The sequence below is a fragment of the Amphibalanus amphitrite genome, unplaced genomic scaffold (genome assembly GCF_019059575.1).
Source record: "Amphibalanus amphitrite isolate SeventyFive unplaced genomic scaffold, NRLGWU_Aamphi_draft 000452F_arrow, whole genome shotgun sequence".
In the NCBI taxonomy this organism is placed as follows: domain Eukaryota; kingdom Metazoa; phylum Arthropoda; class Thecostraca; order Balanomorpha; family Balanidae; genus Amphibalanus; species Amphibalanus amphitrite.
In genome coordinates this window covers 314,480-458,658 of record NW_024881946.1, presented here as the reverse complement: position 1 = coordinate 458,658, position 144,179 = coordinate 314,480, and the positions used below count along the sequence as shown (strand labels likewise).

General features: G+C 54.0%; 1 protein-coding gene across 4 annotated transcripts; it reads left to right on the top strand.

Moving 5' to 3' along the window:
* Positions 1 to 48,657: 48,657 nt before the first annotated feature.
* LOC122391741 (homeobox protein OTX2-like) lies at positions 48,658 to 115,605 on the top strand. 4 transcript variants are annotated; one of them, XM_043385963.1, is made up of 6 exons: positions 48,658 to 49,847; positions 104,307 to 104,455; positions 109,605 to 109,783; positions 111,297 to 111,587; positions 112,599 to 112,793; positions 114,718 to 115,605. In XM_043385963.1, the coding sequence occupies exons 2-6, from the start codon at positions 104,311 to 104,313 to the stop codon at positions 114,829 to 114,831; spliced, it is 924 nt and encodes a 307-aa protein (XP_043241898.1). In that variant the 5' UTR covers positions 48,658 to 49,847; positions 104,307 to 104,310; the 3' UTR covers positions 114,832 to 115,605. The 4 variants fall into 4 exon arrangements, with proteins under 4 accessions (XP_043241898.1, XP_043241897.1, XP_043241895.1 ...); XM_043385962.1 differs by lacking the exon at positions 48,658 to 49,847 and adding an exon at positions 87,930 to 88,036; XM_043385960.1 differs by lacking the exon at positions 48,658 to 49,847 and adding an exon at positions 100,361 to 100,584.
* Positions 115,606 to 144,179: the final 28,574 nt, after the last annotated feature.

The following is a 144,179-nucleotide window of genomic DNA, read 5'->3' as shown; positions in this document are numbered from 1 at the left end:
GAAGAGACTGAATGAATTTGTGCCTGACCAGGTCATCTCCGACTCCTACCTTCGAAGCAATCTCCCTCAGCTCTCCCAAAAACTCTGAAGGACGTCCGGTCATGACATTTTTGGAGATGAGTTTTTCGAAGAGTTCGGGCTTAGTTTTCTCAAACATCTCTACCACGACACATTTTAGGTTAGAAAAGTTCTGACCAGCAATCACAGAAGGATCGACCCTAGCTACCACGTCCGCGGGAAGAGATGCCAAGACATGAAAGAACTTCGTGGTATCACAAGTAACATTCGCAAGATGGAATTGGGCGTCAAGAATCGCGAACCAACCTGATACAGCAGTCTCCATAAACGGCGGCGGTCGAACAGACATCTTTGTTTCATTCTGGTCTCCTCTCTCTCGGTTTCTTGACATTTTGACAAACAGATAAAAACAATCAAATTAAATAGAAAAGAATCAAATAGGCTAAGCAAAAGTTACGTTACTTGTCTTCAATGTTTTTCGTGGCCAATGATCTTCAGTCTTGTTTATGTTTTCATTTCGTTCTCACATCACGTCGGGGTCACCAATTGTGGCAGGCAAGGGTCGATAAAAGTAATTGTTTGTTGATGATGAGAAATTATATTGTAAGTTATGATCAACGCAAGTTCTTGGACATACTATTATAGACAGACAACTCAAAAACATTCACAACAAAAACAACCTCAATTTTCAAGGCAAATAAAAATTCGTGACATAAAAAGTAATGCGCGTGGTTGCTAAGGTTACAGGCGGGAAAATAAAAGTGAATCATACAAAGCGCAATTAATCAATAATAATTAAACAAGATAGAATGATATATCGATAATTCGCGAAACTTAAACAATAATTATGTTTCTGTAAAATATACATAAAAATATACATAAGATGCGCCACATACCTACTTCATTGTCCCAGGGATATAATAAAGTCGTTTCCACTGTATTTTAGAAATCGACTAAAACGCCTCGAAATTTACGATAAGAGGAAAAACTAAATAGTCCAGCAATCTGCAAATTTCGTTGCCAGCTGAGCTCGGGCGGTGTTACCCAACGGTCGGTGTTACCCCGAAACATGTAGACATTAACTAAATGTGGAATAATGCAATTATGATGAACGACACTACAAGAAAACAATTGGTTGATATATATGTAAAATTGATGCGATAATCTAATGAAACTAAGAGATTAATCATTTGGCCAAAAATTACGTGACTAGACCCTAAAAGGTTAGGGGGGTCGGTGTTCCCCCATCTTCCCCTACCTATTTGTTAATTTGAACGAAAATATCGTCTATCGAGATAAAATAAGATCAGGCATTGTGAACAGGCCTCTACTAATGGGTATTTTTAAAACGGTTGCCTTACATTGTGCATGCTTGTGTCGGCGACGTTGACGACGCTTCCCAATGTTTAAGAGTAAATAGATGGCATTGTGTGTCAGCATTCCTCACTCTATTGTAGTCATGCCAGGGGAACAGGAAAATGATGGTCAAACATATTTTACAACTTCCTGCCTTTTCTGTTTACGATATGTGCCTATACTTCTAATGCGGAAGGAAAATTAGGCCATCTCAATGATTATCGTTGAGTAGGAAGCAAAATTATTTATTATGAGAGCAAAGTAACGGCTTCATATATTGTGGCTGAAGTATGTAAGCTGTGACGTCTCCATTCTTTCAGCTTGGTGTGCGTTCCATGCTAATTGCTAACGATGGCCGCGATATACGCGGTCCGGACTCCGTCCCACACCTTCCTGTGTTCCGGTGGATCGCAGGCATACAGCGGGCTGCTCTAACCGTGTCTCGTGTGTTCCAGTGCCTCGCTGTGTTCCAGTGGATCTCACACATACAGCGGGCTGCTCTAACCGTGTCTCGTGTGTTCCAGTGCCTCCCTGTGTTGCAGTGGATCGCAGGCATACAGCGGGCCGCTAACCGTGTCTCGTGTGTTCCAGTGCCTTCCTGTGTTCCGGTGGATCGCAGGCATACAGCGGGCTGCTCTAACCGTGTCTCGTGTGTTCCAGTGCCTCCCTGTGTTGCGGTGGATCTCACACATACGAGTACAGCGGGCCGCTAACCGTGTCTCGTGTGTTCCAGTGTCCCTCTGTGAGCCGGTGACTCGTGGCTGTGCAAGTGGCCGCCATCGCGCGTGCACCGTGTGTCCGCCCGAGCCCCAGCGTCGTCGACTGACACCAGCTCGCCCTGCGCCGTCACCCTCTGGATGAGGTAAGTCGGCCCGCTCCCCGCACGCCCGGCACCCTGACTGCGCGCACTGATGTATCAATCTGCAAATCAATAACGGCGTGACATTCACCGGCGAGCGGCCGCCGGCTGACTTCGGACGCAAACACACCGCCCCCTGAAAAAACAAACGCTCCGCGCCGCTCAATGCCGCCGCCGCGCCGCATTGTGCCGCGGCGATCGCGGCGCGCGCGTGGTGCCCGAAATCTCGGCCGACCGGCCGCTCTCACACCCCTCAGTGGTGACAAAGGGGGCGCCAATGAAATCATCGGCCGGCTATATCAATTATTCATGGCTGGCGCTGTGCGCGGGCCGGGCGACGATCGCGGCGCCGTCAGTGCGCCGGCTCTGCCGCGGTGGACACCCGGCCGCACTCACGGTGCTTAGTGGCGGGCGGTGACGGGATGGAGGGGCACTGCCGGGCCCCTGCGGTCCCTCCCCGAGGAGATAGAGCGAAAATACTGATCGGATATTATCACAACAAACTCGCTCCGGGGAGCAAATGGATGGCTACGCAACAGCACGTGACGGGGGGGGGGGAGGAGCCGAAAACGAAACATACAAATTGCACATATTTTGTGCCTACGCATCACACATATGTGCAGCACTGCTGCTGCATCTAAAAAATCACTTTTCCGGTTTGCTTTTTATGGGGTTCAAGGTCTTGTGCGAGTAAATTCAACAAGTGAAGGTGGGTACTGCGCGGAGCGAGGATGCTCTTTTTTAGTTTTTAGGCTGAAAGCATGCTTTTCTCATCGTTCCTCTACCTCTTTCTTTTCCATTCCTCTCTCTTTCTCTTTCGTTCCTGTCTCGCTCTGATACCGTTCGTGGCTGCGCATGTGTGGCGGGCTACTGCTACCTTCCCCTCAGTCAATGCGGATGACTGCCGCCTCACGCACGCCCAGCGGTCGAGCTCGGATCTAAACGCCAGACCCGGGGCTCACTAGGTGTCACGGCGTGTCTTCACCGTGTCTCCATAGGGGCAGAGGAGTGGCCAGAAATGTGACACGATGTCAGATTTACTCTCTGTTGAGCGAATCTTGTTTGGAACTAACCTTATCAAGACAACCAGCCAAGGCAAGCATGGCAATCATGAATCAGACAGAGAAATATATCATTTAAATGTAGTACATACATTGGAATGTCTTCGAAGTTCGACGTCATTTAATGTAGCGTATGTGCACACTGCATGCCTACTGCTCATCCGATAAATGGAAGTTTCATAGTTGAGGCATCTACTAAAGCCAATAGCACTGACCTGCACAAAACAAAAGAGTAACGAAACAGCTATGCATAGCTGGTTTTAGCACAACCCCGATCAACTGCAGCATTTCTCTGAACGGTTCTGAAGTGCGCCTGTCCAATTCAGCTGTCCGGTGCCAGTTGTGTGTGACAGTGGTGGGGTGAGCTATGCGGTGGGTGGCCGCAATGCCCGCTCTCGCCAGTGTGGCGGTCCGTCTGCCGTCCGCTGGTCGCGGGGCCGGGTGCCCGCTGCTCACCGCGTCCAGTGAGACCCCGCACGTCTGCCGGTCGTCGGACGAAACAATGGCCCGACCGTCCGACATCGGGACGCTGTCGAGGCGCCCGGCGATCGATGAGGCATTGCTGCGTCCGTCAGATGCCGTCCCCGGTACACAGAGAGGGACGCAGGCGACTCTTCTCCGTCTCCAGACCACAGAAGGGCACATACAACTCGGCTGCGTCCGTCAGACACCGTCCTCAGTCCATAGAGGGACGCAGGAGACTCTGCTCCGTCCCCGGTACACAGAGAGGGACGCAGGCGACTCTGCTGCTCCGTCTCCAGGCCACAGAGGGACGCAGATGACTGCTCCGTCCCACAGAGGGACGCAGGTGACTCTGCTCCGTCCCACAGAGGGACGCAGATGACTACTCCGTCCCCCAGAGGGACGCAGGTGACTCTGCTCCGTCCCACAGAGGGACGCAGGCGACTCTTCTCCGTCCCCCGGTACAGAGAGAGAGAGAGAGAGAGAGAGAGAGAGAGAGAGAGAGAGAGAGAGAGAGAGAGAGAGAGAGAGAGAGAGAGAGAGAGAGAGAGAGAGAGAGAGAGAGAGAGAGAGAGAGAGAGAGAGAGAGAGAGAGAGAGAGAGAGAGAGAGAGAGAGAGAGAAGAGAGAGAGAGAGAGAGAGAGAGAGAGAGGAGAGAGAGAGAGAGAGAGAGAGAGAGAGAGAGAGAGAGAGAGAGAGAGAGAGAGAGAGAGAGAGAGAGAGAGAGAGAGAGAGAGAGAGAGAGGAGAGAGAGAGAGAGAGAGAGAGGAGAGAGAGAGAGAGAGAGAGAGAGAGAGAGAGAGAGAGAGGAGAGAGAGAGAGAGAGAGAGAGAGAGAGAGAGAGAGAGAGGAGAGAGAGAGAGAGAGAGAGAGAGAGAGAGAGAGAGAGAGAGAGAGAGAGAGAGAGAGAGAGAGAGAGAGAGAGAGAGAGAGAGAGGAGAGAGAGAGAGAGAGGAGAGAGAGAGAGAGAGAGAGAGAGAGAGAGAGGAGAGAGAGAGAGAGAGAGAGAGAGAGAGAGAGAGAGAGAGAGAGAGAGAGAGAGAGAGAGAGAGGAGAGAGAGAGGAGAGAGAGAGAGAGAGAGAGAGAGGAGAGAGAGAGAGAGAGAGAGGAGAGAGAGAGAGAGAGAGAGAGAGAGAGAGAGAGAGAGAGAGAGAGAGAGAGAGAGAGAGAGAGAGGAGAGAGAGAGAGAGAGAGAGAGAGAGAGAGAGAGAGAGAGAGAGAGAGAGAGAGAGAGAGAGAGAGAGAGAGAGAGGAGAGAGAGAGAGAGAGAGAGAGAGAGAGAGAGAGAGAGAGAGAGAGAGAGAGAGAGAGAGAGAGAGAGAGAGAGAGAGAGAGAGAGAGAGAGACACAGACCACCCTGCTACGTCTTCAGTCCACAGAGGGACGCAGGTGACTCTGCTCTCCGTCCCCGGTCCACAGAAGGGCGCATACAACTCGGCTGCGGCCCTCAGACTCCTTTCTCGGTACGGAGCGGGGCACAGTCGCCCAGACCCCTCCCCAGTTCACAGAGGGACACAGTCGACCAGACCCCTCCCCAGTCCACAGAGGGAACAGTTGACCAAACCCCTCGGCCTCCCCAGTCCACAGAGGGCACAGCCGACCAGACCCCTCCCCAGTCCACAGAGGGGGCACAGTCAATCAGCCCCCTCCCCAGTCCATTGCCCAGGGGGACACAGGCGACTCTGCAGCGTCCCTAGTCCAGAGAGGGACGCAGTCGACTTTGCTGTGCCCTCAGAGTCAGACCCCTTTCAGTCCAGAGGGGGACACAGAAGACTGTTTCTCGTCCTTCAGCGGGCTCGGACCCCTCTCCAGGTCAGATAGAGATCCCCTCTCCAGGTCAGATAGAGGTCTCCTCTCCAGGTCAGAAAGATATCCATTCTCCAGGTCAGATATTTAGAGGTCCCACCTCCAGGTCAGATAGAGATCCCTTCTCCAGGTCAGAATAGATCTCTCCACACACGCGACTCTTCCCGTCTCTTAGTCGACTCTGCACCTCGGTTATTCGACTCATTTTTTCGACTCAGCGCGAAGTGGACACAATTGACTTTTGATCACTCGGTGATCGTAGATCGTAAGAACCAGGGAAGGCTCGGTTGTGCTTTGCGAAGCCCGGCACTGCTCAAAACTCGTGCCGTGGCCGTTTCCCGAAGTCCCAAGTCGATGGCTGACCCCAACATCCTCCCTGTTCTTCCACCGCGGTACCGCGCGGCTCTACAAGATCTCTTCAGCTTTCCACTCTCAGGTTGTGTGCCTATTTAGGTTTGTTGTACGTGCGACGTTGGTGCCTTTTCCAATTTTAGAGTTGAATAGAAATAGAATGCTAGGTAGTTGGTTAGAGACCAACTAAAACAAAAACAAACAACAGCAATAGAATGGCTGAGTCAGAAGGAGTGTCATGACGAGCTCTATGAATGAAATCATCCGTGCACGGAAACTGTTTTGCTGGTGATGTAGGATCTGTGCAATCCGAGTCTGATCATCATTGATGTCAGGCAGCTGAGCCCTGCAGTCGCACCTGAATTGATGGGCCCTTGTCCTCTGGGCCAAAGTGAATCCTGAATAATAACCGGATGCACTATCTCAGTTCATTGTTAACTATGAACCCCATCCATGCTGGGTAAACGATTACATATGGCCGCGCGCTAAAACGCTATGATCTCATGTCGTGTGAATTTTTTGCCGTTGGTAAGACAGCTTGCGGGTTTGATACGGTTCTTTTATACCGTGTGGTCAGCTTTGTGGTATCGATGCAACTACATAATTACACTGAATCGAGATATTTGAGCACTCAATGCATGTTTATAATGCGTTGAGTCAAATCGGCTTTTTGACATAGGGTAAGTGGCTCCTATGACGCACACTTCCTAAAAGCGCACACCAAGAACTTTTTTAATGTAGTTCCTTCAGCAGAAGCCAGGAACGAAAAAATCAGCTGTCAATCACTTCCAGCGACATTTGTGCTGCGTGTGGACGGCGGTGGGGTGTTGTCGGCTCAAAAGGTGAGTAGTTATGGCGGATATTGTGATTGAGGTGCAATGTTTCTTCAGCAAAAAAGTGCCTGAAGCAATAATGCATGTTTTAAGACGCATGCACTTCTCGCGTAAACCTGAATAGGCCGGAAAGATCGATGGGCACTGACCGGATGGCAATGAAACGGGGCTCAGTTTAGGCATGCATGCTTTACCCAGAATGCGTCAGTGCTGACGGGAGGGGGCTGAATGTCAGGTGTGCGTGTTTAGGGCAACTGGTTCTGCAATGACGCACACTTTCAGTGCCGCAAATGCGCACAGTACATCTGATGATTATCTAGCCTTCTTTCTTACAAGGAGCAGCTTATATCACGATGAATTGACATGTTAGGCATTGGCACAGTGTAGAATGCGGCATTGAGCTCCACTCCCGGCGGTGGAGCTGGCAAAACGGCGGTGGAGCTGGACGCCGGGCCCGCGCGCTCGGCTGGTGACGCCGGACCCGGGCGCTCGACTGGTGACGCCGGGCCCGGGAGCTCGGCAGGTGCCAGGTGACGCCGGGCCCGGGCGCTCGGCTGGTGACGCCGGGCCCGGGAGCTCGGCAGGTGACGCCGGGCCCGGGCGCTCGGCATGTGAAGCCGGGCCCGGGCGCTCGACTGGTGACGCCGGGCCCGGGAGCTCGGCAGGTGACGCCGGGCCCGGGCGCTCGGCTGGTGACGCCGGACCCGGGCGCTCGGCTGGTGACGCCGGGCCCGGGAGCTCGGCAGGTGACGCCGGGCCCGGGCGCTCGGCATGTGAAGCCGGGCCCGGGCGCTCGACTGGTGACGCCGGGCCCGGGAGCTCGGCTGGTGACGCCGGACCCGGGCACTCGGCTGGTGACGCCGGACCCGGGCGCTCGGCTGGTGACGCCGGGCCCGGGAGCTCGGCAGGTGACGCCGGGCCCGGGAGCTCGGCAGGTGACGCCGGGCCCGGGCGCTCGGCTGGTGACGCCGGGCCCGGGAGCTCGGCAGGTGACGCCGGGCTCGGGCGCTCGGCAAGTGACGCCAGGCCCGGGCGCTCGGCTGGTGACGCCGGGCCCGGGAGCTCGGCAGGTGACGCCGGGCCCGGGCGCTCGGCAAGTGACGCCAGGCCCGGGCGCTCGGCTGGTGACGCCGGGCCCGGGAGCTCGGCCGATGGAACATCTCGTGCTGACTCCGTATCCATGCGGGACAACGAAGAACTAGATAGAAGTCTGCATGACGTGATGCCAACCCCTCGCGTGCAGAGCAAAGGTAAGCGAAGGGCAGTTAATAGAGATGCTGTGCTGGTAAAGAGGGCATTGTTTGAGTCCGACGGTAACAAGGAAAAAACAAAGAAAACAGCCAAACATGGACACGTGAAAATAAAACAGGTACCTAAAGCCCAATGAAGACCAGTCATCAGGAAGTGAGACGACATGCATATACTGCTGCATGAAGTTCTCACGATCGTGTGAAGAGTGGATACAATGTCAAGTGTGCACTGGCTGGGCATGCGTGCCATGCACTGACGCTGAAACAAAACAGACAAGTTTCACTTGTGACCTCTGCCGACAGTAGATACTGAGTCAATGAAAAGGTTTCGAGTTCATGATGTGTTCATGATGCGTACATGTTCATGGTGTGTTTCATGATGTGTCGAGTTCAAAGTTCATGATGTGTTCATGATGCGTACATGTTCATGGTGTGTTTCATGATGTGTCGAGTTCAAAGTTCATGATGTGCTCATGGTGTTCAACTTTAAAATAAAGTGATTTGATCAATACCTCGACATGTTTATTAAACCTAAAACCTGTTGGAATTGTTCTTGTGCGCATTTGAGGCAGCTGAATGTGCGTCATAAGAGCACCGGTGCTCTATTAGCGCACGTCGGACGTTGGTGGATGTTTTGCCTTATATGTCATAAATGATGAAGGAACGCTGGAACGTAAAAGTCAAATCAAGAAAGCAAATGCTTATGAAAACTGCTTGTGACCATTTTGTCAGCAAAACAGGTTTCAGTAAGTCTCAAAAGCAGTTTTCCTACTAGGTGTGCGTGATAGGAGCCACTTACCCTATTAGCCGTGTTGACGACGGGTTATCTGGCGAATGCATCTAATACGACAAATCTGCATCAAAGCTCTTTTACAACAAATAGCTTAGCATCATGAATTTACATCAGTGTTTTAATCGAAAATAATGTCTAACAATTTTTTTTTTTTAAATCAGGTATATAGGCAACTAGTGCAACCCAACTGATAACTAATACAAAACATAATTTGACCAAATCTGCACCAAATCTGCACCAAATATGGACCAAATGTGTACCAAATAGCCGTTATGAAGACGACTATTAACAGACTTTAACTTCGACTTTTCCTTTCATTTCTGTTATGTCATTCATTCCCTTCGACTTCGAGCAGACTTTGAATTTTTCTTCTACAATATATAATTGTTAGAGGGCTACCTATAGGTACCTATGTTACATAACTGTTGAACACGACACCATATTAGATGTGTTTTCGTAGTGATTTTCAGATGAATGCTTTTATAATTGCTAAGGCATATAAGAGCCTGAAATGAAAGATAAATACTATTTCGAAGCCTCTCTGGCATCGGCACTTAGAAAACAGCTGCCGGCTGGCTGCCTGCGGGTCGCGTTTTGAATAGCATTCTCACAACAATGGCGAGTCCTGGCCGTCCTGACCTCCAGCAATGCCGGGGGCCGCGCCGGGTATGTCCCGGGCGGCGCGGCGACTCTCGCCGTCGGAGGGCCGCCCTGAGAACAGCCGCCGTCGGCCGGAGAGTTGCACAACGCTGCACAGGCTCTCGTGACGCTGGCGGCATTTTTGCCGCATTGTCTGTCTCCGCGCTGCGTGAACGATGATTCGCCGCGGCCGTTGTGAAACTGCGGGGGATCGGCGCGCCCGGCTCGTCCGTCAATTCTGCCCGCCGACCATCGACGGACGGCCGTGCCGGGCATAGTCGGCGCGCCGGGGGCCGGGGCCGCGGCGGGGAGCGGCGCGGGACGGATATACTCGTACTGCAGGGACCGCTGCTGAGTACTGGGAGCGGCACGGACCGGGACAAACTGCTACTGGGAGCGTCACGGGCTGAGAGCTGACTGCTACTGGGAGCGTCACGGGCTGAGAACTGACCACCGCTGGGAGCGCCACGGGCTGAGAACTGACTGCTACTGGGAGCGTCACGAGCTGATGTCAGCCGCCGGACAGGTCGTCCCAGGTCGACCGTCCCCGGGCGGGTCAGCGTCACAGGTCGACCGTCCCCGGGCGGGTCAGCGTCCCAGGTCGACCGTCCCCGGGCGGGTCAGCGTTACACGTCGACCGTCCCCGGGCGGGTCAGCGTTACACGTCGACCGTCCCCGGGCGGGTCAGCGTCACAGGTCGACCGTCCCCGGGCGGGTCAGCGTCCCAGGTCGATCTCAGCCGCCGCGCCGGACGGCGCGGGTCGACGGGCCGCCACGGAGGGCGGCTCCGCTGGGGACATGGGTTGATCCCGCTCCGAATCTGACAATTTTTCGCGGAGTGAGCATTCACAGAGTAAGCACAGGTATTCACAGAGTGAGAACTGGCGGCCTCAGAGGTGACACTCAGTAGGAACTCGTTGAGCCAGCGCAGTGGTAGCCTGCGTGCCATGTCATGGCATGGAAAGTTGCGGACGCCCCACCTGAGTAGTGAGCAAACACACATCGGTGGGTCCTGATGTCATGACACGGAGCCACGGAGGCGGCGCCGTTTGCGGTTTGGGTGGTCCATTGTACCGCCGCTCAACACAGACGGGCAATCAGTGAGCCGCTGATAAGGGCCGCTGTGACGCGCGTGTCGCCGCGGCCGACCCGGTGACGGATCGGCGCTGTCCGCGCGACTCCGGCCCGGCTGTCGGCAGCTCCGATTATGACGCGGCCGGCGGCGGCCCACCGCGGCGATAAGCCCGCCCAGCGCTCCGCTATTGATCAGATCAGAGCCCACACTCGGCGAGCGCCAGCTCAGACGGCCGCGCGGCGGCTCCACACTGGGCGAGCGCGGCCGGCTCAGACGGCTGGCGGCTCCGGCGGAGCCACCAGAACGTTACGGAGACGGACCTCTGAACGAGGGACGACAGAACCTTACGGATGCTGAGGTCCGAACGAGGGAGATCGAACGGGGCGGAGACTGAGGTCTGGTCGAGGAGCGGCCGTACGGGACGGAGACTGAGGTCTGGTCGAGGAGCGGCCGTACGGGACGGAGACTGAGGTCTGGTCGAGGAGCGGCCGTACGGGACGGAGACTGAGGTCTGGTCGAGGAGCGGCCGTACGGGACGGAGACTGAGGTCTGGTCGAGGAGCGGCCGTACGGGACGGAGCTGAGGCCCGCAGCGTGCGAAGGACGGCCATGGAGGGCGTACTCGCTGAAATGGCCGTGGGCGCGGTCACCGAACCTTTACGGGTGATGCCGGCGTGTCCTCAGCGGCCCGCCTGTGCCGCTGTGCGGACCTCCCTCTCGGCGCGGACCGTGGAGGCGGGCGGGGCCGCCGGCCGGCCGATGTCATCCCTCGATGGGGCCGCCGGCGGCCGGCGAGTTACCGGCGTCATTGTCGCGTGCCAGCCGCCGGCCCGTCCGCCGCGCTATCTGCAAACCGCTAACGAATGGCACCGGTACGGCTCTCCGTCAGGCCAAGGAGTGGCGGCGCGGGACTGGGTGGGAGACTGTCCCTCGCAGGAGCCAAGGAGTGGCGGCCGCGGGACTGGGTGGGAGACTGTCCCTCGCAGGAGCCAAGGAGTGGCGGCCGCGGGGCTGGATGGAAGACGGCCGCTCGCAGGAGCCAAGGAGACAGGAATGGCGGAGGCCGCGGGACGTGGCGGGGACCGCCGCTCGCATCAGGACTCGATCAGAGGGAGCTGTCAGGAACCAGTGGGCGAGCCGCCGACACCTCCGCTTGGGAGAGCTGAATTCCGTGTCGGTGGAAGCTGAAATCCACGTAAATAGGGAATCTTACTTACACATAAACCAGTTTGTCGGGGGGGGGGGGGGCTGTTTGCCATTATTACAAATGCCCCGTTTTGTGACTCTGAAAACACTCATGCATGCTGCATACTAAATATACCAATTGGGCTCAGCTATCATATATGTCTGTGGTGACATTTATAATACATGTGCTGGCACCCTGCCGTGCTTAGCACTAATTTTATTCAGCGTTGTACACAGCACGCAACAAGCTGTAACGAGTGGAGTATATCACATCCTGCCCGGGCGAGGCTCTTATGCATATCTCCATAGGTGATCTTAGTATGATATGCTGGCACAACGATTCTCATTTATAACGTGGCATATTTGCCGACGCCTCTTCATTTTCGGCCGGCACGGCAGTGTACGCCGCCCGGCTCACCCGCTGCCAACTGGGGTACATGGTAGCCGTCTGCAGTCATAATCGCCTCGTATATCATCGTCGACATTTCGGAATGAAGACACGCCGAGCGATGAAGCTGTAAACGGTACAGCGGCTTTGGATGATGGAGATTATACTAATGACTTCAGCTCGTCTCAGGAGCGGCTGGCACGTCTAAATCACCGTCGATGCCATATTGTCAGCGGCCGCCCGGCCTGCCGGCTGGCAGGAGCCATTTGTCCCGACACCGGCGCGCGTCGCGCTGTCGTCTGTTTAGCTAGGAGGTGGTGTTTGGCACCATTTATCTGTGTATTCGCGAGGTCAGGGCTCGTGTCCCAGAAGTGGCCTTTCACCGCGCACTTGTAGTTGCATGGCTCTCACTCACGCGTCTCAGCGAAGTTGTTTGGGGTCAGCATTTTTTCCAGTCAAGGGCCTGTAATCCCGCATCTCTCGTCCCGTGTCCTGAAGTATTTATGTATGTACTCTTCATTCTGTGCCTTTTGTCGTGCAAATCTCATATCCAGTTAGCCACGTCATATCCCTCGATCGATATCCCGTGCCCCGTGTGCCGTACCCCGTGTCCCGTGTCCCTTGTCCCGTGTCCCGTGTTCGTTGTCCCGTGCCCCGTGTCCGTGTCCCCTGTCGCCTGTCCCGTGCCCTGTGTCCGTGTCCCCTGTCCCCTGTCCCCTGCCCCTGTCCCCTGTCCCACTCGGCTCGGGGTGCCGGGGTGAGCGCGGGCCGGGCCGGGCCGGGCCGCGGTGCCGTAGGTGATTTGTCGCGCCGGCCGGCGGGAGGGCCGCCCGCTGCCGCCCGCTGCCACCACCGCCGCCGCGCAGATAACTCGGCGCGAATTTCGGCCCGGCGATTTATCGGCGAATAATGTGACATCTTTACTGGCGGCCGGCTGCAGGCCTGGTGATAACTTGGCCGGGGGCGCCGCGCAATGGCACGGAGACGGAGGGGGGGGGGGGGGGGGGGGGAGGAGACGGTGCCGGTGGTGGTGTGACGGTGACGGTGAGACGGTGACGGTGACGGTGTGACGGTGACGGTGTAACGGTGTGACGGTGAGATGGTGAGACGGTGTGACGGTGTGACGTTGACGGTGTGACGGTGACGGTGACGGTGAGACGGTGTGACGGTGACGGGGTAACTGTGACGGTGTGACGGTGACGGTGACGATGTGACGGTGACGGTGTGACGGGGCTGATGACGGTGTGACGGTGACGGTGACGGTGTGACGGTGATGGTGACGGTGAAACGGTGACGGTGACGGTGGTGGTGATGATGGTGGCGGTACTTCTGTGAGTAACTGGTCGTCCGAGCCGTGAGCAGAAGTCAGAACTCTCACCAGACCCCAGCCATGCCTATTCAAATGCTGCAGCTTCCCATGACGCCTCCACGTTCCGACCGCCACGCCTGCTTGCTGCCATAGCCACGCAGTTATACAGAAGAAAGGCTTCACTCGGTGCAGTTTCGGATGCAGTGTCTGTTCATCAGAATGGAACGCTCACTCCGCTGCTGATCACGCTGCACATGCAGCTGAGATTGGGTGTCGTACCACGTCTCAGTTTTACGGTTTGACTTCGATGTTTGCATGTAATTGAGACGTACTGAGTGCTGTGCCCGAATGAATAATAATCGATCCTAGATCTATTATGAGGCTCTTATTGAACAGATGTCGCTGTTATCTGAAACATAACCAACTGTTGGAGGATCATGACTCAATTAGATGAGCGACACGAAGATCATGAGAGCGCCAGTTTGGCACCGACTAAGTTTAATGTGAGCAGTGCTGGCTGTGGATTACGGAGGGTGGTCTCTGATGGCGGCTCGTACCGTGAGAATACCGCGCGGCCACGACCGGCGCGGCGGACTGTGGGTCGGGGGCCGCTCCGTGTCGCTCCCGGACCTAACCTCCTGTCTTGCTCCGGGTCGGGACGCTCGGACACGGGAGCCGCGCAGCCACCGGCGCACTCGGCGCCGTGCTCCAACACCGACAAATGTCTACAAGGCATTGCGCTTAGCGGCCCGAGTCGGCCCCGGCTCCTGCTCCGGCTCCGGTGGCGGCTGATTGCCGGGGAGCCGCCGACGGCGCGGCGCGGCCATCCCGGCTGCGTGCCGCCGCTCGGCGCCGCGCCGGACCATTGGCCGCCGCCGGAACAATTCATAAATTAGGCCGTCTCGGCCGGGGCGCGGCGCGGTGGCAACAGATCGCCGGCCGGCCGCCTAATCCCCGCCTATCATGGGCGCACACGCTCCCTTTATGGCCGTGGTTATTGGAGCGGCGTGCTACCGACGAGCGCGGCGACGAACGAGGAGGAGGAGGAGGAGGAGGAGGAGGAGGAGGAGGAGGAGGAGGAGGAGGAGGAGGAGGAGGAGGAGGAGGAGGAGGAGGAGGAGGAGGAGGAGGAGGAGGAGGAGGAGGAGGAGGAGGAGGAGGAGGAGGAGGAGGAGGAGGAGGAGGAGGAGGAGGAGGAGTCCCCTCACTGGAGAGGACTAAGTGCTTCCAAAACGCTGACCTTCCCAGAACAAGCCGCCAAAACGCCAAGGAGGAGAGGGGAGACTAGGCGGGGGATGCCCTTTTAGTCCTCTCCTTCCTTAACCCTCGCCCGCACATGCCATTTTCCCATCCTAGAACGCACATGGGGGGGGGGGTGGTTGCCACCCCCCCGCGCCATTTCGTTCCTGTTGGAGATAGAGCTTAGCAGTAAAGACCAAAAAGATTCCTTGGGAAGAGACGAATCCAATGATACCCAGTTTTACCTTCTCAGGTCAGTCATTGACCTTCCAGGTCAGGTCAAACTAAAGAATGTTGCTGTTTTGGGTCACCGTTGGATATCAAGTGCGCTGCTTATCAAATACCGATGACGATGCTGTTTTCTGGTGCCAAGCCAGCTAGAACCTCTTTGTCACACTATCCGACCAGAATTTTGCTGCTGATGTCATTTCAGGTCAAGTTAGGTCAAGGTCAATTATATGTGTTTGTTTGTCTGTGTGTGTCTGTGTGTATACTGATGTGTGCACCGATTGTTTTTGGGTCCATATCACATGAAATCATGATCTGAGAAGCTTTTACCAAAAATGCAGTCAAAAAACTTCACAAAAAGTAAATTCAGCTTGCCTAAAACGCAATTATCTTAGATGACCTAGGTTGACCTTGACCCTGACCTTGACCCCTGTACATCGTCGAACAACATGTTCCATGATAGGTGGGAGGTAAGACTGGCAAAAAAGGCCGAAATCAGGGTGTCAAAAGCTCACAAGGCCCATGGCAAACGCAAGATGTTGAGAATTGGCCATTTGGGTCATGACATGACCTGAAAAACAAGGTCATATCTCCGAAACCAAAAATCACAGAAACTTGAAATTTTCAGTGGACATCAAGAAAGGATAGACGAGCAGCTATACGAAAAATCAGCCTTCTAGCTCTAAAAATGTTGAGTGCAGAGCAGAAAGACTGTCTGGGGGGGGGGTGGCAACCACCCCCCCCCCCCCCATGTGCGGGCGAGGGTTAAGAAGGAGGCGAGGAAGAGCTGTCGGGGCGGTATGTCGGACCGATGATGCCGGTTTGTCGCGCTGATGTCGGGCTGATGTCGGCGCGCGGAGGCTCGTCTGTCAGTCGGCCGGATGCAGCACCCACCGGCCGGCCGTCGCACGGTCTTGCCGAATACCAGATTAGCGCGAATTTAATCAAAAACCCGACTTTCGATAAACTGTTATTTATACCTATCAATGGGTAGGAAATTGTCCGAAGTTATCGGATAGAACCTTATTTTTAAGCCACTTTATCATTTGAGGACTTATATCCCTGCCGAAAGTAGACCCACGCTCCGGTTCCTGAAATCGGGCTATGGTACTGAGAAATATGTCCAGTTTTCAATGTAAATTTTACGGAAGCTTCGAGAAGATATATGAGAAAATAGCATAGCACCGGATAGCACAATTCATGATGAAGCTGTTTCTGCTATCATGGTAGCTTTTCAATGAATGGTTTCTGAGTTTAATGAGTTAGAACAGGAGCCCTGCATGTGTATCGTTCTCACAATAGTATCTCATAAAGAAGTTGGAAAATGTCAAAATGGATAAAAATGGATATGACGAATAGGGCATGGCTGAACTCTCCGCACATTTCTGAACATAAGCGAGCAAGTTTCAGCTGCCACTTTTTGCCTATTTGCCGTCAATTCAGCTTTGAACATGTCTAGTCGGCCGCCCGGCGTGACCTGACCAAGGTGGGGGGCGGCGCGGCCGAACAGGCTCCAGCCTAATTAACTATCTCAAGCACACGGAATCGTGATTTCATGCACTCCTTGCAAGGTTCGATGCTTCACTTTTTCATTATTGGCCTTACGTGACGTCATTTATGACGTCACTAGGATAATAAGAGTTTTTCGTCAATAACTCCTGATCAAATTGGGCTAGCGAGTCGGGAAAGCCACCAATGGACTCAGGAAGACCTGCCGAATCGAATGATATGCAACATGACCTCCTTCGACCAACTTCGTGATCTGGGGGGCTCTAACCTGACCTTGACCCGAGGTCAACACCTTAAGTTGACTTCAGCCGAACAAAAAGTATACCATTCGACGCACCTGAGCGAGGCGAACACGATGATGCCAAAATTGCGACTCTGCGGCATTTTTTTCGCGAAGTTATTAATAAAAAACGAATCCGTGCCTTGGGCCACTTGACCTGAACTCAGAGGTCACAGGTTAACCTGAGACCTTAAAATCGGATACCAGTTGCTGCGTCTCGTAACGGCACACACGCTCGTTTTTTCCGCGAGGCTCTAGCTTCATCAGGGGCGAAACAGCGACGGGGGTCGTACCCCCCCCCCCCTTCGGCCGGCGAAGGGGGGGTATTTTGAAAACCAATAGGTCCGGTGAGGGGTAAACGTCAGTTTTGGAGCCAGAGAACCATTTTCAGTGGATCCGAGCGGCGCTGGGATTAAATTCGCGCTAAACTGGTCTTCGGCCACACTGTGCGTCGGTCCGTGTCGCCGCGCGGGCGCCGCCGGCGGCTCGATGCTATCAGCTGATTCACGCGCGCCGGTGTCGCGCGGCGATCGGCCGCGTCGCGCGCCGTTAGATAAATCGGCGGCGGCGGTTAGTGTCGAGCCCGGCCGAGGTGGACACGCCAGCCGGCCTTTTATATGGAGATGGTCCGGAGGTCGCGGCCGCACGAGCGACGGCCGCACGAGGAGCCGGTACGCCACGGCACGGCCGGACGAGGGGCCGGTACACCACAGCACGGCCGGACAAGGGGCCGGTGCGCCACGGCACGGCCGGACTAGGGGCCGGTACGCCACGGCACGGCCGGACAAGGGGCCGGTACGCCACGGCACGGCCGGACAAGGGGCCGGTACGCCTCGGCGGGGGACGGACTGGTCCCGGGGCTAACTTGACGTGGAGGACGGGCTGAGGACGGCCTGACCCCGTTGGCCAGTCGCAGAGCAGGAGCTCGGTATGAGTCAGACAGAATCCTGGTGACCGAATCTGCGCCAGTGGAACTCCGAAGTTCCCGAGCTTTGCTTTGCGTAACCGTTTCATGTAATACTATCCAATTTGTCCACTTTACGGTGATTCATACCTGCCTGCTACATTTGTGCAGACCTCAAAAATTCACATTGCTAGTACCGTACCTCGCTGCACAGCACACATTGGCCCTCCCCCCCCCCCCCCGTCCCCCATGAGGCAGTGGAGGAGTGGTAAAACTGCGTGGCGCCAGTCGGTGCCGATGTCCATACATGGTCCGGGACCGGTCGGTTCCCACGACCACGGGCGCCGGCCGGGCCGGGCCTTCCTATCGGACCCGGTCGGGCCTACCTATCGGACAGAACCAGCTTCGGCGCTGGCCGGCCAGGGCCTATCGCGTAGGATCGCCGAGCACACACGGCATTGGAGCACTTCGTGTTGTGTTATCTGTTTTTAACAAATCGCAAAGCGAGACGTTTGACTTCCTCTATCTAGAAGAACCTACCTCGTGACATTGTTCGTGCTATTTCTCATGCATGATGGTATGATGAAAACGGCTGAAGACGACATAGTTACGTTTCATTTTGAATAGTCATTTTTTGGGTCTCAAAAGCAAAGCGACTACAGAGCGACTGCACGCGGAAGATTTTCCCATCAGAGAAAAAGCATGACAATGTAAACAAGTCAACCATAAACATTGTTGTTTCCCATTCATTTGTCGAATTTTCATGTAATCCTTGTGTTTCATCTGCAGCAGAGTAAAGAGTTTATTGAGGAACGGAGTTCCTCTGTCTGTTGGCTCGGATTTGTGATGTGCCCCTGAGGTGGGTGACCCACTCCTTCTGTCGCTGTCGTTGCGTGTTCTCCGTCGGTCCCCATCGTTTCCATCCCGTTCAGCCGCGCTGAGCTCAACCGAACATCTGTAGTGAGCTTCCCTGCCAATCAATGGTCTGTGGCTGGGGGCAGAGGCCCTCCGTCTCTGTGGCTGCTGTCTGTGGGGAGCAGAGGTCCTCCGTCTCAGAGTGACTGTCGTCTGTGGGGACCAGAGGCCTCCGTCTCTGTGACTGCCGTCCGCGACGACCGGCGCCTGTTGATCGCCGCTATCTGGCCGCCCCGGCACGGAATGCCGTGCACGTGTCCGCCGGTACCGGATGGCGGTGCTTGGCCGGCTTTACGGGCCGGCGACGGCTGCGCTCATTTGCGGCCGTAACAAAGTGTCAAATAATCAGCTAGTGGTGCCGTTAATCTCCAATTCGGCCGGCTGAGCGGCGAGCGGCCGCGGCCCGCCGTCCGCTGCACGTCTTCATAGGGCGACTGTCGTGCTCCGGCGGCCATTGCGGGCCCGTCTCCGGGCTGAGCTACGGGCCGTTACGCCTCCGGACGACTCCGTAAACAATCAGCTATCTGTGATATTCTGTCCCCGCAACACGCCTTGTGGGCGTCCGCAGCTGCAACAAAATACCAATGGAGCCTCTTGAATTTGCCAGCCTTAACGATGACGCGTAGTGTATGGACTAATTAGTTCATACTTCTCGGGAACACAGTCGCATGCTTCAGCAGTCTTCTTTGCGCATTCTTTCCAGTGCCTTTATATGTATGTAGTTTGTTTAGTATTTAGTCCCTTTCAGTCTACCTAACTTAAACCACCGTCGTCCCGCCCCGTCCCGTCCCGCCCCATCCCGTCCCGTCCCGTCCCGTCCCGTCTCGTCCCGCCCCGTCCTGTAGTGTCCCCTCCCGTCCCGTCCCGTCCCGTCCCGTCCCGCTCTGTCCCGCGCAGAGCCGTCCCATCCAGCCCCCCCCCCCCGTCCCCCGCCTCCGCCGTGCTGATCTCTCTGTTACAAAGCCGACGCGTAAATCACAGCGCTCCATTACGGCATTGTCTATGTGTGTGCTTATGCAGATGGTGGCCGTTACTCGCCGCCGCCGTGCCAGTGACGTCACTCGCGTGCCGGTGACGTCACTGCCGGTCCCGGGCTCTATTTACGGCGGTCGGTGCGGTGGCGAGCACCACGCAGCCCGGTGTCGCGCCGCGGCTGCTTTTTCAATTAGCGGGCGCCGTTGGCAAAGATGGGGAGGAATGGAGAGGAAGGAAGAGGTGGGCCGAGGTGGGAGGGGTGGGCGCGCCCGGCCGAACCGGCAGACCGAGTGCCGCCCGCCGGACTCGCCACGCCGCTGTCCCTGCAAATTGCGCCGGCCCGGCGCGCCGTGCACCGCGCAGTAAATAATACGGGCCGGCGGCGCGCTCCACCGGCCGGTGTATCATTTTTACAGTGACCATTGTCGCCGTCACGGCCCATTCGGCCGGAGAAAACCGGACGGCGCGCGAGCGATTTATCTCGCGCCGCCGCCACTGTCATGTAGCCGAGGACATAAAGGATTTTTATAATGCCGTATTTCGCGAGTGCGCGGCTGGCATCTTCATTGGGCGCGGTGCCGGACAAATGATCGGTTGGCTCGTATTTCGCGTGCCGCGCGGCCCACGGCGCGGCGCTGGTGTCGCGGCACGCGGCGGGGGGCGCGGTCGAGCCGCCGCGCCGAGCCGGCGACCACGACCCCGCCGGCCGCGACACGCGCGCCGCGGGACACCGGCCGGCCGTCCCACACGGTTTATCGGTGATATTTCAGGAAGTGCTGGGCGCGACCCGAGTCAATGGGTCCCTGATTGCTAACGGAGCGCGACCCGTGAGGTCCGGCGACCAAGTCAGCACTGCGGCTGCGCCCACTTCGGAGCATTGCTAGGCGACGCCTGCAATGAACAAGGGAAAAGTTACGATTGCTATAAATTCAAACCTCGCTATTTCCGACCAACGTAGATGTATTTTATGCTGCATGGAAAATTATGAAATGGACTGGTAATTCTGCTCTGGATGAACTGAGAGTTTGTTATGTGTTTCAACTGCCAAGACATGCCTTGTGTAAGCATTCTTTTCATCTGATCGATTTATGCATTCCATAAGTGACTACCCTCCATTTGATGTGCCGTAAGCAGGCTTGCTATCCATTGCTACACTGCCATTGTTACTTTAAATAAAACACTGAGCGACAGAAAACTGAGGAAAACGATCCGGCAATGAGCAATACCAAGGTAAAACGCAACATCAGAATTCAGATACACTCATTTATATTACGAAGCGTAATAACTCCGTTTGTTACAAATAAATCGCGCCGCTGAGTGGTGACTGCAACTGCGCACAGCGCACAACCGCCGCTCCTGGGCAGCCGCCTGCCAGCTGGCGTGATGCTGTGCCGGAGGACAGCTGCGGCGTGGGAACTGCAGCGCCTCACAGGAACATAGCACCAGGGCCGTCGTACCGTGCTGCTTGGTCGGCTCCAGTGAACAGTTCCCACCGCGTGTAAGCAAAACTGACACAATAGTAAGTGCATTGCATTTATGCAGCATTACTCAGCAGATCGGAAACGCCGTTGCGGAGTAGGTGAACCAAGGAGACGGTCTGCCTGTCAGTGTCCGGGGAATGTCATTGTTGCGGCCGGCTGCTGATAGCTGCTGGCCGGTCGGCAGATTGCGCCGCCGATCGGCTCGACTGCTATGCACGACCCCGGCCGGCCCGGGAGCGGCTCCGCCGGCATGGGAACAGTGCAGAGGCTGCGTAGCGGCGCTCCGCATTCCGGCCGCGCGGCTGGGATGCGCCGTGTGCGAAACGCGCGGCCGTCGCCGAGTGTCGTGATGAGCGTGCCCTTCGGTGTGCGGCGCGGCGCCGCTTTCACAGGCGGCGTCTGCAGCGCCGGCATCTGGCAGACATTCCGCGTCGGTCCGCCCCGCGGCGCGCCGTGCCGCCGCCGGTCCGCGGCTCCGCGGCGCAGCGCTCCGCGGCGACTGGTGGCCGGCTAACGGGACCCGGCGCACAACAAACACCCCCCCTCACCCCCCACCCACCCTCCCCCGAGGCAGCTGGATAACTGAGCAACGCGGGCATCCCACTGCATCGCTGCAACTCTGTAATGGATGGCTATTGATAACGAGAGACTGTCAATGGTCAGAAAGGTCTCATCTGTTCATGCTTTTCCGACGGCGCTGCAATTCGGTCAGCTGACGTAAATGACATTGGTACTGGACAGTGCACTCCGCGAGTGAAACGGAGTGCAATGACGATTGCGGCCGGCCGGCTCGCCTTGAACTCTTGCCGAGACGGGATGTCGCCGTTGCGAGCTCCGACGGATTGTTACCGTTAGGAGCTTCGACAGGATGTCACTTGACTGTCTGATAGGGAGCTACGCGCGGTAGCACCGCCGTCAGCGTCCTGCACTCATCCACCCACTCACTCACTCACTCACCCACTCACTCACTCCTCATTTACTCACTCACTCACCCACTCACTCACTCCTCATTTACTCACTCACTCACTCACTCACTCACTCGCTCACTCACTCACTCACTCACTCACTCACTCACTCACTCACTCACTCACTTACTCACTCACTCACTTACTCACCCACTCACTCACTCACTTACTCACCCACTCACTCACTCACTCACTTACTCACCCACTCACTCACTCACTCACTCACTCACCCACTCACTCACTTACCCACTCACTCACTCACTCACTCACTCATTTACTCACTTACTCACCCACCCACTCACTCACCCGCTTACCCACTCACTCACCCACTCACTCACCTACCCACTCACTCACTCCCTCACTCACTCATTTACTCACTCACTCATTTACTCTCTCTCTCTCTCTCTCTCTCTCTCTCTCTCTCTCTCTCTCTCTCTCTCTCTCTCTCTCTCTCTCTCTCTCTCTCTCTCTCTCTCCTCTCTCTCTCTCTCTCTCCTTTCATTGTTTTTGGCCGTCTGATGCATTTGCGCTCTTGTCGTTTTTTGATGCATCGTCATACGGTCACGTATTGCAGGATATCCCATCCTGCATTCTTGCTTAAGATTGCTTCGGTGAGTGCCTCGATAACATTTTAGTGTTTCTGAGGTAAACATGTTTGTCTCCTTCTAGTGAGAAACTCCAGTTGGTCCTGAGAGGGAATACATACATACCTAGGCGTGTTTATGAAACTGTGTACACCAGCTGTCAGTGGCAGACATGTGCTTGGATCCGGAAAAATGGATCTGAGATCCGATCCCATGGATCCCGATCCGAGATCCATTCAGATCATAGATCCAACCCCTCAATTTTGTCGAGAGATCTACCGGGATCATAGATCTGACCCTTCAATTTTGTCGCTAGATCCACTCGGATCATAGATCTGGCTCCCCAATTTTGTCGTGAGATCCATTGGGATCATAGCTCATAGGTGCTCAAAATGTTAACAACTTTCTTTCATAAGAAGTTATGAATACCAAAGTATGGTTAGAAACAAACAATCTTATACAAAGACCATATTAGTAAAGGCATCCAGTTACATTATACAGAATACAAAATAAAGGAGGCTCATGACGGTCACAACTTGAGAGAATTGAGTGACATGAAGATTGTTCACAGTTCACATACCAACAGAAAAGTTTGCATTAACAATTAACATAGAGGTAAGTCAAAGTAATGACTAATGAACAATACATAGGGTAACTGTGGGGAAAACGCACCCCTGGGTTAAACGCCTCCCCTAAAAAAATCGTAGATCTTATCGACGGATAGGTGTTTTATCCTGTCTTTCAGAACAGTCAGCTGCTTGTTTACGTAGTTCTCTATTTCGGGTTCTGCGTCTTGAGGAGCAGCGTGGGTAGGTGCTGATGTTGGTTTTGGGTGTTGTTTTTGTTGTTTTTACAGAAGATTCCTAAGCTTTTGATGCCCTCTTTATATCACAAAACTTGCAATTGTGCACATCACTCAAAACTGCGTTTTATTGTCATTCTGTTGAATTTATTATGCTGCGGCGTTAGTGGCGCGTTTTTTGTCAATATTTTGTTGACCGGAAATGGAGTGGATGGGGAAAGACGCCTACTCGATGCATGGGGCAAGACGCCTCCAGTTTTCTGAAAGGGGGGCGTCTTGCACGGTGGTGAGAGTGCAGGGTAGCGCCCTGTAGGTCGGGACCGAAAAGGCCTCTCCCTGTCCTTTTTTGCTGATATATCCTAAACGACTGCAGATATCGTCACCAAACTTTCAGGACTCCTCCGGGCATCCAGTTTACACATTGCAACAACATTTTATTCCAAGGGCTATGATAGGTTGACCACAAATGACGTCAGAATGACGTCAAGTTCTGCCATGTTCATCATTTTCTGTTGATGGATGGGGTGGGGGCGCTTTGCACATGGGTGTGGGCGTATTACCCAGGGTGTGGGGCAAAACGCCCTTTTGTAAGGGTATGCGGAAACCTTTTGGGGGGTTAATACCACACGCAAGTGTCTTTTCTTGGTCTCAAAGCGTAGTAAAAAGAATGAGCTACATGATGGTGCCCAAAGGTTTGAGTAATCTGGGTTGGGTTGAGTGTCAGAAGGTTTCGCGCTTAATGGGGGCGTTTTTGACCTATTCACCCTAACTAGGTACAGTCACCAGCACTTGCTACTAATCACCTCGTTTTTGTTCAGTAGTTTGAAGACCGATCAATTGTCAGTCGCGCAAGATACGTCAAACGATCCGTTTGGTCCTCCGATTTTCGAATATCTAACTTGTTTTTGTATATTCGAAGCATTTTGGGATGGGGAGCCAAAAAAACCTCTTTTCTGCCCTAAAGTGTGCCCCAAGAAGTCGTAGAACCTAGCCCCGCCTCTGATCCACAGACCACTAGTGCCATCTCTTGTCAGCCGAACAAGCCGCAGAAGTAAATAATGTCACGTGATCTTTGCACACGTTACAATTACTACGCAGCTGTAGTGGGGGAAGCGGGGCGGAGGCGTGGAGAGGGACGCGATCGGTCGGCTGGGGTCTGCAGCCGGTTCACGCTGGCGTACTAAGGCCCTAGTGACACTTGATTTCAAGTGTCACTAGGCGATTTCGGTTCGCGCTGAGCCAGACTAGCCTATTGGTGTAAAATACCGCTTAGCGTCACTACCTTCAAGTGTGACTTGGCCACCTAGTCTTACTAGCTTCCTAGTGCGCCATCTCGAATTGGTCCCAGGTCGCCGAGGTCAGAGGTCATCCGCCGGAGGGTGTTTGAGCGGTTGGGCCGTGTGGGCTAGGGCCTGCGGAGTGGGGAGCGCCTGGGCCTGTCTGGAAACAAGCCCTACAACGCTGTGACAGTCGAGAATATTGTGAGGAAAGAGAGAGAGAGAGAGAGAGAGAGAGAGAGAGAGAGAGAGAGAGAGAGAGAGAGAGAGAGAGAGAGACAGAGAGAGAGAGAGAGACAGACAGAGAGACAGAGAGACAGAGAGAGAGAGAGAGAGAGAGAGAGAGAGAGAGAAAGAGAGAGAGGGGAGATGGAGGGAGAGAGAGAGAAAGAGAGAGGAGAGAGAGGGAGATGGAGAGGGAGAGAGAGGAGAGAGAGAGAGAAAGAGAGAGAGGAGAGAGAGAGAGAAAGAGAGAGAGGAGAGAGAGAAAGAGAGAGAGGAGAAAGAGAGAGAGAGAGGGGGGGAGACAGACAGACAGAGAGAGAGAGAGAGAGAGAGAGAGAGAGAGAGAGAGAGAGAGAGAGAGAGAGAGAGAGAGAGGAGAGAGAGAGAGTGAGAGAGAGGGAGCTAAGAAAGACTGGAGGGAAGGGATAAGGACGGGTGGAGAGAAGAGAGAGAGAGAGAAAACTGAAAAGAAAAACCATAGAGGGTAAAATGAGAAAGAGGGCAATGGGTAAATCAGTGAGAGGGAGCGAGAGAGGAAATATTTAGTTGTGTCAGCTTGTTTCACATGTAAAATGCAAATTTGCTTTCCATCATTACAGCTTCGGATTGGAAATTAAATCTTAGCTTCCTTGTGATAAACCCACGTTCGGACGGGATGCAGTAGCGGCGGAACACCTTCAATTAAGGGGGGGGGGGGCTCTGCCGACTTTTGGTCCTATTATTTCCATGCAACGCTCATAGGGCTAATGTTGAAATGCCAAAATCAAAGGGGGGTACGGTGCCCCGGTGCCTTCCCCATTCCGCCGCCTACGACGGGATGGGGACGCTTTTATGGTCGTCGTTGGGAGCTCGGCACTAATGGGGTCTGGGGATGATGTTGAAGGCTTGGCAAATGTTTCATAAAAGATGCTATTTATTTTGCACAACCTATTAAACATTTTTTACGTTTGCTATGAAAATGCTAGGCCCAGTTCCTTCAAGATCAGGCCCACGACTCCACAGCTTACAACAGGAGCTAGCTAACATGAACAATTAACCCGCGCCGTGTTGGTGGCATGAACTTTCCATCGAGTGCTGGGGGGGGGGCGTTTTACGCCCCTCCGTCTAACTCGGCTCCTGGGCCACGTAGCGACACGCGGTAAGCGACAATCGAAAGAGCGTCAAAAATAAGGAGTAAATCACTCGTTCATTTTAAGGTCAGGGCACAGGTCAGGTCACCAGGGTTCATCAAAGGTCAAATTTTGTTGATTTCCACGATTTCGAACACCCGACGGCTAGCTCGGGAACCAATAGAGCTACAGCGCCGTGGAAAAGCGCATTCGATAGCTCTTTTAACGCTTTTTTCGCCAACACGTCCTCAAATTTGAACTCAGATCAACGGTTTAGCCCCCAGAGGGCACCACTCTGATTGACCTCAAATTTGACCTCAGATCAACGGTGTTTTCACCGCTCTAGCACGTCTCTGTCAAAAGTAAAAAACTGCTGAAGACTTTTTATGTCCTAAAATGACCTCAGGGGCACACACAGGGGTCACAGGTGCCATTTTCCGATTCAGTGTGTCATGTTTACCTATGGACCGATGTTTGAGAGGGTGTAGAACGAAATTCGTCCAAAAGAGGCGCATTTCAATTTTCTCCCATTGACTTATACCTAATGGAGCAGTCGCAAAACTGACCTGACCTTAGGTCACAGACATAAAAATCCGAGGTATCCATTTTATACAAACTGTTACCCTAAGCAATTACTGAAAGTTTTAAAGTGATCGCTCAGTCGGTGTAGCTACAACGAGCTTTCAATTTTTTTTCTGAGGTAAGGTCACTTGACGTTACCTGGTGACCTGACCTTGAATGACGCTACGCGTCGCGTTGCCGTTTTTGAGATATTCGCGAAAAACCTGAAGGGGAAGGGCGTAAACCCTCCCCCCAGCACGGCGCGGGTGGTCGACATAGCGACTCGGACTGAACAAATGCCTTTAACGTTTCAACGGTTGAATAAGGTGAGAGGATTGAGACAGGCTTCTGCTTATCGGTAGTTTAGGTTGAAGTTAATTTCGCGAGCTGTCCATACTCCATAATAATTCAAGAGGGAAAATTCAGGTGCAATCGTTCGGGTCAAAGTAATACCAAACATTCTCAAATTTTGTAGTAAAGAGCCAGTAGTCTACGAATATATTCAAAAAACAATTAGAAAAAGAATAAGCGGACCGGTTTCGTCTATCAAAGACCTCTTCAGCGCTTTTCAAAAACGTATAAGAAGAAAACTAGCACAGTGACAATCGTTTGAAATAAAATTCGATTCAGTAAGAACTAAGAACTTCATTGTCCGAAAACCGCTGACAGTTGATAGCTCAATGACACTTAGAGCCGTGCATAAGGAGGCGTGAAAACACTCCTCATCTCGTTCTATTACGAGAGGACCATGTCATGGCGTGAGAAAGGTGTTCTCAAAATAAATGACACTGTATGAGTGAATAAATATTCCGCGCCCCCTGGGGCTATTGGCGGACTCTACCACCTGATCGGGTGGTGCAGCCGTTTCGCCCTCCACCTGAGATCTCGGAAAGCTACCGACCGATTTTAAACATTCAAAGAGCGTTTGATGGCCCCACCAGGGAACTACCTTGTTACCAGGTTTCGTTGACCTAGGTGCTGGGTGCAACCCATGACGTCACAAGTCAGGTCAAAGGTCGCATTTTTTCACCGATTTAGTCTAAGGAATGCGTTACAGCCGTGGTTACAGTCAGTTAACACATCAAATAAAAGGCCGGCATGTTATCGAAAAACATCGATGGAGCGTTGGTTGTCTAATACATATGTTGCCTAAAGAGGTCATTGATGCCAGGTCAGTTCACAGAGGTCAGGTCACTAAGGGTCACAATATGAACCCAACTATGCTAGGGTCGTGTGATACATGTTTTATGGCCAATTTTACATTTAAAATTCAATGGTGTGAGCTAGACGGCCATTGGGGCCAGTTTAGATTATATTCTGGTGGAGGTCAGGTCATGGTCAGGTCAAAGAAGGTCAAATTTCAAAGTTGATATTTTGCATAAAAGGGATATCTATTCGATGCAGCTCATCACAGGAAATCCAATGGTGGCCTATGGCTTGCTTTGTGTGTTCCGTGACGGCTAAAAACTGAATTTGAAAATTTTACGTAATAAATTTTGAGTAGTTTTTTTTTTGCCATAACTTTGCTAAAAATGGAGCTATCGAGTTTAAGTTTGGCATATCTAGAGCAGGTAGTTCTATAACATATATTTCAGTTTTAATTTTGAAAGTTGTTGGTATTTTCGGGGTGTTATACTTCTATTGTTTTGATGGTCAAAATCAATTTTTGTTTGGAAATAAGAGTTAACAGTTTGGTAGCGCTGTTTATTTTACATCTTTTTGATCTTGAATATTTTTCGTTATCTTCAAAACTGTAAGCGTGACAGCTCTTCCCGCTAAACCTTTTATTGGGTCGAAAATGACAGAACATGGCATCCCTCTGACGTCATTTGTGACTAACCTTTCATAAGAGCTCTGGAAAAAATTGGTCACAAGGTGTAAAAATGATGCCCGGGAGGGGTCTTGAAAGTTTGGTGGCGACATTTGCTATACTTTAGGAGATATCGACTGAAAAGGAGAGAGGGGGCCGTTTCACGCCGCCCTCCCTCTCAACGGGGCTTTCAGTTGCTGCTCTCACAGAACTCTTGGTTATATTACAACGTAGTGGAATTGCAAGTGGCAATATAAGCTTCCTGCCAGCGCCGGAGCAGAGTCTAAACATGCAGGCTGAATTTTAACATTTAACTTTTTAATTTTTAATCCGTTGAGCTTTTTAGAAGTTGTATGAACTGTTCAGCTCCTTTTTTGGTCCATCACAGCGGGCTTGAATGTCATTTGTCAACCAAAATCGAATTAAAAACTTTTTATTTGGTCTGGCTACCTCGCCAACTTCTTAACTGGATCGTTTAGTAGCTTTTGATTGGGCACTGCCCACGTTGTCTGTCTAGATTTCGTGTCATAGACACTGCCTATGACACGAGAAGAGGCTGCTGACATCGTTTGTCGCGGTTGGATATTACCAATCCACATCCCAGTGGCTGCTCGATCGCACTTTCCCTGGCCCACCTCTCCCACCAGGCAAGACTTTGCCCGGCACAGCCGTCGCCTCAGTGCCTCGGGCGGTGACCCGTTCAAAGGGGCTCACAATTCGTATGGTGCCGTGGCTCTCAAACCAATACAGAACAGTGAAACGCAAAGGCTCACTTTCCATATAAGGCGAACGGCTGATTCTGGCGCCGGGGCTTCATTCATGCTAAGGCGCCCAATCACAGCGCCGCATTTCAGTTAGTGTCGGGCGCAAAAGCTACTATGCTCCGCCCCTGCATCACGTGACCCTGCCCTCACGTGGCCTCAGTCACGTGGTGTTTCCACTTCTTGGCGCATGGCGGCGCTAGTCTCGCAGGGGCGGTGGTAGCTTGCTCCCCCGCCGTCCAGGGGTGATGGGTAGCAACTGCTGGTGACTGTACCTACCACATCACAATTCATGTTAGAATCTACATGATGATATTGATAAGACAATCTCATTGATCTTGCATTAGACAACCATGAGGCTTTCCAGTTTCCAGCTACCACAATTGATTGATAAACAATAAAAGATGATACTGACACATGTGGCTTGGTTAGGTAAAGGTATTTCAATCTATTGAAAGAAATATTTGATAAAATAAACTGAGATATAAACAAAAGTATAAAAATATTCAACAGCCTGTGCGGAAGCGATGGGAAGCGAAATATCAATTGTAATGGCCTTGGATGTTTACCGTAAAATGATTATTCAGTATCTAAATTGAACTCGTGACGTCATTTCAAATAACAAATGAGCTAGGCGTTCTACCTTCGAGTAAAATGAAAATAAATAAAAAATGGGTGGGACTAAATGCTTACTTCGAAATCTAAGCTACGTTGCGGCATTGGCGGTTATGTGCGGCGTGTATGCCGCATGATTAGTAAGCGGCGACCACTAAATTAGACTCAAACGCTCCGACCGGTTCTCAATGAATAACACTGCATACCAAAAATGCCAACCGCTCTCGTCATAAGATATTCAGCTTTAAATAACTAGGTTATCTACATCATCATTTTGAACCAAATTAATACTTTCAACTTAACTCACTCATTCCTTCCTTTGTTGTCTCCAAACAGTCTTTCGATTGTCTGGAAATCGTATGCTAAATCCCGTACCTGTATGCGACTGGTGCATATAAAGGCCGATAAAAGAATTTGAATAGGCTCTGGCATGCGATTTCCTGGCTACCCAAAAAAGTCTGTTTCAGTCTTGCTATCAAAACATGACCTCGCCCGCACAGGGGGGGGGGGTTGATGCAACCCCCCTAAGGTTTTCGCGAATAACTCGCTTAAAAAGCGGCTGATCGCGACGAAACTTTCAGTACCCTCGCATTGATCAATTTAACACCCATCCTGAAAATTTCATGACCCTGACCCAAATGACCTTTGACCTGTGACCTACTTTTCGAGACCATGTTTGGCCGGAACCGCGATTCAGCGTATGTCGGCTCGCATTAGCAGCGCGTTTGCAGTCTTTTCGTGGTTTCAAGCGTTCAAACATGTGATATGATGTTGCCCCCATGCATTAGGGTGGGTGTCAAGGTCACCTGAAGGTCAGGTCAGGTCATTGACCTTTGGTGACCTCGGTTCACTTTTTCGAGTTTGACATGTTTCTAGGTCAGTTTTTTTCGAGCTGAATTCGAATTAAGCAACCACATGAACGTTTACAAAGTAGTTTTGGTGCCTTCGTAACATGTTACGAGGCTGTCAGAGGCGGTTGACACCTACTACAAATACCTGGCAGGACCTCTACTGGTTGACCTGACCTGACCTAACCCGACCTGGCCTAAATGAATGAAGACATCATCTGTGATCAAAACTAGCATGATATTCGTGATCAGCACCCCGAAAAACCCCATAGCAGCCACACTACGACGTTCTAACAGGTCCCAATTTTCCCGCCTTTTGGGTCATTGACCTGACCTGGAAGGTCAACCGATGACCTAGGACCTTAAAATTGGGTATCATCGGCTTTCTCTCGTCACGGGCAACACGCTCGTTTTTTCCGCGAAGCTCTAGCTTGATCAGGAGCGAAACGGCAAGGGGTTATACCTTATACGTTCGCGGCTGAGTATTAATTTGGTTCAAAACAATGATGTAGATAAGCTAGTTATAACTAGCTTATAGATAAGCTAGTTATCTAAATATCCTATGACGAGAGCGATGGACATTTTTGGTATGCAGTGTTATCCATTGAAAACAGGTCAAAGCTATTGAATTTTTAATTTAGTGGTCGCCGCTTACTAATCATGCGGCATACACGCCGCACATAACCGCCAATGCCGCAACGCAGCTTAGATTTCGAAGTAAGCATTTAGTCTCACCCATAAAAAATCAAATAGAAGATTCAAAAGTTTGGAGCTTTTTTTTTAAAGAATGTTCATTTTTTCTGCCTCACATAATTTTACGATACGATTGTTTGTGAATATCATCTTTGTAGCGTTGAATTTAATGACGTAAACGTAAGCTGAAACGGTATTATATGGCCCTGAGCGGTGTGCGCCTTGCATCTTTATTTTATTCACTTTTCAAAAGAATAACAGTATCTTACGTCATTAGTTTAAAGGGCCTATTACGGGGAAGCTTTTGGAATCATTACGGTCTTGGTCAAATTAAGATTTTTCATTGGTCAAACGATAATGACGTAATAAAACCATATTACCAAAACGTGAGCTGTGAATTTCGTTTGTCTTTTTTTGGGAGGCTCTCTCATAACAAAAGCACAGCATGGCACCACACGTGGCACGATGCCAAAAGTGGCCAAAAGTAGGTAATCTGAAGAAGTTAATGCCATTTTTGAACTTGTAATTTTATTAGGAAAGTATTAGAGGTTGGCTGCTATTCTTACCAAATCGAAATTGTGTTGAACATACTAATAGCTCATATGAACATTCTGGATTGGGATTTCATAGGCCTGGCAGAGGTGGATTGCTGGATTATTTTTAACAAAACTGACCTATTTGGCTTCCAGGTTTGATTTCCTAACATCTGTCCATAGGCGGCAGAACTGAGGGGGGGGGGGGGGGGGGGTGGCACCAGGGTACAGTGCCCCCCATAGATTTTAGCATTTTAGCATTAGCCCTACTGGCGTTGCAGAAAGAATGGGACCAAAATGAAAATCTGCAGTGCCCTGCTGCCACTGCATCTGTCTGTACTGTTTGTTCTTTGAATTAAAATGGTTGTAGCTTGTTGATAAGATTGTCATCAGTGCTGTCATGAAAAAGTTACAATTGGTCACAAAAAGTAGCAATATGCATGTTCTTGGTTTATTTTAAATGTAGTACAAATGTTGTTTATTTAAATTCAAATTTAATGATGATACCTAATGATCACAAGTGGTCTTAACCAATAACCATGTCTACAAGTGATAATTCTCAATTGTATTGCACTGTAAGGTGTACAATTATGTAGGATAAGGGTTTCATTGGCTACAGGTTGTCGTGAGATCCATACAGATCATAGGTCCTCCACAAATTTTTGCCCGCTGGATCCACAGAGATCATATATCCGACCCCTAAATTTTGTCGAGAGATCCATTCAGATCATAGATCCAACCCCTGAATTTTGTCGAGAGATCCACTCGGATCATAGATCCAACCCCTCTATTTTGTCGAGAGATCCACTGAGATCATAAATCCAGCTCTCGGATCCAAGCACATGTCTGGTCAGTGGTATTCACAGCCGAGCCATGCACTTACAGAGTGCCCCCGATATTTCGTAGGCCACCGTGATCACGCCCCAGCCGTCTGTCTCGGCGGGAGACAGGTGACGGTGCATGCACGGGGGAACCGATTCATCCACCCTTGACGGGGTGAATCAGCCCCCCCCCCCCGCCCTGACTGTAAACGTCATGCCCCCCCCCCCCCAACGTATAACACTGTATCTCGCCTGGTGATGCGGTGACCGGCCACCTCAGACGGCAGCTGATGCTCTCCGAGGGCCGTGCAATATGGAGCAGCCCCGCGGCAGTGTGGCAGACCTGGAAGCCGCTACCTACCCACCCCCTCGGTGTATGACGTCACAGGGGAGTGACGTAAGAGACGGGTCGGACGGCGCCCTCAGACGCTCCACAGACAGCCCGCTGAAATGGAACGCCCGTCTCCCTGGGCTGGGCGTGTGTCGCCCTGTAACTCGGGGTGTGTCAGCGCGTGTCAGAAGGTGCGTCACTGGGCGTGTCATCGCGTCTCTATGGGTGTGTCTCTGTGGATGTGTCTCTGTGGATGTGTCTCTGTGGGTGTGTCTCTGGGTGTGTCACCGCGTCTCTATTGGGTGTGTCACCGCGTCTATATAGGTCTGTCTCTGGATATGTCACCGCGTCTCTGTGGATGTGTCTCTGTAGGTGTGTCTCTGGGTGTGTCAGTGGCATGTCAGTGATGTGTCAGTGGGTTTCACCGTGTCACAAGGTGTGCCATGCTGGATGGGCCTTCTCTGTTTTCGCAATGTGTGTGTCCGTGTTCTGCTGAGCGACTTGGCCGGCTGGTGTCGCATTTCCACACACTAACACACCCAATCACTCAAACACCCACCAATGCAACCTCTACAGCAGGGTTCCACGCCGCAATTAACCCATGGTATGCAGGCAATTACACACATGTGTTCACATGTTAGAACGTGCGGTAAGAAGCTGCAGTCACTTCTAAAAGAGTGAGAAAAACGTGACCGCAATTTCTTTTAACTTTGCTCGATGTCGCTACTCGGTTCTGTCGTGCGGTGTGCAGGTATGTTTTGTGACGCCAGCTCGGTGGTGCGGCGGTGCGCCAGTTTTGTTACGACGGTGAGCCGAATCTGTCACTGCGGTGCCCCAGGTTTGTCACTGCCTTGCGCTGCAGGTTTGTGACGGCGGTGCGCCGGGCTTGTGACGGCGGTGCGCCGGGTCTGTCACCTGGCCACCGCAGGCAGCTGAGCGCTGATGGCAGCGCTGATGGTGCGGTAACTGAGCTGTCCTACAAGGCGTCCTACACGTCTCGGCTATGCTATCGGCGCGGGGATCGCAGCCGCCACAGCTGACGTACGGAGGCAGTCGGTCCGAGACTCTGAACATTACCAGCCCGAGTCCCGACCGACGCGCATCATGAATATTCTACAGACATAAACTGATATACAGTCTGCATCAACTGACTAAATATCCTAGATGAAAAAAAAACATTTAATGCGCTGAATCATGATCACAGCAGTGTCAACATTACGCACGATATATCTAGTTTGACTCGTTTGCTTTCCCGCGCTGGACCTGCTGACAGGTCGGTCTCCGAACTCGCCTCTTTTATCGCTGTTCAACCCGCTCATGTGCCGAAAAGTCGGGTCATGGCTATCCCTACAGCATCACCGACACACGGGGCCTCTACTGTCGTACTCGTGACCGCGCGTGGTCTACCACGGTACGGTGTACCGTGGTACGGGCCGGTGTACCTTGGTACGGTGCGGTGTACCACGGTACGGGCCGGTGTACCACGGCACGGTACGGCGAGCCGGTATACCACTCACAAAAACCACCTGCCATCAGTCCGACAAACACCTTCATATTTAATAGCCCCGCGGCAAAAAGGCGCCGCGGCGCGTCGGCGGCGTATTTGGCGCGGTCGGCAAAAACGTTCGGTCAGCGCGGCACGGCGGAGACGCTAGCGGCGCGGCTGATGGAGCTGTCAGCGCGGCCGCCGGCCGCCGCTCGGCGATCGGCGGGGGTCGCGTTACCGACCCGCGCCCGGCGCCGTGTCCCGCTAATGGGACTCGGCGCTGAACGCTGAGGCTGCTGCCGGCCGGGATGGGCGACCTAAAAGCCGGCCGGCCTCACCGTCTCGCGTGCAGAGCTATCGGCTGGTGTTGCCGACTGGTCCCGGTAGCCAGTGTCACTTTTGCGGCTGTGCTGTTGGCTGTCATCAGCGTATGACAGGCCCTGACCGGCCCGCTGAGCAGGCCCGTATGACAGACCCGGCCAGACCTGTACGGCAGACCCGGTCAGACCTGTACGGTAGACCTGGCCAGACCTGTACGGTAGACCCGGTCAGATCCGTATGACAGACCTGGCCAGACCTGTACGGCAGACCCTCTCGGCTCCCCCTGTGTAGTGCAGACCCGGCCAGACCCGTGTGAGACCGGTCGCACAGTCCCGTCTATGAAGGGCAGACCCGGCCAGACCATGTGAGACAGGTCGCACAGTCCCGTCTATGAAGGGCAGACCCGATCCGCCGCCCTAATGAGGGAGGTCGCGGCTGGTCTGCGTAATTGCTGTAAGCCGCCGCCGCCGCCGCCGTGGCTGTCACAGAAATCCGCCGCCATGGGCGGGCCGGATCCCCCATGGAATATCCGCGTATAGCCGCTTCTGTCCGCACCAGTGGGTAGCGTCATTATCACAGGGGGGAGGGGCGAATCAATCAGCTGTGCGCCGGCAGCCGGCAGGCCTCATTACTGGCTAATGGAGTGCTCTAAACAATTGACATGTTCATGGAACGGTTATTTATCAGATGGGCTGTTTATTCATTTCATTGTATCACCAACAACAGGTGGCTAAGGTACAACGACCTTTATTGATGAGTACATTATCGTGTCGCTGCTTTGCATACGATTAACTCGAGTTAAACCCTTGATTAAGATATTCGCGTTACTGTTAGCGTCAACAAAAGTCTTCCAAACGTTTAAAGACGAATTAATCACATATCATTTGTGGTCTTCTCTGCCATGGATTACCAGCAATACTGAGCCGGCGACTCGACTGTGCCTGACATTCAACATCGGCATTTTTAGCAGCATTAGGCCCTTCCCGGTACTTCGCTCTGGATTATTTCACCGGTCGGCGTATTCCAGTAATGGGTCCGACAGCGCTCGTCTCACCGTATCCTGGAGCTAACGTTATATTACGGTGTATTCATGTGGATCGCTGCACCTGAACACGGCTTTACTCCGAACCAAAGCGGCGGCATCATAATCTGAGAGCTAGGGGGCAGAGCGGAACTCTGCTCACCAAAGTCGGCAGTGGCTTACATATGTATTTCCTGCTTATAATCCTGACAGTTTGTTTGCCTTTTTCACCATGTCCATTAGCATGAACGGCATGAAAATACCCATCACTAAATGCCGTCACTAGTTTTTTTTTCTTCAAAAGATAGTTTGTCAATCAACATTCCGAAGATCAGTGCGATAATTGACCTGCTAGATCGCCTTTTATGCGAAGAAGAAATCAGAGACCTAGAGATAGAAAGGGGGAGAGTTAGAGAGAGAGAGAGAGAGAGAGAGAGAGAGAGAGAGAGAGAGAGAGAGAGAGAGAGAGAGAGAGAGAGAGAGAGAGAGAGAGAGAGAGAGAGAGAGAGAGAGAAAGAGAGAGAGAGAGGGAGAGAAAGAGAGAGAAGGAGAGATGGACGGGTGACCCGAGCCACATATTGCCCTCGGGGCGGAGGAGCGCCCTGTGCCACCACATGAGCCCCCTATCGGTCCCTGGGAAACTGGCGATGACCCATCTGCGCCAGAGTCCTAAGGCACAGATCCCCGCTCGCAATGCATCTGTTGGCTCCAGAGCGGGAACTGGTTACGATCAAAACAGGCTGCGCTGCGCTCTATTGCAGTTTCAGAGCGGCAGGACACTGCACGCCGTCCTCGCTCCCGTCCACACTGGTCGGAAACGCCCTCATGAGAGGCCATGGGCGATTCCGGAGTTTTGGATGATTTTTTATATAGATCGATTTGAAATTGATCAAATTATTATACTTAGGCCAAAAAAACTAATCCGGGTGACTAAAAATAGCTGTAATCAGCCCCCGAAGATGGGGTATTCCAGAACTCGGAAACTGACGCGGAGCAAGAGGTTTCTTGAGCCGGATATTCAGAGTCTTATTGCTGACAGACATTAAATTGAAATCCCACATATTATGCATCAAAATGTTCGTTATGAAGTTGCCGACTGGTCAGTGCAAAATTTTTGGTATACTTTTTCCCTAACTAAGATGTACTATAGCTTTTTTATGAAGGCTCTTCTACAGTGATTCTGGAATATAACTGCAAAGTTTAGGTAAGGAAACAACAGGTAGTCCCATCTAGTTCCACTCTGATTTTTTGTGAGATGAAGTAGGATTTAAATTTACACCAGGGCAACATAAAAGCTAACTGCGCATATTTGCGCAAAATTTGCAGGAGCCGCTCTTCCTACCCAACTACCGCCCGCCCCGCCCCAGTTTCGGCTCGGCCGCCGCGCCCGGCTTACGCTGACCTGTGTGGCCTGCACGCATCCATGCGTAGTTGACTGGTCATTAAAAACAGATGCGCTTGAGTTTATGAATTTTGTGAAAAGCGCGTTTTATGTATGCATTTATGTATGTATTGACATCAAAAGCCTTCCACATATTGCGTGGCGATTACGGCTTGCATTTAGAGAGCCTTGCTATTGACAACCATCACTCGGCTGAAGAAAGTGGAAATTGAAGCCTTCGTGAATATAAGACGCTGCAAATATAGGACACCTGTCACTGACGTCGGGTTACCTTGGGCCGTCTCTTTACATTATATCACAATTCCGGTATTTAACCCTGGCCGGACCGATTGGTTTTCTACATTGACCGGAGAGGGTTGGTACAACTCCCTCGCCGTTTCGCCTCTAGTTGAGCTAGAGCCTCGCGGAAAAAAACAAGCTTGTGTGCCGTTATAAGACGCAAAAATTAGGTACTACCCGATTTTAAGGTCTTAGGTCAGCCAGTGACCTCTTAGGTCAGGTAAGTGCCACAAGGCACGGGCTCGGTTTTAGGTTAGGGGAAGTTGGGGCAATGCCGGAGTTGGGGCAAAGCCGAAATTCGAGATATTTCGAAAACCGTAAGACATGGATGCCACCTGTCAGTGATGCTCTGAAGCTTAAGTGACTACAATTATCGCATGTTTGTTACGAGTCGTCATTCGGAATACTTCGACTGTGAGGGCGCCAAGAGCGTTTTCAAGGTACGTTTCCCTTGTACTACATGCGCCTTTGAAGCTGCATTTCTTACTCATTATGCTACCGTTTGTCTGGCCAATTCGGTCAAGTAATCTTTAGCATGTCTTTGCATAAGTGTGCTGCCTATTTGAAATTTATACAGCACGTTGAAAAGTTATGGGCCTGCAAATGAAAGTATGGCAGGTTGGGGTAATGCCGAAAACGTGCGATTACGCACGTGTTAAAAGCACGCTACGTGGACTTTACTGCTGTAGAATAGCAACGCGTATTTTTAGTCACACAAATTACACTTTCAACCGACACAACGGCCTGTTACCTATAAGGAATGATTTACCTGGCATGTTTTTATTATATCACACAATTATAACTTCCAGTGTGCACCGCGTCCTCAAGCTCTTAAAACGCGTGTCAGCTTTGATCAATTCTGGATAAAGTTTGAGATAAAATGGCAAAACATCAATGTCGGCATTCCCCGTAGATCATTTCTCCCATTTTCGGCTTTCCCCGCAGTCCGGGGCAACGCCGAAAAAGTCACTTCTTTGATATTTTTAGTTTGTGCGCTTAACGGTATGCGAATTCATCAAATGCGCCTGGTATGTTTGAAAGGCAAAAGACTGGCCTCTCGAATGACGCCAACAAGAATAGCTTATGTTGTCTACCTTGCGTGCTACGGGCGTCAGAAAAAAAGTCTTCGGCGTTCCCCCAACTTCCCCTAATTACTTTGCCAAAAATGGTCGCACTGCCGCGATTTTGGCATAATCGTGTTTGTCTAGCTCAGGCGCGTTGAATGCTATACTTGGTGTTCGGGTGACAGTGTGGCCAAATTGGTTTAGCGTTAGGGGGAGGATGTATAAAAAAGTTGTATGAGGATGTCACTATTTTCAAAAAAAAACTCGTCTTCAGTGTCATTTTAGGTGCAGTTTTTACAAGTTATGTGGAAAAACTATACCTGACGTCAAGCTCTGGTGGAAAGTAAAAAAAAAATCAAATATTGTCATCAAAGATGAAAAAACATTGCAAGCGTGACAGTACGAGTATGACGGTGTGAATCGTACATTGGAACATTTTTAGTCTTTATTCCTTCACTAGGTATGCTTTCACAACAAAAACGTTGTGATGATGTAATTTTAAAATTTCTGAGGATGTCATTATACTTTTCATTGGGGGCGACTTTCCCCGCAACATCACCAATTTGGCCACACTGTCGGGTGAAGTCAACTTAACCCTCGCCGGCACAGGCCATTTTGCGTCCTTCGACGGCACAAGGGGGGGGGGGGGTACGACTCCCCCCTCTCGCGTTTGGCCCCTGATTGAGCTAGAGCCTCGCGGAAAAAACGAGCGTGTTGCCCGTTACGAGAGGAAGCCGATGATACCCAATTTTAAGGTCCTAGGTCATCAGGTGACCTTCCAGGTCAGGTCAATGACCCGAAAACCGGGAAAATCGGAACCTGTTAGAAAGTCGTAAATTGTGGCTGCTATGTGGTTTTCCGGGGTGCTGATCACGAATATTGTATTAGTTTTGATCAGAGATGATGTCTTTAAGCATTTAGACCAGGTCGGGTCAGGTCAGGTCAGGTCAACCGGTAGGGGTTGTGACGGGTATTCGTAATACGTGTCAACCGCCTCTGACAGCTTCGTAACATGTTACGAAGGCGCCAAAACTACTTCGTAAATGTTCAAATGGTTGCTAAATTAAAATTCAGCTCCAAAAACTAGCCTAGAAACATGTAAAACTCGAAAAAGTGAACCGAGGTCACCCGAGGTCACCAAAGGTCAATGACCTGACCTGACCTTCAGGTGACCTTGACACCCATCCTAATGTATGGGAGCAACATCAAATCACATGTTTGAGCTTCTGAAACCACGAAAAGCTTGCAAACGCGCAGCTAATGCGAGCCGACATACGCCGAATCGCGATTTCGGCCAAACATGGTCACGGAAAAGAGGTCACAGGTCAAAGGTCATTGGGGTCAGGGTCATGAAATTTTCAGGGTAGGTGTAAAATTGATCAATGCGAGGGTACTGAAAGTTTCGTCGCGATCGACCGCTTTTTACGCGAGTTATTCGCGAAAAACCTTAGGGGGGGTTGCATCAACCCCCCCCCTGTGCCGGCGAGGGTTAAGGTGTTAACCTCGGGTCAAGGTCAGGTCAGAGCCCCTCAGGTCACGAAAATGGTTGAAGGAAGTCATATCGCATATCATTCGATTCGGCAGGTCTTCCTGAGTCCAATGGTGGCTTTCCCGACTCTCTAGCTCCATCTGATCAGGAGTTATTGACGAAAAACTTACATGGCCTTAGTGACGTCATAAATGACGTCACGCAAAGTCAACAATGCTTAAGTCAAGCACTGGACCTTGCAAGGAGTGCATGAAACCATTCCCGGTGCCCCAATAGCAGCTCCCAATTTCCCTTGTTGACTTAAAGTGGTGCTAGATCCTGTATTATACTTAATTATGACGTCATAACTTAACAGATTCACGTCATATATTTAGTGCTTGACATCCAAATGATAGCTTACATATGACAGAGAAGGTATGCAAAGTTTTATGAAGTTTGCTTCACTAGTTGTGGAATAACAAGCAAAAAACTTTTGCGGAAAGGCCGCTGGCCTCGCGCTGGAGCGTTTCCGACCAGTGTGCCGTCCAGTGGTACCGGCACCTGTAAAATGAGACCCGTTACACCTGACCGGCGGCCCCTGCCCCGCCGTCTGCGCCGCCGCCTCGGCTGCTCCCCGTCGTTTGAATATTCATCTCTCCGGCGGCGGGATTCGCAGCGGTGTCGCGGCCACACTCGGACACTTATAAATCGGCCATGAACAGCGGACCACACTTAGCTGCGGTATGTCTGACACGCCGGCTGCGGCGGCGGTGTGGCGGTCAGGGGTGAGAGCAGCGCGGCCGGCGGCGCTAAGAGCAGCCGCTCAGCACCTCTGCCGCTCAGCAGCTCTGCCGCTCAGCACCTCTGTCCTCACCCTCAGCACCTCTGTCCCTCAGCAGCTCTGCTGAACAGTATAACAGTATAGTCTGCCCGTCGCTCGAAAGGGAGTGACGACACAGACGGCGAGCAGCTGCCCCGCGGCGCAGCTACCGAGTGCAGTGGGCGTCAGGGCGGTGACCGGTCATGCCCGAGACGGGTCAGATCGGTGACAGGTCAGGCCGGAGGCAGGTCAAGAACCAGGCGGCAGTATCGGGTCAGAGCAGTATTAACCCTCGCCCGCACATGGGGGGGGGGGGGGTGGTTGCCACCCCCCCCCCCAGGTAGTCTTTCTGCTCTGCACTCAACATTTTTAGAGCTAGAAGGCTGATTTTTCGTATAGCTGCTCCTCTATCCTTTCTTGATGTCCACTGAAAATTTCAAATTTCTGTGATTTTTGGTTTCGGAGATATGACCTTGTTTGTCAGGTCATGTCATGACCCAAATGGCCAATTCTCAACATCTTGCGTTTGCCATGGGCCTTGTGAGCTTTTGACACCTTGATTTCGGCCTTTTTTGCCAGTCTTACCTCCCACCTATCATGGAACATGTTGTTCGACGATGTACAGGGGTCAAGGTCAGGGTCAAGGTCAACCTAGGTCATCTAAGATAATTGCGTTTTAGGCAAGCTGAATTTACCTTTTGTGAAGTTTTTTTGACTGCATTTTTGGTAAAAGCTTCTCAGATCATGATTTCATGTAATATGGACACAAAAACAATCGGTGCACACATCAGTATACACACAGACACACACAGACATACAAACACATATAACTGACCTTGACCTAACTTGACCTGAAATGACCTCAGCAGCAAAAATCTGGTCGGGTAGTGTGACAAAGAGGTTCTAGCTGGCTTGGCACCAGAAAACGGCATCGTCATCGGTATATGATAAGCAGCGCACTTGATATCCAACGGTGACCCAAAACAGCAACATTTTTTAGTTTGACGTGACCTGGAAGGTCAATGACTGACTTGAGAAGGTAAAATCGGGTATCATTGGATTTGTCTCTTCCCAAAGAATCTTTTTGGTCTTTACCGCTAAGCTCTATCTCCAACAGGAACGAAACGGCGCGGGGGGGGGGGGGTGGCAACCCCCCCCCCCCCATGTGCGTTCTAGGATGGGAAAATGGCATGTGCGGGCGAGGGTTAAGAACCTCAGATAGCAGGTTAGAACAGTAGCGGGTCAGAGAATTACGGGTCAGAGAATTAACGGGTCCCGCTGGTGACAGACTAGGCCGGCGTGTCCTGTCAGATCCGTGACGATGGGGTCCTGGACGGCGCGCCGGCCAGAGAACGCCGCGTTTACTGAGCAGGGCTGACACGGGCAGCTGGGCAGACTCGAGAACGCCGCGTTCTCTGAGCAGGGCTGACACGGGCGGCTGGGCAAACTCTATGTGTGGCCCAGGTTCTGAGAACGCAGAGATATTGCGGTGTCAGGGTACGAGGCACTTCGTTTTTTTTTTTTGTCCCGAAACATACGTTCTGGAGATTGCAGAATGTACCCAAAGTGGCTCAAATAATGCCTGACTTCAGCAATCTGTTCAAGCGTAACATGCTAGCCATGATCCACGAATTGACGAAACTGAGGAAATCATCTAACAGCAGGTCAGATGCTTGAACATTGACTGTTGACTGTGTCGAGTGACGAGTTCAGGGACTGCAGTGAGGACAGTCCTGAAGGGCCAGGGACCAGTGAGGCCAGTCCTTCATGGGGTCAGGGACCAGTGAGGTCAGTCCTGAGAGGTCACAGACCCTGAGGTCAGTCCTGGGAGGCTGGTCCTAGTCCTGGGAGGTCAGGGACCGTTGGGGTCAGCTGTGAGGTCAGGTGACGGGATTAGTGAGGCCCCTAGGCCCGGAGCTGGGTCACTCTGAGCGCTGATGGGCCGATAGGCGCCCGCTGCGCCGCCGTCTGTCCCGCCGGCGCCGACAATCCACCGACAGCGGACGACAGAGGATCCTCTGTGACGCCGTCACTGTAACTGGAGAACCAGGGCCGCTCAGCGGACCCACCCAGCCACTCTCCCGGCCTGTCCGCCCCGCCCGGCCCCGCCCGGCCCTCACACAGCACGCCATGGAGCGTCGGGGCCAGCTCCGGCGAACCTGGGACCGATTCCCAGAAACGGACGCCGCCCATCGAGAACTCGGCAAACCGAGGCCAAATGGCGTTCCCAGAACGGCCGCCGCTGCAGGTCGGTTGCGTCACCGGGTCCGAATGCCGGCCACATGCCACCTGTCGCGGCGCGCGGGTCAAGTTTCGGGCGGCTATCTGATCCATAACTAGTGGCGCGTGGCGGAGGGCCGCCCGCCGCCGACGCGTCGCACGGAACAGTGGCCAGGACACTGCAGACTGAACGCAAGGTGCTTGATCCACCGGGCGCCCCCGCTTAGGTAATGGTCAATGGTCATTGGTCAGCGTTTCTGTTTGCATGTGGCTGTGAGGTCTGGTTGACTTCGGTCTTCGTATGTGATTTGTCTCTGTTCTGCTCTGTCTGTATGTCTGCTCTATATGCTATCTTTGCGGCCCTGGCAGTGGTACTACCCGCCCGCCCAGCCGGCAAGGGGGCGGGGGAGGAGGCAATTAGGCTGCGGTCAGTGGCGATAATTGTCGGTCTCTATTACAGCCACCTGTTCGTGTAATGAGGGGGCGGGCCGGTCCCTCCCTCCGCGCCGGCCGCTCCGGCCGCACGGGCCGACCCGGCCCGGCGGTTCATAGTGGTAGCGGCGATATGATCCCCGCTGGCCCGGCCCGGCGGTCTGGGAGCCAGAGAACCTCATCAGCCAGCGACCGGCTCATCAGCGCACACCGGTGTCCCAGCACTGAATGGCGGAACCGGCATGCTCTGGCCTCAAAGGGGATGAGGTCCCTCCCATCTCCTTCCGTCTGTCCAACAGCTCGGACGGCTGCCTGTGGTCCGCCCAATTTTCTGGCTTTGTCGAGTTCGGTCAGTGTGATGGGAGATCTACTGACATTACCTCAGTAGGCTTCAAGTAACGTGGGCGTATGTCACTCTTCAATCGCTCCATCTTTCCGACTGTACGGACTGTAACATCAAACCGATCTGTCCGTACGTCAAACTCTGTCCATATCTTCCTTGTTATTCCAGTTGGATTCATCTTTCAGATTACCCACTCCCTTGTAGACTGAAATCTGTTGGTTGTATACAGCACTTTGTGAAGATGTGTCCATTACGTAAAGATTGTATCTGGTCGGTAGCAATTAGAAGCTTGCCGAGGCCCCTGCCATTTCGAGCCGAAAGTGGCACAACAGACTTTTACACCTACACCTAGCTGCGAAGCCATTGCCTCGAGTGCAGGCAGGCAGCTCAAATGGAGACAACTTTTAATGGATCATGCGAAACAGCTCCTAAAGCTTTTCGCGTTAATGGCGGCGGCCCGTGCGGTGACCCCTCTCCGCGCGGCTATCGGTGCGTCCATCTGCGGCGCGCGGGTCCGGGCGCGCGCAGAGTGGCCACCGGCCGCCGAGGGGAGGCCGAACGACGCTGCCAGACATGAGTGACCTATTGGCGGAGCCGCGAGCACCGGTGGTAAAAGCCGGCGGCCGGACGCTGCAGGGAGAGAGACGGCCCTCCCCGGCAGCCGGCGCGGCGGCGCGATCTAAAAGGCGGCGGCCGGTGCCAGGGCTGACACGGGATGGTCCGGACGGAGAGTTTTTCTCCGACTGGTCCGGTCGGGTGAGCCGACCTTGCTGCCCGCTCAATAGAGAGATGTGCCGGCCGCCGGGTGGTCCGGTGACAGCGGCAGGCGCGCGTTTTTCATCGATTGATATCGATCGGACGGAATGGGTCAGAATCCTTAACGCAGCTGGGCGAGGGAAAAATCAGGCCAACCACCAGCGCGAGGAAGTTCGTATTTGTATGAATGAATGTCACCGACTGTACTACTTACTCGATGAAGTTCCTACATTTTTTTCTTATAGCGACTCAATGTGCCCAAGGGATTTAAGCGCCATTCCGTACACGCGTTTCGCTCTGATTCCGTAGGTGATATGGCGCGCCGCGGTGGTAGCCGACAGGTGCTGCCCATGTATGCAAGCTGATAAGCCGACCTCCACACACTTGCCTTTGGGAGGAGGATGCCCGAAAGCACACTTTAGCCAGTAGTTGGCGGGATGGCAGAGGCTAATAACGTGCAGCGCTGAGCCTAGTTACCAGTTCGGTTCACGCAGAAATAGTCCCAGGGACGAGGGGGCGATCTGTTAGCCACTGCAACTGATGACTTACCATGAGTCACCGCTCTCAGTTCATGGGCTTGGTGAGATGTTACCTGCGATCGTTCGCCGCCAGTGAGACTAGTTCAGTCTCACTACAACATTCCCTTACACCCGTCGCCGATGTTCAGTGTCCTGTCATCCGCCGTTCCGATGCCGTGCTACAAGCAGCTGCCATCACGCGGGGTGCCCATTTGATGTCCCAGCTCGGCCCGCGCAGCCGTCTGAGCACTGTCGCTGTTACAGCGCAGGTCGTCGCCTTTTTCTCGTGTTATCTCCAGTCGCATTTCTCATAGAGGCGCGGACGTCGCTGCAGCCGGCCGTAAAAACAGCTCCGTCGTGATCACCTGGCTCGTCCGGGAAGGACAGCGTCCGCGCAGCCTGAGTGACGGGGCTGCATTTTTGGCCGGGCACCGGTCCGACTCCGGAGCAGCATCTGCCGACTGCGCTGTGCCCCAAACAGCGATACCATCAGCCAGCCGGCCGGGGAACACCGTCCCGTATACCTTATCGGGTGCCTACTAGTGGTGTCAATCGGTTACCAATATTTCGGTATACCGATACCGAACCAATACCGATTCGGTATTCGGTATTATATACTAAAAGCATTTGGTATTTTGTCGGTATCATGAAAATCAACTACTGTCATAAAATATTTGAAAAGCATTTTTTATATACCTTCTGAACTCAAATTTGATTTTGCTAAATGACACTGGATGAAGAAAAATGGCAATCATGACCCATTTCTCCCAAATGCATGATGTCCTAACAAATGGGCAAACACATCAACTGTAATATCAAATACATCAGTCTACCAATGTTAAATGGCAACTTATCAGTGTTAGCAAATTCCAATACCATGAGGATAATTATCCTACAAAGAAAGCCATTGTGCAAGACATTAACATGAATTAATGTTTAACTCACTGTATGCTGGAAAACATACTTTAACCACCTTTCTCAAAATTTCCAAAGCATTTATTAGCAACAAATTTGAATTTGTTTTGAGGAGTCTGTGATTGATCCTTGACCTTGTCTTCCTCTCCATTTTACTGCAATGCAATTACATTATCCAAAACCCTGTTAAATACAGCACTAGCTTCACCATTATCATCTAATATTTAAGGCAGCATTTGTCACTTCATCATCACCCGCATCACCCCATAAATCTTCAACTTTGACTTCGCTCAACTTCAAAAAGCCTTGTAGTGAGCGATGCTGTCATGATCCTGTGGATAATTTATTTTCTTCAATTAGTGTTCTCTTTCCTGCTCTCTCAACAGATACAGATCGCTAGCAATTTAATCATAAGCTTCATAAAATATAATTGGCTTTTGGCTTGACTCGCACACAGCAGTTTCAAAACTGAACACATCTAAAAACATTTCAATGCCGCAGCTGCGCCAGGTTGAGGAACCGGTATAGCTCGTTTTTCTGGTACTTCATTTTTCAGCGAAAGCGGCCTACAACTTTCTTGAATTAATTTTAAGATGTCAAAATTTATACAAGGAATTTTGATTCAAGTGGACTATAAGCAAAAAAGAAAAGAAAAACTTTATTTTATACAGTTTAATCATTAATGCAAATGGCCGCCGCCTGTAAGGCCGCCATTATGGAAGAGATGACACGTGACGTGTGTCAATTCCTCCGTTGGACATTTTACTAAGATTTCATCGCGATATCATTACAGTGGTGTCTGCTATCTATCAGTGTGCCTCGTAAGTAATTATTTATAAAGTTTTGTTGTGTTACACATTTGTGGATGAAGAAAAATTGGCTGCGTCAGTATCGTCACCAATCACCATGCTACTTGGGCTGAACTGTAGGTATCATGGGCTTTGTTTACATTAATGGTGTAGCACAAGGTGTAGCCCATCATTGTCAATTGGGTCACCACTTTTGGATCATGATAACACACTTAACCCTGTCTTGACCGGACTCGAAATGAATGACTTGAATTGAAAGAAGGTTTGATGGTTCAGGCATGGACAAGATTCAGGGTTCAAGTTATTTTCCTAACACCTCATGCAGTTGACTTGAATCCACTTTCCAGTAAAATAACTGACCTGAATATTTGTTAATAGTTACAAAATAAGTTATAAATGTATTTTTTGCAATGCAAATAATCAAGAGATTGCCTGATTTGTTTTTGTAACCTTATTTCAAAGTATTAGGTACCTTTCAAGGCTTATCATACCTATGTCTTGAGAAAGTTTGAAGCATTTGTTTGATAATACCCTGATTTCGGTATCTAGTCGGTATTTCCCCCTATTTCTGAAAATCGGTTCGGTTTTGGTATACTCTCAGTGGTTTTGGTCGGTATCGGTTTGGTATTGGTTTCCAAAATTTCTGAAATTGACATCACTAGTGCCTACGGTGGTTACAGGTTATCTGGTTTGGAGGCGGGGTCCTCACGATCCGTGTATTGATGGCAGTAAAGATGCCCCAGAAGCTAATGATGCAGTGTTTCTGTCTGTCGTTAGTGGGGTGCTAGGGCAGTAAAGCCATCAGCGCGACGATGACGCTCCCGAACACATTTGGTCACATGGCAACTTAGAAGTATGTAGCTGAATGTAGCGAAAATAGAACGAAGCTTGTTTCAGTTTTTGATACATGCAGGATGCATGCAGACAGTTGTACAAACATTGCGTTCTTTGGACAACTGAATGCATGACTGGCACACATGCAATGGACTACCAGTAAACCATTGAACAAATACAAAGTAATATTAACTGCCACAGGAAACTACCGACGTTTATAATTTCTTACAACCTTCAATTGTAACCAGAGAACATAGAGTCTGCAGTCTGCTGCAGTACAACTAGTTTCGTGGCAGCTATTGTGTCATGTGCTGTTTTAGCTGCATCTGCAGGGCGCTGGCTGGCTGCAGCGCTGGGGGCCGGCCGACTCCCCCATCCATCCCGAGTCCCCGACAGTTAGTCGGGAGGGAGGGCGTGTCTCCGTCCGCCGCTGTCCCACCCCGCCCTGCATGCCACCCGCGTCCCGCGCCCGTCAGCCACGCGGGGCCGGGCCGGGCAGGGCAGCCACAATCACGGCCTGCAGCCGACACAGCCCTCCAGTCACGGGTCGCGCCCGCCCCGTGCGGCGGGCGTCTCTGTGTGATCAGTGCGCTGCTGCCGGGAGTTTTGGGGATGCCGGGTGGGACGTCATGAGCCTGTGGTCCACAGTGGTGCCCTGATCATGAGGTCCTAAATACAGGCCAGACCGTGGACAGATGTGCCCTATCCTTAGTCTGCGACTGCTGCAGTGACTCGGCCCCCGACTTCCCGGTCCCGCACCGAGTCGATCCACGCGGCGCATCCCCCTGCGTACTACAGTGACCCGACCCGCCCGGCCCCCGGCTCCCGTGCCGAGGTGACCGCGCGGCGCATCCCCCGGCGTACTACAGTGACCCGACCCGCCCGGCCCCCGGCCCTGCTCCCGTGCCGAGTCGATCCGCGCGGCGCATCCCCCGGCCTACTACAGTGACCCGGCCCGCCCGGCCCCCGGCCCCCGCTGCGAGGTGACCGCGCGGCACGGCGCGTCCTCCGCCGCCGGACAGCGGCGCTGTCGCGGCTGCACCAAACTGGTTCTGCGCCGCGGCCGCCCGCCGTGTGGCTCTTCACTTTCTTTTCTGGTGTCATACCGCGGCAGGGGATGCTGCGGCGCGGCCGGCGACCGGAGCGCTCCTCAGATCACCGAGATCCGCGCCAGATCCGGACGCTATCTCGGCGAGATCCGCGCGGAATCGAGGAGAGATCGAGGCGAGGTGGAGACCGGGCCGGAGTCGGGACGAGATTCGTGTCGCCGCCGAGTCTCGGCAGGTGCTCCGAGAGGTGCGGCGCAGTCGCGGCCGAGTCGTCTGCAGACTTCACCTAGGTGCATCCGTGATCGTGTCGAGATCCGAGATCCAGCCGCCGAGACCTGCCCAGATCCAGTTGATAACGCCAAAGATTTGCCCAGATCCAGGCGACGTCCGGAAGATATGTAAACAAGAGGCTTAGCTGAAGATCTCCTTGAATCTCGTTAATCCAAAGAGGGCACATGGAAGATCGTCCCGAGGCGGTAATTATTCCATACAGTTCCGGATACATCTGCTAGACTGAGTACGGAACGCGCCGAACGCCGACACTTGAGGCGACTGCGGAGTAGGGGACAGGAGCGCTCGTCTATCGGATACGGCCGCTCGGTGACTGGCCGCTGCCCGAGGACAGAGTGACCGCCGGTCGTGAACGGAGTGCGCACTGCATAGAAGAGAGCTACCGTCGATTGTGGACTGTGTGGCAGTGCTGACTGCGGGCTGAGAGCCCGTGCGGACTGCGGACAGAGAGACCGTGCCGACTGCGGACACTGTGACCGCACCGGCGCCGCCCGCGCTGACCCGGCCGCCGGTTTTTGGTCGTCTCGGCGTGTTTTACCGGCACGCGGCGCCGACCGGGCGTGTAACGCGCCACGACAGCCGCCGTCGCGTCACTAATGCACCGGCCGATATAATCTGCGGCGAGCAGCGTGCCCGACTCCGGTCCATGGTGACGGCGCGCCGTCCGTCCGACCAGGACCGCTGACACACGGGGCGCCAGCGCTGAGCTGAACTCACCTGCTGACACACGGGGCGCCAGCGCTGAGCTGAGCTGAACTCAACCGCTGACACACGGTCCGCCAGCGCTGAGCTGAGCTCACCCGCTGACACACGGGGCGCTGAGCTGAGCTCACCCGCTGACACACGGGGCGCCAGTGCTGAGCTGAGCTGAACTCACCGTCAGAGGAGACACGACAGAGACCGGAGACGGCCGGGACAGAGACGGAGGGAGGCCTGCCCCGCTGTGACGAGCCGGGATCAACGTCACGGTGAGTGCTGATCGGGGCTGGACGGTGCTCCGAATGTACCGGAATGTCCGGAACTCGAAACTGTCTTACTTCTTGCACTTGTTCACCTATCAAGGAATTTGCACTAACGTACTCTCCATGAACCTTACATTATTATATTCCATATCTCCTGGAAATGTTCGCTCAAGAACATGATGTACGTCCTTTATTTTATTCCAAATGATATAAATAATGCTAATGCAAAACTACAATGCAGTATTTTAAACGTTTATACACCTTTGTATGCACACATAAGTACGAGAGTTAGCATAGTTACTCGGTGCAATTTAACAACATACAATACGGTTAAAATAGGTTAAAACTCATGAGCAGCAGGCTATTCAATTTATTGGATTTCATAACTGTCTTGTTAATCTTGCGCAGCTACACCATCCACTTTTTTAAAAGTGCGAGTAGTTCCCATAAATCTTAATTGACCAATGGTAGGTTACAGTACCTACCTAAATGCTGAGCTTCCTTTAGATAACTAGTTAGATATCTAGAAATTATTCTAGCACCAGTAAAGTCAAGGCTAAAGTATTACATCAACATTTGCCCCCTTTTATGTTCAAATACTCTGGAGACAAAAGTTATAAAATATATTAATTATTTCTTTCGTTGTTTCAATGAGATGTTGCTGGTAAGTAAAATTCCGACTAATTTATTGCGATATTTGTAACCAAATCACGTTGCGGGGCTGCAGTTCGTGGCACCGCTCGGCGAGTGTGACGCCGTCTGCGGCCAATTTATCGGCGTTCCTGCGCCTCTTATCACGTGTGCTTTACCGCGTCATGATAAATACTGTCCATTGGACCGCGGCGGTGTCGGGCCGACAGCCGGCTATAGCTCCGACTCCTCCGAGCCGGCCCTGATGCAAGCGGTTTCGTCACCGCCGCTGGTCGCCGAGACCGGCCGGACACGGTGTCGTAAATAGCGTGCATGGCCCGGCGGGATGTGTGCACTTATCCGGACATGGCCGGCGCTCTGCAGCCGCCGACACCCGCCCGGACGGCCGCCTTTTTCCAGCCGGATCGTGCGCGCGGCGACAGCGCAAATGCGCCGCCAAACCCGCGGCTTTGTGGGCCGCGCCGCGCGGACACGGAGGGTAGCCGAGGGGGTGGCGGGGTGGTCTGAGGTGTTCGGAGGTAGTCTTAGTTAGTCTGAGGTGGCCTCAGGTGGTCTGAGGTGTTCGGAGGTAGTTCGAGTTAGTCTGAGGTGGCCTCAGGTGGTCTGAGGTGTTCGGAGGTGGTCCGAGTTAGTCTGAGGTGGCCTCAGGTGGTCTGAGGTGGCCTCGGGTGGTCTGAGGTGTTCGGAGGTAGTTCGAGATAGTCTGAGGTGGCCTCAGGTGGTCTGAGGTGTTCGGAGGTAGTTCGAGTTAGTCTGAGGTGGCCTCAGGTGGTCTGAGGTTTCGGAGGTAGTCCGAGGTGGTCTGTCGAAGGTCTTCCGAGGTGGCCCGAGGCTCCTCACTGGAGGTGCAGTGCTCAGCTGAGGCTCAGCGACATCATGGCCCGCAGCGTAGTAGTCTCCTTCATGCGCAGGGTGGAGTGGCGGGGTAGCAGTTTCAGCGGCGGCGTTCCCCAGTCCCGGCCGCACCGATCGGCCATCGAGCCGGATAAGTTGCACGGCGCCGCCACTCGAGTCCCCCGGCGGCCGGCGCGGGCTCTGAGCGCCCATCATTTGGTAACAGTCTGTGGAGTGGGGCGTCGAGCGCCCTCCAGGCCGCCGAGTGCCTTTGAGCGGCGGCCCTCCGCGGCCGGCCCGAGCACCACATCAATGCCTCTCGTCGGCGGCGACGCGGCACAGGTGGCCGCCGCAGCAGCGCGCCAGATGCCGCCCGGCAGCCCGCAGCCGCTCTGGGGGCGAGCGCCGCTCCGACAGCCACTCCTCAGGGCTTAGCAAGGGTCGCCGATCCGCAGCGGATCAATCTCCACTCTGTCAAACTTTGTCCCGACGATGGAAATTTATGTCGGTGACCAGACATACATCATTATTCTCTCTCTTATAACAAACCAATTATGGCTGGAAGCTCCGCCTAATTGTGCAGTCAGAAGCGTTTAGTGCTTAATTAATGTAGCTCCTAACCGGGAGATGTTTATCATCATCATAGCGAGTGGGCGGAAAGGGCCGCGCGATTTACCGGCCCAATCTGATCGCGGCACGGTCATTTGCCGCGGCCCATTGTGGGCCGCACGTGCCCGTCTGTCTGTCTGTGTGTGTGTCGGCCGGTCCGCCCCGCCCGCCCACCTGCCGCGCGGCCGCCCCGCTAATTAATTTGCCATCGCCGCCGGCCGGGCGGCCCGGGCAGCGGCGCCGCCGCCGGATTACGGCGATTGCTCTGATGATGTCGGCGGCTGGCGCTGCTGACGGCGGCACTCGGCCGATTGTCCCGGCGCCCCGGCCCCGCCGGTTGGGTGCCCCGGGCGGGGCTCGTGCAGGGAGGGAGGGAGGGACTGTAGCCCGCGGCCAGTGGCTCTGATCCGACAGCTCGGTGTAATGCCGGCTGATGGTCGTACAACGAGCGGCGGTACATCGCCTCGTGCCGCGGGCGACTGACGGACGGCTCGTGGGCGGACGGTGCAGCCTCAACCCCAGGGTGGTGCATCCTCGGCCCCAGGGCAGGCACAGACTCAGGGCAGCCGCAGCCTCCAGCCTCAGGACAGCACCAGCCCGAGGGCGCTGAGGCTGGGCTGAGAGCCGTAAGGTGGTGTTCAGCTCTCAGGGGATGGGGACGGGTCGGTGGGGAGCTCCGGGGAGAGGGTGTGCACTGCTCAGTGTGTACTGTGCACTGCGCAGTGTGCACTGTGCAACACTGCTGGACGGCCCATGGCTCACACGGCCGCCGTGGCACTGAGCGTGGATGTCCGCGTCTGAAATCAGCCCGCCCCTTTATGCAGCCCGTCCGCCCATCAGTGGGAGATATGCGCCGAGTTTATGGGATAACATATGACACATAAAGTGTGGCTGTGTGGTGACACTCTGCTTTCAGTGGGGGAGGTAACGCGCGCTGAGAGCACAGTTTGTGTGGCAGCTGGACGGAGCGGACGGCCGGCTGGGCGCCGTTCAATGGCCGGCTGACCAGCCGGTCCGGTCCGGTCAGCGGCGGTGGTCCGCGGTCTCAGGGCGGTGGTCCGCGGTCCCTGAGAGGTGGTCCGCGGTCCCAGAGCGGTGGTCCGCGGTCCCAGGGCGGTGGTCCGCGGTCCCAGAGGGGTGGTCCGTGGTCCCAGGGGGGTGGTCCGTGGTCCCTGAGGGGCGGTCCGTGGTCCCAGAGGGGCGGTCCGTGGTCCGTGGTCCTCAGTGACGGGCGGCCGTAAAGTGTCACTGCGGGTGGACGGCGGCCGGCCGGACCGGCCAGGTTCGACTGATCCCGGACGGCAGCCCAGAGTCACGGACTCTGAGAGTCACAGGTCTACAACAGGGACCATCCCACCTGGCAGGCATGCAGTAATTAATCCTGGATGGCCACTCAGTTACAGACTGGCAGCCGCTATAAAAACATACCAATCCTCAAACCTAGCAGATATCCTTAATTTTACATCCTATCCCAAAACAGTTTATTTGGCAACGTTGGACACAGTGTTTTTGGACAATCAGCCCGTGAAACGAGCTAGAAATTAAAATCAATATCCACTACAGCTGTTTTATGTGTTGTTGCCTTACCTATATAAGTAAGTCTGCATGTTATTCGAAACTTAGCGACTGCGGGGACTGAAGTGAAGGGACAACCACTGAAGTGTAGTCATTAGTCAACCAATATCGGATGTCCGTTTCTGTGCATGCACTGCGATAGACGCTATGTTCAAAAACCGGATATGAATGGGGCATGGGTATTTATTTAAAGGGGCTAATGGGCCGTGGTCATTACTTTCCCTGCGATATCTAACTATAAAAATAGTTTTTTCAATACACATTCAGCAAAAGTGAAGTTAAGCTAAGACAATTAATTTCCATAAAGCATTGAACATTCATGTTTCAATTCATAGAATGCGGCGAGATTTCCGTGCAAGGCAGGCCGCTGATGCTGAATAAATACCGTTAAGAGGAGAGAACTTACTAAAACGGTAAAACATTGAGCGGTTTGATCGAAATGATGTGTTGCTTCGATGTGGTAATGACAACTAAGAAGGCTGTATGCAGTACGACAGAACGTTAAAGCGCTCCCCAGTATCCCGGGCCTTATGCCTGTTAAAAGAAGTGCGTCTGAAATCACAGCTGATTGGCGGGACTGTCCCTGCGGGTGGAGCAGCTTCTTCATGGAAGGTGGTGGAGAAAAAATGGTCAAATTCATAATGCTGACTGTCAAGTCGAATAAAATGCTACACTAAATCAATTTTTATTATTACAAAGATAATATTGTACATTGCGCAGACATTCCAAAGCTCCTCAATGCGACAAATATCTATTTGGAAGGCAAGAATGTCCTGATCAGAAAAGGCTGATGGGGCAAACGGTTATTGGTGGAGCAAAATGACAAGTTGCTGGGGCAGCCGCCCCACCAACTGTATTGGAAGCTCCGCCTCTGCCTGCCGCGTGTGATGCCCGCCTTGCCACATTGTCACGCTCGGCGCCACCGCTGTGCTGATGTCCGCCGGGGCCGCTGGGGCCGGTGTCTGGTGAGGCGAGGTCAGCCGGCCGGTCAGTTCCGACCCCGCGACCCCGGCCCGGGTCAGGGGTCGCGTCAGTGTCGCATGGCGCCACCACTGGACACCAGTCGGCGCCAAATCGCGCGCGACGCCCCGCAGCGACCGTGCACAATAAACGGCCAATATTTACGGCGCCGTAAATCTTGCATAACACGGACATAAAGATTGGGAACATAACTCAGCCATCCTGTGGCATTGTCGTGTGGGGCGGTTTGTTTTGCGGGCGCCTGTTGTCGCCCTGTTTGGCAGCCATCGACCAAGACTGCACGGCGTCTGCCATTATTTCTGCGCGTATAAGGGCCGCCCCAAAGGACTTGCCGGGAGGAGGTGACTGGCGAGGTCGCGTGACGTTGTCACATTCCCCTGTTCGAGTCGAGCTGCTGGCGGTGTCATGTTTAGGGTCAAGCGTTTCGACGGTATTTGTATGCTAAACATGAGCTGCTCATTCTTTATGACATGTCAAGCGATCCTCGCATTTGATCAGATAGCTTCCGAATGCATAATTCAAAGACATTAGCGGTCAAACAGATGCGGCGTTTACCGTTTGGACATTGTTGTGCCTCTGTAATTAATATCATCTCTTTGTTTAGCTGGAGGCGACAAAAAGGAGACATGACGTAGAAAAAGGCTCAATCACTCTACCGAATTATTCAGTGAGCGATTCGCTGTGTCAATAGTAAAAGGAATGTTTTCTGGAACTCTGTCCTCGTGACTTCTTTTGGGGAGATGAAGACGATTGACGAATGCTACCCAGGTGAAAGGCAAATAATGTCAATCAGCTGTTTTTGCTTTTAGTGCAAGTGGTTTGCATCCGTTATTTGAATTTTAGATGGTCACAGGTTACAGCATTGATTAGAAGCTAATGTGAGGTTTGGTTAGATAGAAGGTAGTTTGCATTTTTGTGTTTCTCTGGATATCTTCTGACTAGTTGCAGACTTTTTTGTGTCTTTAATTTCGTGGTGTCGTCTGCTTGCCTGTCTTTTCGGCTGTACATTTCACAAATTATATTTTGTTTATCTTTTACAACGGGATCCTTAACCCTCGCTGGACCTATTGGTTTTCTACATACGCCCCGGCCGAGGGGGGGGGGCGGGTACAACCCCCCCCCCTCGCCGTTTCGCCCCTGGTGGAGCTAGCGCGTCGCGGAAAAAACGAGCGTGTGCGCCGTTACGAGACGCAGAGATTGGTACCCGATTTTAAGGTCCTAGGTCAACCGGTGACCTCTGAGGTCAGGTCAAGTGCCCCAAGGTACGGTTCAGTTTTTGGTGAATAACTTCGCAAAAAACGGCCGCAGAGTGCCGATTTTGGCAGCATCGTGTTCGCCTCGCTCAGGCGCGTCGAATGATATACTTTTTGTTCGGGTCAGGTCAACTTGGGGTGTTGACCTCAGGTCAAGGTCAGGTCAGCACCCTAAGGTCACGAAGTTGGTCGAAAGGGGTCATGTCGCATATCATTCGATTTGGCAGGTCTTCCTGAGTCCATTGGTGGCTTTCCCGGCTCGCTAGCTCAATTTGATCAAGAGTTATTGAGGAAAAACTAATATGACCTTGATGACGTCATAAATGACGTCACGAAAGGTCAACATTGCAAAAGTGACGCATCTAGCCTTGCAAGGAGTGCATCAAATCACGATTCTGTGTGCTTGAGATAGTTGGAGATCGTTCCCGGCGCCAGAATAGCAGTTTGGATTTTTCCCCATTGACTTATAATGGTGAGGTCACGAAAATGACCTGACCTCATATGACCTTTAGGAAAAATCTGAGATATACAATTTGTGAGACTCATAATGGATACTAGATCCTGCAAGTTTCATTTCCCTGTGACATCTCCTCTGGCAGTGAGGGCGTTGCGAAGTTGCGACATCTGAAGACCGTGCAGAGGTTCACTTGTGACGTCATAGGTCAGTGACCTGACCTGACCCAAAAATGCGGTTGGTGTCAAAAGATGCGGCTTGGATCAAAGGTCAGGTATGCCAAGTTTCAGCTCTCTACCGCCGGCGTGTTCGGAGCTATCGCGAAAAAATCCTATGGGGGGGGGCGGCACCCGCCCCCCCCCCTCGGCCGGCGAGGGTTAATATTCAATGGCTTTCGTATTTATAAAACAGATGGCGCTGATAACCACACAGGGTGCACTCCAATCACATTACCGCCTAATGTCCATTATCGTCGAGAGCTTTGGTATTGTCAACTTCAGTCTTATTTTTGTTGTCGGTATGCTCTTTGTGCAAGAAAACACCTTTGACTGTGCATAATTATCACCTTCACCCTTCCCGCTGAACGCCGCTGTGGAGTGGACCCCCCTCCCCCCCCCCGCTGAGCGCGGCGCTGTCGCCGTGACCGGGGTGTTTGCGGTCGGACCGATCCGTGACCCGTTCGCTGTCCGCCGGCCCCTCCCCCGGCTCGCCGGTGCAGCGCGGTGGCTTGTTCGACACGGCCTAATCACCGGCCCACTTCCGCGGCCGGCCGGCGGCGCGCTGTATCCGGCGGCGGAGCCAGTGGCTCGGCGTGATCGCCGGACCGGGCCTCGTGACCCGGCGCGCACGGTGACACGGGTGCTGGTCCGCCAACCCGGCCCCCAGCCCCCGGCCGTCACGGGTGTGTCCAGCTCGGAGGACCGGGCCGGTACGTCCAGCTACAGCCCGCAGAACCGCACGGGAGCGGTCGCTGCACTGTCCAAACGGCACCGGGGACGCGCCGAAAAACAGACGGCAACTGAGTGACATTTGTCACAGATTTGGCTCTGGCTGATGTTTAATTTCCACGATCAGAGGATGTCCCGGTGGCGTCCTAAGCGAGACCAAGTCCGGTCCGAGGCGACGTCCACTACCGAAATAACTGGCCTTGCTGACTCTGAAACCCGCCGCCCCTTGGCGACAGGCCGCCGACTGACCTATCAGCGGCCCGAGCGGGTCACACAGGAACAGGGGCTGCCCAGCGGCCATCACCTGGCGTGCATTAGCGCAGGGGGCGGCCCCGATTCAAAAAGTCGCTAATCCTGGCCGGGGCCGGCGCACAATGGACGGTCGTCCGGCCGTTCGCGGCGTGCTCAGTTGGGCAGAAGCGATGCGCGATATCCGGCCCTGGTGCCCGGCCGGCGCTCGATGGGGCTCTGTGATTGCCTGCGTCCGAGGGCCGGCCGTGTCCCCGCCGTGTCCCCGCCGTGTCCCCGCCCCCCGGCGAGGGGTCGACAGGTAATTAGTGGACCATTTGTCGCTGTGTCGTGTCCGCGCCGCCCCCTCCCCCGCCCCCGCCCCCGCTCGCCGGCGGTCTTTGAAGCCGCTCAGACGGTGAACAGATCTATCTGTTGTCGGCCTGTTTTCCGGCAGAGAAATCGGCACATTTTCCGGCGCAGTGGGTTTGTGGACGGGTAGTGATGGAAGGGTGACGGCTCGACGGACGGGGAGAGCTACCGGAGAGTGGTGGGGAGAGGGACGGACGGGCACCGCCGAGGAGGTGACGCGGTCCGCTGGTGCCGCCGGAGATACCGGACCGTCTGTCCCACCGGTCAGCCCGCGCCGGAGACAAACACGACCTCAGCTCAGTGGATGTGGCACTCGGCACTGTAGAAATTAAAGGGAACATTGAACCATACCATGCCGCTTCCCAGGAACAAAACTCAGGCGGCACATTCCGCTCATGCAGAGTGTGGAAGGAAACGTACAAATTTGTAAAGGACCCAAGCGTCGCGTCTCAGGATGAAGATGGTGTCCAGCAAAAACGACACCATATGTTTCACAATTTCAATGCATAAGATCGAAGTTATTTCCCTTTATTTGCCGATGCGATGTTGATACGTCTGACAGACAATCGGGACATTGGCGCTGGTCGCTTGATGCTTTCTAAGAAAACTCATCCCTTAGGTACAGTCCACAGCAGAAGTTGTTTGCGATTTCAGTTATGGGTATGTTCTGCTTCTGAGGCCAACAAACGATTAGCCAGACTGCAATGAAACTTTGAATGTAGCTTACATGTATCGTTACCCTTGCAGCTGCAACTTTGTCTGTTGACGTCTTCTTTTCCATCACTCCGCACTAAAACATCGCCAGTCAAAGCCATCCGTAGGGATTGGTTAAACCGCACATTTCTTTAGCGGTGGGCTGTACTTCCTTTGCATTGATTTACCACTTGTTAGGTACTGAAGGTAAATGTGCGCAGGAATATATGAAATATGGATGCTGCTATAAAGATAAATTTTAGCCTAAATAAAATAATGTTTCCCTGCTCAAAGTGTCAGAAAAGCGAGTTGGACTGTTCTAATTCAGCGCCGCATGAGGAATTTGTCAGTACAAGCCAGGCTACATGCGAACTGCGAACCCCAGCCCTCTGCCGTTGCGGGGCAGAACCGCTGCCCTGGCAGCTGCTGAGGCGACCCAGCGGAGTCAGAGTGGCTCCGGACTGCCCTCAGCTCACACTTCCACCGCCGCCCCCGAGTTACACACACGACTCCCACCGTCCGGGTCGGACAGGCCGCGGGCACGGCGGCGATGCCATCTAACAAGGTCCGGCGACGGGTGCCCGCCACCGCACCCGCCCTCCGCAGTAGCCGCGGCGACCGCAGCGTCTGGCTAATTACCGGCCGGCTGTTGGCGGCTGTCGCGCGCGCAGCTCGCCGCCGTGGTGACACCTCCCCTCTACCGCGACACGTGTCGGAGGCGGTCACAGAGCCAGCCGTGGGCGGCGGTATTGAGTGGGTCGCCGGACGCGGGCTGCAGCCAGGGCAGGCGGCGACCTACTCGCTCCACGCGCCTGTCGGAGGGACTGACGGGTCTGCGCAGTCAACGGTCCGGGGATAGAGAGGGTTTCTGACCACTCAGCGCATTTCTGGGGCCACTAGGTGGCACAGTACCACCCCGAGCTGTGATAGCCGTCCGGGAAGCAGCGGTAGCCACCGCGAGTTGCGGCCAGCCGGTCCCGAGCTGCAGCCAGCCCGGCGGCGCGGCGGTGGCGCGCTGTTTGCGCCCGGGATTATCAGCGTCCGGCTGGCTGCGTGTGCGCGCCGCCAAGGCCGAACTCTGCTCGGCAGAGTGGCGCCGGCCCCAGCTGCATAACTGCGGGGTAAATGGCGTGCACGCGCGCGGCGCGCCCGCTCCCAAATGGGACCAGTTGCAGGTAATTTGAGTGACAAGCGTGACTTAGCCAGTGTTGCAATGCCTTGCGCACTTTTTGACGAAGACGTGGTGCCTGTTAGCGCATTTTTCTTTCGCAAGGCTCATCATTAGAAAATGATTGGAACTAGATGGACGCGGTGCAGTCAATCAATTTCAGCCCGAGGTTAATGGCCTACTAAAACTTCACAGACACAGTAAAAACGCATCAGCAATCTTAATAATTGTCCTTGACATAGTCAAGGACAATAGTAATTGAAATCACTGCGACATGATTTATGAATCATCTCTTGTTCGTGAGAATCGTACAGTTCACCCGTTCAATACGGAAATGTTCGTGCGTGCTCGTGATCGTTCACTCGTTCTCTTACTCGCCCGGAGGACCATAAAGTTATTGTTCATATAAGTAAAAGTCTATTCTTGAATGAAACGGAAACGATTAAAATGCACAAAATACGGCGGTCACAAATGCGGTTCACTGAATCGTTCTCGTAGGGCCACGTCGGCCGCGTCGTACGTAAGGCCACGTCGGCCACGTCGTGCACCGGGCCGTCGCGCACCGGTGGAGTCCCGTCGAAGACTGTCAGGCCCCCGTCCCGTCTCAGCCCTCGTGGTACGCACAACACGTGGGCATGAGAACCAGGACAGGGGCCAGATGACACATATGTGAGCGGCGTGGCGCGGCGGACCGACCGCCGCGCTCCGAGCGCCGGCCGTCTTTGCGAAGATATCAAAAATGCCTATTTGCTCGCTAACATCTCTGTTATAATAAGACTTGTCATCAGGTAAGGTGCACAGAACTAAATAGTTATCTGCAGTTACCGGAAACTTGTGATCATTTACTATGCGTTTTATTGCTAAAAAGTAACGCAATTCTGCTACCATCGTAGCATGCAACACACATGCCAGATAGAAGAACATGCGTTCGGATATTATCAAAATTTAAAGACGTATGATTGCAGTTAGACAGCTGGTGTTCGCCGAGATGGTAAACAATCAGCCATTTAACAACTTAATCTCTGCCGCCATTGTTCTCTAAATCTGATTGAAACATTAGGTGATTATTAATACTTAGCATTGTTTCAGGTATCAACCATTTCATTAGGCATGCAGGTAATATCTCATTTTGTTGCGGTATGCTCGAGTTGTAACACGACACCCAGTGTCACTGGCTAAGCATCAGCCGCGCTCGCGGCGCAGTCTACCTTCAGGCGTACTCACGGCACAGTCTATCATCAGCCGTACTCGTGGCACAGTCTTCCATCAGCCGTACTCACGGCACAGTCTACCTTCAGGCGTACTCACGGCACAGTCTATGTGTAAACCCGTGTTTACTGAAGGTGAATCGACATACTCAAAAGTGAAGAAAATTACATTGTATTTAGCTTTAGATTACATTTTAACAGAGCCAGGAGCGCAACCTCACTCCTAGAGCTCTCGATACCAGACTCCCCGCCCACAGTCAGCCGAACACCTGCCGTGATCAGCTGAATGGGCGAAAACATAGTGCACCATGAGATGCTCCGATCGCGGCATCCGCTATATAAAACATTATACTAATTGATCAGTAAAGCCGCTGAGCATGAACAAGAGTGTTAACCATTCTAATAATATGCCGTACATAATAAAAACATTTAATTGCAGTATCTAGGACAGCTTCGAGTTCATACCTGAAGCAACAATTGAATAGCAGACGATCACGCGCAAAACCGTTGAATTAAATTCCTGTCCAGACATCATATGGTCACCGGGCTCCTCTCGCCGGTGAAACAGATAAACTTTAATCGGCGCAAAGCTTGCCGATTACACTTCTCCCTCCTTTGAATGAAAGGCGTGCACTTACATCTAGAAACACTCATTGACACATGCGATAACATCAGCAGTTGCAGCACGCGCCACGCGACACCATAACACCGTGGTCGCTAGATGATGCCTAGCAGCATCCGGCTGACTGACTGGCAGTCAGCAACAACGAAAAACACAAACACGTCATCGCACAGCATCGCTCACTTATCAACTAGCTAGCTGAACAGGTATGGCTAACCGTCAATGATGGCAATGGGTACCCTGGGTCCCATCCCAAACACAGGCTAACCAGACCATGCTATTTACATCCCATGCCATGATGCTCTGAACAGGCTGCTAGAGGGCTCCTACTCAAACTGAGTTTAATGACATTGACATGTCAATCAGAAACGTCCCCAGGGATTGACCGAATCTAGCTCGAAGCGCACACTCTCTTTCCATAAAGAGTTAAACAAATCTATCGCACTCCGGCGCCAGGAGCCAACCGATTGTCTGCTGAGCTAATTAAAAGGAAAATCAGGGCGACTGGTTTTACGTTAATATGAGCGCACCTCTTACCTTTTAGAAGCATTCATGTTAAAACAGGCTGCCTACAAGCCTGGAACAAAGCGATCAGGCGGTCGAGTCCGTCGCTCGGACCGTCTGGCTGGCACCGGCGGCGGTACCTCAGACCTCGGGGGTACCGGTCGACACTCGGGTGTCGGCACCGCCATCTGGTCTGTGCCGGACGATTGCTCCTCAATCGCCGGCTCCTTACCTTGCACAGCTGTGCCGGTGATGGGCAATCGTGCCCAGGCTGTGACACCAGCCGGGTCATCCGCTGACCCACTGTCCACGGAGACCGACTCTATCTCTGCTGGCGGCGTGGTCTGAGCGCGTGTCACCGGTGACGCAGCATCAGCACCAGCCCCATCCTGACTCTCAGTGACCTCTGGCTCAGGTGGGGTAACTATCGGCTCAGTTCGCGGCTTCAAACGATTATGGTGAACCAGTAATGTTTTCCTGGAGCCCGTGACCCTGATACGATAGTTCAAGTCCCCTACCTTTGCTACAATCACCGCAGCCTTCCACGGTCTCACAAACTTGTAATATTGTCCCTTAGGAACCACAGCTTTGTGCAAAAATACCAAATCTCCCTCTTTGTATTCAAACTCATTCATTCGTTTTTCGTAGAACCGTTTGTTTTTCCCATGTGAAGCGTCAGATACCTGTAGCGCATGCTTGTGTGCAATTCTCAATGACTCGCGTAGCTTATCTACATATTCTGTGACGGTCTGAGATTTGCTCGCGACTGGAACCTGGAGCTCAGCCTCCACAGGCAGGCGCGGCTCTTTACCGAACATGAGAAAATACGGACTGTAGCCTAGCGCACTGTGCTCGAGCGATCTGTACCCCAGCATCAACAATGGGAGGTGCTCGTCCCACTGATCATGATTGGCGTCGAGATACTTTGAAAGCATGTCGAGCAGAGTCCTCATCATCCTCTCGACCTTACCGTCACCCTCTGGATGATAGGCACTTATCTTTGTTTTCTCGATGCCGAAAAGACGACACATCTCGGCAATCACCTGCCCCGTGAAATTGGCGGCACAATCCGAATGGAGCTTCCTCGGGCACCCGTACCTGGAAAAGAATTCACTTACCAGAGTGGACGCTACTGTGGTGGCCGTCATATCCTTCAGCGGGAACACCTCACACCAGCGAGTGAAGTGATCGATCACCACCAACAAATGCTTATGACCACTCGGCGTCACTGGTAGGTTAGTCAGAAAATCGATCGCTACCGTCTCGAACGGCTCGGAAGCATGCAGTTCACCCAGCGCGGCTCTCGGTCTCGGCACCGGCTGACTTCTGGATGAACACCGCTCACAGCGCTTGCAGAACTCCTTGACGTCTGTCAACATCCCTACCCAGAAGAAGCGTCGGGTCACTGCTGCGTGTAACCTGTCCGGTCCGGGGTGACCGGCGGTCGGGCCGCTGTGCAGTGACGTCAGCACACCGGTCACGAGAGATCGCGGAATCACCAGCTGCAGCTGAAACTCATCTCTCGCCCTCCTGCGGTACTTTCGGTACAGGACACCGTCAAGAAGGGTCAGTCGGGACCACTGCCTCAGCAGGGGACGCAAGGACCTGTCGACACTGCGGCGATGTGGACGCTGTCCCGAGGAAAGATGCTTCACGATCTCTGAAATTGTTGCGTCCTTACCTTGCTCGTCTTTCATGAAGCTGGTGGACCACAGACTCGCATTGATCTGATGGCACCACGCTCCCTCAGTCTGCACACCGGCGTCAGCTGTGCTCTCGGGGCGCCGGCTCAGACCATCAGCTGCTGTATTAGTGGCCCCCGGGCGATAAGAAATGTCAAATTGATAATTTCCCAAAACCTCAAACCACCTGGCTAGCATGCCGGTGGGGTTCTTAAAATTCAATAGCCATTGCAGGCTACTGTGATCAGTACGTAATTGAAATCTCGCTCCCTGAAGATAGTGGTTAAAATGTTGCACAAAATGAACACACGCTAATAACTCACGCTTCGTGGTAGAGTAATTTCTCTGTGACTTTGACAGCGTCTGGCTGCCGTACGCGACTGGACGCTCGACACCATTCTGCACCTGTAGCAAAACGGCTCCCATACACTCTCCACTGGCGTCCGTCTCCAAAATGAATGGACCTGCCTCTGAATCAAAACGCGGAAACGCAAGCACTGGTGACTCGCATAAGGCCTTTTTCAATGAATCAAAAGCAATTTGAGCGCTGTCCGACCATTCAAACTTTTGATCCTTAATCGTGAGGCGGAACAGCGGCGCTGCAATATCCGCAAAGTTCTTAATGTACCTTCTAAAGTACGAAGCTAGCCCTAGAAAACTGGACATCTCCTTGGCTGATCTGGGCACAGGCCAGTCACGTACCTTCTCTACCTTGACAGGATCGGCCTTGATACCCTCCCCTGACACTTCATGTCCCAGATAGGTGACCTTTTTCCGGAAAAACTGACACTTTTTCAAGTTCAAAGTCAACCCTGCATCCATGAGACGACTCAAAACACAATCCAGTGACTCCAGAACACTCTGAAAAGTTGACCCGTGCACAATGATGTCATCAAAGTAACTGACACATTTTTCCGGTGCAATATCCCCTAACACTATGTTCAGCAGACGAGCACAGCTCGCTGGCGCTCCTGCGAGACCAAAACAAACCCGTGTGTACTGCAGACACGAGAAAGGTGTCACGATCGTTGCCTTTTCTCTGTCCTCCGGTGCAATTGACATCTGATGGTAAGCCGAGTTCATATCAAGGGTACAAAATAGCGACGATCCCGACAGCGCATCTAACGTGTCATCAATTCTGGCTATCGGATAGGCGGGGACTCGCGACACAGAATTCAATCGACGCAAATCGGCTACTATTCTCGCCGACCCGTCCTTCTTACGAACCACGCAAATTGGTGACGCCCACGTGCCCTCTGACTCCTCTAAGATCCCCTGTCTGACTAACTCGTCTAGCTGAGCCTTCACCTCCTCTTTGAGGTGCGGCGGAATTCTGCGTGGGGCCTGTCTGATCGGAGGGCTGTCACCCGTATCGATACGGTGCTCCACCAGAGTGGTGTGGCCCACGTGACCATCGAACATTGACTCGTACTTTTTAAGGACGCGAAAAAGGGCAGCTCTCTGTGATGACGTTATATCTACTCCCTCTAAGTTCACTAATTCTTCCAAGTTCACAGACTCTTTAAGCTCAGACTCTTTTACTTTAGGCTCCTCTGAAAACCCTACCTCTAACTGAGCCAGCTCAGCGTGCTTGGGTACAGTAACAAAACGATCAGAGTTGTTTCGCAATACTAATGGAACGCTCGTGCCAGACACTTCCACTATGCTCCTCACAACCTCTAATCCCGGTTTATCCCAAGAAGGTTCAATCAGAGCAGAACCCCTGTAGTCACAATTGTGAGAAAATCCACGAACCACCGTCTCACTACCGGGTGGAACGGTAATATCTTTGCCCAGAACCACGGTTCCTACAGTCACTGCCTCCGCTGAAACAGATCGAACTGCCTCCGACGGCACAAAGCTCAGGCATTTCCGCTGCAGATCTATTACACACGGTTGCACGTGCTGAAGGAAATCAATGCCAAACAGGCAGGGCACATCAATCACATCTGACACATAAAAGGGAACAGTCTTTTGTACGCGACCTATCTGAACGGAAAGGACAGTTCTCCCTAGGAGAGGCAACTGTTCCTGCGCGGCCGTCCGCGCCCGTGTCGCTGTCATACTCAAAGTGGCGTTCGGTAAAGCATCAAACACTGCCTTATTAATGATACTTATCGTTGAACCCGTATCCAACAAACAGTTACACTCAACCCCACAGATCCTAGCCGGGAAGGTCATATCTGGGTTGAGCTGTACGCTGTCACCAGCATCACTTACTGTTCGGGTGTTGCCGCGGGACCCGGCCTCGGGCTTTGACCTGGGCCCCGGTCGGCGTTTCCCGGCGGATCTTGGCACACGGCTGCCAGGTGTCCCTTCTTACCACACGAGTGGCAGGTGCTATCACGAAAACGGCATCGGGACCGCACGTGATCAGCACCACCACAGGCCCAGCAGGCGCGCGCCGGCGCCTCGTTTGCCCGGGACGGCTGCGACCCGCGGCGCCGTCCGGTCCGCTCGGGGCGTCCGGGGCCGTCCAGACGCCGCTCGAGCTGCTCGATGCGATCGAGTATCAGGCGCAACATCGGCGCCTGCACCTCTACCTGACGCACTGACGCGCTTCGCAGCACCTCAGCGCTGCGGATATTGCTCACCTTTTGCACGGCGGCTGGGAAATCAGTAATTCCCGCCATCACAATCTCTGAGCGATATTTCTCGGGGACGGCTGACAGAAAGTAGTTAAAAAGTAGACCATCGGTCGGCTGATCTGGGAAGGAGCGCCTTACCAGAGACTTAAACCGCACAAGGAACTCGTCCAGAGACTCGGCGGGGTCATACTTTAACTCGGTCAGACGAATGTGCGCGTCGATTGTGGTCCCCACTGTGAACGTTTCCCGCAAACCATTGAAAACGCTGTCCAGGGATCCCTTCTGACTCGAGCTCAGAGCATCATAAGCATCCCGTGCAATGCCTTCTAGGGTCAGTGGCAGAAAAGAAAGCTGCTGTCCCTCATCCCAGCCCTGAAGCCGACCAAACGTTTGAAAGTCCTCACGGAAACGGGACAATGAGCCCTTCCCACCGAAACGGGGTGCCGGTACAATAAAAGAACTCATTTTAAATTCCTGCTTAGGTACCACATTAACTGGTTAGCCAAACCTGACCTAGCTTTACAGTGAACTCTAATATCATTTCCATTGCGTATTTACTTTGATTTTTCGCACGTTGCCCTGACACCACTACTGAATTGTTCATCGACAAACACTCAAAACACAGTTCACCGACCCCGAAATCCCAGTTCCCCAGGCACAGTACCGTGAGTGCAGTGACGGCCAGTCCCCTCCATCCGGCGCCTTGTCTGCTGCTCCTCGAATCAGCTGACGGCTGACGCGATCCAGTGCAGCGCCAACGGGCCGCAGAGCTAGGCAGAGCTCCAAGCCGAGTCGCGGTGGGCGATACGGCCGGCTGGTGCCGATCACCAGCAGCGAGGAGGTCGGACACCAATCGCTATGGCGGTGCCGACTCGTCACTCGCTCACCACTCGCGCACCAAATCACTGAACACTGCACACTGAGCTCGCAGGCCGCAGCAGCGCGACGGCTGGGCCGAGATCACCACAGGCCACTGCGCACTGATCGCTGTCTCTCAGCCTCCTCACGGACGTCACCTCCATCACAGCTGAGACTACAGAGTGCAGATAGCCGGTACCACGAAGATTGTAGAAGTAGGGAAACAGCGCGGTCCAGGACTAGGCTCCTCTTGCTTCGATAGCCCTGGGCTGGTCGATCTCCATGACGGCTCGTAACTGGTCCATCTTGCGATCAACTTGCTGAATAAATGTGTTGCAGCAATGGCGCTCAGTCGACACTTTCCAAGCCAAGTGGACCGAGGATCAGTCGACCGTAGCACAGCTCAAGAAGCGGAGCTCAGTGCTAGCGGGAGCAGACGGCACTGCTGGGCAGTCGCCGTGCAGCGGCCAACATGTCGCAGTCTTCAGTCGGGACAAAAGGCGACGTCGACCGACCTTACCGGCTAACTGACAACTCGTCAGAGTGTTGCAGAGCCGGAAAACCAACAGCAGACATCTTGCACTGGCGATAGCTTTTCCAAAGATTTCAAACAGTCAGTTGAAATCTTGAATTCTTGAGGCCGCGAAAGCCGAGAACGTCGGTTCGGGCTCCAAACTTCATTTCGACTAAGTCGATCCCACCGCTGTCACCAAATGTAAACCCGTGTTTACTGAAGGTGAATCGACATACTCAAAAGTGAAGAAAATTACATTGTATTTAGCTTTAGATTACATTTTAACAGAGCCAGGAGCGCAACCTCACTCCTAGAGCTCTCGATACCAGACTCCCCGCCCACAGTCAGCCGAACACCTGCCGTGATCAGCTGAATGGGCGAAAACATAGTGCACCATGAGATGCTCCGATCGCGGCATCCGCTATATAAAACATTATACTAATTGATCAGTAAAGCCGCTGAGCATGAACAAGAGTGTTAACCATTCTAATAATATGCCGTACATAATAAAAACATTTAATTGCAGTATCTAGGACAGCTTCGAGTTCATACCTGAAGCAACAATTGAATAGCAGACGATCACGCGCAAAACCGTTGAATTAAATTCCTGTCCAGACATCATATGGTCACCGGGCTCCTCTCGCCGGTGAAACAGATAAACTTTAATCGGCGCAAAGCTTGCCGATTACATATGTACAGTCCACAGCAGAAGTAATGTGGGGTTTCAGTCATGGGTATGTTCTGCTTCTGAAGCTTAGGAACGATTAGCCAGACAACAATGAAACTTTGAATGTAGCTTATATGTATCGTCACCCTTGCAGCTGCAACTTTAGCTATTGACATCTTCTTTTCGATCACTCCGCATTAAACAATCGCCAGTCAAAGCCAACCGTTGACATTGGTAAAACCCTACATTACTTTAGCGGTGGGCTGTACCTTCAGGCGTACTCTGTCTCGCGGCACAGTCTATCTTCAGGCGTACTGTGTATCGCGGCACAGTCTACCTTCAGGCGTACTGTGTATCGCGGCACAGTCTACCTTCAGGCGTACTGTGTATCGCGGCACAGTCTACCTTCAGGCGTACTGTGTATCGCGGCGCAGTCTACCTTCAGGCGTTTTGTGTATCGCGGCGCAGTCTACCTCCAGGCGTACTCCGTCTCGCGGTACAGTCTACCTTCAGGCGTACTGTGTATCGCGGCACAGTCTACCTTCAGGCGTACTGTGTATCGCGGCACAGTCTACCTTCAGGCGTACTGTGTATCGCGGCACAGTCTACCTCCAGGCGTACTGTGTATCGCGGCACAGTCTACCTTCAGGCGTACTGTGTATCGCGGCACAGTCTACCTTCAGGCGCACTGTGTATCGCGGCGCAGTCTACCTCCAGGCGTACTGTGTATCGCGGCACAGTTTACCTCCAGGCGTACTGTGTATCGCGGCACAGTCTACCTCCAGGCGTACTGTGTATCGCGGCACAGTCTACCTTCAGGCGTACTGTGTATCGCGGCACAGTCTACCTTCAGGCGCACTGTGTATCGCGGCACGGTCTACCTCCAGGCGTTTCAGTGCTAATCCCTCATACTTGTTCCTTAGAATTCGGATGATGCTAGAAAAGTGAGACCTAATATTTGGCCACCAGCTGGAAGATTATCAAATTATTACCATGCAGTTAACAAATTGCTTATTAGGTGCATGCATTGTACTGTGTCATTGAAAACAGCTAAACGTTGAAAATAAAGCTTGCCATGTGAAACATGCCAAGCTCTTCCCTATTTCTATTATTTAATTCTATCCCATTCGCGAATGAAAGGAATCACCAACTCGGGCCATTGTTGACAGTCTCGTTTAAAAATACGCCCTAACGTAGGTATCGCCGGTAAGTTCGAGGCCATCCGTTTGAAATCTATAACCTTGTATATTGGAGTCCGGGATTTTTTCTCCGCGGATAATGGCCGTAGAGCGGCTGGAGATCGCTGCATTCCCGTCCGTCAGTGAGAGCGGCGGGCCAGTGGAGGGCGGAGGAGGGTGGTCCCCGCCGACCACCCTGTGATAACAAACCTCGCTCGGCCGACCCCGGCGCGCAGACACACTCTGCGGCGCGCCGATTTCACGCCAAATGCGCCTGCTCAGAGGCCGTGTATTATTGCTGGCCGGACCGGCCTTTATCGAGCTAACGCGCGGACCACCCATGGAAGGGCGGGCGCCATTCAGCGACTGTTCGCCGACTCGGGTGCTGACAGATCGTCCCGGGCCGGTTCCCAGGCCTCCTCCGGCCACCCGCCGCTCGGCGCCAATTGCCGGCGCGTGACTTGTGTCAATAGAGCAGCAGCCTCGTTATCGCCGGTGGCACGGTGTTTATGGGCTCCGGGCCGGCGGCGGCCGAGGCCGGGGACCCTGCCGGCGGCGGCGGAGGCCGGGGACACTGCTCGCGGCTCGCTGTGCCCGGTGCCGCGGCTGTTTTCCGTGCCTGACCGTCTGCCCGGCCGTCGATAATGGTGACAGGGCACCTGTGGGGCCGCCCGGTGGCCCGCCGGCCCGCCCGCCCGGCAGGGGGTAAAATATGGCCAATTGTGGTGGGCAGTTGTCAGCGCGCCGGCCGCCGCCGGCCGGAACTTCCTGTTTGCTCGCTACCCGGAATTCCCTGCTCCCGTTATATCTATTGTCACCGCCGCCATCGACTGAAATAAATCGTCCGGCTGGCGATGGGTCGTTCGACGTGCCGGGTGTCGTACCAAGAGTAAACATAACGTGCGCACGAGCACGCGATGGTGCCAAGTATGGCTCGGTGGAGACGACAAACAGGTCAATTAGACCCGCCGGAATCTGTTCCCAGCGACACACGAGGAGAAAATGCCCGCCGTCTGGGCCGGAAACGGTCCGTCTCGGCGGTCCTGGTGTGCCTATCGGGCACCGGACACTTGACAGTGACCTTCCCGTCACGGTGAAAATGATCAGTCACTGAATGCTATGGCACCTGCCCCCCACTGTCCCCGTTGGACACTGCGCATTCCTAGAGGGCGGGAACCCATCACCATACATAGACGGGGGCTGAGTGCGGGCGGCGCCGCTGGTGGTTCCATCTGCCGGCTGCGAGAGGAGACATCCGAGAGGGCTCTGCAGGCCGCGGCGCCCGGCTGGCTCTCTGCCGCGCCTGCCGGCCCGCTCGGACCGTCGCGCCGCGCCGGCCCTGCAGGGCGGCAGGGCGGCTAGGAGCGTAACTCAGGGCGCCGACCCGGCGCGCGGGCGGCCGATCGGCTCGGCTGGTGGCAGACAGCCTCTACGAGGCCCTCCATCGGACTCAGCGTCCGGTGGGTGGCTGCATTACGGCCCGCGCCGCCGACCAGAGACGGAGCCAGCGCTATTTACGCGTCGCGCCCTGCCCGGCCCGGCCGCAGGGATGCACGTGGCACGTGGCACACGTGCTGCCACACGTGTCTGATCAGTCAGCAGCCATCTGTGGTCGGCAGGGAGGGGCGGTCGGAGGATTACGGCGGCTCATCCCCGGCACCGAGTGCCGCCTCCAATGTGACATTCGGCCGGCTTAGCGCGGCGCCCGGTGACGCGCACGGTCAGGTGTGCAGAATGGGACCGTCTGCACTCTACCGGTGACCGACATACTCACCAGTGGACGACCTCCAAACTGAGCCCATTGGCAGAGCGACCTGTGTGTACTGATCAACCTTGAACGGCTGGATCGGCTGACGGCAGCCCCGCTTATAGGTAATGCTTATCTCATGGATAACATCACTTTGCTTGGAAGGGCGATGCGTCTCGAGGAGAAGGCAGCCTTTTACAAGGAATCGGGAATGGAATGAAAGATTTGAGAGGACGAGAAAATGCTACTCAAACTTTCATGAATTAATTGTGGGTCTAGATGCAACCATGCAAATTGACCGGGATGCAACAGAACTTCAGAGAGCTGGTATAGATCTCCGTGTCCGTCCCGGACGGCGCTCGATCATAGACCTTTTTACGGCCAAATATAGACATAGTGCACACATTTCAGTAATATAGTTAGCAGCCGATTTCGACAGTTCGCCATAGACAGGCTATGCCGTACCTACTGTCGAAATCACATGCACTATTGCTGAAACGTGAAATGTGTGCACTGCCGCCTAATTTTGGCGTCAAAAAGTGTAAATGGTTCATTTTTTCAACTGGATGTGCATGAAGCTTCCTTCTTTTTTAAATGTAACATCATGTTTCGATTGTTTTCCGATTGATGGTAATTTGATCATGAAATTAGTGGAGAAAACGGTCATATTTAGATAATAAATAGAATTAAATGGTTCAGTAATGTTTCTTGGAGCTGTTCGTATCTGAAAACGGCGATTTGACATTCAAGCGTAGTCAGACGACAGTCTGTTTACACTTTGTCATTGAATATTCATTGCTGGGCTGAGAAACAATAAAAACCGGTTGATTCTAGTGGGACAACAGTTTGGTCGTTGGAGGTAGGCCTATAGTTAGTTGGTAGATCAGGCGCCCGCTCAGCTGCATATGAAACTACAGCCGTGGTCTCGTTTGGTGCTTACAATCCGTGGTGGGTGCTCCGCTGTGTGCGAGAGGTCGCGGAACAGTCGCCTGGTGTGTGTGTGTGGTTAAATTTCGGCTTCTGTGTGCAGTGTGCAGTGTGTACTGTCTGGGATGTCCACTGTCTAGTGTCTTCTGTAACCTGAGTATGTCTAGTGTCTTCTGTATGCAGTGTGTACTGTCTGGGATGTCCACTGTCTAGTGTCTTCTGTAACCTGAGTATGTCTAGTGTCTTCTGTGTGCAGTGTGTACTGTCTGGGATGTCCACTGTCTAGTGTCTTCTGTAACCTGAGTATGTCTAGTGTCTTCTGTGTGCAGTGTGTACTGTCTGGGATGTCCACTGTCTAGTGTCTTCTGTAACCTGAGTCTGCGGGCGCTGGTCAGCTCTCGGCTTCTGTCCAGTGTCCAGTGGTTGCTCTGGCTGTATGTGTCTGTGTCTGTGTCTGATGTGGTCTGTGTCTGTGTCTGTGCTGTGCCAGCCGGTCGCGTGTTTGCGGTGGTCGCCCGGCGCCGGCCGGTAATTGGGTGATGGATCAATCGACTGAGGATCGTTACGACCGTCCGGTTCTGCTAATATCGACTGGTAATACCGGATCGGCCCGGCCCCAGCTGCCGGGGAGGCCTCGGCGGGCCACCGGCGGCGCCGGGGCTGTGGGTTGCAGCGGATTGCGGCGGGGAGAGGGGGCTGAATGTCACCTGGTGGCGGTCGGGCGGCCGCCGGAGGTCAGCTAGCTCTGAGGTGTAAGCGTCCGCAGAGCCGCGGGCGAGCTGTGATATTTGGACAGGTGGTCGGTCGGGGGATTGTGGACGGTGATATGACGCTCATGGAAGCTCCTGTCGCTGAACTGCGAAATGAAGAGGTGTTAAAGGTGGTTTTGTTGTTGTGTCTGTTGCTATTGTTGCTGCTTCATTGTTAGTATGGCGGGCGTGCTGATTGGCCTGCGACGATTGATGGACTGCGTGGAGCCGGCGGGATGCCGACTGGATGATAGTAGTCGGCTAGGACGGTATAGCTAATGTGCTCGCAAGACTTTGGAAATTACTGTTTAGGACCTGCCCTGATATATTCTGAGGGATCGATGTGTACCTACTCAGAGGGTGTCGCTGTTCGTGCTGAGGTAGATCAGCACACCTCGGCACCGCGCCGGTCCGATATCCCGGGCGGGACAGCAGACCGGGCCGCCCGGGCCGCTGCAAGCCTGCGTTGGCCAATAATTAACACCGTGTAGATGCGGCTGATACCGGGAAAACACCATTCCTAGCCCGGCAGCTGACGAAGCTCATTAATAAAACCGTAACGAAGCAGCACTATCGGCCGACAAACGAGTGCGATAAGGGCAGTTTGACGCCGCGGCGCTGGGAGGGACCCGGCGATCAAAGGCCGGGTCTGGGCACGGCCCCCGCGCTGCTGAGAGGCGTCTGCTGGCGCTGCCCTGCCATCAGATATCGCGGCGGAGCAGGCCGCGATCGGCGGGCTCCGGTGTCACCCGGCGCGCCCATTCAGCCGGCGCCGCGACACCCCGTGTCGGGTGACACGCTGTGTGTCTCCGGTGTCAATTGGCCGTGTCACTGGGTCAGCGGGAGGGGGTCGGCCAGTACCCCCGGCCGACTGCACGTGCCCACACAGAGGCGTGGGACGGCACGAGCGGCAGCCAGCTGCACCCACCGTTCAGCGGCCAAAGGAGCAGCGAGGGACGTCGGCAGCCTCAGCGACCGTCTCCAAGGCCGACACATGGGGGGCAGCTGGATGGCATAGAGGTGACAGTAAAATACTGCACGGCCTGTGAAATCATCCGCAACCAGCTATTGCTAAAAACGATCTTGAAGGAATCCGAATCCGTGCTGCGTTTTCAAAAGGAAAGGATCATTTGCAAATTATAGGGGAAGTTGGGGCAATGCCGGAGTTGGGGCAAAGCCGAAATTCGAGATATTTCGAAAACTGTACGACATGGGTGCCACCTGTCAGTGATGCTCTGAAGCTTATGTGACTACCAATTATCGCATGTTTGTTACGAGTCGTCATTCGGAATACTTCGGCTGTGAGGGCGCCAAGAGCGTTTTCAAGGTACGTTTCCCTTGTACTACATGCGCCTTTGAAGCAGCATTTCTTACTCATTATGCTACCGCTTGTCTGGCCAATTCGGTCAAGTAATCTTCAGCATGTCTTTGCATAAGTGTGCTGCCTATTTGAAATTCATACAGCACGTTGAAAAGTTATGGGCCTGCAAATGAAAGTATGGCTGGCTGGGGTAATGCCGAAAACGTGCAATTACGCACGTTAAAGCACGCTACGTGGACTTTACTGCTGTAGAATAGCAACGCATATTTTTAGTCACACAAATTACACTTTCAACCGACACAACGGCCTGTTTCCTATAAGGAATGATTTACCTGGCCTTTTCTTATTATATCACACAATTATAACTTCCAGTGTGCACCAAGCGTCCTCAAACTATTAAAAAAGCGTCAGCTTTGATGAATTCTGGATAAAGTTTGAGATAAAATGGCAAAACATCAATTTCGGCGTTCCCCGTAGATCATTTCTCCCATTTTCGGCTTTCCCCCAGTTCGGGGCAACGCCGAAAAAGTCACTTCTTTGATATTTTTAGTTTGTGCGCTTAACGGTATGCGAATTCATCAAATGCGCCTGGTATGTTTGAAAGGCAAAAGACTGGCCTCTCGAATGACGCCAACAAGAATAGCTTATGTTGTCTACCTTGCGTGCTACGGGCGTCAGAAAAAAAGTATTCGGCGTTCCCCCAACTTCCCCTATGACATGATAAACAGGTGATGAATTAATTTCTATGTCAAAGAGTGAATAAAAGGGCGATAAATAAAATGTTTTATTGGCAAGGATAGCATTTTGTTCAAGTTTTGCTACCTGTTCCCAAGAACCGACAACAGACCTTTTCTATAAGGATTTTGATTTTTTCATTTCTTATTAGCTGCTGTTAGGACTTTTTTTATTTGTTATGAATAACTCAACCCTTTGCATTTTTTGGGTGAGCATTTTTGGAAATAAGATGCAGCTAGGTGTGCTTTGAAGCGCGGTGCAGTGTGAATTTGTTGGAACTAAGGGCATGTCCAATGGCCATATTGAAGTTCGATGAAGGGTGCTTTCGAATTGAGTGGGACTCTATTGGAGCCATTCAGTTTCCACGGCTCGATTTGTCAGGGCTGCACAGTTCGTCGTGGTCTTTGTGTCACGTTCACGGCTGGCAGTCGGGCTCCACACGTGATCTCGCCGACACACAGGCCGGCGGGCCGGGGCAGTGTCAGGCCCTGTGTCGGTGCCAGCGGCGCCCCCCCCCCCCCACCGTACCCCCCTCATAGACCGGCGTACCGGTGACGTAAGCTGGCGCGAAATTCGCGCCATTGTGCGCCGCATTGTGACCGGTGCGCCATTGTTGGCGCGCGGCGCAGCGCGGCGAGCAGTGGCGCCGTCGGCCATCGCAGCGCGCCGAAACTCGATCTGTTTCGGCGCATTCAGCGCGCCGGCTTAGCGGCGCGAGAAAAACAGCGACATGAAAACAAGGTCGGCGGCGTCGGGGGCGCGGATTAGGCGCGCTGTTTGCTGGCAGGTAACATGGGCGGAGCGCGGCCGGCCGACGGGCGCACAACGCTCCGCCGCCGCCGCCGCCGCCCCCGCCCCGTCCCCGGCGGGCCGGCGGCGGCCGCGCTGCGGAGCGCACTCTGCCCATGGCCTCGCGATCCAGAGTGCCCAGATTTCAGCGGTGACAGGCGTCTCGCTGAGAATGGAATGGATAGAAATGAGACATTCCGAGAGAGGAATTCGAAAACCTTGGTCATCTAAAGGCTGAGCCTGAATCCGAACTGAGAGTAAACAGCATCATTGGACCTAAAAAGCAGGGATGCGGAGCCGTGGAAATTTCAGACGGCTCCGACTCCGGCTCCGGCTCCGGAGAAAAAAATCGGCTCCGGCTCCGGCTCCGGCTCCGGGTGAAATGTCATGGCGGCTCCGGCTCCGGCTCCGGCTCCGAGTAAAATGATCCGGCTCCGGCGGCTCCGGCTCCGGCGGCTCCGGCTCCGGCTTCTACTAAGTACATCCCCTATGCGATCAATTAAATACGGGTGGAAGAAAAAAGGCGATGAAATTGGTGCACGTTGCTACTGTATTTGTATAACAAGGCTATTTTGAATACCACATTGTTTTACGCCTTGTAGGTGGTGGCAGCATTGCTTTGAATGCGAGGCGGGGTGTAACCGTGTATGCGAACACTGAAGGTAAAGAACACTGACCAGGACCTCGACGGTCCCTACTGTCAAACCGAACTAGGTAAATAATTGTTTCCTCTAAAGAAAAGGAGCCGGAGTCGCCCCCTTTTTTGACGGCTCCGGCTCCGGCTCCGGCTCCGGGCTACATTGTTTCACGGCTCCGGCTCCGGCTCCGGCTCCGGGCAAAATATGCCGGCTCCGGCGGCTCCGGCTCTGGCTCCGGCTCCGGCTCCGGCTCCGCATCCTTGCTAAAAAGTATTTTCTATACTTCCGCTGAAGCTTATTTATAATGTGATAGACGTTGGAGGCTGCCATTAATTCAGGAGCTGATGTTTGATGCCAGTTTCAAGTGTTTGAATTTCGCGAAAAGATCATTATGGCGTTTGGTGCATTTTCCATTTCCTTTCACATGCCGTGCTGAACTAAACTGTTGTACGCGCTAAATTGTGCCTAGCTCACATTTTAGCGCATTGCTATTTTATATTTAGTCGCTCCCTGCTTATGGTCCCGAATGTCACCCTTATCAGAATAGAGCACAGCGTTTCCAATTCCGACTATACCGATACCACAGCGTTCGCCATTCCGACTTCACCGACAGCACAACGCTCTCCCATTCCGACTATAGCGTCATCTTAGCGCTCCCCATTCGATCGGTAGTCCCACCAGTGATTCCACGCCGTCGCCGTGGCTGGTCTCAGTTTTGCGGCGCGAAGCTTCCCGCTCCGCCCAGCCGGTGGAACAGTGCCGCCCGCCCGTCCCTCGGTCTGCGGCGCGCAGCCCCCGGTCTGTGGCGCGCAGCCCCCCCCCCCCCCCCGATCTGTGGCGCGAAGCTCCCCGGTCTGTGGCGCGAAGTCCCTCCCCCCCCCCCCCCCCCATCTGCGGCGCGCAGCTCTCCGGGCTGTGGCGCGAAGCCACCCCCCCCCCCGGTCTGTGGCGCGCAGCCCCCCCCCCGGGCTGTGGCGCGCAGCTCCCCGGTCTGTGGCGCGAAGCTACCCGGTCTGTGACGCGAAGCCCCCCCCCCCTGGGCTGTGGCGCGCAGCCCCTTCCCCCCGGTCTGTGGCGCGAAGCTCCTCGCTCCGCCGATGGGTGAGTGGCGAGTGCCGCCAGTGTGTCTGTGTACCCAGCAATCTGCTGTGCGGGAGCTCCCCAGTATCGGCGGCGTCACTCTCGGAGAGTGGTGCCGGGCCCTCGCCGGCAAACAAACGCCCGAGGGCGGTGAGCCGGCACCCTCGCCAAACCAACACAAACACAGGAGCCAGGGGCTCCTCTCCGCTCGTAATGTGTCCTCTCCCCTTCCGGTAGGGCGCCAGAGCACTGCTGCGCCAACACAACCGAGTCAATGCCTATTAGTGATTGGTATCGGTACGTTTGAATATGTATCATGTGTGTTTGGTTTATTGTTTTAATTATTGCTTTTCATTAATTAACACTGTTGGCCGTATGACAGTGTCCACACCCGAACGTTTGGAATTTTCTGGTGCTTTTTTGAAAAGCACCGCCGGACCGGCGGAATGCGATTGCCGCTAGTGCCCGGCTCTGCGCTCAGCGGGACCGACAGCGGCTGCAGCGCAGTCTGAAGTAGCAGCTGCCGCAGCTGTGGAGCAGTCTGCAGCAGCTGCCGCAGCTGTGGAGCAGTCTGCTGTAGCAGCTGCCGCAGCAGCTGCGGAGTAGTCTGCAGTAGCAGCAGCAGCAGCAGCTGTGGAGCAGTCTGTAGTAGCCGCCGCAGCGGCTGTGCAGCAGTCTGCAGTAGCTGCCGCAGCAGCTGTGCAGCAGTCTGCAGTAGCAGCGGCAGCAGCTGTGGAGCAGTCTGCAGCAGCAGCTGCCGCAGCGGCTGTGGAGCAGTCTGCAGCAACAGCTGCCGCAGCAGCTGTGGAGCAGTCTGCAGTAGCAGCAGCCGCCGCAGCTGTGGTCTGGAGCAGTCCGCAGTAGCAGCAGCAGCCACCGCCGCCGCAGCGTCTGTGAGTGACGGCCCTCGGCGGCGGCCACGGCGCGGCGACGGTCCTGACTGACGTGACGGTGACGTGACGGCCGTGCACGTCTGCCGCGGCGGGGCACGTCCGTCAGCCGCGGCCGCCGACAGGCTGACAGGCTGACGGGCGGCACGCTGCACCGCCGTCCCGCCGAGGCAGAGCAGAGAGAACGGGGCTGAGGACGCGGAGGTAGGGCAGAGGGTGAGGAAGGCTGAGTGACGCGGAGGCAGAGCCGTGCCGACTGGCTCAGACTGCCGACTGTCTGACCACTGTCCGCTGCCCCGCCCCGCCCGCCGAACTCGCGGAGCGCGGGCGGGACCTAACAGAGCCCAGCGGCACGGCACGACTCCGCCCCGTACCACCGCGGTGGTGACGGCCGCCGCCGGCAGGAAATGCGGCGTGTATGTAATACCGGCGGTCGCTGCCGGTGGCTGACTACTACACTGATTGCAGATTATCAGCTAAACGTTTCTTTGTTTCTGCCTGATCCGATCCGGTCACCGCGCCACGGTGGCCACGAGGGGTGCAGGCGATCGTGCCGTACAAACATGCCTAGAGAACAGTCCACGCTTCCAGCCTCATTGGTTTCCCTAATTGGGTCGTCCCATGTCTGTTATCAGTACATCTGATCGTGATTGCTTTGAACAGCGGCTTTCAAAATAAAGGATTTTCCGCTGACAATGAGCGGGACGCTCTGAGCAAACAGTCGCGGAGGGCTGTGGGCGCACAATGCAGCGGGCCGGTACCGCGGACCGACGGCCGCCCTTTGATGGCCCGACCGGCGGCGGCGGCGGCGGGGGCGGGGACAGGGTGCACGACGGGTGAGCTCCGGGATCACGGGCCTATCACAGCAAACAGACCCAAACAGGGGCGCCGCCGACACTGGGGCACAGACACGCAGATAATATCCGGCGCCGGGGGACTGATCTCGGCACACCGCGCCGGAGGGCCCGCTGGACCGTGAATCCGCGCTGGGACGTCACCTGCGCTCCGCTCGCCACACAGGAACTGCGCTGGAACACGATCGGGGTCGGGTCACCGGGTCAGGGGTCCCGGATCGAGGTCACGGCGCTGGGGCAGATGACAGTCGTGGTAGCTCGCGTTCCCGTTCGGATCAGAGTTTTCCTGTGCTAACATTGGACCTTCACTGGCGGAAACAGCAGGTGCGGAAACTGAGAGGATAAATCACAGTTCCATGATATTTTTTATCATCCGGTTAGATATAAAAGCCGACATTGTCCGTGACTCTGAAGGCCGCTCGCCTCTGGCCGACTCCTCCGGTCTCCCCTCCCAGTCTTTCTTCTTTTCCTCTCTCTGGCAGACTCCAGTGCGGCAAGACGCGCCCTCTCGTCGCCGGTGTAAATCATCCCGGCGGCGCTGTTGGTAACCGCGCCGCCGTCGCCTCCATTCACTCCTGTCACGCTGCCGGCCCAGCCGAAGGTCACTGTCACCTCCCGGAGGTCGGCAGCGGCGGAAGGGTGCGCCGAACTGGCCGCCCGCGCGCCACACTCGCCGCAGTAGCGCCGCGTCATTAATCAGCCGACGGTGCCGGCGTCCCGCTGCGAACCATACCAATGTTGACCGCACAGTCACGAACAACCATCTCACTAATTGATTCGCTGAAAAAACGGCGCCCGATGAAAAAGGCGGACACCTCCCCGCCCGTGGGGACGATCGCTCATCCCGCCCGGGCAGAGGGCCGACCAGGGCGGGGAGAGAGCACGCGGAGCACGGCTGGAGAGAGGGTGACGTGTGAAAAGGCGCAGCAGCGACACAAAGCGGCGGCGCAGCGCGGCCTGAGCCGCCGCCGCAGCACTGAGGGATGGCCCCAAATTAGCCGGCTCGCAGAGCACTGATGGACAGGACAATCTACCGACCGGTGCGCCATTTGCATACTCTGGGAGAGGAAAATTAGCAACAGAGACAACAGAGACACGCGGGCACAATGAGACCGAATCGATAGGGTGGGACTGAGAGGGACTATCGAATGTCCAATGAACTGTCTGGCTGAATGGTTGAATGGTCGGCCGTCCGACTGAATGCCGCCGGTGGCAGCGCACCCAGCGCGGCGCGGCCGCGCCGGCCCGGCCCGGGCCGCCTGCCGCCGCCGCGCCGTGGAGATCGATCAGGGAAGCCTGCCGAGTGCCGCCCGCCCTGTCCCGGCCCCCTGTGCGGCCCGCCCAGTGTCAGTGCAGGGTGACGGAGCGGCCGGCTCTGTCACCTCTGACCCCGGGTGTCACAGGTCACTCCGGGGTCACCGGGTCCACCCCGCAGCTCCACGTCTCTGCACCGACTGGTCCGTCCCCAGGCTGTGCCTGATCGGACCGACTGACGGCGCCAGCGGGGACGTGCTCGTGAGCACGCTCTGTTTGCCTCCGGTGGCCTCTCTGGCTGTGTTTGTGGGCGCAGCTCGGAGCGGTGGGCGCTGATCGCTGAGCGGAAGTCGGCTCTGTCGGCCGGCACGTGCGGCGTGCGACCGAAACGGCGGCTGGCGAGGGGGCCAGAGACGAAAACGACAGAGACTGGATGCGGGAAAGAGGGAGGGAGAGAGATAAGAGAGAAGAGAAGAGAGAAGAAGGTGGAGACGATAGAAGTCAGAAGGTGGAAATAGAGAACTGGAAAGCAGAGGTGAAGAATGACGAAAAGCTTCATTCGGAACGGTCGGACGGAACGACAAACAAGCAAGCGGAGAGACGACAGATGGACAGACAGACAGACAGACAGACTGACAGACGGACGGACGGACAGACAGAAGGACAGACGGACAGACAGACAGACAGACAGACAGACAGACGGACGGACGGACGGACAGACGATGGACGGACTGACAGACGGACGGACGGACAGACGGATGGACGGACTGACAGACGGACGGACGGACGGACGGACGGACGGACGGACGGACAGACGGACGGACAGACAGACGGACGGACGGACGGACGGACAGACTGGCAGACGGACGGACGGACGGACGGACGGATGGAGGCCGGCCGGCGCGGCCGGCAGCTGGCGACACGGCCCCAGACAGGATGCGCGGCCAGCCAAACACGGGTGCAGCCGGCCGGGATAATCAGCTTACGCCGGCCGTCCAGATGAATTAGTCGCCGGCAGCATCGACCGCGGCGTCGGAAGCGACGCGGCCGACCGGACGGAGCAGCCCGGCCGGCCGGCCCGGTGACCCGACCTGGCGCGCTGAGGGGTCAGAGGGTCCCGGCAGCGTCACACAGCGACCACAGACGGGCAGACGGGCAGCGCAGCGCCCGGCGGGGCGGGGCGCGCGGGAAGCCGGACAGAAGCACTGCGTGAGCCCACCCGGATTATGGAGATTCTATAAGGCGATGCGATGATGGGCTGAGCGGGCCGCTGTTGGCGATCGGCAGATTCACCGCCACTGTGGCGCGGCTGTGTCAGAGGGCGGGGGGGGGGGGGGGGCGGCTGATGGATTTCAAATGATACGTTATCGCTCAGAGAGCTAGTGGGCGAATCAACAGTCATAACTGGATCAACACAATGCCAGATAGGCCACTGGTCAGAGAATCGTGACTGCATCAAGGCAGCTTGCCCGTGGAGGTCAGCGCCCTGGGCTGGGCCGACCGTTTGAAGGAGGAGCGGTGCCAGTTTAGTTTAGCATCTCTCTCCTTTCCTCCGTGATCTCCCCGCTGTCAGGGCCACATCCGGCCGGGTCCCGAGAGGCCCAGAGGGGCACCGGAGGGGCCGCTGACGGACTCCGGCGCCGTCCTCCCGTCAGAGATGTCTCCGGCGCGTCTCGGGCGCCGCGTCTGGCCGCTGTTTGCTGAGACAGCAGAGCCGGCGGCGGCGGCGGGTCGGGGCGGCGGGTCGCAGCCCGACCGACCGCGCCGCGGGGCGCGTGATTGGCGCCTCTCCGTTATTGATCACTGCTGCCTGCACGACGGGCAGCGTAAAAAAGCGTGTCGCCCGCCCTCTAATCGGTGTCCTGTGACAAATTACCGCCAGGATAAATGACACCGGTGAGCTACCCGAGCAGCGGGGGCGGCGGCGGCGGGCCGAGCGGGTTTTTGGTCCTCGCCCGTGTTCGTGCGGCCCAGTTACATGATCGATGTCCATTACATAGTCGTGACATCGGTGACGGCGATGGAACTGGTATTTCCGAGCATACCGACTAACAAGATATTTTGAGATATTTGTTTTGTGTTCAGGTTATTAACTCTCCGCAGCGACAGTGGCTTTGCAGTCAAATTCAATGACAGAGTGAGGTCAGGTAGGTACGGGAGTTTGGTAAGCAGTAATTTTGCAAACGTTGGCACTGATTGGCAAATGTTGGCAAATGTTGGACAAAGAAAATGGATGACTCCTCACAATATGGGCTTATAAAAGGGCATGTGCTCTGGCGCCGAGCGTCGTGTGGTTCTGAACATATGTAGTGTGTGGTTTTTTAGGTCTCCGTAGTTCTCCGCGCTCTCCGCGGCTCCTCGTGGTTTTCCGCGGATCTCTGTGGTTTTCCGCGGTTCTCTGCGGTTGCCTGCGGTTCTCTAGTTTTCTGGGCGGTGGCGGTGGTGACAGCAGCTGTCGTCGCCAGCAGCCGGCTGAAAAGACCGGCCGGTCTCCTCCGATCTACGCGGCGCGCCCAGGAGCATGAGACCGCGCTATTGATGCCACCGGTGCGCCATTTATGTCGCCGGCGCGCCGAGAAAAGGCGTCAATCACGCGCGCGTCACTCACTCATTGAGACGTCCCGCGCGCGCCGACCGACCGACCGCCTGAAAAGCGCAGCGCGACCGGCCGGCCGGCGCGGCGGCTGAATGCGCCCGATATCAGACTGCCCCCGTCATTAGGTGGTGCCTTTATCCGCGCTCTTATCTGGCGACGCACGCCCAGCTGCAACGGCCGCCGGGCCGGGGAGCCGGGGAGCCGAGGAGCCGGGGGAGCGCGGCCCGAGCCGAAAACGAAGTCGGGGAGCGGCAGCGGCTGGCAGCAGCGAACCCTGGCCGATCACCGTGCAGTGGATACCTGCGGAGGGCTTTGGCATACCGTTGGTCATTCGTGAGAAAACGTCCTAAAAGTTTTATGTAAAAATTGCATAAGACTTTATGTAAGTGTTATATCCAGGAGTCTGTTTCTGGAGAGCCTTCGAGAGGCTTTAAGAAAGTCTATGTAGGAAGGAAAGAGATATAGGAAGTTGCTGCTCCAGACCGGAGCTGTTATTGTTCGTCAGGAGCCACCCTGCCGCGCACAATCGTGCACCGTGCGCTGTGGCCTCAGGCCTGGTGCCGACAGGCGGCCGGCCTCCCTTCGACAAACCAGTGTCCCCTGTTGGTAAACGGACAGACACAGGGCACGGCGCTGCGGCTCGGACAATGGACGGGCGGGCCAAACACCGCCCGCCCCGCCCCGACTCGTCAGATGCCGATCGCCAGGGGCGGCGGACAGCGGCAAACACCAGCCGGCCGGCCGGTCAGTGGGCGCCGCCATGTTGTCGGCGGCCGCCGGATGACCGCAGATGGTATCGGCGCCGCCGCGGAGGCCCTGCCGCCGCCGCCGCCGCCGCCCGCCCGCCGGGCCCGTCACGGCCCGTCACTGTGACCTGCGCACGCAGTCCGTCACGGGGGCACGCAGCGCCGGCCGGGCGGACGTCCACTCGGCCGGGCCACTCGGCCTCATGCAGCATTCAGGGTAATCCCGCGGCGGCCACCGTGTCGTTACGCGGCCGCTGTAACTCATCGGCCGGCCCCGTCATCGCGGCCCGCTCATAGTTACGCGCAGCCAAATTGGGGATTAGGGCTTGCCAGCACGTGATGGTTAATAATTGAAACCTTCATACTGTCTCCAGAATTTGTCAGCAGGAATTGCTAATGGTGGCAGGTCATGCCGCACAAGGATAGGACCGTTCAAAATTTTCGAACATAACGGATAGGTGAGGGCCGAATCATCTGATCCAATGAAAATGCGGACAGCGGCGAGCCTTTGGCTGCCAGCCGAGGTGACCGCTGACGGTGCCTGCTGGCGGTGATGTCACGCTGCCACTGAGTACTGACCGGGGACGGGCCTGGGGACCCGTGGCCCAGCGCGCTGCGCCGGTCAGGGGAGCGGCAATGGCGGCGCTCTCGCTGACCGGTGTCGGAGACAGGAGGCCGGGACCGACCGTTTCCGCCGGCCGCCGCGCGCCATTGACCGTCTCACGCACGGCGCATTAGCCGCGCTATAATGGCGCGTTTATTGGCCGGCTCCGGCCCACTTTATAATCGGCCGCGCCAGAATAGCCGTCCGGCGCGCCAGAATAGCCGTCGGGCGCGGCCGTCAAAATACGGAGACGGTGGCGGCGGCGCCGCATTCCGGGCCGGCTCGGGCGCCGCGAGCTCCGAGCCGCCGACGGCAGCGCGCCGGGCTGACAGCCAGCGCCATTGTTGGCCCCGGGAGGGCCGTCCAGGCGAGTCGCTCCGAGTCTCAGCTCACGTCGGACTGCCTCTCACGGCGCCAGGTGATCTCAGGACTGAGGCCGCGCTGGGCCAGACAATCTCAGGACTGAAGCCGCGCTGGGCAGACAATCTCAGGACTGAGGCCGCGCTGGGCAGACAATCTCAGGACTGAGGCCGCGCTGGGCAGACAATCTCAGGACTGAGGCCGCGCTGGGCAGACAATCTCAGGACTGAGGCCGCGCTGGGCAGACAATCTCAGGACTGAGGCCGCGCTGGGCAGACAATCTCAGGACTGAGGCCGCGCTGGGCAGACAATCTCAGGACTTAGGCCGCGCTGGGCAGACAATCTCAGGACTGAGGCCGTGCGGGGCCAGACAATCTCAGGACTGAGGCCGGGCCGAGACAATCTCAGGACTAGGGTTTTGCCAGGCGGAGTTCATGGCAGACCGGAAATCAGACCGATTAGGGATGGTTCAGACTCAGGCAAACTAGACGCCACGTCAGTCTGTCACGAGCTGTCCTGGATTATCCTGTATTTACTGTCCTGGACGATATGAACCGGAGCGGTCTCTGGCGAGATCGGTAACTTCTGCTCGGTAAGGTCACTCCGTGCTCGATGACAGGCCAGTCGGGCCAGCGTCCCTGTCTGCTGACTCGGAAACATTTAACCACTGGCCGCTGACCGCTGGCCTCTGACCGCTGACCGCTGACCGATGACCGATGACCGCTGGCCGCTGACCGCTGACCGCCCGGTGCAGCGGCGGTGGCGGCGAGCACAGACCGAGTGCCGCCCGACCGGGCACACCTGAGCTGACTCCGGTCGAGCCGCTAGTCCCAAACTCAAACAGAGTCGGTCGTCTGTCGGCGGGCAGGGCCGGGAGGGCGGCCACAAGTGGCTCCGAGCTCACTGCTGTTTGCAGTCGGCGCAGATTAGGCGGCGCGCGCCCGCCGCTGGTCTGTTTGCGCGGCACTCGATACCGCTCAGATCGGAGCCGACTGGATACCGCGCTGACTACCGGGAGCCGCCGGCCGCCGCTCGGTAACGGGGTGAGCCTGACAGTGTGCTCTAATACCCGATCTCCAGCGGCGCCGAGACCGGCCGCCTGCTCCCCCGGTAACGGCCGGCTCGGCTCTGTCCAACTCCTGGAACCGTGGCGGGGCTGCGTTTGTAGAATCCGTACTGGAATAATGCGACAGTTTGTCCCAGAGTAATGGCTATGGTCGTATTAGATAGCGTAGGTAGTCAATTGATTAGCTTGTGACAGGAATTTGCTTGAAAAAAATGTGTTGCTAATGCATCCTTATTCCACATCTTCACATTGCTCTGCTCTTCAGGTAATGTACCACATTAGTCCTTGACACTAATGATCGTTCCGTAATTGTTTCGAAGAACTCTGGTTTCCGACAAGCCGAGCCGATCGGGCGCCGCGAGCGTTCCGGCCTTCCTGAGCAACACGTCAATCACTGTCATCTTAGTGCCGCGGTTAAAAGCCGCTGATTCCGCGCTGTGTGCCGATCCGTGCTCCGATAGCTGGCCAATGGTCGGTGGGCGCCGGCCGGCGGCCGTGGCCCACTGTTTGGCCAAACCGCCGCCGCCCTCGGACACGGGCATTTATTGATAACGGCCGCCGTCGGAGCCATCTGGCCGGGCGGCGGTATCGGCCGATCGACGGGCCTCCGATGACGCCTCGGCAGGGATAAACACATCAGCGGTCACCCCCCCCCCCATCCCGGTCCGGCCGGGTCCGCGCAGCCGCCACCGCCGCCGCCCATCTGTTGCGCGCCCACTATTACCATGATAAAAGTAGTATAAATTATCATCAAAATGCGGCGTGTTTACTTTGGGAGCGCGCACCGGTCGCCACCAGCTGACTAACCAAAGGCGGACGGCCGGCGTCGCGGCCCGGCCCCTCAATGAGAGCGGTGCACAATCGGTCCGGTGCTGCGCCGACCGGCCGAACCGAGCGCCAAAGAAGTCCTAATTCCGGGCTTAGCGGCGGCAGAGACTTGTTAGGCGGCTCGGACACCGCGCCACTCGACTCATGAATCATTAGGTGCTTCTTGTGGACCGGTAATCTTCTTACGGGCGGATCATCTCAAATAAATGGTTTTACTTTCCGGTTCTTTTTATAAGCTGCGATTGATTGGAAATCGCCGGGGCGGGGCGGGGCGGCCGGCGGGGGGCGGGGTAAGGGGTCGGCGGCACGAGCTGCGGCCTCCAGTTACCCACGGTCTCGGTCTCAGCGCCGTGAGAAGTGGGCCGCTGGGGCAGACGGAGCGGGGGCAGGTCGGACGGTGACCGGGGCAGGCCGGCGGGTGGGGCAGAGGCAGAGCCCACCGGGCCCCGGTGGGGCACGGGGGGGACCGGTACACCCACATGGCACCGCCGCCGACTAGATGTTATCCGTGACTGGCAGGTTTGACATTCTCCGTATTAGGACACCGCAGCTTCACTGGAACCCTGTAACGCCCTGGGCCGTGATTGATTGACACTTTGTTTACATTGTTTGTTTCCAAAACGATTTCGTGATAATTGATCTGTTGGATCTGTTGGTGGAGCGAGGCACAGTGGTAGCCCCTCGTCACGATGTTTGTTAGGGAGATATAAGGATAAAGTTAGATTGCTTTTACTTGGTTAAAAACTCAATTGCTATCACATGCAAATTACTAATGCTCAAATTGGTGGCACGTTTCTTGATGACTTAGAGTTGTTATAATTCATTTATTTTTTAGCAGCTTTGCTCCAGTACCTTTAAGAGAAGCATAAATCAAAGTGTCGTAGAATTGTTATTGCTTTGAGGGGATATGCCATACAATTCAATTAATATACATCACGGCTGTATACCTAATCAGCTAATAGATCAGTGACGCTGTTATTCACTGCCCTGATGCGTCAAATTGAGTCCGTTTTCCAGTCGACGCTGCTAAATCATTTTTCTGTCGGCGCCACCATTTGGATCCCATTTTAGAACATCAGAATTCCATTGAAACTGTGTGGGACGCACGCCGGTGGCGGCGGTCGTCGGTAGCGTCGGCTGGCCGAGCTCGGCCATGGTTCGTCGCCGCTGCCGGCCGACGGACGACGCGCCGCCCGCTCATTGGCCGCCGACACGGTCCTCGCACCAATCAGCGGCCGGAACGGCGCCGCGGGGGCGGGGCGCCGCTCGCGCCGGCGCTGGCTCCACCTCTGCGTCGCGGCTCTGTATTGAGTGGCTGCGAGCAGTACAGTGTTAATACGGTCTTAGACGGTTTTAGGAGGTTTTATCAGCGCTCTAACAGGCTTAGCTGTTCCTCATCCCCAGCGTTCATTCAGCCAAGCTTAGGTGAGTAAATATCTTCTTTATGTGCTCAAACTTAAAACAAAATCAGAGGTGAGATTTTGATAGCCGCGAATAGCATTGTAGCGGGTTAAGCTGATTGGGGGCTAATGCCGGCCGCCCGGCGGTGACAATTAGCTGTGATCCGCGGTGGTCGGGCCGGGCGCGGCCAGTCTGGCCACTGTGCCACTGGCGAGGTAAGGTGCCGCTGTGTGTGTGTATGTGTGAGCTGCGGTGGGTGGGTGCCGGCCGCAGTGGGTATGTGGCCGGCCGCGCCGCCAGTGACCGGGTGCCGCCGGGTGCCCTGTGCCGCTCTGTGTGCCGGGCCGGCCGCCGGCTGTCCCTGCAGGCCGATCCCGCCGCCCGTCCGAGGGACGCCCGCAGACTCCGCGCCGGTGAGAGGGTCGGGTGGGACCCCGCCACATGTGCTAACCACCCCAGAGCAGTGCCGGGGTCAGTCAGTCCGTCAGACCCAGACTGAGCACCAGCACTTCAGTCAGTGTTGGATTTTGAATTACTCATCCAGTCTCAGTCTGCTGATTTTTACACCAGTCTGCCAGTCATGGTCTGGCGATCTCTGTATCATTCTGCCAGTCTTAAGTTGGGCGGAACAGCTCAATCTAATCTCGTCACCACCTTATCAGCTGCGGCGCTGTTTAATCGGTGTCGGCGGTGTGCCAGCAAAGCCCAGATTCCAGGCATCAGCCCATCAGTTACGACCGCATCAGTTTAGATACCATATCCTCTCTGGAAATTGGCCTATGTCAGCTCCCGTATCTAGCGCCGCTGTTAGCTCCCGTTCTGTTGCTTGCTTCGACCATTGTAAGTTCTGCTCTGCGATCGGCCGTCAGTTTCTATGTGCTGTTCCGCCGTCTCCCTGTTCAGCCCCTGTCCTCTGGTCAGCTCTCGGTTCCGTGGCCGCTGACTGCGCTTTTCCCGCTGCTGGTCAGAGCTCAGACGATGTGGGACCGCAGGTGCCCGCGACAGATGCCGTCCTAGATAGAACTGGCCCGGTTTTTCCCTATTTGGCCGCTCCCGATTGAACTGGCCCCTTTTCTGCCCGGTTCGGCCGCCCCGATTGAACTGGCCCCTGTTCTTTCCTGCTCGACGGCTTCTAGTCGTCGATCCGTGCGCTCTCCTGTTAAAACCAGTTATATTCGGTTAAAGATCAGTTATAATATCGGTAAGTCGGTTCGGCTTTCATTATCTGCCTTTCTGCTCTCTCCTGTTCAGTCTGCTCTCGACAGCTGGTCCACTCGCTCTGCTGTTGGATGTGCCCTTCCTCCCGTCCCCTGTCATTCGCCAGCGGGAGGACTGAACTGCACACTATCGCCCGTCTCAGCGCTCTGAGTCATTGCGCTCGGCCCGTTTGCATGAGCGAATGGATTTGGATATTATGCTGACTGGGTAAACATTTCGTGCTTGTGGCCGCCAAGAGCCGAGCACAGTGTTCTCAGCCGGGCTCCTGGAATCCGACTCTGTGCTCTCGGTCTCTGGGTGCCGAGCACAGTGTTCTTGTAGCGGTGAATACGGCGCTCTCACGGCTGTTCGTGTTCGGCACTTCTAGGAGCTGGTATGCCCTGTATTCTCGACACAAGCGTATAATTGTTCACAACTTCGCTATTAGTTTGCAGTAATATCTAGCGGCAATGTCCGGCTAGGCCCGTCGCTCATTGGGTTAGTTAGATGAATTCATTAACAAAGACACGCCTTTAAACATCAATTTACCACAAACCTGTTTTGTGATGACTGTTGGATGTTAAGTGGAAGTCTGCATATAGAAAAGTCCTGCTTGAGTGAAAATTCCTTTTCTATCGCCGCGGTAGCAAGTTTAAGAGTCTGACCATCTTCGAAATTATAGCAGTAAGGGACTGGATCGCTTGGCCGATACCTGAGGTACAGATTAGAGATTCGTCGGAGTTCCAAAATGATCCATCGGCAGTTACGGCACACTCGCCGCTGACAGTAGTGCGCAAAATGGCAAAAGCTAGAAATTACCTGCACCTGCTCTTTAGGATTTCTTTTAAGAACATATTTGGTCGTCTATTAGAAATCCGATCGGTACCCTTTTGACTGTTGTCTTCCATCCCGAGAAATGTCATTTGCATTTCAAACCCTACTACCGCGCTGCGCCGCGCGCCGCACGTCCTGGTGCTACTGTTCGTCCAGTAACTGCAGTCTTCGGTGCGTATAGGCTGTGCCGCAATACCATGTGTCGCGCGGAGACTGCAGTTAGTGATGTAGGACTAACACCGCCACCGCTCCCACCGCGGGGCGCCCGGCCACAGCCGTCAGAGCCATCAGAGCTGCAGCTTACGAGCAGACTGACTGTCCGCCAAACGCGCTCTGAGGGCCACTAAAACCGAATAAGCCCTGCAAATCCCCGAAACTTGGCTCCGTGGAACAAAATGTCAAAGTTTGCTACATAAAGGGGATAAAGAGTCCTGAAGTCCTACCACTCTCAATGGTTTCTCCCTAGATAAGTGTACTTAAATGATATGCCCTCGTGGCTTGCGATATACGGTTTGGACGAGTATGTTACCGATTTGGCTGTAATCCTTGTAATGCTGGGCTCCCGCCCCGACGGCGGCTGCCCATAGAGCCGCGGAGCGGGTATTTCGGATCGCTCGGCCGGCCTGCCGTCCACGTCCATCTGTGTCGGAGACCGCACACCGTTACTAGCCTCGGCTCTCAGCAGAGTCGGCGCCGCCGCCGCTAAGTCGGCCGCCGCCGCCCGAGCTCTGCCGTAAGCCACCAGCCAACCGGGCGGATATTCGCGTAATGCACTGGGCGCGCGGCACGCGAGCCGGCTCAGCGGCCGGGCGCCGCCATGCGATGTCCCGCTGCGGTCAGCCGACCCGGCCGAGGCGCTCTGGAGACCGGCGGCCACTCCTCGGGTGAGTGTCAGGCTGCGGCGGCTGGTGAGACCCGCTGTCCGCCGGGCCGCCTCAGAAGTCAGCTCTGCTGGACCGGTCCGGCCGGCAGCCTCCTAAGTCAGCTTTGTTACGGGCCATGTCCTGTCGGATTGAGACGGTCCGACGGGTGACTGATATGTGTCAGACGCTGGACGGATCTATGTCTGTCAGAGCGGCTCGGACCGGGTGACTGTGGAGCTCGCGCGGCCACTGCACAGTGGGGCCGTTGACCAGTTTAGGGCGAATTTATTCGTAGCGTTGTTAATATTTCTCAATATGTTTTTCAAATGAATTGAATGGGTGTATTTAGGCATTTTGGGTCATCCCTGATGCTTTCGATATATTCGATAATCGAAAAAGCATAAACACACGATACATATGTATTGCATCACATGTTACATACATACACTTTGAACACTCTCACGACACGCCGCGCTGGTTCGTCTCTGCCAGTCACTGCTGTCACTGCTGAACAGTCACTGCTGCTGTGGCAGTCGTCGCTGTCGACATCACTGCTGTCGGTGCCGTCGTCACGACGTAGCTGATTCTCTCTCTCTCTCTCTCTCTCTCTCTCTCTCTCTCTCTCTCTCTCTCTCTCTCTCTCTCTCTCTCTCTCTCTCTCTCTCTCTCCCCTCCCCCTCCCCCTTCCCCGGCGCTGCAGACCCAGGCTGCTGAGCAGCGGGTCGCTCGCCACGAGCAGGTAGCTCAGGAGGTCCGACATCGTGTGGATCCTCGAATCCTTGCGGGTGTGTCGAAGGCGGTACTGGCGGACCCGCTTGTGGGTAGCCTCTGCTGCTTCCTCAGACATCATACCGATCGGGAGGTGGCAAGACTCCACCACGGCCGCCGAGTGGCTCAGCAGCTTGTGCAGCGTGGTGGACATGGGGTGGTGGACATGTATGTACCTCTCCACGTACAGCTCAGCCGTGCGGCGGCAGTACGCGGAGAGAGCGTCGATGTCCAGTCGGTGCAGACAGCTGACAGCCTGCAGCACCGTGCCGACCCGGTCGATCAGCTCCTGGTCGACGCCGGTGCAGGCCGCGAACTCGGCCGGCGAGCGGAAGGCGCGGCGGGCAGTGTTGCCGTCGTTGGAGTTGCCGCTGCCTCCTGCCCGCGGCTCATCCACACGCAGCCCCATCCTGGTCCTGAAGGCCTCCTGCACCTCAGCCGGGTGTACGGAAAGCAGCAGTACGGGGCAGGAATGATCAGGTACCAATAATCGAAATCATCGTGGCCAAAGAGGACTTATTTCATACTCTCGAAATAGGTTACGATACATTTGCCACCCAATGACTAGCTGACACACATCCTGACCCATAATAACAGGCTCGATGATTGGCTGCTGTAGACAGTGACATCACTCAATGGGCGGGACTAAAAACCACACGTCATTCCGGATCCTGTCGGGTCACGTACCGTCCGCCCCCAGGTCAGGTCACGGCGCGCGGCTGGGTCATGACCGAGCGGCGTGCCGTCGGTCATGTTTAAACTCGAGCTACCGGTGAGGCGAGCAAGTTCGAGCAGGAAAAAAAGGTCGGGCCAAGTCAAAAAATGCTGGCGAATTGCAATCATGCTAGATCTGACGTGGCGGCAAACGGCGGTAGTTGTTGAAATCTTCGGTTTTCATGAAACATCGTTATGAAAACGCTATGCATGTATTGGTTTGATTCTATCAGTCGTAACTTGCAGACGATAGGTCAGCCAGTATTGCAAGTTATCCTATCGTTTTTTAGAGACATTGGGAAGAACAATGGTGTATGATTTATATCAATTCAAAATGTATTACACTATGTAAACTTGCGTTACAAAAGTCGCGTTCTTGCCCGCAAATCGGCAGGATATGAGAAAGCCAACAATTTGTCCACTTTGAGTAGTCAAATCACCCCCTAAAAGTTGCCATATGTGCAAAATTCAGGTAGTTTCATAAAATTCAGGCAATTTCCTATACATTCAGCCATATTTCAAGCAGATTTTCGAAAGTCACTTTCTTGATTAAATTCGCCCTAAACTGGCGCGCGGCCCGTCCGTGCACTGGCGGGGCTCCCGGTTTTCCGGCTCCTCAGATTTCATTTCGCTGCCCATCCGCTATCAACCCGCCTCGACCCATCCGTGTCTGCACGACTGCCTTTCTTCTCGTGTTGTTCCTCCGTTCCTTACGCGCGCTTATTCGGTCCAACCCTTTCGCATTCTTTCCATATTTGTCAGCCGCCGCCTATTTCTCTCCACCCGTTGTCTCTCCGCCCGCCCCGGTTCGCGGCCGTCCGTCCGTCCAGTCCGGTGTCGGTCCGGTCCGGCCGTCCGGCCGTCACGGCCGATCCGTCACAGCGTCCGCTGCGGCGTGCACACCGCCGTGATACAATCGGTCGGCTTCAAACGCGCCGCGCGTGGCCCGCCGCCCACCAGACGGACGCAAAAAGACCCGACACGATTTCGCAAACATATGAAGCTGCGGTATGAAGGCAACGCCGAGAAGGCGCGCCGATTTGAGCGTGGAGGACGTCTGAGCCCGCTCATCTGCGGAATGCATACTCGAGGCAGGCGCGTTGTTAGTTACCAGTTATTGTGCGGCGTGTTTTGGTCGTGCGCCCGAAGGTTTGCTGGGTGCGTGTGTCTGTGTGTGTGGCGGTGAGCGCCAGTGGCAGGGCCGGCGCCAGTGGTGGGATGCCGGCCCGTTGGGTCACTCAGTGCCAGTCAGACACCGATTACTGGGCAGCTCAAGTGACGGTCTGATTAAATGGCTCCAAACTGGCAGCTTCCAGATGTCACCTGACCGCCGGAATGGTTGCCCACATGCCTGGCGTAGTTCCGCCCTGTGCAAATAGGCCTTGCATCATTCCGGCCCGGCCGCGTATCGGGATCGGGCCGAATTAGTGCGTGCCTGGGCAGTGCGCGCGCCGCTCCCCTAAGTGGGTGTAATCGCGCCGCCGGTGTGCGGCCGGACCGGCCCCGCGCCGCGCGTGCAGACTGCAGACGGCCGACGGACGGCCGACGGCGCCCCGCCGCTCCCTCTCCGGCCGGCCAGACCGACGGCTTGTGCAAGGAGCCGCCACCTCCAGCGGCGCAAATACCTCGGCCGGCACGGCGAAAATAACAGCCGGTCCTCAGCACCCAGCCAGGCGCACTGTCCATCAATGCGCCGCTCTGGAGAGGCTTACGCATTTGAACGAGTCTCTGAAGGGTGGAAAGATAACTTCTTACATTATTACGTTTGTGGAATAGCGCTGACCTAAGGTAGGTACTTCTTAGCTTCGAAAAGGCCATAATAACGTTACCTTTATTGCATCAGTTGATTTGGTACACAGTTCATACAATAGAAATTCCTATTTTGATTGATTGTTTTTGTCTGCCGACAAATTCAACTTTCGTTGTAAACATTTTTTCTGTGTTTAATACAAAAACCATGGGCGGCAAATATATTAATACCGCTTACTCTACAACTGGAAGTGTCCATATTTGAACGCCCGAGAAGCGACCAGCTCCTCAGTGGAATGATGTCCAATCAATCGCACACGTTTGTGCCGGTAGTTGTTGGTTACAGGGGCCGACCGCCGGCCCTGGCGCCATGTCCCCTATCTCCACCACACTGGGGGCGCGCTGTGGTGGGCGGGGGCGTGTAGTTGAGGTCACCCTCCTCTGCCGGGAGCGTTGGTCCAGGGCCGGGCGGCGCTGCCCAGCCAGACTCCAGTCCGCATTTGTGATGCGGAATAAGACAGCTGCCGGGAACGGGCATGACTCCTTACCGTAGCCGCGGTGCACCGGTTAGAAAACCGCAGCGATACCCTCGGATTCAGAGAACCTGACAGGCCGTGTAATGCAGACATGTGATGGGAGCTGGCGGCAGCTGACCCCTGCCGTGCAAGGCGGCGGCAGACGCTAGTTATTTCCCGTCACGGGAGGTTCATTTCTCTCACGGATGTGGTTTATGCGTCACAGGAGGGATATCGCCTAATGAGCTCGTGATGTTTGGAAGGCCCACCTCATGTAGAACCCAGCCAGTTAGGGTGGCAGGAAAACGTCAAACTGCGCCTTTTTTAGAGGATCCTCAGTTATCCGTAATTGACCAGGGCAATAGGAATAGGGCCGTGTTTTTGGCCGCGCTTCGGTCGTGTTCCGCCGTCTCCGGGGCTGCGTTTGAACAGTGAGCCTGTCGGCCCTGAGCAGTATCCACTGTCCAGTCGATGTTCGAGCAGCGTTCAATGTAAGCACTAAGCACAGACACTGCCTCAGCCGTGCACAGACAGTGCTCGGTCGGCTTTTCGATTTCCGGCAATACCGGGAGCGTCCTCAGTCCATTTCCCTAGTCATCAGCTCACTTCGGGTGACAGTGACTGTGCTGCTCCGTTGCCCTATGTTCGGTGTCTGTACTTTGTTCCACAGAGTGTCCCACAGCTCAGCCTCTCAGGGCGCCCCACGGCCGGCCGGCCGGCGCCCCAATCTCAGCTCCTCAGGGCGTTCCACAGCTCAGCACAGTACCTCAGTCCGCAGCTGGCCGACGCCCCCGGTCAGCTCCTCAGGGCGCCCTGCTCAGTCCCTCAGGGCGCCCTGCTCAGCTCCTCAGGGCGCTGCGCAGCTCAGCTCCTCAGTCCACAGCCGGCCGGCTCCCCGCTCAGCCCCTCAGGGCGCCCCGCTCAGCTCAGCCCCTCAGCAGCCGTCCGGCGCCCCCGCTCAGCCCCGCGGCGGCACCATCAAACGGCCGCCGATGTAAAGGCACCCCTCGCCGCTGGCTAATTAGCGAGTTATCAGTGGCGGCCGGCCGGCCGGGGATGCGCGCCGCTGCACGGGCCGCTCCACGCCACTTCATCTGGTCAGCTCGGACAGACGCAGACGGACTGCCACAAACAGCGGGCCGACTGGCCGGTGTCCATTACGAGTTGTCTGGTGATCTCACCAGCCCGTCCGGTCGGGGCAGGGACGGTCGCGGCTGGTTTTGTGCTGCTCCACTGTATTTGGTCTCGCTGCATTATTTCTGTTGTTGGATAAATAGGGCTCGACAGCTGATATTCCCTCTGGGTGCTGACCTGAGCCCTGACCCCGTCCTCCGCCCCGATATGGTGTCTTGCTGTCGATCGGCGATCCGGCCCGGTACTGCTGAGCTGAGACCTGTCTGTTCTCACTGAGCTAAACCATACTGAGTCGCAACTCACACTGAGCTGAGTCTCGCTGAGCTGAGTCTCACCGAGTCCCACAGAGTCTCACTGAGCTGAGTCTTATAGGACTGAGCTGCGCTGAGCTGAGTTTCTCTGGTCTGAGTCTCCCTGAGCCAAGTCTGTGGTCCCGCTGAGTCACGCCGGGCCGAGCTGCGCCGAGAGCCGAGCACGAGATGGCCGTCCGGTCGCCGTCTCCGCCGTCCGCCGGCCGGCAGGATCCGCATTCTCGCACGCCACGGCGCAGCACGTGTGCCGCAGAGGCGGCTGGCCGGCCGGCCGGCCGGCCGGGGAGCTGGGGGGGGGGGGGGGGGCTCAGCTGACCGCGATGGTGTCTGGCGCTCTTACCACACAGGGAGAGGCCAAAGTTCCCACCCGAGCACTAAGGCTTGGTTTTTGGCAAGGAGTTGTCACTCGAGGGATTGTAAAGCGCCGATCATAAACTTCGTTTTACCGCTTTTGGTCCACAATCTGCAGTGTTTCAGCTTCCATAGTTGATGACAAAAAAAAAACTGCATGGCTTCCCCACATGGCAGAAGGTTAGGAGATCACCAGTGGTTCAGAAAAAAAACTATCCATTTTGTATGTGTATTTCCGCCACAACAATGAGGAGAGAATGTGAAGAGCACTGCAGAACTCAGGTTGTGGAAACTCCACGCTATTCACCCATCCTGCTATACCCGTGTGAAGTGCTGCTGATGGATGGACCTGTCGGGCCCATGACCCAGTGTGGGTTCCCAGCGCTGTTGCCGCGCGGTCCCTGCCTGCTGGGCCCGGATAGTGACGGACTGGGGCGTCTCGTGGCCGTGTCCCCTGTCAGCCGGGGCGCCGCCCGTGATGGCCATCAATTTCCCCATTATCGCTGGCCGCCGCGCGGCTGTCCAGGTGCCCCCTGACCCGCTCCGCCCACGGCCGGCGCCCGGCGTCACCTCGCGCCGGGGCTGACGGCTGGGTCCCGGCGCGGCTGATTAGGGGTGACGGGGGCGGGCCGGCGCCGCCCCACTGTCCGCCCCCGGCCGCCCCCGGCCGCCCCGGGCCGGCCCGGCACCCCGCTCAATGGACCCGTCAGCTCCGCCGGCCGCCGCCGACAGGTTGGGCCGGTACCGACCGGTCACACGGACCGGAAGGGGCCTCAGCGGTGATAATGACCGCCGGCGGGGGTCACCGCGCGGACAGGGTGTGCAGCCCGCCCTCCGGACGGCCGCTCCATGACTGGTGAGACCAGCGTGCGACCGGCGCCTTCTCACGCTCCCACACTGAGCACTTCTCCGGGAACGTACCCAAATATTCCTGGCACCATTGCATGCTATTTACTAGGGGGATGGCAAACAATAGAACATTCAGTACATAAAATTGTCATCAACTTTACCTTACGGTCAATGCTAAGCAGCCCGTGGGATGGGATAGCACAATCAATTACTTTGAGTCCACTATAAAAAAGAGCCACATTTTGTTGTTGACACTTGGCGCGGCGCGCCATATCGCAGCTAAAATTGTTTTATTCGATTGAATCTTGCAGATGTTTGCACCTAAATACCTATTGCACCTTCGACAACAATTGTATGCGGAGCTTGTGAGTGAATTTTTCTTTCTTTCTTTCTTTCTTTCTTTCTTTCTTTCTTTCTTTCTTTTTTTCTTTCTTTCTTTCTTTCTTTCTTTCTATCCTTCTTTTTTCTTTCTTTCTTTCTTTCTTTCTTTCTTTCTTTCTTTCTTTCTTTCTTTCTTTCTTTCTTTCTTTCTTTCTTTCTTGCTTTCTCTCCTCTCCCTCTCTCTCTCTCGTTTTCTCTCTCAATCTCGTTCTCTCGTAAAAAAAGAAATTGGAATTTATCAAATATTTATGGTTATCAACCATTCCAAAGTGCTTACACTGCGGCTGCTCCGTTCCTCTGCCCCGTCGTTCCTCTGGCCCCGTCTGACCCGGCCCGCAGTCCCCTGCCGGCTCCCTCCCGTCGTCACCGTCGCCCCGTCGACCGACGGCGAATCGTCCGACTGTGTCCATTTGCCGCCGCCGCCGCTGTTTGCTCTCTAAGCTCGCTCTGTTTATTTGGTCTGGCATTAGCGCGCCACAAGAGGCGCCATGGCGCGCGGTGCGGCGGACGTGACGCACACAGCCGCGCCGCGCGCTGCGCCGCTCGTAATCGCCATGCTGAGACTGCGCCGCCGCCGCCCGGCTAGGAAAACTTCACTGCAGAGATTTGCATTTTGAGGGTGGCTTAGTTAACATGGTAATGTAAGGCGATTGGGCTGTTGGATTCATGTTTGCGAGGCTAATGAATGACTAATTTATCCTTAGTTTGTCACTTGTCTTCCGTTTAAAAGTGAGAAATTGTGAATTCCACTTAATACTTTATGTTATCTCGTTTGATTAAGCGATGGAGGTACAATACATGTACATGGAACATAATAGGTAGATGACATGATAAGCACTGGCTACATTGGAAATTGGATAATGGATAGGCATGCCATTTCGAACACAAAAATCGTTGCGTTGCCTTTTGCAATGTCGCATATGATAATTATTAGTAATTCCTTCATATGATAATTAATTGATCAATCATACGGCAAACATTTAACTTTTGGTTGCCTGTTACCTCCTCCTGTACTTTGGGCAATGCAGCAGAGCAGAACCGTGCGCTCCTTCGCGTTTGGTCATGATGTCAGAACGGCCGACCGACCTCAAAGCTCCCCAGAGTATACCTGACCGACCTCCCCAGAGCATTGTCCTTCAGCCGATGGCTGTGTACTGGCCAGCTGATGATGCTATCCGGGCCGCTGGGTATCGCGCTCAGCAGCCCTTCAGCAGCTGTAGCCGAGCCGTCGGCCGCCTCCGCTTCTGTCCCGATTGCTGCCTCTGTTAGCTTCTGTTCAACTAGCTGCTGTCCGGCTGCTGCTCGTGCTGTCGCTCTAGATGCTGTCCCGGCTGACGTCTGCCCCGGTATCCGTCCCGTCTGTCCCCTGTACCGGGACAGCTGCTGTCCCAGCGGCCGGACGGGACAGGGGCAGCTGACAGCAGGGCCGGACCGGGACCGGGGTGCCGGCGCCGCTGGTCCCGGGATCAGCTCGATCGATTTCGGCGGCGGGCGCAGCTCTGGGCAGCTGGTGCGGGGCGGGCTGTGCCGCGCCGCCGCCGCTCTCCTCTCCTCCGCTCGATACACCCCGGCGACCGGCGACCGGCCGGCGACCCCGCGGGCCTCAGCGGCGACCCCGCGGAGAGCCGCGGCTGGCTCTGACCGACTCTGATCTGCCGCGGCTGACCCGGCGCTGACCCGAGCTGACCCGGGGCCGACCCGGGCTGACCCAGGGCCGACCCGGGCTGACCCGGGCTGACCCGGCGCTGACCCAGGGCCGACCCGGGCTGACCCGAGCTGACCCAGGGCTGACCGGGCAGGGTCGCCGGGTCGGGCCGTGCGCCTCGGTCGTGCCCCGCTCCACCTCACTCCCGTCCCGGTCGGCCGGCCGACAATGGTGGCGGCCGCGGCCGGCGCTGACAGTTCATCATTTAGCACGGTGTCGTGTCGGCCGTCAGCAGCACATTGAGCGGCCGCTGCGTGAAATCACTGCATTGTGCCGGCGCGGCCGGGACGCCGCTCCGTCCCTCTGGCTGCCCATCTGCCGGCGTCGGCTGCCTTTGTGCAGCGGCCGGCGCGGCCGTGGCCGGTCGCTCGCTCCGCCCTGCCGTTCCGCCCGGCCGCGTGCGCCGCTGCCTTTACAGCGCAATTCGCCTCGGCCGCGCCACAATGGGCGCAGCGCGTCCGACGCCATTTTGTTGGCTGTTGTCGCCATGTTTGCTGCTCGGGATGGGCCAGATTACAAACTTTCCGCCCGATCGGCGGCGGGGCTGACCGGGGGACCGAGATCTGACCCGGGCCGGGCTGACCGGCCGGCCGGCGCACACCTGACGGTCCGCCCGTCCGGGCGCTCCCGGCCCGTCCTCGAGCGGTGTGCCCCTGTCACCGCCGGCCGTCACCGGCCGTCACCGGCGGCCGTCCATCATCGGCGGCCAATTTGTGCGCGCAGCCGGCGAGTAATTGTCGGCGCGGCGGTGACAGGTCGCGGGGCCGCGGCCGTGTCGCCGCGGACCGCCCGCCGGGCCGGCGCGCCCGTCCGCGCCCCGCCCGCTCCCGGTCCGCCTCCTCAGGTAGCCGAGGAATCCGCCACCATTCATGCGCACCTGGCTGGAAGTAATGGCGCAATTATCGCTTCCGCGGCCGCCCCGCCGCGCCGCCCGGCCGTCCTGCCGTCCCGCCGGCCGGCCGGTCCGGCGCGATGCTGTGCCGCCGCGGCGGCCGCCCCGGGCGGCGGTGGCGGCGGCGGCGGCGGTGCGCCGGACGGCGGCCGCCATTCTCCGGCGGTGACTTGGTGGCGGCGGACGTCCACGCTGTGCAGTGGGCCGCGGTATGAGTCCGAACCGGCTGGGCGTGCAGGCAGAGCTGGGACCGTGCGAGCTGGCGTTCGCAGACGTCAAGAGGGAGACCGGCTACCGGGGCGTCGGCAGGTGAGAGGCGGAGGGGTCGGCAGAGCAGCGCGGCTCGGGCGGAGCGGAAACGGGCCGCTGCGGGTCGGCCGGCCGCCGGCGGCTTTCTCGGCCCCGGCGGCTGGGGCCGCACCGGGCCGGCCGGCCGACTGCTTAAAATGGACAGCGCTGGATTTTGAATTGATATGGGCTGACGAACTGTTGTCACCCGTGGTCATTTTTTATTTCTTTTCCTCTAAACATTTTTACCTGGTGGCTGGTACATTGATCAGCGTTTCATTGAACTGGTGCATTGGTCCGTTCGAAAACCTGCTTAGCGCTTCGGTTGCAGTTTCAATGACTAATTTGTAATGGTATTAATCCGTTAGTCATTATATTTTACCAGCTTTGCCACAACTGTGGTATGCCTACAAACATTCATAAATGCTACCGGTCAGCCATGTCGTTTCGGGACAGTCATTATCCATACCTATTGCTGGATTTATGGTAGACATAACTAGTATGACGACACGGTAATTGTGTTCTTGATTGCTACGGTACATGTAGGTATCGACAGTAGGATGTAACTAGTAGGTACTGTGATCCATTATAATTATCGGTATTCACAGTCTTGTATGCTGCCGGCATTTGGTGCCATTCTCTTGTCAGACATGCATTATAACATCTTTATGTTATTAACAAAGGCGACAGCCTTGCATAGGTATGCTCGAATGGCGAGCTGATTGAATTGATTTCAAATTTCAATTACAATGATTTTGTGTGGATACCTTTGGTGGCCAAATATCCAATATGCCAAATCATATCCAAGACGTCGTGTCGGATGTCAGCTTTGATGCAGTCGGTACCTACAAACTACCGTAGATGAAATGGAACGAAGCTGGCTTTCGGTGCTAAGGTACCTATTGTCATTTGCCGCATGAGAACCTACACGTATCATAAGGAGCGTGTTTTAGGCACTCATATACCAACTTCAAATATTATTTTCGGCCTTCCTGTATGGATAAAATTATAACAGTGTGCCCTATCACTGAATACTGATCGTTTTTCTTCTAATCTAACCACAAAACCCATGGGGAAAAACACTCTCCACTGAAGTAATTGCTGTCAGTTCAATTTGTCTACAGTTGCATGCCTTCCCTCGCGAGTCGTTTCTGGCGGCTGCGCCGGGCCGTGTACTGCGTGGGTGTTGACTCGCTACAGGTGTATGTATAGGTGTGTAGTGTGTAGGTACTGTGTAGGTGCGCCGGCCGGGCGTGGTGCACGCTCCGTCCGTGGGTTCCCAGGCGGCCGCGTGCACTGTGCAACAGCGGCAGCGGTGATTGGCCGCGCCCCAATCTGCCCCGATCGCAGCAACCACCGGTTTGCTGTGGGCGGCAGTGCACACGGCACTCACGGCGCTGTGCGTGCCGTGCGCAGTCCATGCGGGGTCGACCGGGGGCCGGGGGGCTGCGGGAGCGACCGGCGGCCGCTCGGTGCTCCCGGCCGGCCCGTGAGCCGACAAACACTGCCGCCGTGATCGGAGCGAGGTCGGACTGCGCGGCCGGGCCCGTTTCCTGTCGACGACTGACTGACAGGCCCCGATTAGATGGCATCGCTCGATTACAGCGCCGATTGCATGACATATGAACGCCATTATCATCGCAATGGATCTTATCGTGGCCGGCAATAAAAACACCGGCCGACAAAAGTGTCAGAATCCCTCTATCACGGCACATCGGGCGTGCACGTCACCCAGTCAGCGGCGGGCCGCGTTTCTTTGGCCGCAGACGGTGGAATGCTGCCGCGCCGCGGCGGTCACATGCCGGCCCGGCCCGCCCGGTCGTGTTTCCGCTGTCGGCGGCTATGTCCCCGAGACGGCACGTGGCGTGTATCCGCTTATTGCCGCGACAAAAACACAACAAATGAGTGGCGCTGCCGTGTTGAGCGTCGGCCGGAGCGCCGGCGCCGCTCGCCGCGTGACGCCGGCCGTGTTTGTAGCCGGTCCTGCAGCCACGACAGGGCTGTCGGGGCCGGCGAGCCGAGCCATTGTGTCCCCGTCCCGTCCTGCGACTGACCCGCCGGTCGTCGGGTGCCCACCTCGGGTGCCCGCCTCGGGTGCTCACCTCGCCGACGGCTGCGGTGCTCGGAGTAGCCGATAATGCCGACTTCAGCAGCCAACACCACCCGATTTCTGCGCTCCGTATGCACTTCTTACCTCGACTATCTCGGTGTAACCGGGCCTTTCGACAGGCTACCAAAGCCACCAGTCCTCGCTGGCTGTGGTCGCGCTTATGCTTAAAAACTCCATTTAAAAGCCATTTGGCAGGCGTGGAACTGCGCTCACCGGACACATGAGTGTTTATTATATATGTACGGACACAGATGAGTGCTTATTATATAATAATATTATAGATACTGACCTGGCTGGGGGACGGTACAAAACTTCTAACACATCCCTGAGCTGCAAAACACGCATTATTTTTAGCTGAGAATGAATGGTTTATTCTCATCAACATGTTCACAAAGTAATCAAAAACCTATAACTCAGTGTGTCTCTAGGTCGTTGCCTATGTATTGCGGTTAACTCGGCTAGTTTTGATCGCTAGTGGTGAGTGCAGCCATGAGCGTTTATAACACTGCAACCCACTCCTTGTCACCTTCTGCCTATTTGAATGGCTCCGGCCGAAGGAAGAGGACGGGATAGCCTCCTCCCCGGGTCGGTGGCGGGCGGAGGACCGCCGCCCCCGGCCCCGCCGCCGATCCGCGGCCGATGTGGCGCTGCAGCTCCGCCGTTAATTGGCGGCACCGCCGACCGACCGGAGCGCGGTCCTTGTTAGTCGTCGGGCCGGGCCGCCCCGGCATGCCGGCCGCCGGCCAAAAATGACGCCCTGCAAATCACAGTCGGGTGCCTGGCCGGCCGGTCACGCCATCGGTGCCGTATCGCGGCCGAATCGCAGTCACAGCGCGCCTCATCGCAGGCAAATCGCAGCCACATCGTAGTCAAATCGGAGCCACATCAGTGGCAAATATCGGTGAAATAAGGCGGTGCAGTGCCGTCGGGCAGACGTAGCCGATCGGCGGCTTTCCTGCCCGGGACATCAGCCGTTACCAGCCTTCTGTTTGGCCCGTCATCCGTCCGTCATTCATCCGTAATCCGTCTGTCATTCATCCGTAATCCGTCCGTCACTCCTCCATAAGTACTGCGTCCGATTTCCGTCACCTCCCCACCTACAGATCTCTGCAGCTGGCGGCTCCTTCCTGCCCCAGTGCAGCGACGGGGCGTGTCCCGCCCCACGGCGCAGTCGAGCCTTCTCCGCTCGCCTGGGCCGCTTAACTCGCGTGCACACTCGATAATCATGTGCCTGACCAATGGGCGTTCATTATCGTGTTAGCGCCGAGTGATGCACTACCAAAACACACGTGTGGCGTTGCATACAGTGAATATTCGTATGCTCGTTACGAGTGTGGGCCGTCCAGTTTGTGCGCTGAGGCCATTGGGCTGTCGTTAGCTGTGTGCTCTGTCTGTCTGTCTTATTCTTGTCCCCTTTTCTTGTTAAAGTTTTGCCTTTTAGGCCCTTTTATATGTTCTTATGTGTGATCCCTTTCCCTACTTCTCCGTTTATTATTTTTTCCTGTTTGTGAGCATGGTGATCATCATTTCTTAGCTCTCTGCCTGTCACCCGTTTGTCTATCTGCCTGTCACCCGTATGTTGCAATGGCGTCTGCTCTGTCTGACAGCTGTCTCTGTCTCTCTGTGCCGGCAGTGCGATGGCGTTTCCGCCGTTCGGCTCGGCGGCGCACGGCGTGGCCAACGGCGCGGCGGCCGGCATGCTGCCCGGATACGCCGTCAGCCGGCCCTCCTACCCGGTCATGATGTCCGAGGCGTTCCCGCCGGGCGTGCCCTACGGCGCCGGTAAGTACCAGGTCCAGTACCCGCCGGCAGTGAGAGCGGGCAGCATGAGCCGATCACACACACGACTCTGGTCAATTATAAACATGTGCGCAGATGTCCAATTCCATCAAACAATACTGAGACCCTTTACGACGCTTGAGAGCAACGATCGACAGTACTCAAACATAAACCGCCAGCTAAAGCCTACCATTTGCCTGCTCTCCCGACACGGAGCACTGCCTATTCCTAAGACGCGAATGGTCAGCAGCGGAAAGTTATCGGAACGCACTACAAGTTGGTATAGAGAAGCACCAGCAGGTACTGCCCTCATCTCACTGCGTGGTAACTGGTAGGTATTCTTCTTTCGACAAAATGCTATCTGTCACTCGGAAATCGTAACAGCAAGACGCGCCTGGCTCAACCCCTTAGCTTGGGTTCATCGTGATATGCGTTTTCCTCCCAGTTTGGCAATGCTATACAAATGCTTATATTTGTTCCCAAAACAAACTTTTGCCTTTTGTTCCCACACTAGGCATATAATTTATTTCATGATAGACACAATCGAAGAAGTGGAGCATTGCGCGTCTCTGTGCAATAAGCTCTGATCGACTGATAGCATAGCATTCGAGTTATTCTCAGTTTTGTCGAAAAAAGAATGCATATCATGCAGTAACATGAGAGCTGTATTTCATTGGCACTATTGCAATACCACTCAGCGGAATGCTACCCTCTGTTCTATCTTTGAAAGTCGTTGAATAATATTTTGATTAGCAAAAAGTCATAGCTCGCTGTTTTGTAGGGGAGAGTGGGGCAAAGCGGCCACCCGGGGCAAAGCGGCCACCCATCGTTTTAGCCCTTCACAGCTGGCGTCAGTTCCAATTTATGGTTTCCAATTATACTTCTCTTCACGGTCGTTCGAATGAGCCAGACCGGGGTTTCAGGCCCATCACCATTGTTCTGTGAAACACGGAAAAGCATTTCTTGCCAGGTTACCAACTATGTTTACAATTTTTAAATGTTATGTTATTCCATAACCGTTTGGAATTTTTATAAGCGTTCTTGTCCATGCATTGCATGGTTATCGTACATGTATTCTACCAATTTTAATGTTTTTTACCCCACTAATAGCTAAGCTGGAATATTTTTGTCCCGGACGGTATGCGCGGGGCAAAGTGGCCGGGGCAAAGTGGCCACCCCCCAATTGGCCATAAGCTGCTTCCATCTGGATAAAAAACATTATTTATATTCAAATGTGTCGTCATGCATTCATCTTGGCCACTTTTCAGTTGCATGAGTTACCAAATAATGCAATTAAATGTTTTTTTTTCATGAAAATCCTTTCTTTGTTTACCTACAGATGGAAGATGATAAAGTAACCATCAATCCTCGCTTAACCTTGTCACCATCAACTACCCTAGTCGTACACGAGGCAACTATTTTGTTTCTCATGTCGGGACTTGAGAAGACGCCGGTGGCCGCTTTGCCCCAGGGTATGGGGCAAAGTGGCCAATATGCATAGGTTTAAAGTTTTGTCAATATCTTTCATATGTGAACGCCTTTGGAAATAAAACGCAGTTGAAACAAAAGCCAACTTAATAGGGATCACATTGGTATAGAAAGAATCTTTCCAAGTTTAAAAATCAAGCGTTGGCATCGTGAGAAGCGTTAGGGTGGCCGCTTTGCCCCACTCTCCCCTACTGTAGCCGCCCTCCTTTCTTTCCTGACTGTCTCGGCTCGGTCCCTGCTGAGTGTGCGGTCTGCTGGGGACCAGACCCCCCCCCCCCCCCCCCGTCAGGCCCGTCCGCTGAGCGTGCCGCGGCATCCCGTCGCCCGTCGCCCGTCGCCGCTGTCCCATCAATCCCCCCGCCGGCGGGGCGGCGCGGCCGACGCGGCCTTTTATCCCGCTCGGCGGCGCAGGTCGTTGCAGTGTTGTCATCTATGAAATTAATTTCTGATCAGCTTATATCATCCCCCGGGGCGGGCGGCCGCTCTGCGGGACCGGCCGGCCGGCGCATCTGCCCGGCTGCGGCGACTCCCATGTGACCCAATTTGGAATATGACGCCCGGATAATGCTTTGTCGCCACCCCTGGTAATTTGATTAGGTCCGATCTGGAGCCGCCACTGGGCGGGCCCGGCTGAAAGCGCTGCGAGTGCGCAAGCGGCGGTCGCGCGTGCCGCCTCAGCTGCTGACGCCGGTGCTGTCCGCCATTTGTACCACCCAATTAGGTGCCCAAGAGGGCGACAGTGATTGCGCGGCGCGCGCCGTCGCGGCGGCCGGCCGCGGGGATTTGTGCCGTCTGCCGCCGCGGCCTCCTCACCGGCGTCATTGTGACGGATTTCCCTGAACTGCGCCAAATAATTGGCTCGTTAGACACGTGCTGCTGCATTATTTACCTGTCTGGGATAATACGCGGCGGTTTTGCCGGTTTTCTGGTCGACTGGACGGTATTGGGTGGGCGTATTTTTCCACGTCGCTGTCGCGGAGCGTCTCACGCGACAGGAACTGGGCGCCCGCCGCCGGGATTGGCGGGATGGGAGTGGGGCGTGAGGTACGCCGGTCCGGGCACGGCCCGGGCACTCCGGAGAACGGCCGAGTGGTGGTCTCGAACTACATGTATTGTGATGGAGAAATTCGTGCTTCTGGCGTTCGACGAGTTTCTGCTACTGGCTTGTAAAGGTTAAACTCCCCTTGGCCTTATCCTTTTCTGAACACAACTACCTGGTTGAAGGCTGTATATAGTGGATAGCATGTAAAACTAAGCTATCAACCTTTCCTGCGGCGTCTTTTCATTGTGCCGGTGCTGTACCCAGCAGCCGTTGCAGCTGGGGGTCACAGGCCACGTCCTACCCCGCTGCGGTTTTCAGTCGGCGCTGTCACAGTCGCTCGTGGGACTCAGCACCTTTGTGCGGGGCCGGAGCGCTCCTATTGATTCCGCGAGCTGGGGAAGCCGTATATGCGAGCTGCGGCGCTGACCAGGCTGCCCCGGCGGGCCGCGCTCGCCCGGTCCTCCCTCCGCTCCCCTCCCGGGCACCCGCCGCCGACAGGGCGGGTCGCTGACACCGAGCTGTCGCCGCCGGACACATGTCGACCGCCAGCGGTTTCAGACGACACCGGAAACCCTTCGCGGGCCCTGCGGCCGCTCAAATTCTAACGGCCATCAGAACAGTTAAAGGTCGGCGACGTAGGCTTCAATTCGTTTTGTAATTTGTGTGACTGTCAGCAATGCTTGAAATATTACTGGCGTTTATTGGCGGCATTTCTTATCCCTGTTGTTTACCATTCCCGGACCATCTTCTTAAAATATGTACGATGAAGTCAGCTGCGAGGAATCGATTCTATCAGCCCATCAGCGCGGGTCAAAGCACGCAAATCGACCAGGCCGTCTGTCTGCTCTTCCCCTAAGGCCGTCTCAGCGGCGTTTGTGCTTAAATATTCAGTAAGGCACACGTCAGCTCTTTTTCAGGTGATAAAACGAAAACAGAGAAAGGCTTGTAGGCACATGTCATCTTCACTTTTCGGCGATTTTGCCTACTCTTCTAGCAGTCCAGTGTTGTATTTGTACGATGTACGCGTTTGGCTTCCTTTGGACCACAGTGGATGAGCCACCGTCTCGGTCAGTTCGGCCGTAGGCTTCGGTCTGACTCTGTCTCGATGGTGACTCTTAGTCACAGCGTGAATCACGAGAGTCGTGACAGACGAGCAGACAGACCGAGTCTCAGTCAGCGTCCGACTCACCGGCAGACCGACTCTTATTGAGAAAACCATGCCGACAGACGGACCGATCCGACTCAGACAGCCCTCCAGCTCCTGGACGAGATGTCGCTGTGTCTCCGCTGCTCCTTGCCTTTCCGGCTGACCCGGCCCGACTCGGTCCCTGGACGAGATGTCGCTGTGTCTCCCCAGCTCCCCCTGCCTTTCCGGCCGACCCAGCCCGGCTCGGCGGCCTGTCGGCCCTCCAGTCAATGCCGGGTTCGCTATGAATGCTCGCCGGTTTATTGTCGGCTATCGGGAGGCGATCTGTGGCCGGCGGCCGGTGTCTCCGTCTCTGCTCACGGTGCACTGTGCAGTGTGCAGGGCCCGGCTCACTGTGCACGCCGGGCATGGCGCGGCTGTCCCCCCCCCCCCTACTCCCCCGGTGATCGGTCAGACATCTGGGCGTGGCACGGCGACCGGGACGGCCTCAACTGCAGACGGACAAATGGACAGACAGACAAACGGACAAACTGACAGACAGACACACGGTCACAGATAACACCACGCCCAGTTATGTTTTGCACGTGTTGGTCAAACATGTTCCCTAATCATCATTCGCTGATCTCATAGGACCGGGTGTGCCACTATGTCATCTCACTGACACAGTACCTATGTCACAGTGTGTCACGGTGCTACTGTCTGACACTCTGCCACTGTGTCACCTTTCTGTGGCACCTCTCTGAGTCTCTGACACAGTGTGTCACAGTGTGTCGCTGTGCCACTCTGTCATCTCTCTGATACAGTGTGTCACTGCTGTACCACTGTGTCAGTCACCCTCTGACGCTGTGCCACTGTGTCATCTCTCTGACACAGTGTGTCTCTGCTGTAGGTACCACTGTGTCACCCTCTGACGCTGTGCCACTCTGTCATCTCTCTGACACAGTGTGTCACTGCTGTACCACTGTGTCATCTCTCTGACGCTGTGCCACTGTGTCATCTCTCTGACACAGTGTGTCGCTGTGCCACTCTGTCTGACGCTGTACCACTGTGTCACCCTCTGACGCTGTGCCACTGTGTCATCTCTCTGACACAGTGTGTCACTGCTGTACCACTGTGTCACCCTCTGACGCTGTGCCACTGTGTCATCTCTCTGACACAGTGTGTCACTGCTGTACCACTGTGTCATCTCTCTGACGCTGTGCCACTGTGTCATCTCTCTGACACAGTGTGTCGCTGTGCCACTCTGTCTGACGCTGTACCACTGTGTCACCCTCTGACGCTGTGCCACTGTGTCATCTCTCTGACACAGTGTGTCACTGCTGTACCACTGTGTCAGTCACCCTCTGACGCTGTGCCACTGTGTCACCCTCTGACGCTGTGCCACTGTGTCATCTCTCTGACACAGTGTGTCACTGCTGTACCACTGTGTCAGTCACCCTCTGACGCTGTGCCACTGTGTCATCTCTCTGACACAGTGTGTCACCTCTCGGCAGGCGCCGGCGGTAACGGTCGGAAGCAGCGCCGCGAGCGGACCACCTTCACACGACAGCAGCTGGACATTCTGGAGGCGCTCTTCCAGAAGACGCGCTACCCGGACATCTTCATGAGGGAGGAGGTGGCCATCAAAATCAACCTGCCCGAGTCGCGCGTCCAGGTGGGTGCCTACTGCTGACGTCCAGCTGACGTGGGACAGGCGTGACCGTGGGACAGGCGTGGGACGTTCTTCTGGCGCTGGCTACTGATGGCACAGTGATTGGAGCAGTGGAAAAAAATGCCCCCAGATTGACACTTGCGCGCTTGTTAATTTGGACAGCGATGGAACATTTGGAGAATTGCATGCTGATTTTTGTTCCGGAGCTGTAAGAACTGCGGCTCATTGTGCAGGAAGCCGGCGCGGTGTTGGCTGACCGGTGTTTGAAGCGGTCGGTCGGCGGTAACCGATCCGCTGTCACTGCGGCCGCTGTCTCGGTGACAGGGCGTCAGGTGACACACACAGCTGAGGGACGGCGTGTTTTCCTGCCCGCCCGCCGCCCTATGCACGGCACATCTGCAGCGGCTGGGTAAAAACGCCGCCGCTGCATTGTTGACCGCCGCGCCGCGCCGCGCTGCGGGGGGAGGAGGGGAGGGAGGGAGGGGTCACCGCTGACCAGGTGTGCCGCCGGCAGTCGATGTGACGCACGCGCCGCCGCCGCCACCCCCTGGACTCGGACATAGACGGACAGGTGTCGCGGCAAACGGGTTTTTAACCAGTCGATAGCGATATCGATGTGACAATCGGACACCGCGAATAAATTAACAATGATTAGTGTCAGCGGCGCTCAGCAGGATCACATGTCTTTTGGCTACAGGCTGCATTGTTCTAAGGCGTCATTGCACGGCGAGGGTTATGCCAATTTTTCACATAACTTAGCACCTTCATAGTGAGTGTTTATGGACACCCGCAATAGCCAATGAGAATAAAGTTCACCATTGAGCTTTAGGTAGATAATTTGACTTTATCACATTTTAATAATATTTTTAATCATCTTTTACATCCGTTATAAACGACACCACTAATTACCATGCTATAACCAATAGGTATATAAAGAGTCAAAGACAATGCTACAACCAATATATGTGACGGACGCTTTTTGGCAACATCGTTAGTGCCAGACCAGCCGTAGTACGGACCATCGACCAATGTCAAGCATAGGTAATTGATAGCTAAAGAAAAACACTTGCTGCCTTATCGTTTCATCAGTCCCAGTGAAGTCTGAGGCTGGTCCAAATCACATGCAGTAGGAGCGGCGGACGGAGAGCGGTCCCCGGCTCTCACACAGCGGAGAGTGGATGGCCCACCGGCCGGCCGCCGACATTGAGTCAGTGTGGGTCGGCCTCTGGAGCCGACGGGTCTGCGCCGGCCGGCCCGCCGACGTGCCGGGACATACGGAGCCGCCGCTGGCCCGTCTGGGCAGGGGTAGGGGGGGGCGCACAGTGACCGTAGTGGGGAGCGGGGGTGACTCGGCAGCCACACACTGCCCGTCGTGGGCAGTGCTCGGCGGTACACATGGCACCGCACCGGCCAAAGGCTAGTCGTGAGCCACCACTCTGGCCGGAGACTATTCCAGTCTCACCCAGCCGCCTATCGTTTGTTGTTTCCTGCTGACACCGCCCTCCTCGCTCCGCAGGTGTGGTTCAAGAACCGCCGAGCCAAGATTCGCCAGCAGGCCAAACAGACGACCAGCAACGGCTCCGGCGGCGGCGGCGGCGGCTCGGGCCCCGACGTCAAGCCCAAGGCCAAGCCGCGCACGCGCACGCCGCCCACCGCGTCGACTCCGACGCACGCGGCGGCGGTGACGCCGGTGACGACGGGCACGCCGTCGCCGCCGGTGGTGGGTCCGCGCGACTCGCCCTACTCGCCGCCGGTGTCGTGCTCGGCGCCGCCGGCCATCAGCTCGGCGTCCGCCGTGCCGCACCAGGTCAGTCCCCGGAGGGGAGGCGGGGCGGGGACGGACAGGGAGGGAGTCCGCCGTGCCGCACCAGGTCAGTCCAGTCCCCGGCGGGGAGACGGGGCGGGATGGGACAGAGAGGGGGTCCGACGGGCACCAGGTCAGTCCCCGGCGGGGAGGCGGGGCGGGAGTGTCAGAGAAGGGTCCGACGGATACCACCAGATCAGTCCCCGGTGGGGAGACGGGGCGGGATGGGACAGAGAGGGGGTCCGACGGGCACCAGGTCAGTCCCCGGCGGGGAGATGGGGCGGGAGGGACAGATGGGGGGTGCGCCGGACACCACCAGGTCAGTCCCCGGCGGGGAGGCGGGGCGGGGAGGGACAGGGAGGGGTCCGCCGGACACCACCAGGTCAGTCCCCGGCGGGGAGACGGGGCGGGGAGGGACAGGGAGGGGTCCGCCGGACACCACCAGGTCAGTCCCCGGCGGGGAGGCGGGGCGGGGAGGGACAGGGAGGGGTCCGCCGGACACCACCAGGTCAGTCCCCGGCGGGGAGACGGGACGGGAGGGACAGGGAGGGGGTCGGACGGACAGTATTTAGGTCAGCCTCCGAGCCGCGGCTGCGCCAGCCCCTCCGCGGCCGGCCGGTCACCGCCGTCTGTCTGTCCTTACGACCGGTGTATGAGGTCCAGCGCGGTCAGAATTAGAAATAGCTGGCAGTATGGGCGGAGGTGCGCCGCTCTGCGGTCGGAGACCGTCGCCGCAGACGGACGGCCTGTCAGCGTGTGCGGCTGACGGCAGCCGAGCGGCGGGTGGTCGCCTCAGTCACAGGGGCCACAGACCTGGCCCGGCCGGCACCGCGCCAGACGCCCGACCAGCTCCTGGAAATTCCACAGCTCCAAAAGCATCTGCCGTTAACGCCAACATAGAATGTAAAACCGGATAGCATCCGTTTCAATAATTTCAGTTAGAAAACTTCCAACGGTGTTTTCTGTCCAATTTTCAGCCCGCTCTAACGTTTCTCCCCCTCTCCCGCTGCACAGAGTTACGGCGGCGGCTACAACAGCATCTGGAACCCGGCGGCGTCGCTGGCGCCCATGGGTGACCTGACCGGTCAGGCGGGCATGGAGCGCTCTTACCAGCCCAGTCAGCCGGCGGCCAACGCCTACTCGCAGTACGGCGCCTACTACGGCAACATGGAGTACCACCTGAACTCGCACGGCCAGATCAACCCGCAGGTAAGGCCACCACTGCAGGCGCACTGCGCTGACGGCCAGCGGGCACCGGACGAGCTGGGACTAGTGGGCTCAGCCTGGTCGGGAGGGATGTGTTCCAGGCGAAAGGGATGAGCAGTGGTGTGGAAGTCGTGTGACCCACCCGGGGCAGGATGGCAGGTCCGGGTGCCGTCCAGGGAGAGGTAGTCTGGGAGCTCGCCATTGACCAGGCTCGTTGATGGAGCGGGACTAGGATTTTGAAGTCGCTTTCAGGGCGGGATGGGGGAGCCCATTGGCCATGGGACTCATGTGGGACTTCCTAGTGGAGACGTGCCGGGTCTCGAGGCCCGACCCAAGCTGGCGAAGAGGAAGCTCCGGGACTCGGGGAGCCCAAGAACACGGCCTCGGTCCGATGCGTCCGATGTTGCTGCTCGGCCGGCCACTGTGGCTGTTCGCCTGGCCGCTATGGCTATCCCGGCGAGCGATGTGGCTGTGCCGGTCCCCGACAGATGGGGTCGTTGGCCCGGCCGGTGCGACTGTTGGGCTGTAACTGTTCGCCCGGCCGCTCTGACTGTTCCCTGCCCGGTGTGGCTGTTGGACTGGCCACTGTGACTGTTCGCCCGGTCGATGTGGCTGCCCGCCCGGCTGGTCGCGACTGTTGGCCTGGCCACTGTGACCGTTCGCTCGGTCGATGTGGCTGCCCGCCCGATGTGGCTGTTGGGCTGGCCGGTGTAACTGTTCGCCCGGCCGGTGTGACTGTTCGCTCGGCCGATGTGACTGTTCGCCCGGTCAGTCACGACTGTTGGCCTGGCCACTGTGACTGCTCGCTCGGCCGATGTGGCTGCCCGCCCGGCCGGTGGCGACTGTTGGACTGGCCACTGTGACTGCTCGCTCGGCCGATGTGGCTGCCCGCCCGGCCGGTGGCGACTGTTGGACTGGCCACTGTGACTGCTCGCTCGGCCGATGTGGCTGCCCGCCCGGCCGGTCGCGACTGTTGGCCTGGCCACTGGCCACTGTGACTGCTCGCTCGGCCGATGTGGCTGTTCGCCCGGTCAGTCACGGCGCGTCGGTGGGTGTGTTGGCGCGGCCGTCCGTCCGTTCGTCGCGTGTTGGCTATCGGGCCTATATCGGCCTCTGAGATCGGTATCTTCCCGGGCTGCGGCTGGACGTTTTCCTCGTCCCACGCGGCCGATGTGTCAGCAGTGGACGGATCGCTGTCCGTCGTGCCGGCCGGGTGAGCCGGCTGTATGTCGGTGACCGTCCCCCTGGACGTCCGGCCGGGCGCAGAGAGCCACCAGGCCGGACAGCCGGTGGTTGTGGCCGGCCACTACTGGAAATACCGACGGGACGGCAGACGCCGCCGAGCTGCGCGTGACCGGCCCGGATCTCTGGCCGGCGCTGCGGTCTCCGCGGCGAAATTGAGCCACTCTGAAGGGAGTTCTCGGAGGGCCATCTGCCCGGCTGACGGCGGGCGGACACAGAGTGGCCGCACCGTGCCACACCTGCCGACCCGGACCCGCTGCGAGCACCCCGGCTCCTGACGGGGGCGCTGAGATGTCGGGCACGGCAGAGACTGAGCCGGACGGCCTGGTTAGGACTCGGGCGTCTGTGGCAGCCCCCGTGCTGCCGCTGAGGTCCGAGAGAGGTGCCGCGGAGGGCAGGAACTGAGCCGGACGGCTGATGTGCGCCGGATGTCGGCAGCCTGTCTGCGCCACAGATCCCGGGAGGATGTGGGTGCTAGGTAGCCGGCTAACCGAGGTATTTAGGCTGGGCTCAGGATTTGGCGCATTCCCATGGTAGTTAAGACACGATAAGGTCCCGGGACTCGCGTGTAGCGGCCGCTCTATGCGCCGCTGTGATATTCGTGGTGATGTTACACCAGTGTGGCGGACCGAGTGGACTGGTCGCAGCCGAGTCACTGCTGACCAACTGTCTGTTCTTGTTCCAGGTGAGCAGCCACCTGAACACCATGAGCCAATCGCAGCAGGGCGCCGGCCCGGCGGCGCGGCACGGCCTCGGCTCCGAGTTCGACTACCGCTACCAGAACTTTCAGGTGTTGTAGGGGCCTGGCGCACCGGTCCACTGCCGGGCGGAGGGAGGCAGCGCGCGCCACCGCGCCGCCCCCCGGCCGACACGGACCTGCCCCAACGCCAGGAGAGTCGCCGGCCTCCCAGCGCGTCAGCTGCTGAGGCGCGGCCATAGTGCCGAGCGGCCTGCCGAGAGCGGTGCCGGCGGACGGCCGCCACCGGTCGCCGCCAGCTCCACGTTGTGTTTCTATGTGCGCGAGTTAGCGGCCGCGCGCGCCGCGACGGCGCCGCACCGTCAGCGTTTCCTGTGATAGAGAGGACACCAGCTTACCTAGACTGTGCTTAGATGAGCGTAGCGCGCAGTGGTCACCAAAGACGCGAGGTCGGGGGGCGCGGACGGCCCGCCGGGGGGCCCGCCTCCAGTCGGCCACAGCCGGCCCTTGGTGTTCGTCAGCCCCAGAGGCGCGGCGCGCGAGCGGCCGATGCGTTTGATCTTCATAGATGTGACACGAGTGTGTATGTGTGTGTGTATGGCGCGACTGACCTGGTGTGACGCGGGTCGCCGGGGTCGCCGGGCGGGCCGCCAGCTGCAGCGGGGCCCGCGGGGTCGGACGGTCAAGCCGAGCCATGGGCGCGTGTGTGTGCTGGGGTGTGTATATAGCAGTGCGTCGGCCGCGGGCGCCAACGACGCCCGGCCAGCCCCGGCGGAGACGCTTGCTGTGGCGCCGAGCGATTGTAGGAAACTGTTGAATAAGTACAATTTGGGGACAGCAGTGCACGTATGTGAAACGAATAAAAACAGAATGTAACCGAGTCTGTATCGGCCGCTGAGATGAAGGAAGCGCGAATGAAGGAAGAGAGATGAAGGAAGTGCGAATGAAGGAAGATAGATGCGCCTTCGGATGACCTGATGAAAGAATGGCGATGCTAACACTAAGAATATAGGCTTACGTATCCAGTCGCGATTGTTTTTCGGTTCGATTCTATCACAATTGCATTCGCGATTGGAGTCGGCGCCCTCCAATCGCAAAGGCAAGCGGGGGGGGCCATGGCCCAGTGCCCCCCTGCCTACGCCCCTGGATACTCACTATAGGTAGCTTTATGTTCATCTTATGAAACCCAAGAATCAATCAAAAAGCACAAAGTGATAGGCATATGTCGGCATCGTGCTTTCGTCACATTCGCCGCCTTTATCATCTTCTATGTAATGGTGTGATTCCGAAGCACGTAGTTTGTGTTTTTTTATGGTATTGCAAACTTATGCATCTTAAAGTTACCGAAGTTAACTTATCTCATTCCGTTTTCGAAAACGCACTTCTCTCCGCCACTGAAGCGTGGATAATGAAAACGTACAGTCTCAAACTTCCGTTTCAAATAGTTAGGGAGTGCAAACAGCTTGCAATTGCAGTAGGTAGAGCTATGTATGTTTGCGAGTATTCTGCAAGACAAGACGGATGCATGACTTGTGTGATGCGCCTGAACGTACGGCTGCACGTTAGCGTGTCGCCTGAACGTACGGCTGCACGTTAGCGTGGCGCCTGAACGTACGGCTGCACGTTAGTGTGATGCGCTTGAACGTCGCACGTTAGCGTGTCTGGGCAGCTCAAACATCAAAGGACTCGGAACGCCAATCAAGAAAATTCGCTGAAAGTTTGGGAATAAAAACATGATAGGGTAGCCAGCACATGAACTAGAGTTTTGTTGTACCAAACGCCCTGCACCCCGCACTTGCAAAGCAAGGACGTCCAACGAAACCGATCACATTGTTCGTTAAGCCGTGTAACAATGTTATGTTTTACATTGGTATGAAGGCTGTAGCAAGTGGTGTCCCTTTTCCTCCAAACTATCATGTCAAATGGTTTGGATCACGGCTCGCGCACCCAACTATCTAATTTCGGTGTTTTCTTGATTAAAAGTCGTTCTTCAGCTGCGGTTTTTCAGTATGCACGTGTATATGTAGTACATATACCCTGGTACATACCTACAACAGGATCGGCGATCGGGCCGTCCCGCTGTAAGCGAGCGGGATGCCGCACGCTCAAACACCGCGATACATACTTTTATATCCATACCTTTATACATACCTGTATACGCCTTAATGATGGTAGATCTTCTGTGGGATTTTTTGATATTATCGAAAAGTCCATCCATCTGTTTTGGTCCTAGAAGTAAAATAAACTTCACCAAAAAAAACAGCTCAAGGCACTTATCATATTCCAGACCGATTTCGGCACGTTTCAGTACCATCATCAGTGGGCATACATGTTACATTGTATTCATTGTATTCATGTAGCCGACATCACAAATGCCAATTGGCCCTGGTGATGAGGTGCAACACTTGCACAATCATGCAACACTTTTAACACTTGCATGTGCTCAAACGCAAATGCACTTAAACATATACACATATAATTACACACACACTCCTAAATTTTAGCTTTCATAACACGTACGTGTTTGTGACGATATATCAGTAATCAGTATGAGCTGTTTTTGCAGCAGCAAACACCATTTTCACAACAACTAGCATGTATACTATAGTTAGGTAATGGTGTTGCTATCGCATATATTGTTTGTGCAGTTTGTTTTTACTAATTTCTCAGATATATCATATTTATCAAATATGATACCTACCTATAGTATATGTCATGTACAGTCTTTCTTAAAAGTACCGCGCAAAGTGACGGTGGATCCATCAAGCCTGACCGAGAAAGGGCCTGCTATAGTTTGAAAGTCACCGAACGACCAATTGACCTGGGGAATTGACATCCTCGTCCATTCTCTACGTCAATTGGTCAGTGACTTTCAAACTAAAGCATGCCCTTTCTCGGTCAGGCTTGATGGATCCATCGTCACTTTGCGCGGTACTTTTAAGACAGACTGTACATTAATGATACATGACAATACAAAGCTAATACAAAAAAATCGTAGTCGTTCAAAATTCATAAATCGCTACATCGCTGCAACACTCGGATCAATCGTTACAGTCTTTTTAAAATCGCTTGAGACTCTCACTGACCTATTTGAAAAAGATGCCAAAAACTCAGGTCCTTCATACCTCAAGGCACTTCAAAAATAAAGCACCAGGTGGTGGACACTGTCTATACGTAACAATCTGAAGGGGCACAGCTGAGTTTTTGCCATTTAAGCTTGGTTTTTCCCCATGTACATATGTACAAAGATTCCAGCGTTCTAAGGTCCATGGCTGTTGGCGGTCTTCCTAGTAGGTATATGAAAATCCGAAATTGAAAAGCGGGTGTTACACTGATCTGAATGATCTCTAACACATGACTGGGGAGGAGATGTCAGCATTTTAACCGTTCTCTCAGAGATTCCTAAATGCTGGCTTACTCTGGTGTTCAGGCGTGCACTGGTAGAACCAATGTACGAGCCCCCGCACGAGGGGCAACAGAATTTGTATATCACGCCAGAGCAGCACATTTTGGGAACTCTATCTTTGTATTTGAAAAAAGAGCCTATCGTCAACCGGTTCCTCAGAATGATTCTACGCTGGAGTACGAAAAACATCATCTCACGCTCTCAGTCCCAGCGGATAAAAACAACACCTAAGAAATTGAGCCTAGTAGTCAGGTAGTCAGTAGGTCAAGGCCCTCTAACCCTGTAGGTAGTCAGTACCTATATCGGTAATAGCATGTTTTAAAGCTTGAGACTGTTCTCCAAGGTACGGGAAAGTCACGTATTTGCTGAGGTTGGGCACATCAAAAGATACTGGTACCCGATCGTATTGTTTGTTGAGGAATTTCTTCACTTCGAAATGGATAAGAGGAGAAGGAAAACCATTATGTATTTTTGAAGAAAGATCTCAGGAAGTTAAGCTCACAATCAAAAAGTTGATAACTGGAGCATAGCTTGTAAGCTCTGTGGATGGCCGATTGCAATACTGCCGCCTTGATCGCCTTGGGAATATGATAACTGGTCATTTCCGGTCATTTCCATCTGGAATATCATTTCCGGTCTGATCATTTCCGGTCTGGAATATGATAGGTAACTGCCTTTAGCTGTTTTTTGGTGAAGTTTATTTTACTTCTACGACCAAAACATGAACTGCTAATAGTTTGCTTCGTGGAGCCTAGAGGTTCATGTACAGTAGGTCTACAAAAAAAGTCCCCCGCTCCAGAGGCGGCCGGCCGGCCGAACCCCCGGATTCCAGCCCCGACTCTATTGCGCAGGCCACGGCAGCGACACGGGTCAGGTCGCGGCGCCCGGCGAGTGGGTCAGTTGGCGGCGGCCGGCCGTGGAGTGAGGACGCCGTGTGAGGGGCGCAGAGATGCCGCAGTGCTGAGGAGGGGGAAGATAGTGACTCTGCACTATGCCGGAAATTATGCCTTTGTGATCTAAATTAAACACCCGCAGACGCAGTGCATATCCTCCCTCGCCCCATTCCTATTTTATCATAACCCTTCAATAATCCGTAATGACCGTTCAACGCAAGCAAGCAAACAAAACAACCCGTTTAGCGGCGACATCATCTCGGATAAAAAAGCGACAGTAATGATTAAAATAGACATAGCGCGAGAGCAAATCGAGGGGTATATATGTATCACATACCCAGCATTTTATTCCCATCTAGCAAATCAAGATTGGGGATCTTGTCCAACAAGTCAGCGGCCGTTCTAGACACAGATAAATGCTTTGTTTTCGGTCGCATCATTATCTGCAATAATTCGAAGCGAGGTTTAACCCTCGCCGGCCGAGAAGAAGGGGTGAATGCCGCCACCATGTATTTTTTTATTTTTGCGGTAGCTCAAAGCACACTGATGATAGAAGGCTGACATTTCATATGCCTTGCATTTGATTCACGCTGGATCATTTGACATCAACCACGTTTTCAGGTCAGGTCACTTAACCATGGCGTCTTAACCCTCGCCGGCCGAGGGGGGGGGGGCAATAGGGTTTTTTTCGCGATAGCTCCGAACACGCTGGCGATAGAAAGCTGAAACATGGCATACCTGAACTTTGATTCAAGCCGGATCTTTTGACACCAACCGCATTTTTGGGTCAGGTCAGGTCACTGACCTATGGCGTCATAAGTGAGCCTTTGCACGGTCTTCAGATGTCGCAACTTCGCAACGCCCTCACTGCCAGAGGAGATGTCACAGGGAAATGAAACTTGCAGGATCTAATATCCATTATGAGTCTCACAGCTTGTTTATCTCGGATTTTTCCTAAAGGTCATATGAGGTCAGATCATTTTCGTGACCTCACCATTAGATATAAGTCAATGGGGGAAAAATGAAAACTGCTATTCTGGCGCCGGGAACGATCTCCAACTACCTCAAGCACACAGAATCGTGATTTGATGCACTCCTTGCAAGGTTAGATGCGTCACTTTTGCAATGTTGACCTTGCGTGGCGTCATTTATGACGTCATCAAGGTCATATTAGTTTCTCGTCAATAACTCTTGAACAAATTAAGCTAGCGAGTCGGGAAAGGCACCAATGGACTCAGGAAGACCTGCCGAATCGAATGATATGCAACATGACCTCTTTCGACCAACTTCGTGACCTGGGGGTGCTGACCTGACCTTGACCTGAGGTCAACACCCCAAGTTGACCTGACCCGGACAAAAAGTATATCATTCGACGCGCCTGAGCAAGGCGAACACGATGCTGCCAAAATCGCGGCTCTGCGGCCGTTTTTGCGAAGTTATTCACCAAAAACTGAACCGTACCTTGGGGCACTTGACCTGACCTCAGAGGTCACCGGTAGACCTAGGACCTTAAAATCGGGTACCAATCTTTGCGTCTCGTAACGGCGCACACGCTCGTTTTTTCCGCGACGCGCTAGCTCTACCTGGGGCGAAACGGCGAGGGGGGGTTCGTACCCGCCCCCCCCCCCGGTCGGCGCGTATGTAGAAAACCAATAGGCCCGGCGAGGGTTAAGTAAACCTCTGCACGGTTGTCGGTTATAAAATGATGCAAATCCGCAATGCACTTAGTGTCAAGCATAATGGAGAAATATGGAAACTGTTAATTTGGCGTCGGAAATGATCTAAAATTACACCTCAAACACTTCAAATCGTGACTTCATACATTCTTGGCAAGGTCTAATACTTCACTTTTGCTTTGCTCACCTTGCGTGACGTCATTTATGACGTCACTAGGGTGATAGAAGTGCTTCGTCAATAACTCCCGATCAAAATGAGCTAGCCAGTCGGGACAGCCATCTTTGGACTTTGCAAGACTTGCCGAATCAAATGTTATGCAACATGTCCTCCTTTCAACAGCTTCGTGACCTGTGTTGTCCTAACATGACATTGACCTCAGGTAAACATTCTAAATTGCTTCACCTAAACAAAAAAAGCATATAAATCGACTCGTCTGAGAACAGAAAACACGATTGTATCAAAATGACGATAATGCGACCATTTTTGCGAATTATTACCAAAAACCGATCGACTGCCTTGGGGCCCTTGACCTGCCCTAAGAGGTCACTGATATTTTAAAATGGGGTACCAGTCGCTGCGTCACGTAACGAAGCAAGCGCTCGTTTTTTTTCGCGAGGCTCTAGCAGCTAGCTCAATTATAGGAGCCAAACATGGGGTTGGGGGATCGCTCCCTTCTCACTCACTATTTGGCCGGGATAGTGTTTGCAATTGTTGTTAAAATCTAGCATTTTCAGATTTCAAATAACCCATGTTTTCCCGCCCAAGTCTTTCAATTCAAGGTCATAACACCAGGTCACGTCAAGTAACCTTACCTCAAGGAAAGTTCCTGTGCTCATCATATCTAAATACACCGACTAACCGATCGCTTTAGAACTTTCAGCGATTTCAATGGGCAACACTTATATGTATTTGAAACGTTTACTTTGCAAGTTGGACATTGTTGACAGAAAGGCCGGGTCAATTTTGAGATCGCTCAAGTCAATGGGAGAAAATTGAACTGCGCTTTTTTGGACGGAACGCATAATAAACACTCCGGAAACATGTGGTGCTTGATGGGATACAATACTGAATGAGAAAATTGTTTGTTTTGTTGGGAGCCATCTTTTTCAGTCTGAAAAGGCCCTTGCAGAGCTATGACATAACTATGCTGGTGTAGTAATTGGGCTGTGCGAGCCAGCGACAGTGATCTGCGGAAGCGAGACTGTTCCCGTGGGACGATTGCCCTGTCGGGACGGTCCAGCCGTCTCCCAAACGGTCACCCGAACAGGATTATGTGTCCTTAAATGGATCCGACATCAACTACAGGTTGGCTGGTGGGGTGACCTCCAGTCCAGAGAGGGAAGCATGAAGTCTAGGGCGATACGGATTGTTTTTTTCCTGAGGATAGCGAGGACGGAAGGGATCTAGCACTCTTCACCCTTCCTTATACTGAATGTATCTCAGGCTGTTAAATCTCCTAAGCGTTTTTTTTCTCGACATCGTCAAGGTGTCATTAATAAAAATATGAACTCCGGGAGAATAAATTAAATATAGAAATTGTGGCCAACAGAGCATTATCAGTTGCGGGAAACATACTAGTAAGCATGATCACACACCCAGCTTATATATGAGCCATGTCATAATTATTTTTGATAGACGTGCTTAATATGTTGTTTTAGTCATTTTTTCCAGGAAATTAGCTATGTATAGTTACTTTTCGGATTATTCTCTGGGATAATAATATCTAACTCACAAGTCCATATATTTCGGATGATGTTGCTCACCCTTGGTCACTGGACAAAATAAAAACAATTACATATATGAAAAACCACGTTTTTTTTTTGTTTTTACATATATGAAAAACCACGTGGTTTTTCATATATGTAATTGTTTTTATTTTGTCCAGTGACCAAGGGTGAGCAGCATCATCCGAAATATATTTTTTTTTGTTTTTACATATATGAAAAACCACGTGGTTTTTCATATATGTAATTGTTTTTATTTTGTCCAGTGACCAAGGGTGAGCAACATCATCCGAAATATATGGACTTGTGAGTTAGATATTATTATCCCAGAGAATAATCCGAAAAGTAACTATACATAGACATGCTCAAGTTGTGAAATCATCTAAAGTGTTTGCAAAGTTCCACGATACGAATCTAATATCCTGCTATGCATCATTACCATTTCTGGTCAGGTCATGTCTTTGAACATAGGCCAAATTTTTCAAATAACCTTTATTTAAAAGATCAACTTTTGATTCATTCGAAGCGTTTTTTGATAAGAGGAACACGAGGCTGGTAAGATTAACCCGCGCCCGGCTGGGGGTCCTGGATTTCCACGCCCTGCTGGGGGGGGGGGGTGTTTGAACACCCCCCCCCCCTTCTAACTCGGCTCCTGGGCCACGTAGCGATACGCGGAAGGCGGCGTTCGAAAGAGCGTCAAAAATAATGACGAAATCACTTCGGACAATTTTTGGTCAGGTCAAAGGTCAGGTCACCAGAGGTCATTGAAGGCAAAATTTCGCCGATTTCCAGGTCGAATGTCGACAATTTCCAAGAAGCCAACGCATAACTCGGGAACCAATAGAGCTACAGCTTCGCGGAAAAGCGCATTGGATAGCCCTATTAACGCCCTTTCTGAGTAATTCTCTCAGATTTGACCTAACGTCAACGGTTTTGCCTGCAGGGGGCAAAAACTGCAAAAATAGCCGATTTTTTTGGAAACAGTTTTTCTGCAATAACTTTTGACCCAAGCCTTGTACGAGCTTACTTTTACCGGCATCGTGTTCCTCTCGTCAAGACGCATCGAATGAACTATGACTTGACCTTGAAAGGTCAACTTGAAAATTTGACCTCAGGTCAAGGTCATGACCTGACCGGAAAGGGTCATGTTGCATATCAGTCGATCCGTATCGTCGAGCTGAACACATCTAAGGCGTTTTCATCGCTCTAGCATGCCTCTAGCAAAAGTTATTTGCGAAAAACTGTTAGATACCATTCGTGACCTAGGATGACCTCAGGGCATAAAGAGGGGTCACGGACACCATTTTCATGTTCAATGTGTCTAAACCACTTGTAATTCAGTGTTTGGGAGTGTTTATAATGTCTTTCGTCCAAAAGAGGCGCATTTCAATTTTCTCCCATTGACTTATAATGGGGAGGTCGCAAAATTGACCTGACCTTAGGTCATCGATATCAAAATTCTGAGATATACATTTTGTACATACTATTGCTCTTAGCAATCGCTGAAAGTTTCAAAGCGATCGGTCACTCGGTGTAGCTATGACAGACATTGAAACTTTTTATGAGGTGAGGTCACTTCAAGTGACCTGGTGACCTGACCTTGAATGACCTTGGTCTGAAATTTTCACAACATGTGTAGAATTGATGTATGATAAGGTGTACCAAAAACGGCGGCGCTCCGCGCCGCCGTTTTTGAGATATTTGCGAAAAACCACAAGGGGGGTGTTCAAACACCCCCCCCCCCAGCAGGGCGCGGGTTAATTTCAAGCAAGTTTACTTTTGTGTTTGTGGAAAAGCAATTGGTTTTCTCATAATACCAATGGTGGCAGTTGCTGTTATTTACGTGCTAAGCCGTTCGCCTTTATTAAATCTGACAATATTATTCAGACATAGCGGTAAACGAGCTGATTGTTGTGTTAGGTTAGGCTCGGTCGATTTCAGAGTGGGAAGGATGACAGGAATTAGGGGGAGACAGGGGGCCTGGGCGGGAGTCCTGGACCTCATGCTCCTCTGGGGCCGAGCCCATCACGTGGGTTGGATTGCCCTGACACATGGATAGCCCTGGGCGGTGTTTCACGGCCCCGCGTTGCAGCACGCTGCGCTGCGCTGCTGCATTGTTGCGGCGGTTGATATGAATTCGGCTCCACGCTAGCGTTGCGAGCTCCCGAGTCTGTTGATGTTTCCATGGAAACTGGAAACCCAATGCACCGGTGCGCGCAACGCACCCTGTCCAAGCAAAATTTTACCACCGATGACCTCTGGTGACATGACCTCTGGCTCTGACCCGATCTAAAATTGGCTGAAGTATATTTCTCCTTTTTTTTTGCTACTTTTGACGCTACCTCGAATGCCACTTAAATGCCCAAAGCTGAGTTATAAGAATGATGCTCAATCCCCATTTTCCCTTCGACAGGGCGTGCATAGGCATTCCTGTGGGGCACGGGCTAACAATGACTTTCTCATAATCATTGTGGCCATGAACAAAAACACCATGAACATCATATAGACATGAACAGCTACTGCCATTCTTCAACACCGGTTTCGCTGCGCTGAGCGGCGGCCGTCCCGTTTGTTGGATTCTACGCTGGCTGGCGGAAAGCGTTACCGGCCGCCCGTCCACCGCCCGCGGGCCGGACCGAGCGGCCCCGCTGCACTATGGTTGGAAACGGCCTCACGGATGGCCGTGGGCAATTTCGGAATATATGTATATTTGGGGTGTCATTCTGTTGGAAATTGATGAAATGTTTTGAATTGGGCAGAAAAAATTATTTAGTTGCGCATTTAGTCTCCATTATCGTACGTGGAATCGGGAGTTTCTGATAGTGGCTTTTTTGGTGCGCCGTCAAAGGTTTAAACAACCGCGCTGGTGATAGCATGTTGAGTACCTCCATGACGTTGTAAAACTGGATTATTATATATCAAAATAATCCTTGTTATGTTTGCTATCGAGTGGAGTGACTCTTTTTCCCATGCGTGTTCAAAATCAGGAACGGCATTGCATTCTGTTTGCAGTGTCACCACAGCAATATTTGCAAAATTACGTTTATGTTTCATTGGACATACAAAAAGTTCTCCATCGACCTCCATTGAGCTTTTTGGCAGAATAAATCTCTGTTCAATTCTGCGTAAGGGGAACGTAAAAGCAGACTGCGCACTTGTGCGCAAAATCGTCGGTGAAGCTTCATCTCCCGAGGCGTACCTACCCGTCGCTTCGTTAGCACCAGGTCGGCTCGTCAGTCTTGCAATCGCTTATCCTAATAAATGATGGTAAGAAGCAGGGTTGCGGAGTCGTGGTGGCGCCAAATCCGACTCCGACTACGACTCCGACTCCTGACTCGTTGCCATGACTCCGGCCGACTCTGTCTCCGACTCCGGACCCCTGCCAGTGTTTCGGAGTCGTGATGGAGCTGTTCCGATTCGGACCGACTCCGACTTCCACTGCGGGCTCCTGACCGACCCCGACTCCGACTCCGACTCCTGGCTCGTTGCCACGACTCTGGGCGACTCTGACTCCGACTCCGACTCTGACTCCGACTCTGACTTCGACTCCGCTCCCCTCGTAAGAAGTAACTGCTCGCCCCTGCACCTGGAGTATGGATATCGTGCAAACGTGTATGGATATCCTGGAGTATGGATATGGATATCCACCGACAGAGCAGACATACAGACATGCTGTAAACGCCATTACACTGCCAATACCATGGCAAATCAAATGGCTATCTATGGCTTTTGATCATCGTTCTACATTTTCCAAAATCTTGAACTGAATGTTGGCAATTTCTCGTGACTACTTCACGACCATGATGCATGCATTTCTGAAATTGATCTTTTTTCAACCAGCCACGTACTCGTATGATAAAATGAATGTCACCATCGTGTTCTACGCCCAAAAGTACCCATAAAACATGTGTCATGCATGGGCTGCGAATAGGTACCAGTTTTAATTTTCGGGGTTATGTGCTTACCTGATTGACCTGACTTTGACCCTGGCCAGTGGCCTATGTTTGACTGACCCCTACATTGATCTGACACTCTTTTAGCACTTATATGAAGGGTTTTGACAGTTGTGACAGTTGTGACAGATTGTTTAGGACCAACTGTTGACTGAATTTATTTAGGACCAACTGATGACGATATAATCGAAACGCGAAACGCGAGGCACCGATTGCGAGGTTCTAAAGTCCATGCTACTGAAAGCCCGATTTCAAGTATTTGACCTGATCTTGACCCGACCTGTGACCTCGAAATTCAACTTTAAAGTATTCATGTGAATCGTCTCGTCGTGTTCTTCTTTCGTTTGCCGCGCCTCGTGCGTTTCGCTGCGCCTATTTGTTCGCGAGTTATCGGCTGGGGGCGTTGAACGCCCCCCCCCCCCGGCAAACGGCGGATGGGGAAATACCCCAGCAACTGCCGGGTTAATCTGACGCATGTTTTGTCATTTGATCGTCATTTTATTTCTTACTTTTTTGCCCAATCTAAAAAAAAAAATCATGAATACTCTTTCTCCAAATTTTTGACCCTTTATGACCAATAGTAAGACACTGTGCGTCACTACGTTGATATTTCTCGCCAGAAAGCATAACAACAATATCCATTCAGTAAAAGCAGTATTCAAAACATGTTCAAAATGCCTCGCGATATCGATAACATAAGGAAAGACATAGGCGACTTATAACATGCTTGCAATGATGACGTCACACATGCGTGACGTGACGTGACCTCGTCATTTCTGAGTTACTGTATGATGCACGAAGGACACTGGTATACCTATGCAAAGTTTCATCGCAGTCGGTCTACGCATTAACAAGTTATGGGCAAAACATTTTTTCGCGTTGACCCCCGGCCATCCGTGAGGCCGTTTCCAACCATAGTGCGCTGACCCTATCTGACCTGAGCCCGGCGCGATATGGGACAGGCAGACGGGGGTTCGGCTCAGCGAAGGCAGCGCCCACTGGTGCTGGGGACTTTTTTAATAGACCTACTGTACTCTCGATACAATACTTGTCCATTCATAACTACATGAACTGCACTGTTCGATAATATCAAAAGATCTCACAGAATACCTACCTGTATACTTTTTACTTCTTACGTCTTATAAAATGAAACTGGATATGAAACGAACGGTGCGTAATATCAGTCAATTTTTCTTATTTCCTGATATACTTAGGTACCCACAAGTTACAATTTTGGCTTTACATTCTAGTCACCTTTAGAGAATCGTATGATTTTACTGACCTTTTCCGTCAAGCTTGCATGACATTAAAGGGACCCTCCCACCTTCAAAAAAGTTAATGAATTGGCATGAAAGTGATGTCCCTTGGTTCAGAAAGAGCGGAAACGAATATCTACCAAATTTCACCGAAAAATATTCACTGGTTTTCAAGATATTAGGCTTTTACTTTTGTTTACTTTTTGGAATCTCCCCTGTTACTAGCGACTTTATTTGGAAGCAATAATTTGGCAGCCTTAAAGTGCGGCAGACGTTGCGCGCAAAGCAGCGTATACCACCACGTGTTAACGATGGTTTTAGTCTAAGATTTAAAAATCGTTAGATCTCCGCTGACGTCACAAATTCTAAGGGGGCATTCCAATGCATTAGCCCCTTAGAATCCGAAAACTGCAAGTTTGAAATTCCATATCTTCGAATTAAAGCATTTTTCGATGTTGTGAGTGCCCAAACCGGTATTTGCAGGCCATGGCCACCAATTTGGCTATCTCAACTCAAAATTAATGTTAAGGTGGGAGTGTCCCTTTAAGCGACTTCATTCTCAATTAATATTTATATTCAAAACAATATGAAGAGATTATAGAGAAGTGAACTCGTGGAATGTTGAACATTGATGGACGGTGAAAGGGAAGTCGCCGCTCAACCACCACTTTGTTCATTGTCCAAACAATTTGCGTTCCACCGAAACAACCCAGTAAAGCCTCTCTCTCCATTGAGGTGGAACGGTGCCGCCGCCGCTGATCTTTGGTAGGAATGTGCCGCCTTCCCACCGCCAGACTGGCCGCGAGGTCCCCAGGGCGTCCTCGGCGGCCCGCGCTAAGGGGAGGCTCGCTGCCGACCAAAGCGCCGGCCTCAATTAGCCAAATAGTAGCCATTTTCCGGCCGTTGGCGGCGGGCGGCGCGGGCCCGTCTCTCCCCGGGGACGGACCAACTCGGCGCGGGGATTACCAGGACCTCTAATAACCAGACCGACATCGACACACCAGCCAGATGATGAGATTTTGATGAGGTGCCGCGCACGCATAGAAACAGCGCCGCTGCGGCAGGAGGCTGACGGGGCATTGCAAGGGTTTACAAAGGGAATGAGCGCCGCAGGCAAAAACAAAGCCCGTCCGAAACCATCCTGGACAGAAAGTAAATGCTGCTTGCAACGTTAATTAACGAGCGAGCGCAGCAATCGAGGGAGCATACCTATTATTCCCAAGCAAGTTTTATTCCTGCTTGTTTTTTTAAGGTATTAAAAAAAAAGATCATCCTCTTTTCTTCCGATTTGACATAGGTAATTTTGACAATTTGACACTGTGGTGACGTCATTTTTTGCGTGACCTGAAAATGGTTTTAAAAAAACATTGTAGCCCTTTTCGGCTTGTATCCGATGTGGTTTACTGCTTGTCGCTTGCTTGCTTCGTTTAGAAGATTTTAAGGCTGAACCAGGCTCGTTCTGTAGTAAGGAAATCGCATGGAGAGCCTGTTTAAATACATTAGGTATTAACCCAACACCGGTTGGGCTTCTCAGCCAACTTTGCCTGAATGGGGGTGGGGGAGGGGGCGCATTTTGTCACACCAGCATTATACTCGCATCAATCGTTCCTGCGCAGGGAGATGCGTGTGACTTACAATATACCTTTTATAATGAGTACCTATAATCTATATAAATGCATTTGGATTGAATATTTCCTGTAATATCACCCCATGATTTAGGAGCAACTTTCCTTATTGTAATTTTCATCGAGTCATGAGTCACGCACAAATACACATGCCTGCTGTAATGGGGCATTCTGCATTAAAATCACTATAAGAACAGTACCTAATATCATAATGACTGCTGAAAAATGTTCGTAAGATTAGTAATGATAAATTAATATTGATAAACGAATCAATGATCATTTGATGAATGAATATGATCGGTCAATGAATGAACGATATATCAAGGATTAATTATCAGCACGTCCACTATAACCCTCCACCATTCACGAAGATCGTGTTTTGGGTTTTATAAAAAAAAAAATCGTGATAACAGCACCGAATGTATGTCATTCGCGTGATGTAATGCTTGCACTATGGGTTTCGCACGCGACTCGCCATTTTCCACCGCACATGTACCGTCAACTTTACCTCATAGAGCATCGTGCAGCAGTGTTTATGAATGTCGAAATAAGTCGCACGCCACCACTGCGAGAAAGTCAGCCGGAACAACTGAGCGACTACCGAGTAACAACTGTGAACGAAACACTGAGTGCACCTCGCAAACGACCTCAACTCTGGGAACAGAAACATGCAAGAATAAATACAGTTGCCAGAAATGGCATGGCATGCTAGTTAGCGGATTGAAATTTTAGTCGAATTACTAATATTTTCAGTGTAATGAGATCTTCGGTAAAAGAGAGAAGGCCTACGTATTAGCATGGGCTGAATATTGGATAGATACTTACTAGTTTTCCCTCTGAGTGTTATAATAAAAACGATAACGATTATCGCTACCAAATTACAGAATACATTTACGACATTCATTGCTCAACCTGCTGAAAAGTTTTTCTTTTTTCTTTTTTTCCGGGGTTCAACCGGTAGTTTATTAGTATCAATCCATTCCTTTCGATGCATTTAGTGCAGATAACAATAAATGAGCTAACTCGCAAATAGGTCAAAATAAACATAATTCGCCCGTAGGGGAAGTTGGGGGAACGCCGAATACTTTTTTCTGACGCCCGTAGCACGTAAGGTAGACAACATAAGCTATTCTTGTTGGCGTCATTCGAGAGGCCAGTCTTTTGCCTTTCAAACATACCAGGCGCATTTGATGAATTCGCATACCGTTAAGCGCACAAACTAAAAATATCAAAGAAGTGACTTTTTCGGCGTTGCCCCGGACTGCGGGGAAAGCCGAAATGGAAGAAATGATCTACGGGGAATGCCGACATTGATGTTTTGCCACATTATCTCAAACTTTATCCAGAATTTATCAAAGCTGACACGCGTTTTAAGAGCCTGAGGACGCTTGGTGCACACTGGAAGCTATAATTGTGTGATATGATAAGAAAATGCCAGGTAAATAATTCCTTATAGGTAACAGGCCGTTGTGTCGGTTGAAAGTGTAATTTGTGTGACTAAAAATTCGCGTTGCTATTCTACAGCAGTAAAGTCCACGTAGCGTGCTTTAACGTGCGTAATTGCACGTTTTCGGCATTACTCCAGCCAGCCATACTTTCATTTGCAGGCCCATAACTTTTCAACGTGCCGTATAAATTTCAAATAGGCAGCACACTTATGCAAAGACATGCTGAAGATTACTTGACCGAATTGGCCAGACAAACGGTAGTATAATGAGTAAGAAATGCAGCTTCAAAGGCGCATGTAGTACAAGGAACGCGTACCTTGAAAACGCTCTTGGCGCCCTCACAGCCGAAGTATTCCTAATGACGACTCGTAACAAACATGCGATAATTGTAGTCACGCTTCTGAGCATCACTGACAGGTGGCATCCATGTCTTACGGTTTTCGAAATATCTCGAATTTCGGCTTTGCCCCAACTCCGGCATTGCCCCAACTTCCCCTATTGATAACGAACAATGTGACACTACCGATAATGTGACACTACCGATAGTTGTTGTTGATCTCATACCTAAAAAGGTCAGGTCAACAAGTCACGCTAAGTGACCTCACCTCGAAAAATGTTGAAACATAAAACAAGCGAGATAATGGTCAGTGGCCCGTCTATATTCGGCAGCAAGAGCCCGCTCCTTTCGCTTTTTTAAATCAGTGAAAAAAATCGGGCAAGTTGTTTTGCGATGGGTCCATTAAAAGATAAACGGAAAAATATCACGTCCTACTTTCAGCGAGCAACCGGCCAGCGCTCGGCCCCTGCCAGCGGGCAGCGGTACAGCCCAGCGCCCCTGCCAGCGGTACGGCCCAGCTTTCCTGCCAGCAGTACGGCCCAGCGCCCCCGCCAGGGGGCAGCGGTACATCCCAGCGCCCTGCCAGCGCCCCTGCCAGCAGTACGGCCCAGCAGTGCGGCCCAGCGCCCTGCCAGCAGCACGGCCCAGCGGCACAGCCCAGCGCGGCGGTAGTACATACGGCCCATCGCCCTGCCAGCAGCTCGGCCCAGCGCGGCGGTGTGGTCCAGCGCCCCTGCCAGCGCCATCCCCGTCCGGCGGTTGAGGACGGGGGCGCGCGGCGCGGCTTCTGTGCGGCTCGCCACCACCAAATTACGCGGCTCGACGGCGGCGGCGCGCACCTGAATGCCGAGCGCGTTTTTCCACCCCGCAGCCGCGACTCGCTCCGACGGGCCGCCGTCACGTGACCGCGCACAGAACGCACGGCGTCAGTCACGTGACCCTCCGTGGTCGGCGTTTCTTTGAGTGTGACAGCGGCCGGCGCTCTCCGAGTGAGGCGGGTGAAAAACTCCCCCCCCCCCCCGGCCAGGTTTTGTGGAGGCTGGCGGAATGTCTCCGGGCAGAGGCGGGAGATGAGGCGTTTGAGCCGCGCCGGACCAGAGGCGGGAATATGGTCAGCGGGGTCACCGGGGCAGACCGCCGGCAGCGGTGCCCAGACAAACGCACGGCGGGCTCCCCGTCGAACCAACCCTGTCGACGCTGCGCAGCACCACGCACGTGACACGTGCACTTGCAGAGATTTGTTTCCAAATAGTGTCGGCAGGCGAACACACGCATAGATAAGAAAATCAGTCCGGGATCTGATCCCAAGAATCTAGATCTGGGATCCATCGGTATCATACGTAGTCCCAGCCCCTCCATTTTGTCGTGGGATGGACAGTGATCACGATCACAAAATAACCTCTACATAGCCTCTGACTGAGACGGTCGCAGGTTTACGGTGGATGAGGAGGCAGGAAGTCGCTGAGTTGGAGACGGCACGCCGTGTCACCTCTGCTAGTCGGATGGTACTGAGTACTGAGTGTGCAGCCGGTCACCTCTGCTGGGTGGGTACTGAGTATTGAGTGTGGAGCCGGTCACCTCTGCTAGTCGGATGGTACTGAGTGTGGAGCCGGTCACCTCTGCTGGGTGGGTACTGAGTACTGATTGTGGAGCCGGTCACCTCTGCTAGTCGGATGGTACTGAGTGTGGAGCCGATACGTGGTGTCACCTCTGCTGAATGGTTACTGAACACTGGAGACGGAACACCCCCAGCTTCTCAGGTTGCCGCAGATCCGGGGACGATCTCCCGCCCATCTCCAGCCCTCGCGACGTCTCCCTGACATCTAATCGGAGATGATTTCATCTTTCCATTTGGCGGCGCGGCCGTGGCGAGGCGCCCATCGCGTTAAGCCGCCGGGCAAAAACGACCCCGCGCACTGGGCCGTGAACAGGCCGACTCGACACTAATGCCGAGTCCGCTGGGCTGCAGACCAGACACAGTTACTGAGTCCGCCGCGCTGGGCCAGACACAGGTACCGAATACACTGAGCTGGGACAGACACAGGTACTGAGTACACTGGGCAGGGACAGACACAGGTACTGAGTACACTGAGCTGGGTCAGACACAGGTACTGAGTACACTGCGCTGGGCCAGACACAGGTACTGAGTACACTGGGCCAGACACAGGTACTGAGTACACTGCGCTGGGCCAGACACAGGTACTGAGTACACTGAGCTGGGCCAGACACAGGTACTGAGTACACTGGGCTGGGCCAGACACAGACAGGTCAAGATTAGGTCAAAGGCTAAAGTTAAACGATGATCACATCCACATATAGGATTCTATTGATTGATTGCAGTTTTCATTAAATCAAGCCCAATTTAGGGCCGATGGCTGACCAATCTACATACTTATAATAAAAAACGTAAACAATCCAACACTGGTCTCAGCACGTGCACACACTGCTCACGTTCAGCAGGGCCAGTTTTATATTTCAGGAACGGCTGGGTCGATTGCGCTCAAATTTGATACACCACTTTGGTCAGGTATGAGAAGAGCATGGGTAGGGTAGGGTATAGGGTAGGGTAGGATACGTAGGGGTAGAGATAGGGTAAGATAGTGTAGGCAGTAGTGGCGGAAGACCTTCAATTAAGGGGGGGGGGGGGGGCACTGTCGACTTTTGGTCCCATTCTTTCCATGCAACGCCCATAGGGGTAATGTAAAAAATGGCCAAATCAAGGGGGCACGGTGCCCCAGCCCAGCCAGCAATTCGTCCGGGATGCGGTTGGGGACGGTCGGGATAGGCTCCGGATGTCCCGACTTGTCCCTACCGGGTTGGGTAGGCTTGGGTTGTCCCAATCGATACCGGACCTCGATGGCCGGCGGTAGGGGCGACTCGGGATTTCCGGACCGCATGCTTAATCGGTTGGGACGCGGTACGGATAGCCCAATCGAATCCCATGTTTAGACAGGCTTGTGATTTACGTTGTTATCCCAACCGATCTGAGAAGGCGCTTCGGGCACCATATCCGGTGGCCCAGAAAGCCTGGAAAAGCAATCAGATGGGCCGCGTGCAGGCAGACGCGTCCTCTGAGCGCAGCGGCCAGTCTAGCTGCCGCGTTGGTCAAGTGTCGATCCCTCCTTTGAGCTGCTGCCTTAGGATATTGCTTTTGAACTGGCTCTAGCAAGCGGTCGGTTCAACTGTTGTCGTTGCAGGGAAATCAGTCCGTCTTTGAGAACAGGGTGAGTATAGTGCACACTTCATCCGTGATGTATGGAGCGGGAAAGCTATAGGTAATATAAATTTTTATTTTCGTTGTGGTTGTACGGCATGTGAATTACACTCGTGCTGTCGCATGTTTGATCAGTTATCATGGACAGAAGATGTTTGGTCTCATTGTCAAGTGTCGTTGGTTGCATTGTAGGTTTGAAACCTGAATTACCAGGCATACCACGTGAAATGTCAGATGTGGGTTATTTCTTACTGATTTTTAGTGTGTCCCAGACTTTGATTAATTACCTCTTGGTCATTTTCAGATGCTCTCTTCGCACAGTGGTGAACCGCCCGACCAGATGCCAGCCGTCTACATAGTTTCGCGGTGGCTCTCTGAAGCCCGTGACGGCACACGGACACACTGTCCGCAGAGGAGCCGACACGAACAAGGCGCAGGCCTGCTATAATGACTGTGAACACCGGAAGTGAGTCCGCTGTGCCAGCGCCTTGCAGCAGCGCTAAGATGCTGGCCGACGCCATGAATGTGCTGGCCAGGCTGTGAATTTGTTAAAATTTGACCTGTGTGCAACCAATAAATTTGTGAATATATTTCAGTGTCCAATGCAATTCATTTTGTCGTGCAGGCATTATAAAGGTTGGATTGGAGAATAATGAAGAGGCGAGGGGTTGCGGTGGCGCAAGCAAAGTGGTCGCATCTGCATAACAGCAATCTGCGGTTATAAGACTGCGATTAATATGTCAGATACCTGCGGTATTCCCGAACCGGCCGTGCGGGCCGAGTTGGATACGTGCGGGATCTCCCAACCGACCGTGCGGGGTAGGTTGGGATATCCGGACCGTTCCAGCCCGTACAAAGTGTCTCATTTCCCAATCCTGTCCCACTCCGGTCCCGATCGGGGTGGTGCGGGCTGAGTCCGAAAATCCCGATCGGAAACGGAGTGGGATTGCTGGCTGGGAGTGCCCCCCCCCCAGTTCCGCCGCCTATGAGAGTAGGTTAGGCAAGATTACTTTACTAATATTAGTAAAGCAGGTTAGGTTCATAGAGGTAGGCGTAGGGGTTGTGTAGAAGTAGGGTAGGGGTAGGATAGGGGTAGGGGTAGGATAGGGGCAAGAAGGTGTAGGGGTAGGATAGGGGTAGGGGTAGGATAGGGGTAGGGAGGTGTAGGAGTAGGATAGGGGTAGAGTAGGAGTAGGGTAGAGGTAGAGCAGGAGCAGGGTATAGGGAAGAGTATAAGGAGCAGGGTACGGGGAGGGTTGAGTTGAAGAAAAGCCTAACATACAAAAGACTCGAACACCCCGCATCCATCACCATCTTACCTACCCTATAGTTCAATAAAAACATACACATCTACTGAAATAATACAAATCAAGTTTCTATACCCAGACTAATGCATCCGTAAAGCAAATCTAATCAAAGCATATTGTTATCGCGAAAACCTGTACTTTAGTAGTTAAAAGTTGGTCAGAAAATTCGATAATGGTCGAACATAGCAATTGCAGGTTGCAGTTATGTTTAGTCGTCGGAAAGAGGGTTTCTGATTTTCAGAGCAAACCTGTAACTTTCGTACTCTCCTTAAACTGGTGCAACTTTTCAAACATTAAAAATGTATCCGAATGTGAATGGACGGCTTGAAGAAGTCAGAGTCCGCGTTAAGCAATGAGGTGCTGCGGCTTGCGAACGCCCAGACCTCTACCGTCCGGTATACAATTTCACTACCGTGGTAATGATACAGATATTGATGTAAAAACTAGCGCTCATAATAATTTTCCCCAAGTGTCAGCGGGTCGTCCGGAGCCCTGGACGGGCGCGCACCTGCACAGAGCTGCGGAGGCACGCGGGCGTATCAGGTCGCGCCGCCCCGGCCCGCTCGCGCTGTGGACGCCGGTCGAGTGAACAAAGGTGGGCCTTGAGAGGACCGCTGGTAAGCCTGATAGAATCCTTCAGAGCAGGGCAGGCTCAGAGCTGTCTCCCGAGCCGGGGCAGATCGAGGTCCGAGGACCTGACCGGGCTTTTCAATTGGACAATACGGCGCCACTCTGCTCGCCATTCACTGGTGAAACGGAGCTGGTCGGCAAACACGGGCCAGAGAGAAGCGGATCGCGATCGGCTGCCTCAACCGGCCTTCACCCGGGATTTCATGTGTCGTAACTTATCCAATTTCGGTGTAAAGTGCTGTTTATTTTGTGCATACCTATATTGCTTATTTACTGAATTTGTTTCGCTCAAAATTATCCACATCTTCCCGAAAATCAAATATGATGGGTAAGCAGAAGCCCTGCATACAGGCTTTGAATGCGGGTAATGGACAACGAAGAAGTTTGGTAAAGTCAGTGTGGCCAGCATTGCTCTGCTAAACATTTTGTCAACAATTTCTTGTGGAAATCAGATGGAATAGTAACCTTTTACTCATAACTAAAGTAAGCCGAAAACAAATCCATTTGTTGGATTTGTTTTTGGCTTACTTTAGTTATGAGCAAAAGGTTACTATTCCATCTGATTTCCATTATAATCATAATCATGCTAAAAAAAAACGTTTCACACCATTCAATTTCTTGTGGAATTAACTATTTATTCATTCAAAGGTTCATGTATCGTGAAACAAACACTTTTACTTAGCATGAAGCTTTCGGGGTATTTTATAACTTTATAACCATACCATGTAACATTATCCCATGTTCTTTGCAATTTGCTTTTGGATATAGGTACCTCTGTAGTTTACTCTGCATTGCATTTGTTCTTTCATCCACAATATGTAAGTAAATGGTGTACTAGTAGGGCTGCGGAGTCGATGGATTTTCGGCGACTCCGACTCCAACTCCGACTCCGGCTTTCAAAAACCAGCTCCGACTCCGACTCCGACTCCGGGCAGAATTGTCGACTCCGACCGACTCCAACTCCCGACTCCGACTCCGCAGACCTAGCAGGGCTGCGGAGTCGACAGATTTTCGGTGACTCCGACTCCGACTCCAGCTCGGGTTTCTAAAATCGACTCCGACTCCGACTCCGACTCCGGTCACAACTGTCGACTCCGACCGACTCCGACTCCGACTCCGACTCCAACTCCGCAGCCCTGCCTACTAGGTACCTTTCATTTTTTACCGCTAACAATAATGCCGCATTGCCTGGACCCGTGGCGCTGAAACTTTGGCTTTCGGTAGGCGGCCACCGGCCAATAATGCCTTTATATTGTCCAGTATCAGGACTGTCCTGTTCATGCACGTGCACACTGCACACGTGCATGGGGCTGCTTCTAAGTCTTGAAAACAGTTGGATTCATTGCTCGGGAAGCTAGGCAAGAAAGCCGCTGGGCATGTACCGGTTATAAGGGTGGCCCGCATGAGTCTATTGGCCCTCCTTTTGCATTGCCGGCGGCTAGCCGTAATGGCTATAGTTTGTGGTGGTGTGCTGCCACAGCACCTATATGGTAGTGTCCGCGGCCGCCGCGCCGCGCCGGTTGGCCGTGTCGTGCTCTCTGAACAGGCACGCCGTGCCATCTAGAGACAGGTCTGCCTACTAACAGACACCGGTCGCGCACGTAAGTAGGTATAGGCTTTTATGTTAACCCTCGCATGTGTGCGGTGTTTGCCAGCTTCTAACGTGTAGGGTGGGGGGGGGGGGGGGGTCGGTTGGACCTTCCTTCTTGCCGTTTGGCCCCTGATCAAGCTAGAGCTTCGCGGAAAAAAACGAGCGTGTTGCCCGTCACGAGAGGAAGCCGATGATACCCAATTTTAAGGTCCTAGGTCATTGGTTGACCTTCCAGGTCAGGTCAATGACCCAAAAGTCGGGAAATCGGGACCTGTTAGAAAATCGTAAAGTGTGGTTGCTGTAAGGTTTTCGGGGTGCTGATCACGAATATCGTGTTAGTTTTGATCTCAGATAATGTCTTTAAGCATTTAGACCAGATCGGGTCAGGTCAGGTCAGGTCAACTGCAGTAGGGGTCGTGACGGGTATTCGTAGTAGGTGTCAACCGCCTCTGACAGCTTCGTAACATGTTACGAAGGCACCAAAACTACTTCGTAAATGCTCAAATGGTTTCTAAATTCGAATTCAGCTCCAAAAACTAGCCGAGAAACACGTAAAACTCGAAAAAGTGAGCCGAGGTCACCAAAGGTCAATGACCTGACCTGACCTTCAGGTGACCTTGACATCCACCCTAATGCATGGGACCAACATCGAATCACATGTTTGAACGTTTGAAACCACGAAAAGCTTGCAAACGCGCGGCCAATCCGAGCCGACATACGCCGAATCGCGATTCCGGCCAAACATGGCCACGAGAAATAGGTCACAGGTCAAAGGTCACTTGGGTCAGGGTCATGAAATTTTCAGAGTATGTGTAAAATGGATTAACTCGAGGGTACTGACAGTTTCATCGCGATCGGCCGCTTTTTGCGCGAGTTATTTGCAAAAAAAAACTATGGGGGTCCATCCGACCCCCCACTCCCACCTCCATGCCTACACATGCGAGGGTTAAGTTTTCGGTCCGTTACCCAGTGGCTGGGATAGATGTTAGAGAAAACGTCTAAGGCGCGATGCCTTAGACGTCTCCCGTCTAAAGTCTAAACCGTCTAAGGCCTTACATTAACGGGACTGGGAGACGTTTCCTGCGGCTGCGGGGCTTTGCGGACAGAAGGCGGACGGAAGACGGGAAGGAGACGGACAGAAGACGGGAGTAAGATGCGCAGAAGACGGGCAGACGACGCGCGTAAGATGGGAAGAAGGTGCCCAGGAGACGTCTCTTCTCCGCGCCGGTGCGGTGCTATGAGTCTGAGCGTGCGTCTCTTCTCCCCGTTCCACGTTACGGCCTCTGCCAGGTGTGGGACGGAGACGACCCGCCGACTGCGGCCAGCCACGCAGACGGCGCCGGCGCTCTGATATAAAACCGGCCGTCAGTCTGTCGCCAGTCACCGCTCAGACCCACAAGAGTCCACCGGAAACCCGCGGCCGCCGCTGACAGGCCGGCCGCGACACCCAGACGCCGTGCATTCTTTGAGTTATGGCTTGATTTAAAGGGCCGGTCGGCGGTATAAATAATTCGGCTCGACCTTTGTGGGCGCGCCGCTCCCACGGACCTCGCAGACCGGAAGCCCCGGCGCGGACGAGCTAACGGCCTCTGCCGTAACCCGTGGGAGCTGGAGCCGTCAAAAGGTCCTCCCCGTCCCCCGGCAGACGGCGGCGGGGGAGGTGGGACAGGTGCGGCTCCCCGGACACTGGCGCATTGTACCGCCCTCACAGAGAGCGCTCACAGCGTCCAGACACGAGGAAAGGCGGGCAAAGGCACGGCCGAGGTAGGCCAGTGTGGCTGGGGCTACAGGGTCCAGTCAAGGGTGAAATAATGGGACTATTTTGACATTTAGTTTGAAGTGGTTTGTGTACAATCAATCTTTTTTAATAGTGGTAATGCTAACCAAGCACATTGATGTCTCTTTATTTTGCGAGCAGGATCACTGAGCTGCTACGCTCTCTGAGCCGAGGCCTCAATCAGAACGCGAAACGAAAACAGTGGGCACTTTATCGGTTCGGCCAGTGCCCGGGAGCCATCATAAAGCAATCAGCCGGGCAGCTGCGTCAGCGCCCGGCGCCCGGCGCCGCTGCACTCTGCCGGCGCGGGCCCAGATCGAAACGCCATTTCGCGAGCCGGCGGCTTTATCTCCCGGGCACCGCTGCAGACAAAACTCGCTCGCCGGCTCCCAATTCGACGCCGTCGAATCGACGCCGTAATCCGCTTATACGTCGGCGGCGCGGCGGCGGCCGGCGCCGCGCTCCTCCATGGAAAACGATAGCGGCGCGGCGCGCTGACGCCCCCGACGGCAGCGGCGGCCGCCGCGCATGACGGCGACAATCCTGACGGATGACGACCGCCGGCTTTGAGGCCAATTGGCGCCGCTGGCGGCCACTGTTTCCGTGATATACCGCTGCCAGCAACAGGATTGGGGCTACCGGGCACGGCGGAAAAGGCACCCCGCGCCGCCCGCTCAAAGAGAGCAGCAGTGGCGTGTGCCGGGCTGCTACAAATACAAATTCGACTCGCCCGGGTCACAAGGACATTTAGCACCGAAAAGTGATTTGTGATGACAAATTAACGACTTGTGGAAAGGATTATCGTTCTATTTTGGGACTTCTGCCGGAAATCGCGTTCATGTAAAAAAAAAAAATGTGGGCTCGTAAGACTCTTTCGACCTAAATAGCTATGGTCAATGGCATAATGTGATATTCAATATCTAATATTGAAGAATTACATTTAGAACAAATTACAATGACTATAAACTCTCCTTTTCCCACATGTCTGCTGAACATGTGGTACCAATGCCGTTCTCAGTTATCTATCAATTTCAAGATTGGTTACCAGGGTTGTATACCAATCAAGTCGATTGAATTGATTGATTTGATTCAGCGCGTATTTTGAGTTGATTGGATTGAGTCGATTGACTTTTCGAGATGACTGGTTGACTGACTCAGGGGTGTCGTTTTCCGAAAATGATTGGTAGTGCCCAAAGGCGGCGGCTGGCCATATATGACGGGGCTTACAAGGTAGGGTACCCCCAAATCTGCCTTTCTCATCGGATTTCGGCCACTTATTTTTCGCCCTGGTCATTGACAAGACTATCCGAAATCTTAAAAAAAAAAAAAACACAAAAAAAACTTTGGAAATCTGGGTCCACACCGGACGCCATGCACAAAACGTGCAGTTATATAGGCAATAGTGTCGGAGGAATGCACGCCATTCTGAAAGAGGCCCACATCGACTTAAAAGGACGGCTGTGCTGAAAGGGGACAGGAACAGCTTTGAGGGCCCAAGCCGACTAAAAAAGACGGCTGCGGGGCCAGGAACGGTTTTGAAGACCCACGCCAATTGAAGGGTTCGACAACTAACGAGGACTGGAAACACAACGATAGTTAGAAAGACCTGCTTGCCAAAATAAAAGGATGACAGTACGAGGGGCGTTCAGAAAGCTATGGGCCCGACCATGAAGGAGCAGAGAGATACAGCATCGACTCATTAGACCAAAAAGTTCATTTATTCAAATAAACACCGTTAAGACAAACACATTTCGCGCAGCGCTTCGCGAGAGCCCTCAAGGCCTCCATAACCAAGTGGGTTTTGGACCCATCCTGCACGTCCAAGACGGCTGATTTCGTGCCTGCTGTTAGCGAGGTTGCCGCTGCTAATTTTCTTATGTTGGGGAAGAGGTGGCAACCACTAACCAGAGTGTGCAAGGTTCGGAGAGAAAAAAGTGGATGCGACAACAACTCGAAGCTCATCGCTTCACTGTTCGTCATCCCGCCCATGTACGCAGGTGCGTGGTCGCGGATCAGGTGCACACTTTACGTCAGCTTCCCTATAGCCTCTCCTCGATGTTTATCGAATGGACGCACATCATCAATTGTGTGCCACTGTTTTGGAAAGTTGACGAGCGGAGGGGGGTCGCATCGACCCCTCCCCCCTGCCAGGCCGTGTTATGAAAAATGCCCAGGGCGAGGGTTAACGCTTGGTGCCTTTTCTGCACTAACTACTATGAAACGAATCACTGCTCTCTTCTGGGCGTCGCCCATCCTATCCGAAATGGCGAACTATGCTACGAATAGAAGCCCGAATCAATCACAGAAGAGACTTAATTAATGGCCACTTACTTAATTTGCGTAAGTGGACATCCCAATAACACATCATTTAACACACCGCCTTGCAGGCCAAAATTCCAACTTCTTCATTGTTCGGCCCGAAACTTTTTGAACGCCCCTCGTAGTTACGAGCTTCAGTTTTCGGGGTCTGATGCGGTAATGACCTGGCGTTGAACCCTGGGGAATCAGGCTACATCACCCACTCAAATCAATATACCTATGGCCTATTCTGGAGCACCGCGGCACCTTCCGAAGTCGGTGTAGGGCCTCCAGCGGCTGGTGTGGAGACGGATCGGGGTCTATTAGGGGCGGTCGCGTGGTATGCGGGACTCAGAGGCAGTTATGGACCTCTATAACCAATTGCGTTTTCGAGCCTCTTAAAATCCATTAAGGACCGGAGTCCTAGACACGTGAAACCTCATTGTCAGCTACATGCACCTACTGTGGCTAGAACCTTATTTATGTACTTGCATATGTGCTTATTTAATATTTGCTTATCTGTTTATTTTGATTTTTTATCACTGATAAGTGACAAAAGATTGGTAGGGCTCAGCGAACATTGGTAGGGCCCAAATAAAAATTGGTAAGGCTCGGGCCCTACCAGGCCTATACAAAACGACGCCCCTGACTATTGTGAAACTTTGTAGGTAGGTAGGTAGGTAGGTACCACATAACTTGAAATTACTTGACGTAATGACATGATGTGGAAAGTGAAAATGATACCTAGGTATTGATGAAAATTTATGGACTTAGGTACGCTATAAGAAGATTGAATTGGTCAACCAATTCAAATTCAATCTACTTGTGGAGTAAGTCTATAGATTTTCATCAATAGTTACCACTTACCATTGAAGTTACTTGCTATCATGTTGATTTTATACATAAGAACCTCATTCATTTTATTTGTATGACATGTTTGAATGCAATTTTCTCAATAAGTGAAGAAAAATGTTGGTAGTGCTCAACAACACATTGGTAGTGCTCAGCTGAACATTGGTAGTGCTCGGGCACTCCCAGGCCTATACAAAACGACGCCCCTGGACTGACTCGTTTGACTTTAGCGACTGGTTGACTGATTTGATTCCCGAAAATTAGAGTGACTCGTATGATTGAGTCGATTGAATGGAAAGTTGAAATAAGTTTTAGTTGACGAAAAATAATGACACCAATTGATGACATCAAAGATCACAAAACTACACTGAAAACTGCTTGTCATCACAACTGCAATATGGAGTAGATGGCCAAATAAAGAACAGGGCCTAAACATGAACAGCCAACTTTGACTTTCAACTGCAATAACTGCTCCAATTGAGTCCAATCCTGTGATAGAACCTGGCGATGCACCTACCTACCTTTCTGCACTCAGCAGGAATTTTTTTTTTAATCCAGATGATAAAGTGCAAGGCCCTATATACTAATAAAGTGTGATTAATTACTAATTCACATCTCCACATCTCCTCAGAAACAACCCACTGAACTCTATAAATATCTGAAACCCCTACAAAAATAACTGAAACAAAAGCGCCGTTTTCGTCTCGCTAATTACGTTTACATTAATAGCTAATTTGCTGCATTGTTTAATTTGCAGCAGAACGTTTGTTGATCCTTTTCTCCTGAGAGCCTAGGCATAACATATTTCATTTTCCTTAAAATATTTTACCGAATATTATTAAGTGGTTTTATTTCAATTGAAATAATAATTAAAACGAAATTGGTGTTGTACAACCGATTTATTTTATGATGATCTACCATACTACATGATAATCAATGACGTCATCTTACCAAAAAATCAAAAGACGAAGAATAAGGATTTATAAAAGCTTAGCATACTTCTTGGCAAAACGTTTTCTTTGTTTTTTTCGCAGTCGCACCAACGGCATTTAATTTTCCTTGTTCTTCTTCCTTTGTCCTTAACTTATCCTGTGGTTCCAGAGTCCCTGTCCTTTCCATTTCCTTTTAAATATATTTTAATGCTCATCCCTATCCCCCAGTCCTAACAGTTTCAAATTGTATTGCAATAAAATGTTTTGAATTCTTCACATATAACCTATCTACCTTCGTTGGTACTGTTGGTAGCCAGTGACACATCTAGGCAGGTAAGTAGGTACCTACCTGCTTTCCTGCTGTCTTCATAAAGCATACCTAATGAAGTTGTCAAATTTATAGTACATTTTCAACACTTTCATATCAATATGGTGTCAGTGTGGCATATAACCTAGCTAGGTTCATTATGTTCAGGGTTCAATTCAGAAGAGCTCCGCATAACTCACATAAGAGACAGACGGGGGCTTTA

Bases quoted from the DNA above. Each gene is read 5' to 3' on its own strand.
- LOC122391741 (XM_043385960.1), top strand. From the start codon at position 100,487: ATGAGTCCGAACCGGCTGGGCGTGCAGGCAGAGCTGGGACCGTGCGAG. The intron at 109,784-111,296 runs GTGGGTGCCTAC...CTCGCTCCGCAG, and splicing joins TGCCCGAGTCGCGCGTCCAG to GTGTGGTTCAAGAACCGCCG. The intron at 111,588-112,598 runs GTCAGTCCCCGG...CCCGCTGCACAG, and splicing joins CGTCCGCCGTGCCGCACCAG to AGTTACGGCGGCGGCTACAA.